The sequence below is a fragment of the Dermochelys coriacea genome, chromosome 11, assembly GCF_009764565.3.
Source record: "Dermochelys coriacea isolate rDerCor1 chromosome 11, rDerCor1.pri.v4, whole genome shotgun sequence".
Lineage (NCBI taxonomy): Eukaryota > Metazoa > Chordata > Testudines > Dermochelyidae > Dermochelys > Dermochelys coriacea.
This window is the reverse complement of record NC_050078.2, coordinates 77461053-77605231: the sequence shown is the minus strand read 5'-3', so window position 1 is coordinate 77605231 and position 144179 is coordinate 77461053. Positions and strand designations below refer to the sequence as shown.

The following is a 144179-nucleotide window of genomic DNA, read 5'->3' as shown; positions in this document are numbered from 1 at the left end:
CTCACAGCCCCCCAGCCCCCCTTTGCTGCAGTGCCTGCAAAGAACTCAATGAGGGCGGGAGCACTGCCCCCAGGCTGACCAATATGGTCTCATTGGTCCTTTTTATCGCGTCTCTTGTCTTGTACTTAGAATATCGGGTCTGCGGGGCAGGGCCCATCTCTATGTTCTCTGTTTGTACAGCGCCTGGCACCCTGGGGCCGTGGTCCAGGACTAGGGCTCCCAGGCTCTACCTCAAAACACACAACAATAAAATAAAATAACAATCCAGCTCTACCAGGACTCCAGCTGGTTTAGATGGCGGTTTCATGGTGTGGGAATTGAGGGGGAGGCTGCAGGATCTGGTGTCACAGGATGAAGTTCGGCCCTGGCAGAGCCAGAATGAGGCCTATGCCCTGTTTCAAGCCCTGTTTTGATGGCTTCCCCATGGAGAATAGGTACATATGTTGTGAGCCAAAGCCGAGCAATCTCTCTCTCATCACCCCACCACATCCCTCCTGCTACTGCCTTTCTGGGCGGGATCTCTTCGGAGGGGAGACTGCAGCGCTCTGCAGAACGCTCATTCTCCCGGGCCAGGGCCGCATTCAGCCAGGCACTGAAGGATGTGCTTGGCACTAATCGCGTTCCTCAGTTCCATTGACGTCAATGGGTCTGAAGCACCTACTCCAGTGTTTGGTTGAATCAGGACCTAAGAGGACAGAATCCATCCTTGTCCCAAGCCCTGCTCTCTAGTGGAGCGGTGACATACACGTTGTTCATTAAAATCACTTTGGCTTGGCCACCCCAAGCACAAACGTTGCTCCAGGTTAGCCACGTAGCAGCACAGGCTGGACGAGCAGCGCTGCAGAGCCTGCTGGTGTGTGTGAGGGAGATGGGAAGGGCAACACCTGATGAGGTGCTTATGATAATCTCGTGCTACACAATATTGAACATACCTCTTCCTAGCACCTGGAGCAACAGGCTTCTCCACTGCCAGCTCCAACCAAGGGTGTTTGGAGTCTATCCTTCAGTCATTCATAAGCCGTGTAGGTTTTCTTCCAAAGAAGCACTGGCCGGCTTTTGTAATAGGCACACGTGTAACATAGAGGAGGAACGAAGCCCAAATGTCATGCATCTTTGCACCCAAATCCTTGTTTGCTGAAACTACAGCAATGGTACAGAGCATTTTGTTACCCCCCCCCCCCGCGGCCCTGTCACATTGTTCTGTGGTTACAATGCCAGGACTCTCACGACACAGAGCTCTCTCTCTCTCTCTCTTGTTTGGCCTGGGCTGGGCTTGCTCAGTAACCCCTTTGTGCCACTTCCAGTACCCACGCAGTAACTCTAACAATCAGCTCAATGGTTTTGTAGCATAACAAAGCCCCCACTGCAGCCTCCAGTCTGTCCTGACAATATGGACTAGCAGTGCAATCTGGTCACTCTCCACTTCTCTTCTACACTGCACTCTGGAGATCCTGGGCCAGCCCCTCAGTGGGTGTATGTTGCTGTAGCTCCAGTGAATTATGCTGATTTACACCAGCTGAGGAAATAAGAACATAGGAATGACCATACTGGGTCAGACCAATGGTCCATCTAGCCCAGTATCCGGTCTTCTGACAGTGGCCAATGCCAGGTGCCCCAGAGGGAATGAACAGACAGGTAATCATCAAGTGATCCATCCCCTTTTGCCCATTCCCAGCTTCTGGCAGAAAGAGATTTAGGGACACCCAGAGTGTGGGATCACATCCCTGACCATCCTGGCTAATAGCCATTGATGGACCTATCCTCCTTGAACTTATCTAGTTCTTTTTGGAACCGAGTTATACTACTGGCCTTCACAACATCCTCTGGCAAGGAGTTCCACAGGTTGACTGTGCATTGTGTGAAGAAATACTGCCTTTTGTTTGTTTGAAACCTGCTGCCTATTCATTTCATTGGGTGACCCCTAGTGCTTGTGTTACATGACGGGGTAACTAACACTCTCCTATTCACTTTCTCCACATCCCAGTCATGAGTTCATAGACCTTGATCAGATCCCCCATGAGTCGTCTCTTCCAATCTGAACAGTCCCAGCCTTTTTACTCTCTCCTTGTCTGGAAGCTGTTCCATGCAGTTGCATATATAACACAAAGCCCCTAATATCAGGATAGTCCCGAAAATATCAGGTTGACGGATCACCTAGTTTTGTTGCCCAGTCACCTAGTTTTGTGAGATCCCTTTGTAGCTCTTCACAGCCTGCTTTGGACTTAACTGTCTTCTGTGGCTGTGTACCAGCTGCAGATTTTGCCACTCACTGTTTATCCCTTTTTCTAAATCATTTAGGAATATGTTGAACAGCACTGGTCCCAGTACAGACCCCTGGGGGACACCACTATTTACCTCTCTCCATTCTGAAAACGGACCATTTATGCCTACCCTTTGTTTCTTATCTCTTAACCAGTTACTGATCCATGAGAGGACTTTCCCTCTTATCCCATGACTGCTTACTTTGCTTAAGTAAGCCATATTGGTCCCAGGATATCGTCTCTCTCACCAACAGAAGTTGGTCCAATAACAGCTATTACCTCCCGCACCTTGTCTCTGCTTTGCTTAAGGGCCATTGGTGAGGGACCTTGTCAGAGGCTTTCTGAAAGTCCGAATACACTCTATTCCCTGGATCCCCCTTGCCCACATGTTTGCTGCAGCCCTGTTTTCCTTCATACCCACACTGCACATGGAATAAGCCATAGGCACATAGCGTGCTGGCAGCCCAAAGGACATGCCCAGGTTAGCATCATGCTTCTGTCTCTGGATGCCCTTGTGCCTGGACTCAGCTGGGCTCCCTGAGTCACTCACTTTGTGCCAGAAGGACCCTCATGATGCTCTGGGAAGCTCAGCACGGCCAGAGCGGGCTGGAACTGTGTGCTTCCTGGGCAGGCATTGGAAGTGTACAGTGTGGTGTACGCAGTGTGTGTTTCCCGCTGCCTCCTCCCTTGGCTGCTGGAGACGCTCTTAATGCTGCTGCCTGTCCAGTTAAGCTTTTCCATCTGTGTGCTGGTTTGAGGAAAGAGAAATCAAGATCCCGGCCATAAATGGAAACATTTGGAAGGGGCAGGCAGAGCTGCCAAGTTCCTGGGACGTTGACTGAACCGCACAATTAAAACAAGATACGGCCCCCTTGGTGGAAGTGCTGCTGCTCCTCCCTACCAGGCACACGTGCTAGCAAGTGATTTTAGGACGCTCCGTCCTGGACTTGGAGAACATGTCATTCGGCCTCAGGGGGAGGCTGGCAGCTCGTCAGCCTCCGGTGAGCCTCGCCCTCCAACTTGTGCCAAAGCGGCCCGGCTGTAGTAAGGGCCTCAAACCTGGCCGGCTTTAAAATGGTTCAAAGCTGGGAGAGTGAGGGAGGAGGGACGCCTCAGGGAGTATAAACAGCAATTCCCATCTCCGAGACTCGGCCTGAGCCAAAGGGGGGGGGGTGGCAGAGGGCACCCCCATTTCTTCCCTTTTCCTCACTGACCTCCCTCTTCTCCCCCCCCCCAGACGCTTCTCTGTGACATCTCAGAGCAGAGGCTTAACGCTTCCCAGCAGGCTCTGGGGTGGAAGGAGGTAGGTGGCCTGCAGCCCCAGCCCTGTGCTGGGCACCAGCCCCTCTCATGACTTGTGCCTTGAATGGGTATTTTTAGTAATAACCCAGTTCCAGATGCAACGCAGCACCCAGCACGAAGGTGAACCCGTGGGCCACTGGAGGGAGGCAATGTCTAGAGAAAGGGTCACGTTTGGAAATGCTGCAAGTCGCAGTAGGTGTGAGCCAGCACTGGGTATACCCACAACCTGCAGGGAAGCTAGGGTGCAGATCCGGGGCTGAACTTGGGCTTCGGCCCAGCTCCGCTAGGAACCATGGGGCCGAGGAGGAAGAGGGATAGCCAGCGGAGACACTCAGCTGCAGATCAGCGTACCATTCCTTACAGAACTGTGATCAGACCTCCGAGTAGGGTTGCTAACTTTCTAATCACACAAAATTGAACAGCCTAGCCCTGCCCCTTCCAGAGGCCACATCCCTTCCCTGAGGCCCTGCCCGCCCCCCCCCCCGCTCACTACATTCCTCCTCCTTTGGTGGCCCACTCTCCTCCACCCTCACTCACTTTCACTGGGCTGGGGCAGGGAGTTGGAGGGCGGGAGGGGGTGAGGGCTCCGGCTGGGGTGCAGGCTCTGGGGTGGGGCTCTCGCCCATAGGTACAACCCCCCAGATCCATTGGCCGTGGTTCCTGAGCAATGGGAGTGCAGAGCTGGTGCATGGGGCCAGGGCAGCGTGTGGAGCTCTGTGCCCCCCCCCACGTAGGAGCCGGACCTGCTGGCTACTTCCTGGGTACGGTGCGGTGCCAGGACAGGTAGGGACTAGCCCACCTTAGCCCCACTGTGCTGTTCATGGGACTTTTAACGGCCCGCTTGGCAGTACTTCCAGGTCCCTTTATGACTGGGTGTTCTGGTCGAAAACCGGACACCTGGCAACCCTACCTCTGAGTTATTTTAAAAAAGTTATTCCTACAGCATCAGAAGTGTCTATGAGACAGTGTCTCATTGAATAATCTTATACAGGTGGCAGTAAATGTCCATTTTAAAAAAACATAATAAAGCAAAATTATTGTCAAGTGGCTTAATGGAAATTTCTGCTTCCCGGAAAAGATGTGCAGTGTACCAAATCTATTTGCACTAATGCAGCACAAATGTTCCCATAGCATTCCAATGGCTAATAATTGTTTGCTAAGAATCAGCTGAAAAACAGTGAACAATCAGTGTTCAAGGGCTGAATGGGATTTCATGTCAATTGAGGGCGCTGGTTTCCAGTTTCACAGCTCGGTAAAGAACACTAGCCTTTCATTTTGTTTGGCTGCCATGAGCCAAGGAGAATAGGAAGCTGAGATAAAGTTCTTACAGACAAGACACAACTGGCCACATTCCTGCTAATCCACCCAGAAAATACCAAGTAACATTTACAAAGTTCCTGTGTGACTGAGGGGCCAAGCCCCATTTACACCAGGGCACGGCTACACTGGGTTTTAAAGCCTGCTCCAGCGAGTCTCAGAGCCTGGGTGTACGGACTCGGGCTCGCACTATGAACAGCTGTGTAAAGCTGAGGCTCTGAAGCTCACCCCCTCCCTAGGCTCCTGCCCAAGCAGCAGTGTCTACACTGCTCTTTTTAGTGCTGCTTCAGAGTTGGCTGACCTGAGCTCTGACACTCGTTGCCGCATGTTTTTAAACCCAGTGTAGACATACCCTGTGGCATTGAGAAGCTGGAGTCCTGTTAAAAGTCAGTGGGGACACAAGCCCCTGAGGGCCACAGCCACCAAGGGATCCAGCACCTCCATATGCAGACAGGCATGTGGCGGGATTGTCAGCACACCCAAGCAGGCAGGGGCCTGGCACCATTGACATCTCCTGTGTCAGTGCCACCAACTGGCATCTCAAAGCCTCTGGAATGATTCCTTCCATCCAACATGGACTTTTCTCAGCTTTTTCTTTTCACCAAACATCACTGGAAAATGCTCCTTTGGGTGTGATTTGAAATAATCCATGTTGAATTGTTCAGTTCAGCTCCCAGTTCAAGGAGAGAGTCTGAAAAATCAGCTATTTGCACAGCTCGACAGGTACATAGTAGGTCACTGATCGTGGCGTGCACTTGGTGAAAGTGCCCTCCACGGGGTTTTGAGCCATAAACCATATAACAGAGGCAACAGTTGGCTTAAAGTGCCTAATGCCTGCTATGTCTTAGAGGGGCCTCTCCCTCTGTCCCCTCTGGGTGGCACTCCATACAGGTGGGGGTAGAGGTTTCTCATGCTATGGTCCTGCCCTCCTCTTTCCAAGATGTAGCAAACTTTCCTGCCTGAGCCCCCGGGCAATTGACCAGGTGCAACGTGTGTATCAGCCAGCTCCTCCTTGCCAGACCACCCACCCCACAGCCAGCCAACAAGGCAGCATGTTCTTTCCGTAGTGTATACAGAGACATCCTGCTGAAGTGCCTTCAGCACATTCTTCTTCCTGTCGCTCATGGCATCCGCGTATTACCCAATGGCGGCCTCTGTCTTTGCTGGGACAAGGCATCGATTTTGTAGCAAGAATAAGTATGGAATCGGCCTGCTGTTAAGTGGCAAGTCAGCCTGAAAGCGAATCAGAGAAACAACGAAACTGGGGGATGCTGTTGGTTCAGCTCCTGTACAGGCCATGGCTCCTTTGCTGAGCATGCTTCTGGGAACAGCTCTGGCTCGCACACGAAGGGCATCCAGGCACCGAATCCTGCCATGGGCGAAGCAGAGAAACCCTGCGCCCTGCCGTAATGTCATTGAGTCCATGGAGCTCCACCCACATTGGCTGTGGAGGCCTGCAGAGCCCATGGCTGCTGTCCCTACGCTGCCCCACGGACACCAGGGCCAGTCCCAGCACCTGGCCAAGGGTCGGCTGCCATGGCCCAATGTGTGTCACTGTGCCCTGTCCTGCCCTTTCTGCCCAGGCCAACCTCTGGGCTCTATGGCTGCAGGCCCCTGCGGTCTCAGGGGGACCCCAAACGGTTTGTGGCCAGGGGGAGGGTTGTGCTGCTCCGGCTGACATGACGGCACTAGGGCTGCAGCATATTCCTTGCCACAAGCCTGCTTTGGGTGAACCCAGGGGACCTCCATCGACAAGGAGAGTGTTTCACTAGCAAGTCCTGAGTGCACCGGAATCAGATATCTTCCGGAGTGCCGAGGAGACAAATTGTCCACAAAGCCCAGGGGACTCTGGGAGGGGCTGTACGGGCCATGGGAGGTATGCAGTAGGGTACTGGCTGGCAAGGCAAGGGTCTGAGCCTGTCTGCAGCATATGTGGCTTTGGGGAGGGCTCTGAGCCCTGATTTTCAGGAATACCAAAGTCACGGGGCCAAATCGTTAGCTTGTCAAGTCACTAGAGCCAGTGTGATTGCCTATGGAGGAGGAGCCTGGCCTACTGTTTGTCTAATAAAAGTGGAATCTCATGTGGGATGTGAAGCGTTAACAGAGGAGGAAGATTCTGCTGAATGGGGATAGCATGTTCCGTCCCAGCTGCTGTGTCAGTAACGAGGTGCACCCCACACCAATCGAGCACATTGGTTGGTTTGGTGCATCAGTTTTGTACAGTAGATAATAATTAGAGTAGGACCTATAACAAACAAGTTATTTCAGGCTCGTGCCTTCCTGAACAGTCCAATCACTGCAAGCGGCGCCTCCTTGTGGCTGCTCTGGAGATCAGCTCTGGTGCTCTCTTCTGCCGGTTACTCAAGCTGTGAACCTCTCTCTCCACGACTCAGCCCCCCAGCCAGGTCACTACAGTCCTCCCCTTTTGGAGTTATGTCTCTCCAGACCAGCTGTCAAGCTGGCATCTCCCACGCTCCTGTGCCACTCCCCAGTGACTGGCAGGGGAACCCAGGCCTGCCATCCACACCGTTGTCCAACCCAGGGCCCCTAAACAAGCAGCCGTGGTCTACACAGTTCCACCCTTTGCTGCTGTTTCCATGGGCCTCTTTCTACCTAGCCCACTCAGGCTTCTTTTCCCCACAGCTCTGCAGGCGGCGACCCTTCTGCCAGGGCTAGACCCCCAGGGCTTATTCCCCGTCTTGGGTTCTCCCCCCGCCTCCTCTCTGCTCCCAGAGAGTGACCACAGCCCGCCTGCCTGCAGCCCCCTTCCGCTGCAAACTTCCTGGCATTATAATCCAGCCCACTCCTACCCCACTGGGCTTTTTGTTCTGTGAGGCCTGGCTCTCCTTCCAGGTGCCACTGGGTTTCCTCATTGGCCCTGCAGGCCCACATTCAACCCTTCAGGGCCTGTGTGGGGCACACGCCCCATCACAGCTCTCTGTAAAGTCCGAGGCTAGGTTTTGCTCTCACACTGCGATATTGAGGCTAGTTCTGAGCATGGAGCAGGGTCTGTAAAACTGGGGATAATGCTACTTGCCTCCCTCCCAGGGGTGTGTGCGGATAAATACGTGAAAGCCTGAAAAGCCCTTTGAAGGCTGTGGATGAAATGCTCTAGATAAGAGCTGGGCATTATCAGACTTAACCTGTTGCATCTGTTCTCATCCCCTCCCCCCCACCACTCCATTAACCCTCCTTTAACACACCCTCCTCAGAGGAGCTGTAAGGAATTCCAGCTGGGACTGATTGGGGTGACTCAGCCGTAGGCGCCAGCAGCTGCATCCTGTTACCCACATGTCTGGCTCTTCCCTGGGAGGCTCTCAGAGCAAGGGAACTACAGCCCCTCGTTATGTCCCAGGCCTTCGCTGGGACAAGGGTGGTGTCCAACACTCCCCCTGACCGTTTGAGGTCAGAAAAGCTGCTCCAAGGGCATGAGGTACTTAAGGAAAACACCACATAAGTGTCTACTCCATTTTCATGTAGATACACGTCTAAAGGGTTCATTTAACAGCTGGGGAGGCAGGTCAGAAATCCTGGGGAGTTCTGGGCCCAGCCTCTCCACTGGGGATGGAAGCAGGAACGTTTTAAGTGGAAGAGCAACAACTTAATGGGTGTGGATTCCTTCGCACACAGGGGAGAACGACTTGGCTGGCTTGCAGAAGACAGTGCACAACATTGAGTTACTGTATGTTTAGGAAAGTCTGAGTGGCTGGGTTATGTAGTAGCGACCAGCAATCTTGACTCTTGCTTAGCCCAGGCTTCCGCTTATCTAGACTTTACAAGATGTTGTCTCCACGGGACCATGACATTTAAACGCTGGCCTCAGTCACCCAGCAGAGGGCACAGGGAAAGGGGAGCTGGGCTAGAGCAGAGATCTGTGATCTCCACAGAGCAGGTGCTGCACTTCCCTCCCAGGGGCTGACTGATGGAGCGCTGAGCCTTCCTGCCTGGCCTGCCCAATGGGGACACCGCTGCAAGCTCTGAGACCCTCCCCTCCTGTGAGCAGCAACTTCCCCAGAAGAGGTCTCTGGGGAGGGCTTGCCAAGGGCCATTTGCTGCCTGCTGTATGTTATCTCCTGACCACAAGGAAACCGGCCGTTTCCTTCCCATTCAGAGAGGGTTCTCATCTTCATTTGGTCACAGTTTGCTGATGTGACGGGTTCGGTCACAGAGAGCCCCTTGGGACTGTCACCTGATGTGCTGAGATTACCTCTGAGCCCGTTTTCCCTGCCAGCTTGGGCCTGCAGAACCTGCCTTGTCGAGCCAGACACGTCAGCCTGCTGCAACCCGGACCCAGGGTCTGAACCACGCCCCCAAAGCTGCAGGCTTTAATTAAAACAGCTTAGCAAGTGCTCCTATCTCCAGCACCCAGACACCCAGCTCCCAATGGGATCTAAACCCCAAATAAATCTCTTTTACTTGGTATAAAGCTTATACAGGGTAAATTCATAAATTGTCTGCCCTCTATAACACTGATAGAGAGATATGCACAGCTGTTTGTTCCCCAGGTATTAATTACTTACTCTGGGTTAATGAATAAACAAAAGTGATTGTATTAAATATAAAAAGTAGGATTTAAGTGGTTTCAAGTAATAACAGACAGAACAAAGTAAGTTACCAAGCAAAATAAAACAAAACACGCAAGGCTAACTTAATACACTAAGGTTCTAGTTACAAATACTAACTTCTCACTCTAGATGTTATCTCAAGTACAATCCTTCTCAGACCAACATTGTAGTTTATGACCTGGGTCCAGTAATCGCTCACACCCCTCTAGTTACAGTCCTTTGTTCCAGTTTCTTTCAGGCATTTATTTGGGGTGGAGAAGCTGTCTCTTTAGCCAGCTGAAGACAAAATGGAGAGGTTTCCAGGACCTATATTCTCTCTCTTGTGGGCGGAAACCCCTTTGTTCTTCTGTGGAAAATCACAGCAACAAGATGGAGTTTGTAACCACCTGGGCAAGTCACATGTCCATGAACGATTCAGCTTTTTGCAGACCGACGCCAGTGTTTACATGTTAGTTTGAATGTTCCCAGGAAAGTTCAGATGTGGACTGGCATCTCTCAATGTCCATTGTCGTTAAGTATGCCCAATTAGTTGAATACCCCCTTCACAATATGTTGGCCAAACCTCCCTTATGTGTTTCCTACAGCAAATGCTTCAAATACAAGAATAGAGCTGACGCCCATAACTTCAGATATAAAAATGACACATGCATAAAAATAGGATGAATATATTCAGTAGATCATAACCTTTGCAAAGATATGTTACATGGCAACACTAGCATAAAGCATATTCCAGTTATGTTATATTTACACTTATAAGCATCTTTCCATAAACATATAGCATGCAATGTCACAGCTGAAGTCTAGCAAGAGTTTTTGGCACCAAGTGAGTTATTATCTTATAACCCACAGTTCGATTCCTCTTTCATTGCAGTTTAGGTAGATCTAAGTCCCAGGACACAACTGTGACAGTCCTGAAAATATGTCTGTGTCAGCTTCTGAATTCCTTGTTGTGTACGAATAGCGTTTACAGCTGTGGCTGTCAGTGTGGATTAGCCCCTTCCTCTGTCGCAGGAACAGACTATGTTGGGGAAAACTGAAACAGGGCCAGCAGCACTGAATAGCCAGTGCCAGAGGGGTTGCTACAGACTGATTTTTATGGTCTCTGCGCCCAGCAACCCAGAGGGGTTCTGAGCATGGGACATCCCCAGCAAAACATGTTTGAGCCTACTCTTAAAACTGACATGCTCTCTAAGCAAGGGGGCCAGGCCATTGCCAGAGAGAGAAGAGACAGCTGGAGGAGTGGGGGCTGGAGGGGCTTTCCCTTCCCTTGAGGCCTCTGCCCAACCCCAAGGCCTATCTGGAATGGGGAGGACAAAGAGGGGGGATTGTGTTCAGCTGTTTGTTGTTTTGCTTAGATCGCAACTCTCCTGGGCTAAGAGTAAAGTGTGTGTTCCTCACTTTACCTTCCACATGGTCCCCAAGGGGTTAAATTGTAACCCAGAGCACCTTTTGGAGTGGGGCTTGGGGCGGCGTGTATCAGTAGGTGTGGAGGCTTGCGGGGTCTCAGCACGGTGTCAGGGCCGAGGGCAATGGAGTGCTACATCCCACAGAGGGGTGCCAGATGGGGGATCTGCCCCTAGGAGGGCACTTGAGAAATCAGTACTAAAACCAGTGACTGGATGCTGTCCAGACTCATCTGCCTTGGAAACACATGGGATCCACAGGTCTGGGCCAGTAGAGCTGACTGGTGATCATCCGCTCGGGAACTATGGCAAGCTGTGATAGCAACCGCTCCCTGCTAGAGCTTCATGTTGCTCCCAAGTCTCTTCCCAACACTCCTAGGCACCATATGCTTATGGGCATGCATCTACGACAGGCAAACAGGTGATTTGAAGCGGGCCTGAGTGCACACGCACGTGTGTGGGGGTGAGCTCTGCATCAGTTAACTTTGTGCAGCTCCAGAGCCATTTCACAGTATTGTCTGGCTTCATAAGAAAGAGGGGTTTGGGTCCAAGGACACATTACTCCAGTGTCGGTGTCGTGTTTTCCATGTCCCCTGCTGCTATACTATTGTGCTATTTGAACATGATGGGTACACTGTAGGGGTAAATCCTGTTGCATATATAGATCCTATTGACTCGCCCAAGCTGACAGTGCACCATGAAGGACATGCCAGGGGCAGGGGAGCAAAATGCCTCTTTACTGCTGATTGCAAACGCTGGGGGAGGGGGTATTTTCACTGAGAACTTTTCCCCTTGTGTAGCTGCCTGGATTCCTTTTCCCACCTTCCCTTTGGGACAAGAGCACTCCCCGCTCCCTGTGCCCACACAATGCAAGCTCCATAGCAGCTCCAACAATGAGACACAGACAGGGGAAGATGGGAGACTCTGACCATTACTAAGCTAAAGCATCTAAGTCACCAGGACTTGTCTCCTAACTCACTTAGGTGGCTGTGCCAATCCAACCCCTTGCCTGATCCATCCCTTTGTGCTGCTCCTGTGGCTGGATAAATCTGCATATCGGAGTGGTACCTCTCTAGGGACTCGCTGCTGGGCTGGGCAAAGAGCCAGACAGGACCTGCCCAGTGGCAATCAGACAGAGCTGAATTTCTTGGATGGATGCAGGTTTTCGGCGACTGTTAGGAACTCATGTTCTAACCCGCCCCCTGTCTCTTGTGGCATCCCCAGAAGAGCGACCAGCCCATATTCTGGTTTTCAGTTTAGAGAGAGTTCTTTTTTCTGGGCACTCTAAGCCCCATACTGAAACCATCTGACTGAAGCATGCCCTGCTGACCTGCACATATCCCAGACACCACTTTCGACAGCTTGTGGGGGGAGTTGTTGTTTCAAAGCAGCCTATATATATACACATTCTGCACTTGAATCCCTGTTTAAGCTCCAGGACCATTGAACAGCATAGACCGGCCCTGGGATCCCATACTCCTTCTTGCTGAAAGTACCGTTTTGGCTTGTTCAACATACATTTTTCACAGTGCTGAGTCACGTTACAAAGGGGTTTTCTCCTCCACCCACCCAACCCTCCTTTGCAGCCATCTCTCTGTGCCAGGCTGGCCCAGGCCTGTTTGCTCACAGTCGGAGGGGAGAGTGCACACACATCTCACCGAAGGTGGCCCAAGCTCTGGTGCTCTGTTCTGTTCATTATTTCCAGGTCAGAGAGACGTAGTCATTTGCCAGCAAAGCGTAACCCAGTCTCCTCTCTAGCAGCCATGGGAGAGCCCGAGGCATGGGCCTGGTGCAAGGCCCAAGGCCTGAACCGAAGTCAGCCAACGTTACGCTCTGAGCAACAGTCAGATGCCTGCCTGCAAGCCAGTGCCAGCACTGCTAGTGCTGCTAAAACACACCAGATATGTAACTAGGGCTGCCAAATTTCTGCTTCCAGAAAACAGAACACCCTTGCCCCGCCCCTTCCCTGGGGCCCCGCCCCCTACCCCGCCCCTTCCCTGGGGCCCCAGCCCTGCCCCGCCCCTTCCCGAGGCCCCGCCCTGCTCACTCCATCCCCCTCCCTCTGTCGCTTGCTCACCCTAGCTGCAGGAGACTTCCCATGTCCGCAGGCACCTCGCCCAGGGGGCTGCAGCGCTGCCATGCCCGGTGTGAAGGTTGGGCCCCGGAGCGAAGGGGTCGGAGGCTGGCCGCCTGGCTTTGCTCTGCCAGGGCCCCAGGCTGCTGGCTGCATTTTATTGTCTGTTTTTATCTCTCTGATTGTGATCATTCCTGGGAGGACTCCACTCTTCCAGGGGCTGCCTAAATCACCAAGCTGAGAAGGGAGGAGGGTGGGCTGGAGGGAAAAAGACGTGGGGGGTGGAGGAGAGAGGATGGGGAGGGAAAGAGGCCAAGGACAAGAGCAAGATGGGGGTTAGAGGGGAAAGTGAAGGAGAGAGGAGGGGGTGTGGGGGTTATGTGGGATGGATGGGGATGCAGGGGGAGGCAGAAGGCTAGAGGGGTGTATAGAGACATAATGGGAGTGCAGCAGTATATGGAGGTGAATGGGGCGCAGGGCTGTGGGGGGTGAGGGACATGGGGGTGGTGGCTCTGGGACGTGGAGAGGATGGGTGGGAGAGCGCTATAAGGGGTACAGGGCTGGAATGGGTAAGTGTGGGGGCAGGGCAGGATGGGACGGTGGAGGGAGGTAGTGAGGGGGGGTTGGGACAGGGAGGGATGCCGTGATGAGGGTGCAGGGCTGTGGGGTAGGAGTTGCCTGGAGTCCGTGGCTGCTGGGGCTGGCAGCAGACTTAGGAGGACGACCCCTCAATAGCCCCCTGCTGAGCACTCGCGAGTCGCGCTAGTTTGTCCCCTGCCCGGACCCGGCCAATGGGAGATGCGCCTGTGGGCAAGGGGCGGGAGAAGCATGCAGAGCCCCCTGGCTGCCCCAAAGTCTAGGAGCCAGACATGCCGGCTGCTTCCCAAGAACCACGTGGTGTGGAGACTAGCAGGGAGCATGCGTGGTGCCACCAATCGGACAGTCAATGGCCCGGTCAGCAGTGCTGACCGAAGCTGCCAGGGTCCCCTTTCGGCCGGTTTTTCCAGTCATAAACCGGATACCTGGTCACCCTGTGTGTAAACACAGTCAAGCAGGCCAGCACAAGAACACCCCAATCTAGCACACGATAAAATGGTTTGACAAAAGTGATGAATAGGGATCTCTTGTCTGAAGCAGTATAAGTAAAAGTACAAAGACAGGTAGCGAATAGCGACGTTTTGTCTGAAACATCAGAAAAAAATTACAAGGAGAGGAAACAAACATGTCATGAAACACGAGGACCAGGCCACAATGAGTGCATGTGGCTCATACCTACTGGCGTTGTAACTGGGGGTGAGACAGATGTCATCAGAGCAGCCAGAGGAGAGGGCCGGGCAGGGGCACACAGGGTTTGGTGACTCCTTGGGATGCTGTTCTGTGGAGCTCACCACAGCATTCCACCAAAAGTTTCTCTGTCGTCAGAGCAGTCTATGCTCACCTCCTTGACGGCAGGACGTGCCGTGGTCACCAGCGAGCACCAGCGCTGCTCCCTGCATGCCCCAGCCACAGAGTATGGCTGAATTTGCCCTCAGGCATAATGTCTAGGATTTGGGTGGTGCAGAGTAATGAGGAGGGAGCTGGGCAGGAGCTGAGCACCAATGCAATCACCAGGTTCCTAGTCCTATAGCCCATATTCTTCCCACATGCACTGCACGGGCTTGAGGTCAGAGGCCTGCTGTCCCAGACTGGGCAAGTTACCTGCAGAACAGCCACAAATAGCTTTAGCTTGGAATGTCAAAGGGGCAGAAAGGAGCCAGGCAGCCGACTCTCCATTGATTTCAATGAGATTTGGGCATCCCATTCCTTGTCATGGCTTCACACCCGGTCCATCTAGATATCACGTTGGGTAGAACTCTCACATATTGTGACCATCTTACAAAGACAGTGACTAAGGTCAAAATTCGCAACAACCTGCTTGGAAAACTGTCCAGAACAATATGAGAAGCCAATGCCCAAACATTGCACACTTCAGCCTGTTACTCAGTGGCAGAGTACTGCACTCCTGTCTGGACTCACTCGTCTCACACAAGGATGATCAACGCACAACTTAATTCCACCATGCGTATTATTTCAGGCGCACTTAAATCTACTCCTCTATCTTGGTTACTGGTTCTCTGCAATATTGCGCCACCAAATGTTCACAGAAAGGAAAGTGAAGCAAAGCTCATGACAAAACTGAATGATATGCCACATCTACCCTTAATATAAGACTTGTTTAATCCACCACATGGCACCCACTATGGTTAAATTTACTGGGTGAAGGATTTACAGTAGAGGACACCTGGTGAGCTTCATGGTTCGTAGACAAATAATTATCTTGTCTCGGACCCCACTCAACGTCAACCTGGGTATGATTTACCGTGAAGGCAATGGAGCCTTCTCAACCGGCTTCATACCGGACATCGCATTTGTGCTGCAGCAGAATTTCAGAGGCATTTTAGAGATGGCCCACTATGTCAATGTGGGCGGCCACAAACCATGACACACATTGTTGAGGATGGCAAAATAATCCATCTTCCTGGAGGTCTTCGTGCCTTGAACATCATTGATAAGAAGCTGTGGCAGGGCTTGACTGGATTGCATATGCCAAATAAATAATAATGGCTAGGTTATGGATGGCCAGACCTAGCAGTCAGAGCCAGAGTCTGCAAACTTGAGACATGAGTCAACTGGGTCAAGATACCTGGAGATCAGAAGCAGTAGACAAACTGGAGATCAGAGCCACGGGCTGGGAACCTGAGTCAGGCTAGGTCAGGATGCCAGAGGGTCAGAGGCAAGAGCCATGCTGGAGGTCAGAAACCGCAAGTTGTATGCCAGGAGTCATGCTGGGTTGGGATGCCAGGAAGTCAAGCCAGGGGAGCAGAAGCTGGAAGCACAAGGCACCCAGTCCAGAGCAGGGTGGAGTCCAGTTGTTCAGACAGCTGCCTGTTCCTGCTGCTGGCTTAAGTAGGGACTGTGGGCCAATCAGCTGCCCTGGGACTCCACCAATCAGACCTCCGGGGCAGAGCCTCACACTTGGGCTGGGCTTCATGGGTCCCAGATAAGCGATTGTCAGCTGGCTGCCAGGTGGAGGATAGGAGCGTGGGTGCCCCTGTAGGCCTGGGTTTGAAACCCATGAGTTATGATGCTCTCTTAGTATCTCAGTTGTACAGAAATTACTCATTCCTCATGCTTTGTAAGACAGTGAGTGCTATCAGGTGCAGATGCTCCAGAAGCCCCCCTCACAAAGGTCAATAGTAGTAGCCAGTCTGTGATGGGCCAGCATTTGGCTGGAGAACATGTATGATTCTATGATTCTAGATTGCAGGATGAGTTTGGTGGTCAATGTAGCTGGTTCACTGGCTAGGTCCATGTGGCCTAGACATGGGCACTGCTCTTGCTTCCCAGTTTTCATGGCGTCAGCTAGAGCTGCCTGACACTTACGGACGACAGCGTGTGTTTTGTTTCTCGTGCCTTCTCCCGAGACCTGGCACTTTGTACTTCACAATGTAAGTTTGCATCTCTGTGTTGTTAACTGTTCAAGCAACTGCCCAGTTACGTGCCCAGCACCGTGTAATAAAGGAAGTGATAATTTGTGCACTGAAAGAAGGCACTGCAACATTCTGTTCAACTTTCACAAACAGCTCTGCTTTAAGTGCTCATCGCACTAAAACCACTGGACGGCTTTTCTTCAAACTCAACATATGTTTTCGATCTCACTGAAATCTACAAAATCAAGTCAAGATTGACGCTTGTAGGTCTGCATGTACTGCACAGTATTTATAATCAGAACGTATGAGAAATAGTGCACTTCTTTTCCTGGAAGATATAACTCAAAAATGGTTCAGCCAATTAAGCTCAGGAATATAATTTAAAAAAATTCATCTCCGGGCTGACATCAAGGTTGGAGAATTTCAGCCAAAAAGGGATTAGTTAGAAAATGACATCAGGAACTGGAAAAGTGGGGGAGGCGAAAGGAGGAGGGGGAGTTAGAATATACATTTGAACTTCATAATAGTTATAGCTAATTTAAATTTAACTATTACATACACTAAACACATTATAGATCTATAGCTATTCCCAGACCAAAAATAGTAGAAAATAAAATACCAAATGGCTAAGATAGCACTAAGGTTGAAATGCATATCATTAAATTCAGGCTAACACCCATCACAAGAGTGTTGTAATTATCCTAAATAAAACCAAGCATTCTAAACCCAGGAATTTCAGAATGAGGGTAAACTTAAAAGACATTAAGATATGGAAATGCAAAGTGAAGGCACGCAAGTTACATGAAAACATAATTGAAATGGAATTGAAATTTTCATGGAAATGATCTGACAACAGATAATGAAGCTTCTGCTAAAATGAAATTTTGTACAGGAAAATTTGCCAAAACATTTCAATTTTCTATTGGGAAAATCAAACCACAACATTTCATTTTGGGGTCTTTTTTTTAACCAAATTGAAATGGTTTGTTGAACTGCACCGAAACATTTTGGTATTGTCAGATTGATATTAAATCATAGAATATCAGGGTTGGAAGGGACCCCAGAAGGTCATCTAGTCCAACCCCCTGCTCAAAGCAGGACCAAGTCCCAGTTAAATCATCCTAGCCAGGGCTTTGTCAAGCCTGACCTTAAAAACCTCTAAGGAAGGAGATTCTACCACCTCCCTAGGTAACGCATTCCAGTGTTTCACCACCCTCTTAGTGAAAAAGTTTTTCCTAATATCCAATCTAAACCTCCCCCATTGCAACTTGAGACCATTACTCCTCGTTCTGTCATCTGCTACCATTGAGAACAGTCTAGAGCCATCCTCTTTGAAACCCCCTTTCAGGTAGTTGAAAGCAGCTATCAAATCCCCCCTCATTCTTCTCTTCTGCAGACTAAACAATCCCAGCTCCCTCAGCCTCTCCTCATAAGTCATGTGCTCTAGACCCCTAATCATTTTTGTTGCCCTTCGCTGTACTCTTTCCAATTTATCCACATCCTTCTTGTAGTGTGGGGCCCAAAACTGGACACAGTACTCCAGATGAGGCCTCACCAGTGTCGAATAGAGGGGAACGATCACGTCCCTCGATCTGCTCGCTATGCCCCTACTTATACATCCCAAAATGCCATTGGCCTTCTTGGCAACAAGGGCACACTGCTGACTCATATCCAGCTTCTCGTCCACTGTCACCCCTAGGTCCTTTTCCGCAGAACTGCTGCCGAGCCATTCGGTCCCTAGTCTGTAGCGGTGCATTGGATTCTTCCATCCTAAGTGCAGGGTCCTGCACTTATCCTTATTGAACCTCATTAGATTTCTTTTGGCCCAATCTTCCAATTTGTCTAGGTCCTTCTGTATCCTATCCCTCCCCTCCAGCGTATCTACCACTCCTCCCAGTTTAGTATCATCCGCAAATTTGCTGAGAGTGCAATCCACACCATCCTCCAGATCATTTATGAAGATATTGAACAAAACGGGCCCCAGGACCGACCCCTGGGGCACTCCACTTGACACCGGCTGCCAACTAGACATGGAGCCATTGATCACTACCCGTTGAGCCCGACAATCTAGCCAGCTTTCTACCCACCTTATAGTGCATTCATCCAGCCCATACTTCCTTAACTTGCTGACAAGAATGCTGTGGGAGACCATGTCAAAAGCTTTGCTAAAGTCAAGAAACAATACATCCACTGCTTTCCCTTCATCCACAGAACCAGTAATCTCATCATAAAAGGCGATTAGATTAGTCAGGCATGACCTTCCCTTGGTGAATCCATGCTGACTGTTCCTGATCACTTTCCTCTCCTCTAAGTGCTTCAGGATTGATTCTTTGAGGACCTGCTCCATGATTTAATTCCATAAACTGCATCTCCTGCCCCCATTTAGTTGGCTGGGATGAGTTAGTTGGGGATTGGCCCTGCTTTGAGTAAGGGGTTGGACTAGATGACCTGCTGAGGTCTCTTTCAACCCTAATATTCTATGATTCTCTCACATGGGGTGGCTTCTTGGCCAGAATACATCTCCCAGGATACATCTGACTGAGCCATGAGTCACATGGCTATAGTGCATCCTGGGAGATGTAGTGCAGCAAGAGAGTCCAGCCCAAAGGGCAGAACAGGGTTAGCCAAATGAAAAACTCCCATGAGACACCATAGCACCATATGGAGATGCAGTTTAATGTTGAAGTGACTCCAAACACATTTTGACATTTCCAGCCTGACTTTTTCTGAATTTATCCCCAGTGAATAAATAAATAAATGAAAGTTTCAACTTTTTGTCCCACTATGGGACAAAAACAAATGTCCAAATATTGGAATTTCCTATAAGGAGGATGTAACAGGTGGCTTGGAGGGCTGGACAGACTAGTAGTTAGAGCACATGGCTCTTAGCTCACTGCTTGGTTAAAAGCCTCAGTCTTTAAGGCCAGGGAAATAGGGAGACCCAGGCCCTCCCTCTCCACCAGGTCCCATTCCAAGACCCTGTGTGCAACAACCCCTGTACAGGGGAGCCTTCCCTCCCTAGGTGCCCTGTGAAGAGTATGGCGTGGGTGAGTCACATCACCTCCTCCAGTAGTTTTGGGGTACCAGAAGCTGATTCCAAACTTCCCTGGGCTGCTGGTCTTTCTCAGTGTGGTATAGGAGGTCATCCTGACTTCCAAAGTATGGAAATGCTGTTGCTTGATGACACTCAATGGTCTCCCAATTTACCACCGCCACTTGGGTGCATGCCCGGCTAAGTGTGTTGTCTGCCCATTGTTCCTCTACAAAGTTGGAGAACTGGGTCAGAATCCCTGACTCAGGTAATTGGGCGCCTCCTCGTGATGCTGGGAAGGGGCCTTGTTTTGCTGGGTTGGCTCAGATGCATGGGATGTCCCCTCACCCAGATTGGGGATCTCTCCCATGCCTGCAAGGGTCACTGGCTCAGCCGGACCTGTGGCTGGGACTGGGGAGATCCTGCAGTCTCGCGGGGGGTCCCACAAGCTCCTTTAGCAACTGCTCAAAATAGTTACCGTGTCAGCCGACATTAATGGGGTAGGCGAGCATTGGTGCAGGGCCAACCATCAGGGGCTTTGTGCGGTCCCCCACTGTTAGAATCAATTGAATGCAAGGATAGGGTTTCACGTCCCCAGGCACACATTGTAGCCGGATGGAGCCCCAAGTCAGCCCTGTGTTAGAAATCATTGAGTTCTAGACAACGGTCTGGGCACACCCTGAGTCAACAAGCCCCATCATTTCTATCCTATTGACTCATACAGGGGAGGTCAACTTCGCAGGGTTCCCTTGTTGAGCTCATGCCTGTGGGTTCAGATCTTCCCAAAGCTGCATTCCTTGTAGGGGAAATCTCGGGACCAGTGCCTGGGACGCCACAGATGAAACATCTGTCTTGATCTTGGCTGTGATGACTGGCCCACATCCTGGATATTCGAGCAGTCTCGTCCCCAGGGGATCCCCCGAGTTCAGGCTTCAGCAACATCCCTTTCTTAACCTCTGGTGGGTCAGTCGTTTCTTGGACTGGGGTGCGAGTTGATAGCCCCAGGTTTCTGGGCCAGAAGGGCGTGGGGCCCCTAAATCTCCAGGCCTTCTGGTGTCCCAGTGTTGGGGGAGTTAATTTGGGTTCCTTGAGATCCTGTCTTCCATGAGTTGCTTCTTCCATTGGTGTTGTGGGGCTCTTAGTCGCCACAGACCCCTAATGCTATGTCATTACAGAGGTCTTGGCAGCAGGTAATTTTCGACGAGCCAAATGGCATCAGCTATGAATCATAGACTATTAAATTGGAAGAGACCTCAGGATGTCATCTAGTCATCTAGTCCAATCTCCTGCTTAAAGCAGGACCAACACCAACTATGGTCTCAGGATGGTGCCGTAACACCCACTGCTTTCCCTCAAGGGGCAGTGTTTGGGTGAACTGTTCAAGGGGGACCAGCTTGACTACCTGAGCTCCCATTTTTATTTTGGGCTTGAGCCACCTCCAACATGCTTCTCGTAACTTCTGGACGACCAGGTGGGGTCCTGCCCCCGGTGGGAACTGCTCCCAATGGAAGCACTGCTGAAATGTCCAAGGCATGAATGGCTGCCTTGACATGTGTATGGTCTTGGGCCTCACCAGGATCTAACACATGATATGCAGCTTGTGCTACTCTGGTTAAGTATGGGGCCAGCACCATGGCCCATTGGTCTCAGGGCCACCGAGCTACTATGGCCACTCACTCAAAGGTTACAAGGAAGGCCTTGGGATCATCATTGGGTCCCATCTTGGTAAGCCTGATCAGAGCATCAGTCCCAGCTGGGGTGTGGTTTTCTGGCTTCGCTAGATTGGGTGGCAGGAATATCGTGATCACCTGCTGGACCAGCTGTTGGGCTGCAAGATTGTGTAACAGCTGCTGCTGCTTTTCGGCCATTTGCTAAAGCAGTTGTAGTTGTGGCTGTGGGTGGGTGTTTTGTTTGGCCATCCGTGTTAGTAGTGGCTCCATCTCCATTGAACAGGATGGGATTTGCGTGCTGGTGGCTAAAGGGTTTCTTCCTCTCTCTCTGTTTTCTTCAGTTCCCTTATGCAGGGACGAGGACATCTGCCCATGTTCTCCACCAATCTGTAACAGGTGGCTTGGAGGGCTGGTTGGTTGAGGAGCCTCAGTCTTTAAGACCAGGAGGATAGGGGTCCCAGGCCCTCCCACTCCACTGGGTTCGAGCCCAGGGGCCTGTGTGCATCAACCCCTGAACAGGGGAAGCTCTCCCAGCAGGAAGTCTCAATCCTCTGCCCTGGGCTACTTCCTACCTGTGTCTGTCCAGTTTGAGGTGGGGCCCTTGAGCCCAGTTGGCTGGGTGGCTTGCTTCCCATAGTGCCCTCTTGTGGGTTCGCTCACTCAGTTACCTCTGGAGCTGGAGGCTCCTAGGTTTCCTTTGCAGTCTCCCTTGGCTGGGGAGATAGCGTTCACTCACCGGTGGCTGCCTTGGCTGGCAGACTAGCGCCCCTGCCTCTCAGGTCGGGAGATGGCTAACTCTTGCCCCTTCGCCAGTCAGCCCCCAACTGAGCCAGGCTCCCTCCTTTTCTCCCCCCTCCAGGCCTGGCATTGGCTGCAGGTATAAGGGGGTGGGGCTAGCTGGGCCCAAAGGCTGTCCTTAACCCCTGCTGTGCTGAGGGACAGTTTCTCTGCCTCATCGCAGTGGAAATTCTGCTTTTTGATCAGCTCTCCTCCATAATGATCCCAGCTGTGCTATTATTGCGCAACCTTCCAGCCATAAGAGACGTAGAAAACAAGCTATCTCACCAGCTGAACAGGGCTCCCTATGGATTTGTAAGTTAGCTGCGATGATATCTTCATGATAATGATAACTGATGTTGGATAAATCACAATGCTGACTGGCTACAGAGGACATGCTTGTTTATGAAGATATAATGAAACACTTAACAAGAGATTAGTAAATTCCGTTAAAATCAATCACAATGTTTTGGAAATTGCAGACTGTTCTGCTGGCACACAGCAGTCCAACCAGGCGGGACCAATGAGGACCGTACCCCAGTGTTTAAGAAAAGACTTCTTATGAAGAGAGGCCTTTCCAAGTACTTTGTTAGAGTAGACAGAAGCTTGCACAACAATTAACTACAGTGTGTGCACCCTTCTGATATTAATCCAAAGCAGTGTCTGAAGTAGTGTGTTGGCCACCGGAACGCATTTCGGTATTGTCTGTCAGTGTGCGCAGGACACAAATCAAGAACAATGGTGCCAGGGAAGCTGGCTATGCTCAGGAAGTTCTCCGTTTCTTCCATTGAAATAAATTCTTACTAGAGGCAGTGGGCAGCTCATCTCTTAGTTTCAATCGATAGTTTATCTCCCAAGCTCCCTAGAATAATTCTGAACTAAATATTGCAACAAACAGACAAAAGTGTCCTTTTGCCAGGAAAAAAAAATCTCCAGAAACATGATCTGAAGGATACAATGTGGCTGAATTATCCTGATTTCCCATCATCATTTCTCTCTCTTTGCTAATGATAATATTCAGAAAAATTTCTCCAGCTGTGTTTTTCTGGCCTACATATCGCAAGTCCCAGTCACTTGGAAGCTAAACACAAGCATTTCATGGGTAACATGAAAACACAGCATTTCCTGTAAGCATTTACCACAACAACTGATGAGACTGGGAGTTTTGTCCAATTGGGACTGTAAGCAGATGGAACTATGGCTTCTTGTGTATTAGTTTACTGGAATAAATTGGAGCCTTACTTATCAATCCCTGGCAGAAATACAGTCTAACTCTCTTGGTATGCTTTGCTCAAAGAACCTCTAGGAACTCACTGTGCCCCTATCCTGCAATCTGATCCGCTCACTGGGGCTATTCTTCTGAGCTGGGCTCCACCCAGGGGATTGCCTGTGTAATAGATATGGGACACAAGCCAGGCATGGCTGGGGATGAAGAAGATCCACAGCAGACAATGGCAGCTCCTGGCGCTGGGAGCTGTTCTACACTATGCCAGCTGGCTGTAGCCCCCAGGGACACATCCCCTTCCCCACAGCCGCACCCTGACGTGCATCTTATGCTTGAGGCTGAGGGAAGCAGGTGGTGTAGAGCCAGTGCTAGGTGTACACCAACCACCCAGGCATTCTTCCAGGCCAGAGAATTCCCAGCTGATATGTTATACTAGCTTCCTGGGCCCTTTGCATCTCCAGAGCACCCAAAAGGGGCTGGAGTGGGACTGGGGAACTGGCAGCCAATGCTGCTGTTTCTGAGAATAAAGTGCTGTTGTTTGCACATACATGTAGTATGTGCCTGGAACTCATCAACATGCCATCCACAGCAATCCCAGCCTTGTGTGTGTGACACTCTGGCATGTTGGATGTAGCAACCAGCGTGGAACTCAGAGGGATGAGCACAGGTTGCAGGAGGGAAGAGTGTGGGGGAAGCACCAGGAAATCAGTCTGTGTGCACATGGCTAGAATGCTGGCTGCAGGTTACTCCTGGGGGAATTCTGTGCCACTGTGCATGTGCAGAATTTATATCCCTCCGCAGATTTCTTTGCTTCCTGCAGAAAAATGACTTTCTGATGGGGAATCAAGGGAACCCACAGAGCGGTCATACGACCCTCCCAGCAGTATGTTTCGGGTGCCCAGGGCAGCCAGCATAGAGGAAAATCACTGTGATGCAGGGGGCGGGACTGGAGAACATTTTTTCTGGTGGCTCCTACCCTGCACCGGGCTCAGCTGCCAGTCCCGGCTGGGCTGGGGAGGACGGAACTTCCTCTTCTCCTACATGGCATCTGGGGCTGTGTCAGATCCACCCCTAGATTTCTCCCCCGACTGTAGGAAGCTCTGCAAACTGTCCCCCCACCCCGCGCTTCCTGCACCCATCGCCTCTCAGCTGAAGGAGGTGGGATCACTGTACAGGGACCTTCTCTCACATCTACCCAACCCCCTCACATCCAGACCATCATAAATATAAAGGGAAGGGTAACCATCTTTCTGGTCCACAGTGTTATAAAATCCCTCCTGGTCAGAGGCAAAGTCCTTTCACCTGTAAAGTGTTAAGAAGCTCGTTAACCAGGCTGGCACCTGACCCAAAATGACCAATGATGGGACAAGATACTTTCAAATCTGGAGGTGGGGGGAAAGGCTTTTGTCTGTCTGTGTGATACCTTTGCCGGGAACAGATCAAGGATGCAAGCCCTCCAACTCCTGTAAAGTTAGTAAGTAATCTAGCTAGAAAATGCATTAGGGTTTCTTTGTTTTGGCTTGTGAAATTCGCTGTGCTGAATGGAATTTATATTCCTGTTTTTGTGTCTTTTTGTAACTTAAGGTTTTGCCTAGAGGGATTCTCTATGTTTTGAATCTGACTGCCTGTAAGATTATCTTCCATTCTGATCTTACAAAGTTGTTCTCTTATTTTTTTTGTTCTTCTAATAAAGATCTGGTTTTTAAGAATCTGATTGGGTTTTTTGGGGTCTTAAAAATCCAAGGCTGGTCTGTGCTCATCTTGTTTATTCTCAAGCCTCCCCAGGAAAGGGGGTGTAAGGGCTCAGGGGATATTTTGAGGAAATAGGAACTCCAAGTGGTCCTTTCCCTGATTGCTTGTTAAATCATGTAGTGGTGGCAGCGTTTTACCTAATCCAAGGGCAAAAACTTTGTGCCTTGGGGAAGTTTTTAACCTAAGCTGGTAGAAATAAGCTTAGGGGGTCTTTCATGTGGGTCCCCACATCTGTACCCTAGAGTTCAGAGTGGGGAAGGAACCCTGACAGCCCCTCATACCCAGACCCTCCTGCTGAGCCTCACCCAACAGAATGAAGGCAGGCAGCAAGTCCCCCCACTAACAAAGATAACACAACAAGGTGTGGGAGACTGGTTTGAAGACAGCACACTTGAAGGACTGAGGCTTGATAGGCTGGCACTAAAGGGCTTGTCCTTAGAAATGGGCTATCTATTTATGGCCTCTGGCCCCAGCACATCAGCAAATGCTTGCACAAGAAACATGCCAATGACAACAACACTTATTAAAAAGAAAGATGTAGCAACCTGCACGGGCCTTGGAAGGAGGAACACGGGTTGCAGCAGGGGAGAGTTTGGAGTGCAACCAAGATATCAGTCTGTGTGTGCATGGCTGGAATGCCAGCTACAGCTGCAGCACCTCTGTACATAATTCTCTTAATAAAGAGACAATTTACTTTAAGAAACATAGAGATCTTGGCTGTTATTATCTGACAGAACAATCCTGTCCGCATGTGTGACAGTCTAGCATGCTGGGGAACAAGTTAGCCTCACAGGGAGGACAGGCATCTCTGTGGATTGGTGTCTTTCATCCCTTTGGAGGATATGTTCTGAATAGGGGAGAAGTGACATATCTGCATTTGCATGTTACTGGGTTAATCCTAATGGTTATTTTGCCAGTTGATGAGTTACCCATTTGCACAGGTGTGCGGAAGGGTCTGCTTTACTCACAGCTCAGTGGCACCTCCTTGTGATTTATCTGGGGAATTAGCTCTGCAACCTGGTCTGACACCCCTTCCTGCAGTTACTCACTCCATGGCCTCTCAGGAGCCGGGAACGGCAGTGCTTTTCTCGTCCTGGATGAGCCCTCTGGCTAAGTCTCATTAAAGTTCTCCCCACTTCTAGGGTAGCACCAAAGTCTGCTTCCAGACAACTTCCAGCTGTCCCCAACTGGGCTCTCTCTAGTGTGTCACTTCAGCAGTGACTTGTAGGGGAACCCAGACTCGCCCTCCACACCAGGCTCTAGTCTGGGGACCCTCGATCCAGAAGCTCTGGGCTTTTACTCTCTCAGTCCTCCCTGCCACTTCCTGTTTCTTATTCTGTCATTACAGCTTCCTGCATCAGGGAATATGACTGCCGGTTTCTTCCCTGCAGCCTACCAACTGCCTCTTTCTCCAGCTGGACTTCATCAGCAATTATGACCTAGCACTCCCTGGGTTTCCTCAAAAACTTAATTGGCCTAATTTACTCCTTTAGGCCAGTGTTTCTCAAACTTTTGTACTGGCGACCCCTTTCACTAGCAAGCCTCTGAGTGTGACCCCCCCTCATATATTAAAAACACTTTTTAACATATTTAACACCATTATAAATGCTGGAGGCAAAGCAGAGTTTGGGGTGGAGGCTGACAGCTCATGACCCCCCATGTAATAACCTCATGACCCCCTGAGGGGTCCTGAGCCCTAGTTTGAGAACTCCTGTTTTAGGCCTTGTATGGGTTGAACTCCTCATCAGAGGGTGATTAGCTGCTTTGTATGTGTCCATCTGCCCTTTAGGAATTTAGCGGTGCAGTGAATGTTCCTACAGCCTTCCTTACAAAGTGTATTCAGCAATGCCAACTCGACTTCTCTCCCCACCAGCCCCACCCAACCAGCAGAGCTCAGCACTGCTCACACCTACACCCCTTATCGCCTGTGGGCAAGGAGCGGCTCAAGGACACGGAGTAGCACTAGCCTCAAACAAGGAAAGTTTAGTTACAGTAAAAGGCTGAGAAGTGGGCCAAAGTCTGTCTTTGTTATCGAACACCTCCCTCCCCCTGCCCTGCTATACATCTGCATGGCAGCTGAGAATTAACAAAACAGGCCTGCAGGGGCTTGAACCTTCCTTGGATAGGAAGTTAAATGCAGAACGAAATGACAGCAGTGACTGAGTGCAGAAATGGGGCCAGGAAATGCCCAGCATTTATGGGTTCACCCTGTCCCTGGGGCACAGACCTCCTCTGGACTGGCTGTTGTGCAAATGGCCCAAGGATGAACAAAAGGCACAAAATATATATTACACTGAGAGACTGGGAATGAAAGTTACAGCTAGGCAATGTCTCTGAACCAAATATTTTTTTGTCAGAAAATGTGGCTTTTGTGATATTTTTCACGGGGAAAATTTCTATTTTTCAACCAACTCTAATAAAAATGAGACCCTCTTGAACTTCAGTGATGTTCCAAGTTAATGTGTCTTGGGGCACGGACTCATCCTTACCTCAGCGGAGGTCCTCATGCCAGAAGTGAAAATTGGGGGGCCTTTGTTTGGTAAACCAAGACTGGATATCTTCCTTAAAAAGAGCTTTAGCTCAAACAGACGTCGTGGGCTTGATGCAGGAATTCACTGGTGCTATTTCCTGGCCTGTGCTCAGGGCCCCAAAGCAGTGCTGCATGAAACTTAAGGAGCTGAGGCAAGCCTACCAGAAAACCAGAGAGGTGAACGGCCGCTCTGGGTAAGAGCCCAAAACATGCCACTTCTATGATGAGCTGCATGCCATTTTAGGGGGTTCAGCCACCACTACCCCAGCCATGTTTTTTGACTCCTTCAATGGAGATGGAGGCAACACGGAAGCAGCTTTTGGGGACGAGGAAGAAGATGATGATGATGAGAGAGCTCACAGCAAGCAAGCAGAGAAACCGGTTTTCCCGACAGCCAGGAACTGTTTCTCACCCTGGACCTGGAGCAGTACCCCCCGAACCAACCGAAGGCTGCCTTCCGGACCTGCCAGGCAGAGAAGGGACTCTGGTGAGTGTACCTTTTTAAAATACTATACATGGTTTAAAAGCATGTTTAATGATTAACTTGCCCTGGCATTCGCGGCTCTCCTGGATGTACTCCCAAAGCCTTTGCAAAAGGTTTCTGGGGAGGGCATCTTTATTCCGTCCACCATGGTAGGACACTTTGTCACTCCAGGCCAGTAGCACATATTCAGGAATCACTGTAGAACAAAGCATTGCAGTGTGTGTTTGCTGGCGTTCAAGCAACATCCGTTCTTTCTCTGTGTTATCCTCAGGAGAGTGATATCATTCATGGTCACCTGGTTGAAATAGGGTGCTTTTCTTAATGAGACATTCCGAGGTGCCCGTTCCTGCTGGGCTCTTTGCCTGTAGCTGAACAGAAATGTTCCCCGTTGTTAGCCACAGGGAGGGGGGAGGGATGAGGGGCTAGCTACGCGGTGGGGGGAGGCAAAATGTGACCTTGGAACGAAAGCATATGTGCTATGTATGTAATGTTAACAGCAAGGTTTACCATGAAAGAGTGTACCCATTGTTCTATAAAATGTGTCTTTTTAAATACCACTGTCCCTTTTTTTTTTTTCTCCACCAGCTGCATGTGTTTCAAGGATCACAGGATCTTCTCCTTCCCAGAGGCTAGTGAAGATTAGAAGGCGAAAAAAACGCACTCACGATGAAATGTTCTCTGAGCTCATGCTCTCATGTTCTCCCACACTGACAGAGCACAGACAAATGCATGGAGGCAGACAATGTCAGAGTGCAGGAAAGCACAAAATGACCGGGAGGAGAGGTGGCGGGCTGAGGAGAGTAAGTGGCAGGCTGAAGAGATGGTTGAAGCTGAAAGGTGGCGGCAGCGTGATGAGAGGAGGCAGGATTCAATGCTGAGGCTGCTGGAGGATCAAACTAATATGCTCCAGCCTATGGTTGAGCTTCAGGAAAGGCAGCAGGAGCACAGACCGCTGCTACAGCCCCTGTGTAACCAACCGCCCTCCTCACCAAGTTCCATAGCCTCCTCACCCAGACGCCCAAGAATGCGGTGGGGTGGCCTCCGGCCACCCAGCCACTCCACCCAGAGGAATGCCCAAGCAACAGAAGGCAGGCATTCAATAAGTTTTAAAGTTTTAAACTTTTAAAGTGCTGTGTGGCCTTGTCCTTCCCTCCTCCACCACCCCTCCTGGTGCTTCTCTCCTTCACCACCCATCCTGGGCTACCTTGGTAGTTATCCCCCTACTTGTGTGATGAATTAATAAAGAATGCATGAATGTGAAGCAACAATGACTTTATTGCCTCTGCAAGTGGTGATCGAAGGGAGGAGGGGAGGGTGGTTAGCTTATAGGGAAGTAGAGTGAACCAAGGGGCGGGGGGTTTCATCAAGGAGAAACAAACAGAACTTTCACACCGTAGCCTGGCCAGTCATGAAACTGGTTTTCAAAGCTTCTCTGATGTGCACTGCGTCCTCCTGTGCTCTTCTAACCACCCTGGTGTCTGGCTGTGCGTAACCAGCAGCCAGGCGATTTGCCTCAACCTCCCATCCCACCATAAACGTCTGCCCCTTAATTTCACAGATATTGTGGAGTGCACAGTAAGCAGTAATAACAGTGGGAATATTGGTTTCGCTGAGGTCTAACTGAGTCAGTAAACTGCGCCAGCACACTTTTAAATGTCCAAAGGCACATTCTACCACCATTCTGCACTTGCTCAGCCTGTAGTTGAACAGCTTCTGACTACTGTCCAGGCTGCCTGTGTATGGCTTCATGAGCCATGGCATTAAGGGGTAGGCTGGATCCCCAAGGATAACTATAGGCATTTCAACATCCCCAAAGGTTATTTTCTGGTCTGGAAATAAAGTCCCTTCCTGCAGCTTTTGAAACAGACCAGAGTTCCTGAAGATGCGAGCATCATAGATTCATAGATACTAAGGTCAGAAGGGACCATTCTGATCATCTAGTCCAACCTCCTGCACAGCGCAGGCCACAGAATCTCACCCACCCACTCCTATGAAAAACCTCACCTATGTCTGAGCTATTGAAGTCCTTAACTCATGGTTCAAAGACTTCAAGGAGCAGAGAAGCCTCCCTCAAGTCAACCATACCCCATGCTACAGAGGAAGGCGAAAAACCTCCAGGGCCTCTCCAATCTGCCCTGGAGGAAAATTCCTTCCCGACCCCAAATATGGCAATCAGCTAAACCCTGAGCATATGGGCAAGATTCACCAGCCAGATACTACAGAAAATTCTTTCCTGGGTAACTCAGATCCCATCCATCTAATATCCCATCTCAGGGGATTTGGCCTATTTACCCTGAATATTTAAAGATCAATTACTTACCAAAATCCCATTATCCCATCATACCATCTCCTCCATAAACTTATCAAGTAGAATCTTAAAACCAGATAGATCTTTTGCCCCCACTGCTTCCCTTGGAAAGCTATTCCAAAACTTCACTCCTCTGATGGTTAAAAACCTTCGTCTGATTTCAAGTCTAAACTTCCTGGTGGCCAGTTTATACCCATTTGTTCTTGTGTCCACATTGGTGCTGAGCTGAAATAATTCCTCTCCCTCTCCTGTATTTATCCCTCTGATATATTTATAGAGAGCAATCATATCTCCCCTCAACCTTCTTTTAGTTAGGCTAAACAAGCCAAGCTCCTTAAGTCTCCTTTCATAAGACAAGTTTTCCATTCCTCAGATCATCCTAGTAGCCCTTCTCTGTACCTGCTCCAGTTTGAATTCATCCTTTTTAAACATGGGAGACCAGAACTGCACACAGTATTCTAGGTGAGGTCTCACCAGTGCCTTGTATAATGGTACTAAAACCTCCTTATCCCTACTGGAAATGCCTCTCCTGATGCATCCCAAAACCGCATTAGCTTTTTTCACAGCCATATCACATTGGCAGCTCATAGTCATCCTATGATCAACCAATACTCCAAGGTCCTTCTCCTCTTCTGTTACTTCTAATTGATGCGTCCCCAACTTATAACTAAAATTCTTGTTATTAATCCCTAAATGCATAACCTTACACTTCTCACTATTAAATTTCATCCTATTACTATTACTCCAGTTTACAAGGTCATCCAGATCCTCCTGTATAATATCCCGATCCTTCTCCGAATTGGCAATACCTCCCAGCTTTGTATCATCTGCAAACTTTATTAGCACACTCCCACTTTTTGTGCCAAGGTCAGTAATAAAAAGATTAAATAAGATTGGTCCCAAAACCGATCCCTGAGGAACTCCACTGGTAACCTCCCTCCAACCTGACAGTTCGCCTTTCAGTAGGACCTGTTGCAGTCTCCCCTTTAACCAATTTCTTATCCACCTTTTGATGTTCATATTGATCCCCATCTTCTCCAATTTAACTAATAATTCCCCATGTGGCATGGTATCAAATGCCTTACTGAAATCTAGGTAAATTAGATCCACTGCATTTCCTTTATCTAAAAAATCTGTTACCTTTTCAAAAAAGGAGATTAGGTTGGTTTGGCACAATCTACCTTTTGTAAAACCATGTTGTATTTTGTCCCATTTACCATTGACTTCAATGTCCTTAACTAATTTCTCCTTCAAAATTTTTTCCAGGACCTTGCATACTACAGATGTCAAACTAACTGGCCTGTAGTTACCCGGATCACTTTTTTTTCCTTTCTTAAAAATAGGAACTATATTAGCAATTCTCCAATCATTCGGTACTACTCCTGAGTTTACAGATTCATTAAAAATTCTTGCTAATGGGCTTGCAATTTCAGGTGCCAATTCCTTTAATATTCTTGGATGAAGATTATCTGGGCCCCCCGATTTAGTCCCATTAAGCTGTTTCAGTTTTGCTTCTACCTCTGATATGGTAATATCTACCTCTATATCCTCCTTCCCATTTGTCATGCTACCATTATCCCCAAGATCCTCTTTAGCCTTATTAAAGACTGAGGCAAAGTATTTGTTTAGATATTGGGCCATGCCTAGATTATCTTTAACCTCCACTCCATCCTCAGTGTTAAGCGGCCCCACTTCTTCTTTCTTAGTTTTCTTCTTATTTATATGGCTATAGAACCTTTTACTATTGGTTTTAATTCCCTTTGCAAGGTCCAACTCTACTCGACTTTTAGCCTGTCTCACTTTATCCCTACATGTTCTGACCTCAATTAGGTAGCTTTCCTTGCTGATCCCTCCCATCTTCCACTCCCTGTATGCTTTCTGCTTCTTCTTAATCACCTCTCTAAGATGCTTGCTCATCCAGCTTGGTCTTAACTCCTTCCTATGAATTTTTTCCCCTTTCTTGGGATAGAGGCTTCTGATAGCTTCTGCAGTTTTGATTTAAAGTAATCCCAGGTCTCCTCTACCTTTAGATCCATAAGTTCTTCTCATGTACCTTTCCCGTCCATCCCACGTTGATGTTGGTGACACGTCCCTTGTGATCCATCAGTGCTTGCAGCGCTATTGAAAAGTACCCCTTGCGGTTTATGTACTCGCCAGCTTGGTGCTCCAGTGCCAAGATAGGGATATGGGTTCCGTCTATGGCCCCACCACAGTTAGAGAATCCCATTGCAGCAAAGCCATCCACTATGACCTGCACATTTCCCATTGTCACTACCCTTGATATCAGCAGATCTTTGATTGCGTTGGCTACTTGCATCACAGCAACCCCCACAGTAGATTTGCCCACTCCAAATTGATTCCCGACTGACTGGTAGCTGTCTGGCATTGCAAGCTTCCACAGGGCTATTGCCAGTCGCTTCTCAACTGCGAGGGCTCCTCTCATCTTGGTATTCTGGCGCCTCAGGGCAGGAGAAAGCAAGTCACAAAGTTCCATGAAAGTGCCCTTACACATGCAAAAGTTTTGCAGCTATTGGGAATCGTCCCAGACCTGCAACACTATGCGGTCCCACCAGTCTGTGCTGGTTTCCCAAGCCCAGAATCGGCGTTCCACCGCATGAACCTGCCCCATTGGCACCATGATGCCCACATTGCCAGGGCCTGTGCTTTGAGAGAAGTCTGTGTCCATGTCCTCATCACTCTTGTCTCCGCGCTGATGTTGCCTACTCACCTGGTTTCTCTTTGCCAGGTTCTGGTGCCACATATACTGCTGGATAATGCTCATGGTGTTTAATGTGCTCCTAATTGCCAAAGTGATCTGAGCGGGCTCCATGCTTGCTGTGGTATGGCATCTGCACAGAAAAAAGGTGCGGAACAATTGTCTGCCGTTGCTCTGATGGAGGGAGGGGCTACTGACAACATGGCTTACAGGGTTGGCTTACAGGGAATTAAAATCAACAAAGGGGGTGGCTTTGCGAGAAACAGAATGGCCCTCTCAAGGATAGAACTCAAAATCTCAAGGATAGAACTCAAAACTGGGTTTAGCAGGCCGTTGATTTCATGGAGGGAGAGAGGAGAAAATGAATACAAAACAAATCTGGTCTATTTCTTGTTTTGATCCTCTTCATCTATCTTTATACATTTTGCTGGCAGCAGACTGTGCAGTATGACCGCTAGCCATCGTCATCTCCTGGGTGCTCGGCAGAAGACGGTGCAGTATGACTGCTGGCCATTGTCTTCTGCTGGCTGCTGATTAAAAGACAGTGCACTGCCAGTAGGACTGAATTGCCATGAGACGAAACTTAAAAGGGAAATGACCTGGCTGAGTCACTCCCATGTTTGCCCAGGCGTCCCTGACCTCATTGAGGTCGGTTAAAATAGCACCCAGGACTACGTCGACGATGGCTACCAGTCAAACTGCACTGTCTGCTGCCAAAACGCAATAAACTTCTGCTGTGTAGCAATGCAGTACCACGTCTGCATACGTGAGACATACGGTGGTGGTTAGCTGAGCGGGCTCCATGCTTGCCGTGGTATGGCGTCTGCACAGGTAACTCAAGAAAAAAGGTGCAAAATGATTGTCTGTCCTTGCTTTGACGGAAGGGGGTCCTGACGATATGTACCCAGAACCACCCGTGACAATGTTTTAGCCCCATCAAGCACTGGGATTTCTACCCTGAATTCAAATGGGTGGCGGAGACTGCGGGAACTGTGGGATAGCTACCCACAGTGCAACACTCCGGAAGTCAACGGTTGCCTTGGTACTGTGGACACACTCCGCTGACTATATGCACTTGGAGCATTTGTGTGTGTGGGGGGGACACAATCGATTGTATAAAAACGCTTTCTACAAAACCAACTTCTATAAATTCAACCTAATTTCGTAGTGTAGACATACCCTTAGGTGCTAAGTGTAGCACTTTGATTCTTTGCCTAGGGCCTGCTCTACCTCCCAGCATGTCTGCCCGGCCCCAACTCCATCATGACTGGGAAGGCCAGTCTGGACACCAACTCAGGATACCTACCTCTACATTTAGGCATCTAAATTTCAGTGAGCTGATTTTCAGAGGGGCTGGGTGCTCCCAGCTCCCAGTGCAGTCAGAGCCACTACCAGACAGTCCCAAATGGAAGCGGGTGAGGATCACACTTTGGAACTGGAATTGCTCATTGGATAAGTTGCATAAATTGGATCTAGTTGGTGCTAGTGAAAGGTGGTGGGACAACTCCCATGACTGGAATGTTGTTGTCATAGAATTGTAAAATATCAGGGTTGGAAGAGACCTCAGGAGGTCATCTAGTCCAACCCCCTGCTCAAAGCAGGAGCAACCCCAACTAAATCATCCCAGCCAGGTCTATGTCAAGCCTGACCTTAAAAACCTCTAAGGATGGAGATTCCACCGTCTCCCTAGGTAACCATCCAGTGCTTCACCACCCTCCTAGTGAAAAAGTTTTTCCTAATATCCAACCTAAACCTCCCGCACTGCAACTTGAGACGATTACTCCTTGTTCTGTCATCTGGTACCCCTGAGAACAGTCTAGATCCATCCTCTTTGGAAACCCCCTTTCAGGTAGTTGAAAGCAGTTATCAAATCCACCCTCATTTTTCTCTTCTGCAGACTAAACAATCCCAGTTCCCTCAGCCTCGCCTCATAAGTCATGTGCTCCAGCCCCCTAATCATTTTTGTTGCCCTCTGCTGGACTCTTTTTAATTTTTCCACATCCTTCTTGTAGTGTGGGGCCCAAAATTGGACACAGTACTCCAGATGAGGCCTCACCAATGCTGAATAGAGGGGAATGATCACGTCCCTCGATCTGCTGGCAATGCCCCTACTTATACAGCCCAAAATGCCATTAGCCTTCTTGGCAACAAGGGCTCACTGTTGACTCCTATCCAGCTTCTTGTCCACTGTACCCCTAGGTCCTTTTCTGCAGAACTGCTGCCTAGCCACTCGGTCCCTAGTCTGTAGCGGTGAATGGGATTCTTCCATTCTAAGTGCAGGACTCTGCACTTGTCCTTGTTGAACCTCATCAGATTTCTTTTGGCCCAATCCTCTAATTTTTCTAGATCCCTCTGTATCCTATCCCTACCCTCCAGTGTATCTACCTCTCCTCCCAGTTTAGTGTCATCTGCAAACTTGCTGAGGGTGCAATCCACGCCATCCTCCAGATCATTAACGAAGATATTGAACGAAACCGGCCCCAGGATGGACCCTTGGGGCACTCCACTTGATACCGGCTGCCAACTAGACATGGAGCCATTGATCACTACCCGTTGAGCCCGATGATCTAGCCAGCTTTCTATCCACCTTATAGTCCATTCAGCCAGCCCATACTTTAACTTGCTGGCAAGAATACTATGGGAGACAGTATCAAAAGCTTTGCTAAAGTCAAGGAATAACACGTCCATGGGTTTCCCCTCATCCACAGAGCCAGTTATCTCGTCATAGAAGGCAATTAGATTAGTCAGGCATGACTTACCCTTCGTGAATCCATGCAGACTGTTCCTGATCACTTTCCTCTCCTCTAAGTGCTTCAGAATTGATTCCTTGAGGACCTGCTCCATGATTTTTCCAGGGATTGAGGTGAGGCTGACTGGTCTGTAGTTCCCTGGATCCTCCTTTCCTTTTTAAAAGATGGGCACTACATTAGCCTTTTTCCAGTCATCCGGAACCTCCCCTGATCCCCATGAGTTTTCAAAGATAATGGCCAATGGCTCTGCAATCACATCCGCCAACTCCTTTAGCACTCTCGGTTGCAGAGCATCCGGCCCCATGGACTTGTGCTTGTCCAGCTTTTCTAAATGGTCCCGAACCACTTCTTTCTCCACAGAGGGCTGGTCACCTCCTCCCCATGCTGTGCTGCCCAGTGCAGCGGTCTGGGAGCTGACCTTGTTCGTGAAGACAGAGGCAAAAAAAGCATTGAGTACATTAGCTTTTTCCACATCCTCTGTCACTACGTTGCCTCCCTCATTCATTAAGGGGCCCACACTTTCCTTGACCTTCTTCTTGTTGCTAACATACCTGAAGAAACCCTCCTTGTTGCTCTTAACATCTCTTGCTAGCTGCAACTCCAAGTGTGATTTGGCCTTCCTGATTTCACTCCTACATGTCTGAGCAATACTTTTATACTCCTCCCTGGTCATTTGTCCAGTCTTCCACTTCTTGTAAGCTTCTTTTTTGTGTTTAAGATCAGCGAGGATTTCACTATTAAGCCAAGCTGGTCGCCTGCCATATTTACTATTCTTTCTACACATCGGGATGGTTTGTTCCTGCACCCTCAATAAGGATTCTTTAAAATACAGCCAGCTCTCCTGGATTCCTTTCCCCCTCATGTTATTCTCCCAGGGAATCCTGCCCATCAGTTCCCTGAGGGAGTCAAAGTCTGCTTTTCTGAAGTCCAGGGTCCGTATTCTGCTGCTCTCCTTTCTTCCTTGTGTCAGGATCCTGAACTCGACCATTTCATGGTCACTGCCTCCCAGGTTCCCATCCACTTTTGCTTCCCCTACTAATTCTTCCCAGTTTGTGAGCAGCAGGTCAAGAAGAGCTCTGCCCCTAGTTGGTTCCTCCAGCACTTGCACCAGGAAATTGTCCCCTACACTTTCCAAAAACTTCCTGGATTGTCTGTGCACCGCTGTATTGCTCTCCCAGCAGATACCAGGGTGATTGAAGTCCCCCATGAGAACCAGGGCCTCCGATCTAGTAACTTCTCTTAGTTGCCTGAAGAAAACCTCGTCCACCTCATCCCCCTGGTCCGGTGGTCTATAGCAGATTCCCACCACGACACCACCCTTGTTGTTCACACTTCTAAACTTAATCCAGAGACTCTCAGGTTTTTCTGCAGTTTCATACTGGAGCTCTGAGCAGTCATACTGCTCCCTTATATACAATGCAACTCCCCCACCTTTTCTGCCTTTTCTCCCTTCAACATGAGTTTATGGAAAATAGATTCTGTCAAACTAACTGGATAGCATTTTTGATGAGATTGCAAATTTGGTTGATAAAGGTAATAGTGATGACCTAATAGACTTCTGTAAGGCATTGGACATGGTACCATATGACATTTTTAGTAAAAAACTGGAATGATGTAAAATTAACATGGCACACAATAAATGGATTAAAAACTGGCTGCCTGATAGCTCTCAATATGTAACTGTACATGGGGAATCGTGATCAAGCAGATCTGTTTCCAGAGGGACACTGCAGTGGTCAGTTCTTGCTCTGCACTATTTAACATTTTTATCAATGACCTGAAGGAAACATAAAATCATCCCTGACAAAGTTTTCAGATGACACAAGAATTGGGGGAGTGGCAAATAATGAAGGGTTGCTGATTCCAATCACTCTGGATCACTTGATAAATTGGGCGCAAGCAAACAATATGTGCTTTTATATGGCAAAATGTAAATGCATACTTCTGGGAACAAAGAATGTCGGCCATACTTACAGGATGAGGGACATTACCCTGGGAAGTAGTGACTCTGAAAAAGGTTTGGGGTGAGATGTGTTGTGGTGGATAATCAGCTGAACGTGAATAAATAAGTGCGCTCTTCAGTCTAGTAGAGAAAAGTATAAAACGATCTCATGTCTGGAAGTTGAAGCTAGACAAATTCAGACTGGAAATAAGGTGTAAGTTTTTAATAGGGAGAGTAATTAGCCATTGGAACAATTTACCAAGGGTTGTGGTGGATTCTCCAGCACTAACAATTTTAAAATCTCGGTTGGATTTTTTATTTTCTAAGGGCTCTGCTCTAGGAATGATTGTGGTGCAGGTCTCTGACCTGTGCTGAGCAGGAGGTCGGCCTAGATGGTCACAATGGTCCCTTCTGACCTTAGAGTCTATGAATCTATGGAAGAGCAGCTGTAGCTGTGGTAGGGGAAGCATCACATGCCTCAAAATATCACTGTATTGCTGTGGGGCATTGCTTGGAATTTGCTTCAAAATGCTTATGCAAGTGTGGTGCAGGTTGAAGGGGGAGGGCAAACCGGGGAAAGAAGGTAACTGTTTACAGCTGTCTGATTCATGATGAGGGCATGGGAGGAAGTAGATCATTTTATTTGCTTCTGTGGGAATGGGGGAATTGGTGGCTTTTAAAACAGGAAAAAAGTCTGGGTCCAGATCTTCAGGCCTCTTTGGAAGCATTTGTGTTGTAGCCTCTTCTTTCAAATTTTTCTCACCGTTTCCACAAGGCCCAGGCCACCGCAAGTTGGGCACTGCAAATCAGTGGTCTCTTATGACCTTAATCTCTCTGTTCTTCATTTCCCCATCCGTAAAATGGGGCTAACACCCACTCATTTCCCAGGTGAGCTAAATTCATTACTGTTTGTGAAGCACTCAGACACTGTAGTGATGAACTCAGGCAGTAATGATCAATTCTGTCTCTGGAGCAGGGTTTGACTAGGCAGTAGGAAATAAGATCAGGGGCACCCATTGAACAGTGAGAAAACAAACTATTGAACAGCTGCTCACACAATGAGCACTGTCCCTCCTGTGCCCTAAATGAGGCAGGGAGCCTGTGGAAAAGTACTGTGCGACTGGAATCAAGGACTGTATCAGAATGCATACACGAAAGGGGCTGAATTTAAGTTGCATGGATGGACCTTAATTCCAGCATTTCCTCAGTGCTCAACTCTGCAACCTTAATGTTCTTTTAATGTAATATTTGTATGTGCAAGAAATACATTGACCAATAGATCCCTGGGACATGGAACTGGGCACATTTCTGAAATCAGGAAATCCAACAGAAACCATTTTTGTGAGCTATAAACACTGCTTCCCTTCCCTTGTATTCATATGCAACGTTCCCATGCAGCTCTGTAGAGACTCACAGATCACCACAGGTTCTTGTGTGATGTAACGGGAGTTAGCCACACTTTCCATGCAGTGGCTCCTTCCACAAGTTATGAAATTGTCAAGCTAAGTCCATCTCCCTGGGTTCCATTTACACACAGACAGCCTGCCAACAGGACTGTGGAACCATTTATTTGGACAAACTCTTGACATGGAGACATTTCAGTAAAACAGGCATAAAATAAAACTAACTGGTAAAATGGATCTTGGTTACAGAGTAAAATAGACTGCAACATTGGCATCATCAATGGCATTTCTTTTCGAAGCACATGATTTTACAGCAAGAGCACCACTGGGAACACTGAATGAAACTTCTCCAAGCCAATCCGCGTCTTCAGCGTGGTCTTGGCAATTACTGTGTAAACATATAGGGCAGACATCACCCAGGTAAGGGTAGCACCTTTGTTTGTTACCATATCTGATCCCAAACCCACTGAAGCTAATGGCAATCTTTCCATTGACATCACTGGAGTCTGCATCAGTATATACTACAATGTGCCTTGACAGATTTTCTAAAGGATATTTTGGAACATAACAGATCATAAGATCACTGGTGGGATTTCCAGCTTTGTTACGTGGGAATGACATTAGCTAGCACAGGAGCACTGTTACCTTGTTCCTCCACTGTTTCCCCCTCTGGCTATTCTCCAACTCTTTTTAAGTAAAAAGGTCCAATGGGACTGGATTTATGCCCCGTCGAATCCCATTGATACGGATGGGAGTGCGTGGGGGGCCAGCTGTGCTTCATCACCTCCACTACTGCCCTGGGAGATATGGATGTGCTGAACAGAGTCTAACCCATGGCACTGAGAGCCGTTTGCACTTTGGACCCATCTCCGGCACCAAGATGCTGACGATGGTTTTAAAGCCCATTCGTCCCCCACTGGAGCAGGAGGTGTGAATACAAACCTGCCAGCCATGACCATGATCCTACCTCTCTACTGGCCAGAGAGATGTTGGCACTTTAAACTTTAACTTTAAACACGGCACTGGTGAGGCCCCTGGAGAACGGGGCAAGCAAAGAGCTTTAATTTGAATAAAGAAAACCAAATATTTGTATGTAAAGTGTGTGATCAATCTTGTAAAACTGGGCAAGTTCTTAGTGGTCTTCGTCTCATCATAATTCGCCCCAGGGATCTGTATGTATTCTGAAGGCTAGTAGCTAGGCTGCCCCTGTGTTTGTCTGATGTGGGGACTCAGAGGCTGGGGAAGGCAATTCAGACCCAAGGGGAAGAAAAGGGAGCTCCAAGCAGGGGCAGGGGGTTATGCACAGACAGAGTCTGGCACTATGGCTTTATATAGAAACACAAGTTCATCAAGAATATTGCTAACTTTTTCATTTTTAAGAGACACAAAGCATACAGAGCCTGTCCTCTGGGCTGGGGGAGGTCCTCCCTGCCGTTCAGTCAACAGCGATCTTCCTGGAGACTGTTTGGTAGAAGACGCCTCGTAGCAGGGAGTTGTAGTCAGGCACTCGGAAGAGGTGGCGCTCCCCATAGGCCACATCATACTCTGTGGTCTTCCCAGTAACAAGGACCTGGAGGTTGGACTCGTGGGCTTGGCTGCCTACCGCCAGCACATATATCTTAATGTCCTCCCGCTGAGCCTCCTGCACTGCCCTCTCGATGTCACTTCTCGTGATCCCTTGAGAGTTGCCATCTGAGAAGATCAGTACCTTTTTCTTGGTGCCGGCCCGGGAGGACTGCCGGTACAGGTTGATGACATACCGGAGGGCGGCACTGACATCTGTGGCATCATTAATGAACTCCATGTCATCAATCACGTTGGCGATCACTGTGTAGTTCTGCAAAAACTGTGCCTCTAGTTTCTGCTGGTTCTTGCCGCTGTACTGGACGATGGATACGCGCACAGAGTCCTCCGAAGGCATGTGCGCTGTCAGGAACCGCTCCGCCTGCCGCTTCACAAACTTCTTGGTGAGCTCAAAGTTCCGGCTCCCCACACTGGTGGAGCTGTCCACCAAGAGAGTGATGTCAGCTGGCTCTGTGAAGGTGACTGCATCGAGAAAGGTTCTTTGTTATTTCCATGGCTTATCCTCCCTAATTGCTCCCCTTCCCCATCAGAGTCCAGTGGACTCATTGGTTGTCTCGGGCTTCCTGCTACTGAAGACTCAATGAATTTTGAGTCTTTGCCTCTATGCTCTTCCATCTATTCTTCCCTGGGTTTCGTCTCACACTTTATCTTGCTCCTTTCTATTGGCTTCTCTCGGATGGATTCTCAGGTCTGTATATAGCTTGAAAAACCTATAGTCATTTAAACACACTAGGCTGTTTTCCTTGCCCTCCTGCTTCCTTTTTGGTCTAGGAGTGTGAATGCCTTCTGGGGCTCTGATTTGTTTGATCCAGCAACCTCCATCCTGAGTCTAAGGATTTTTTTACTTACTTTTCGCTTTAGGGTGTTCTGGATTAAACTCCACATTAAAAAAATACCCTTTTCTAAAGTTTGCTAATTTCTGTACCTTTCCCTCCCCAAGAATTCCAACCCTAATTCCGCCGTGGTCATTATTATGCCGTGGTTCAACTATGGCTGCTTTTTGAAGCAACTTCTGGGTGTCACTTAGGACTAAACCAAGAATGGCCCCTCTAGTCAGAGCTCTAGCTGCTCTGGAGGCAACTATTCAGTCTTCTCTAGCCCATACTCCACAGTGTCATTTGTCCAGCATGTCTGTGGATAGCTGAATTCCTCCATTATTACTGTTGACCTAGTTGCCTCTTCCTCACCACTGTGTGCTCTCCACCCCGGCCAGCAGTACAGCCCGGCAAGCCTATATTCATTTTTTGGACTGAGAGACAGATCCTGCTGTGTGATCCTCTCCACTCAGAAACTGTATCTCATATTCTCTGGCACCTCCTTGCCACAGTGCTCCGCCCCCACTTCTGTGCCCCCACCTGCCCTCCTTCCTGGACTGCCTCTCACGAGCCGGAAATACTCACTTGTGCAGTTGTAGTCTGGACATTTCTTCTCTGCAAGAGAAACAAGCAAAACAAACCACCTTAAATCATTCCCCTCCCTCAGGAAGGGTATTTCTTGTCTAGCCCCCAGGCCGATGGTGTCCTCCTGGCACCCCGGGATTAGAACATTCAGTCTATGCAGGGCATCAGCCCCCAGAGATCCACACACTACTTGGCATTTATAGCCAGGTTCGCAGTGGAGGGCTGGGGCTCCCTGCTGCACACTCGCCGCCCATTAGTCACCGTGGCACAACACAGTGCTATTGCCAGATGCCACAGGATGACTCTCCCTGATGGTAGTGGCGTCACCAGGGCAGTTATCCCACGTTTGATTGCACAGTGCCATGCTGGATTTCACGGGCAGGCAGGAAGCGATGCCTAGCACCACTGCCAGGTGCTCCAGTTCTTCTGCTCCTCTGAGTGGTGGAGAGTGAACACTACAGCTGTGGCGCAGCTTGGTTGTCCCTGTGGCTAGGTGGCAGTGACTGATCCTCAGGGACAGGCCAGGTGCCCAGGAAGGACTCACAGAGGGGCCACGCTGCGAGGTGAGGCTCCCTCTGTTCCAAGAGTGAAGCAGAAGTGTGTGTTCAGCTGTGTATGTGCCAGGTGGCAGTGCCAATGAAACAACCCTACTGGAGCTTAGCACTCAAGCGTGGGCATCGCCAGAGCAGGTCAGGGAGTGGCGGGGAGGGCCTCGTCTTGAGAAGGGAGCTCTCCACTGGACCTAAAAATGGGTCTCAGGAAGGGCTGGGCTGTTCCAAGGCTCAGCGTGGGTGTGCAGGGCGGCAGGGAGATTATAGTTACCCCAAGCCCACAGTCACGCTAGGGTACCTGGATTGCAGTGCCAATGTCTAGAGTAGGCCAATACCACCACCCCCATCAGCAAATGGGCACGGAAGGACCGGAAGGCCCTGGTGTTTTCAGTCGGGGCTTGGTCCTGCTTTGAGCAGGGGGTTGGACTAGATGACCTCCTGAGGTCCCTTCCAACCCTGATCTTCTGTGATTCTATGATTTCAACAATGATTTCCAAGAAGACTTTACCACAGCCTCCAGTTTTGTGCCTGTGTTTTTAAACCAGCAATTAACTGTGGGCACATCTGACAGCACTTGGGCAGGAAATTGATGGATTTAGTGGTGAAATCACATTGCTATGATTTTTTATTTGTACTGTGGTAGCGCTTAGAGCCTTGACTAGCTGGCCCCCCTGTGCTAGATTGCATGAATTTATTAGACAGTCATCCAACAGCACAAAGAGGCAGGTACACAATTGAAAAGTGCTTCTGAATCACAGGGGCTAACTGCAGTGCTACATCCTGCCAGTGCAGTGTATTGTAAGAAGGCCACTGTCTGCTAAAAAATCCCTTGGCTGGAGAGAGGCTGGCAATTTGGAAACATCTAAAGATTGTTGTTATTGATTTACCCGAAGTCCGAGACATTTCAAAATGGTAGAATCCCTCATTTATCAGACTCCTGAATCGCCTCCGTTCCCCTGACTTGAGAACACAGGCTGCTCCCTTTCGGAATAACAGCTGAGAACACGATCAGCTGGGACCTGATCAGGGCGGCCACCACCCCAAACAATCAGGCCGTGACCACCCCTCCCACATTAGCCCCCCGTCTCCCATTGTGTATTGCCCCCCAGCATCACTTCTGGCTCTCCAGCAACACTACAGACGGGTAAGCAGCACGTGGACACCATCCCCCAGCAAGGCTCAGCTGGGTCACAGCAACGCCAGCAGAGGACAGTCACCCACCTCGGCAGATATATGAGGTGACGTTCTGGAGGAACGTGTCATCCAGCAACTCAGCGTAGTTGTCCCTTTGAATAGACAATCCTGGGCTGTAGGATGTGCCTTCACACGCAATGACACCAAGCTGCTCTGAGTTAGGGGATGCTCGGAAGATGTCACCTATGCCCAGGGAAACAACCTACAGGGCAAGCACAGATTCGTTACTGTTGTTTAACGGGTTGGTTGTCACTCTGTCTCTCTGTATTGTGTTGGTGCCCAGGTGCCTTCAGTCAGGCTCCGGCTCCCACTGGGCCAGGTGTGGCATGAACTGTATGAACATGAAGAGTTTTCTAATGAAGATGACCAGCAGGCAGGCAGAGAAGAGGGCTGTGATCCCAACACACACATCACATACACACTAATAGACGTAATTAATCGATAAATGCTCATCAGTTGCACTGACACTAACTCTCCCTGTCTTGGTGGATTGAGCTAGTGTGCACTGGCACCAGGAGCATGGGTGTCTGCCTAGATGGTCACTACTGCTCAGAGCAGGCTGCCCGCTTCCTCTAGGGACCCTTCCCTTCTTGGGAAGCACCAGCTAGCCTAAGGCCCAAGCTCGCCTACCTGGGTGTTGATTTCACAGAGCGAGGAGAGCGGGGTGAGGTCCCGCAGTGTGTCAGACCGCCCGTCTGTGATGACGATGGCCACCCTCTTGTCAGAGGCAAACCGCGACATTAGTTTCTCCTTGGTGAACTGAAGGGCCTCTCCAGTGTAGGTGCCACCCGCTATCCAGTTCAGATTCTTCACGGCCCTGCAAGCAAGCGGCAAAGGGAGGTCAGAGCTAACAGGCCCTGGTCCTAGACGATCTTCCCCACCTAGACTTCAGAAGTCAGATGAGTTCACAGCTGGGAATGAGCTGCTTTTGTGGCTGATATGCTGGTATTACAAGACAAGAGGGGTTCGCTGGGCTGCTTTATATTTCATGGCTAAATCACCAGCGAAAGCAAAGACTTTTGCTCCCAGGTGGAAAGGACTGTCAATCTTAATCTGGGAGAGCAAGTAGGAGGTTTGGCCTTCACTGGCACAACTCCTTGTATCCACACTACCGAGAGGGCTTTATAGCCCCATATATGCCAGCCAAGGGTATAATCTCTTGTAAATGGCTTGTGATATGACGAAGAGCTGAGCACTTGTGGAGATGGACACGGCTCACAGCCATCACTGCAGGATGGGGTTGATTGGATGTGTTGTCAGGCCGAGCTAAGGAGAAATACAGTTCCTCTACGGACTGTGGAAATAGCATGCCACCCACCTCTGACCACCACCCCCTCCCGCTCGTCTCAGCACATGGGGACAGGCCCTCCAACGCCCCGCTGCTGACTCTGGGTATGTCTACACAGTGGCACAGTGACACACCCACAGTTAAGATGCAATTAGTGTGTGGCTGCTTATTGCAGCAGCGGGACTCAGTGATGCAGGACCCAGGCAGTGCTACATGCAGGACAGTAGCTGCTCGGTTTGGCCCTGGCGCTGGTCTCTAAGCGGCTGACCAAAGCCCAGCTCCCAGGCCTATTGACTTACTCCTTCAAGGCTCCGATGTTGTCAATGTTGGCATCGCCCATAGCCACCAGCTCCTGGGTGTTGTCATGGCTGTACTGCACGACACCCACTCGGGAATCCCCTGATTCAAACTGTTGAGTAATGGTGTGACAGGAATGGAAGTTGTGACCAATATAGGAATTTTCTGTCATATATTTAAGAGTTATCTGCATGACTCTGTACCTATCACCTGGGCCCAGGGAAGCCGCTCGTCCGATATTAAACCAGACAGTCCTCTTCTCATTGGGTTTGTCCCCCATCCATTACTGGGACAAAATAGGACATGGTTCTGTCCAGTATTGGACGGGGGCACCGCTTCACCCGCTCTGGCTCTTAAAAATCCCGCCCGGTCCCTGCAGGGTGAGTGTACACACACTGACACACCGTTGGACGGGGGCAGGCCCACACTGTTCCCGGAAGGCCCTGAATGTCCGGTTTTCCAGGGACATGTGAGTGGCCCCCCTACCTTGGCATCCATTGGGGGGGAAAGAATTCGTGTTCTCCGTAGGCCATGGGAGATCAGCCTAGGGACTTGAGACACAGAGCCAGTAGGACTCCCAAGGATTGACGATTAACTCCTTGCTGCAGACGCAGCTGAACGTGGGAACATAGCCCAGCTGGGTCCAGAGAACAAAGAGGTATAGAGCTGAGCTCTCAGGGTACATGTACATAGCGAAGAAAAACCCGCGGCTGGCCTGTGCCAGCTGATTTGGGCCCGAGGGGCTTGGGCTGCGGGTTTCACTGCTATGTAGACTTCTGGGATTGGGCTGGAGCCTGAGCTCTGGGATCCTCCCACCTTGCAGGATCCTAGAGCCTGGGCTCCAGCCAAGCTCAGAAGTCTACCCCGCAGTGACACAGCCCCGCAGCCCGAGCCCCGCAAGCCTGAGTTGGTTGGCAGAGGCCAGCTGTAGGTGTCCAGGAGACACCGGCCTCACCTGGAACTGACAGACAAGACGACAGATAAAGGAAACCTACAGCAGCATGGGTCAAGGGAGCACTGACTTTAGTCAGTACAGATGATGTCTAACCTTTGCTTCTCTCTGCTAAGCGAAGGGTTCTGTAGCCAGGAGCCCAATAGATGGTGACCTGGTTTTGAGAGGGCTGCCGAGTGTAACTGCAAATAGACCCTGGGAGCCCTGCACCTAAAGGAGGTGGGAAACAAGGCTCTGGCAGGATTCTGGCATGGCTGGACTCGCTGCAAGGAGCCACGGAGAGTGACAGGGATTCCTGGCACCCGAAGGCCCAGTTTCAGAGCTGTGGAGGCCAGGGCCTGCTCCATGGAAATATGTGGGTCCTTAGGGCCTGGCACACTAAACAGGTCACTACCAACGGACAGGTTACAGGCTGGGGCATGGACCAGACCCTGTGGATCTGTGACAAACATTGTCAATCATATGTTAGCGAGAGGGTAATGCATCATGGGGCCCAGAGGCAGCTCAGAAAGACCCGGCTGGGGACCCATTTTTTGCCTGCGGTGCCTAGAGATGCTGTGGCTCTGGCCTGCTCAACAAGCCCCTACACATCATCACTGACCCAGAATGAGTGGAAGGAGGGCCCCACTTCCAGGCCCATCCCCTGCTGCTGGGGAGGAGAGGGCTCGCCGTTTCAAGTCCAGGTCTATACTCAGCAATGGGATCTCCCCTCCTCTCCTTCTTTGTTCCAGCTGGACATGGTGTAGGAACAGATGGAGGTGGTCAGGAAGGGCGTTAAACCACCTTTGTGCTTCCCTGAATCTTAGCCTGGCCCCGGCATAACTTAGAGCAGTGTTGGACGGTGTTTTTGCGTCCACTCGGCTGCCACAAACTCCTAGAGGCCACGGTGGCGGCTGAGAGTGGCCTGAGCACAGCAGACCCCTTCCCATGCTCCTCTCCCAGGCACTGCCCCTGCACTTCCCAGGACGTCTACATGCGGCTTAGGAGCTTAACGGCAGGAACCCATGTTTGAACATCTCGGCCACAAATGCATTAGCTAGTGAGGTTTGTAGACTCAAAGGGAGCTGGAACAGATTTCCCCGTTCATCCAATCCAGCCACCCAGAGAGCGTTCCTCAGAACAAGTTCCCTAAGTATTGGCTATTCTGAGGCAAGGGAGACAAGACCATGGTAAAGAGTTCTGAAGAATGCAGGATTGGTATGTTGTATTAGGAGCTTCGGCTGCCGCTGCTCTGCTCGGCTGGGAAGGAGCCCCCGTAGTTACATGTTATTTACCAACTGAGCCTTATGTTGTCAGCATACAAGTGAGGAGCGTTTGCCTGGTGTGTGAGTCTGCACCGTGTGAGGTGGCTCAGTCCATCATTCTGCGTGGGAGGAAGGTTTATACCTGCCGCTGCACACACAGTACACGTCCCCTTGAAAACTCACCTTCACACGCTCATCTTTGCTCAGCCTGTCAATGACTTTAATGATGAAGTCCTTGGCAATCTGGAAGTTCTGCAGGCCGATACTCTCCGAGCTGTCCAACACGAAAAGCACATCGATGGGGCCGCATTTACACTCTGCAGCAAAGCACAGACCCAAAGGGATGTATGTTAGACAGCCCGGCTGCTTTGACACAGCATAGTGCAGCTTGTATGAGCCCGTGGAGTGACAGCCGGTGTCAGTCCATAGTGACATGCTTGCTTTGCCAGCAGAGAAGATGTAGCCCAAAAGCAAGCAGCAAAATCACCACACGTAGGATTGGAGATTTAGTTAGCTGTTATTCCTTTTGATTTCCCCATGGCGTCTCCTGATCTTTAAATGTTCTACCCAGCTTATTAAACACACAGGCAACATTTCAAAGAGCCCAAACTGCACTAACCAGGTCTCTTACAATTCTCATTTCTTCCAGCTAGCTCTCCTCCAGGCCCCAGTCTCAGCTACAGATTGACTGGGCCATCTGGGTTTGGTGGGGAAGCTCCACCACTGAAAAACAATTTTCCTCAGCCACCCCCTGCTTCGCCCTCCAGCCCCCCACTCTCCTCCCACCGTGCCTTTGGGTTCCTAAACCACTCCATCAAGACGTTGTAAAGGGAAGCAAAATGGCAACTCCCTCATCCCAGGGAGGGGAGGGGAGGATGCGGCAGATCTGGATTTACATGTGCAGAACTGCTGTCTCTTTCAGTACAGGAAAAGGTCTCCCAGAGCATTGCTGGCCAATGGTCATCTGGACAGTTATCTTCCAGAGATACAGCACAGATGCACGCTGGCCTCCTTATTGCGAGTGCCGGAGGCCCTCAAGCTTTCCCTGCTACAATTCCTGCCTGGTTCTGAGGCTGTGTTCTCTGAGCTCTTTTGGCACGACCAGACTGAATTGCCTGGCTAGTTACTGTGGCTTCAAGTACTGGAGCAGGAAGGAGGTGGGATGGAAAGGAGCAAAAGAACCAGGAAACATTCCCAAAGAGTTTGTAAAGTGACACTCACCGCAGCAAGCTGGAAGAAAGGGAGAGAGAGAGAAAGTTAAAGCAGAGTGTACTGAATGTTCTTCCCCACAATAACTCAGGCAGTACAACTGCAAGAGCTGCCATGAAATATTACAGCATGAGTGATGGACACAAGGACATAGCAAAATTACAATGTCTCCATTCAATGCTTCCCTCACATCTGGTGCATTTCAAAACATCTCCTAGATTCAGAACATGCACGTTCAGCAGCAGGCCTAAGCACCAGCTAGACAAGAGGGGTTTTAATGAAAAGATTGACGAGCCTCAGGGAATGTGTGTGGAGAATAAATTACTACCAGATGATACCAAAACAGAATCTTTCAGGGAGTACCCAAACACATGTCTGCAATTCAGTGGACTGGCCAATCATTTTTTAAACAGAAGAGGAGGTTTTAGAATAGACTTGTGTACAAGGAATCCTGCTTACTTGTGCTGAATACAGGCTGGGAAATGTTAGTTCAAATTTTAAAAAAAAACAACATGCTGTCACCATGCACTGAAAACTTTCCCAAACACTGTAGATAGCGTCTCTTATCACATTCTGCCAGTTTGGATGCATTAGGTATTAGAAGGTTTGAAACAATTTACTTGGCCAAGTTCCTTTCCTAGGTACAGTGATTTATTACTTTTAAAAATATAAATAAAGGATAAACCCAGAAAGATGAAGCAACTGTCAGTCAGGGTGCAGACTGCAAACTCAGCTCCCCAAACACTATGAATCCCTTGCTGGCCAGGGTAACTGAGGACTGCATGAAAGGCAAACAGCATCATACTCTCTGGTAGTCACAGTAAGAGACGTTAAATCCCCTTTTTTAATGAAAAATGTTAAGGGCTTGATTTTCAAAGTCAGATGCATTCAAAAATACATGCACAGATGTGCACATAATTTGTATGTGTAGTTACCAGGAGCATGCACAAATCCAGTGTTTGCATGTACAATTCAGGTATTTGCACATGTCTCACTGGCCACCACCAAATACCTGATTTGCACATGCAGTTGCAAACATGGTATGTGTAAATTACACATGCCTTTGCACACAGGGCATTAAAAATCAAGCCCTGACAGTCTGGGTGGCACAGGGGTTGCCTTACAGAGGGCAGTATACCAGTGTGAGTGCCTGCATTTTCAGAAAAAAGAAAAGGAGGACTTGTGGCACCTTAGAGACTAACTACAGCTCTCTCACGAAAGCTTATGCTCAAATAAATTTGTCAGTCTCTAAGGTGCCACAAGTCCTCCTTCTCTTTTTGCAGATACAGACTAACACGGCTGCTACTCTGAAACCTGCATTTTCAGATGCTCTCCCAGCTGCAGATAGTGTTAGACCCCCCCAGAAGGCTGAGTTGCCAGACCCTCTGGCATGTTGGATGGGAATGGTGCCTGCTTGCCCATTTCTGACCCTTCTGCAGTGACTAGTCCCATGGTTCATTGTGGGTGACAAGTGGCAGAAGCTGGTATCACCGTGGGTGACTCCTTGACAAGGTAGTGATGCCTAGATTTTCCACCCATGCCATTTCACTCCAACCAGCTAAGTGGAGGACGAGGGTCTGCAAGCAGGGCCCTCACACCCCAATGTTGTCAGGGGACTGGCTGGCACACCAGGGTGGCTGACCTGCCACCCTGAGGTTGTTCTCTGTCTGCTTTGGGCACAGGAGTGGGTCTGAGCAGAAATGCACTGAGTAATGGGCTTTGGGCTCTACTCTGGCACGTGTAGATGGGCACTCCGGGGTCCACCCAGAGGCAGGTGCACTGGCCCCAGGCTCCCTTCAACCCTAGGGGGACAGAGCTGTGCTCTGCCATGCACTGGGGCGGCCAGCATGGCCTCACGATGCAGCACAGCTGCCATGGCTCAGGAGCAGGGCATGCGCCACACTTCCCTGGGCTTTGCTCAGGTTTTCACCTCAGGCAAGAATCTGTTTAAGACGTTTCTCTCTTTCCACGGGGGTTTCCCTGCAGCAACACTGGCCGTCATGGGGGCTTGTCTGGCAGGTCACTAGCCAGGTGCCAGTCCCAGATCAAGGCCTTGCAAGTGGCTAGCTGGCTTGGCAGGCTGCCTACCTTCCTAGACCGACCGGGAGCGGGATACTCACAGCACATTTTCATGATGATGTCTAAAATTTCACATTCCTGAAAAGAAAGGAAAAGAAATGCTGAAGGGCCAGGTGCAGGCTGACTCCCACCCCTGCCCTGCCAGGAGCGACCGCTGCCCTGTGTGAGCGTCACAGACGGCTGCACGTGCAGCCGGGGCATCTGCTAGACAGCCGAAAGGGGAATGAGCTGCAGGTGGCATTTCTGAGCCCACAGCAGGTGATCGTCACTGCTCTGGAGAAAATCGAGAACACCTGTTGCATAGGGCCAATGGCAGAGACTACGTGGCTGTTTCCATCTTGCTTTATCACTACAGCAATGGATCTTACATCCTGGACATGTCTGGCCGCTCCCTCCCCTCTCCGGCAGCGAGTGGAGCAGAAGTAGTGTCCCAATCGCCGCATACATGACAAGCTCATTAGTGTACTAAGAAGTCATTAATCTCTGTGAAATCACAGTCAAAGGCTGCCAGTTCTATAACGATGGGCAGATTTCATGGAACCCATATTGATGCTGAAGGGTAAGGTATATGCTTGTTGTGCCCTCCTCAGTGGGAGGAAACCCAGGCCCATACAGCTACGTGAACTGCTGGGTCCCAACAAAACACAGGGCTTCAGACTGGTAGAAAAGACTGATTGGAATTACTGGGAGGGCATGCAGGGAGGAAGACACAACTGGGTTTGGCCTCCTTCTGGATAAGCCCTGGAGTTTGCACAGCCCTCCTGGGGACTTGCCCTGCACATGCTGCTGTCTAAGAACCTTCTAAAGGAAAATGGTTCCCCTCAAGCCATAGCACAGGGCAGCTGAAAGACAGAGACAGGAAAGCAAGCAGTGCACACAATTGGTGTCACTCACATCTGGTCCTGTAGGCCCCGGGGGTCCGGGAGGTCCCTGTCAAACCAAGCATTGAAAAGACGGGTAAGAGAGGAGCCAGAGCTGTCCGCAGTTCTCTCCGGACTATCTGCTGTTAATCAACACAGAGCAGAGTCTGGAAAAGTAGCGTCGCTCCCAGGACTCAGCTGCTGGAGCTGAGCTCTGAGCAGGTCCATCTGCCTGTCTGAGCAGGCCCCTGGAGCCAAGCCACAAGGTAAATCATCAGAAGCACTTTCCCAAACCACTCCAGCTGAGTAATGAGGAGCCATTTGCTGTGGCAGCTCCCAGCTTCTGTGCACCAGCCTTATCCACATTCGCCAGGCGAGGCCAGAAATGCACTGCTAAAAATAGTGGAGTTTCTGCGGTGGGAGGGAACGTCCTCTCCATCTCTGTCAGAGCCATGGCACCCTCCTCCCTCTCCCCTGACATCAGAGTCAGTGGCCAGCTAGGGCTGGGCATGCTTCCGAGTCTGGTGGTACCACTCTGCCAGTGGCCGGAGCTTGACCACTGAGCAGCAGCAGCCCCTCCTGCTGTCCCGGGGCAGGTCACTGGCTAGCCTTCCCTGCCCAAGGATTGGGCTCCTTTGGGATCACCAATGTGAATTAGCTCTCCAGCTGTACAAACACAGTAGAGACAAGGCTGTGCAGGAAACTCCTGGAGACCAGCCCCAGGCGGGGGTAAAGTGCTGACCTCCCCTAACCACCTTGCGGGCCTCACTGCAAGAGCCTGCGCTCTGCTCAGGACCTTGCCGCGAGAAGACATTCGGGGCCACCTCTGGGCCCCATGAATGCAGGGGCACCATGGGCGCCGGAGCTGCAAACACCAGCATTCAGTTTTGGGAGAGTTTTGCTCATTTTCCCAGGAGGGCAGGGCAAGTGAGGAATTGGGTCCTTGGCTCTCATCATCCTCCCACAGGCTGTATTTATCAGCTGGGCTCAGATGCCCTAGTGAGGGCATGTGCTGCATTATAGCACTGGCTAATTCAGGCAAGGGTCGATATGCCATCTTCACTGGCCTCCGTCTGAATTCTCCTCTTCAGTAGAGAATCTGCTTGCCCAGGGGAAAAGGAGACATTTATTTTACCCATCAGAGTCAGTGTGAGGTTGCCATAGGCACATGGAAAACTGAACTGGATGTGTTTGGGCATGTGAAGTACAACAGTGGCCCCGCTGTGATCTGTCGGTGCAGCAACATGGTAGAATTCATGCAGAACGTACAGTTAGCGCTGGGTGGAATTTTCCACTGGGATGGTTTTCTCAGAGGGAATCTACTAAAAATGTAGTTTCTGCCTCACTGAAATGTTCTATGAGAAAATTTCAACTTTGCCAAAACCCACTGATTTTCTATTGCAAGTAATGTAACAAACTATTTTGCTTCTGATAGGTTCAACCCAAAACCCCAAGTTTTCAATACAAACTCATTTTGCTGACCTGACCCAAAGCATTTCATTTTGAGTCTGTTCAACATTAAACTACCTTCCTTATTGTGGTGTATGCCCCCTGGGAGTTGTATTTCAAGCCCCTATTCTCTCCTATGAGTGGGGCTCGCAGGCGGACATCTCTTATGAGACAATGCAGACTCTCCACTGACTAAACTGTGTGGTATATCACTGGAGTTGCATGACTGTGGGTGCATCCCGGGAGCTGTAGTACAACCAGGGGAATGGCCCATAGGGGATAATGGAGGCATCAGGCTCCCAAACGACAACTCCCATAAGGCAATGCGCAAAAATGGTGAAATGTGGTTTAATGTTGCACCAAAGTGTTTCTAGTCAGTTTGCAAAGTGAAATAAAATGTTTCTATTCTGGGAATGTCTCAATGATTTGTTTTGATAGACAATGCTGGAAAGAAATGTTTAGACAGTTCTGAATCAAAATTTTTCGGAATAGTTTGTTTTGTGAAAAATTTTGATATTTCAATATTTCGTCACAATTTGGGACGCAAACAATTGTGGAAATACTGGAATTTCCTGTAGGACCGACATTCAAATTTCACTCAGCGCCACTTCAAATGTCTGTTATAGAGTTCATAGAGCTCTGTCACTGGTCAGGGTTTCAGGCGCTCACAACCGGGTTCAAAACTGGACACAACAATCTCAGTCAAACTGGCCTGCAGTTCACCACAAGTGGGTCAGAAGAGCAGATCAGAAAGCTCCCAGTGGCCCTAGCTCCTTGGTGCTCTGCCCCCTCCAGTCTGCTGTGCTTTTCAATACAAACTCTTTCACAGGGCTGGGTTACTTACCGGGGGGCCTTCTGGGCCTCGGTGACCCTTGGCCCCTTTAATGCCTTTGGGACCAGGGTTGGGATTCTGGAAGAAAAGAACATCCCATTACTGAGGGACGAGGCTGCAGTGGCATTGTCAGCTCTGCTGGATTACAGGAAACGTTCGTGAGACTTCGGGAGCTATGACTGACTTTGGCCCCACACATCACCCACGCTGGTAGCGTTTTATAGAGTACTTTCCACTTGCAGACACGCAGCACTATTATTTCGATTAAATGATATGTGATTTCTGTTGCCAACTAAGAATACACCAAAACAAGGACTTTTGAAAGATCACTGCAAAAGCCCCGAGTCTGGATTGTGTTTTTAAAACCAATGGCCAAACCATGGCTGGTGGAGCCCATTTCCAAAGAAGGCCAGCATATTACCTACAGGACGCCCTCTCTGCTGGCACTGGAGAGCACACACACGAATAGATTTATAGCACCTGGGTGACACAAGTTGTGTCCCTGTCAGTTATTATTGTGCTGCTATAAACTGTGGAATAGACTAACACCAACATGGCAAAGTTCAAGTTATACTAACAGGAGCATGAACGAATTAGGGCCAGTGCCTATATCTCTTGGTGCCACAAGTAATCCTTGTGCAAGTAGCCCCAATGAAGACAGAGAGGTAACTTGAATGAGGAAGCGGTGCAGGATTGGCTCCTCAGCTTTCCCTGCATAACCTCTGACTACACTAGATCAACCAAACTGCTGAAGGCAAATTTGCAAAAGCACATTCCCCCAGATCAGTCTGACTGACAGCAGCTGCCCCAATCCTCACCAACGTTTAGCCCACTGCAATTTGAAATTGCAAAGATATTGATTCATGAGAGATGAGATTGATAACCAAACTAAACTGTAGCACCGAAGGCCCATGGCAGTAGGATTAAAGCTACTTGATAACAACAAAAAAACAAGTCACGAGAGGGCAGATCCATGGGAGACACCAGTCCTGACTGTACGATGTTTCCTAGTAAATCAGGCATGTCTGATGTGGCCAGGAGGCCAGATGAAAGTGTGTGTGTATTTTGAAATGATTTGCACATGTCCTCTGGGCCTTGGAGGGGTGCCTCTTAAACACCTGCATAGAAATAGTGGCCACAGCCAGGACGAAGGCTCTGCTCTGTCAGCCTGGGCATTTTCTTTCTGACCAGGCTGCTTTCTGAAGCTTGTCTTTTGATATGGAAAACAGGCCCCATGGGGGAAAAAGCAAATGAATCTGAAGCATGATCTGCTTTCTCTGTCCTGCCCATGGTGGGGAGCGAAGGGAGAGGGGATGCCTGGCTGTTGCTGAGCTCCTGGGATGAGCACTCTGCCGGCACCAGCCAGGGTTAGTGTTTTCGCTTCCAGTGCTTTCTATTCTCTGGCTTGGGGATTCCGAGAGGAGCTGCCAAAGCGCCCCGATTGTGCTGACTGGGCGTGTGGACCTTGTCACAAACCAACCTTCTCACTGGCCTCTGAACCCATAAACACCCCTGCCGGGTCCAGCTTGCTCCTGATGCACTGAATTTCAGTCTCTGCTGGGGCTGCTGATAATTAGTCTAGCAGCCCAAAGGATAGCTACCTTCAGCTCCTCACATTGACCCCTGGCTCTCAACCTTTCCAGACAACTGTACCCCTTTCAGGAGTCTGATTTGTCCTGTGTACCACCTGGTTTCATGTCACTTGAAAACTACCAGCTTACAAAATCAGACATAAAAATACGAAAGTGTCACAGCCCGCTATTACTGAGCAATTGCTGACTTTCTCATTTTTACCATATAATTATAAAATAAATAATTGGAATATAAATAATGTACTTACATTTCAGTGTATAGTGTATGTAGAGCAGTATAAACAAGTCATTGCATAAAATTTGAGTTTGTGCCGACTTCACTAGTGCTTTTCATGTAGCCTGTTGTAAAACTAGGCAAATATCTAGATGAACTGATGTATCCCCTGGAATACCTCTGTGTATCCCCTGGGGTACATGTACTCCTGGTTGAGAACCACTGGCGTATTCATGTTGATGGCACATCAACAAACACAATGGGCCATGCAAGAAGCTTATCTCCACCTGATGAACTTTTCTGTGGATGTTCTAGCTAGGATATGGGTAATGGCTTTGCTATTAATGGCTGGGCAGGCAGTGACTACCGCTTACAAGGTGTTCGTACTGCTTCATGGTTCTTCACTCACAAGTGCTTGGAAAAGTTCCACTTACACTGGGGTACCTGAGGACTTAGACCGCACAGCGATGTTCCCAGCCGCTGCCCAGCAGAGAGAGCAGGAGTCCCAAAGTCTGTCAGCTACCTGCTTCTCCCGGGCCACAGGGCACTCGGTATATGGCTATCCAAGCCTGTCCTCCATTCATACTTATGGTCAGGGACTTCACCATTGGCATCAGCTCCAGAGCCCCTTGTTATCTGTCCTTTGCTCCGGGGAAGCAAACTGAAGAGGAACGCCGGGCACCAGGCCGCATTTACAGTGTTGCTCTTACGGAAAACAAATCAAACAGATCTGGAGCTATTACCTCCCTGCCATCCTCCCCCATAAACCTTTAACAGGATAGTTACCACCTGGGCAAACTGCACTCCTCAGACTGGGAAGCTTTACAGCAGTGCAGCAGGCTGCACCAATGGTTTAGAACAGGAGCAAAGCCTCTGGATTCCTCTGCCGGGGGGAATGATTCAGCTTTAAAAAGAAAGTGATATCAGCCTCCTCCTGCACTCACATCATCCCCAGGGTCTCCTGCTTCTCCTTCGTCGCCCTTGGGACCAGGATAGCCTCTAGTGCCCTGAAAAATGACACCAATAACACTGTGAATTAAAAGCCAGGCATTAGAGTAACAAGTGTCCTCCCTAGCCTGCTGCAAGTGTGAGAACAAGCTACCAGAACAGACATCCCTGAGGAGTCACAGCTGGTCTTTATTTCTTGATGCTGAGTTACAATAAAAGTGTGTCATCGAGACAGAGACCTTCTTTCTTGGCATAAGTTACCATACAGCCCATACAGACGTAACCTTGCAACACATGCCAGCGATTCCATCAGCTTTTGCAACCCCCCTCCCCAAGTTATTATGAGTTGCACCAGAAAGGGAAACCCATACAAAGCATATCTATAGCTAAAGATGCCCACACAGCACAGGTACGGGGGTAGCAGGGGACATCCCAACCTTTTGGAAACATTGACTTCAGGATGAGCAGGGCTGGCCAGCCAGCGTTGGGAAGCCCATTTCAGAGCACAGTCAGTCAATGGGCTCTGGAGCGAACTGGACAGTTGCGAACAATGCTAGGGGCCATCACCAGGATGTACTGCTCAGGCAGTTTTGTATTATATAGCCCTGTAGGAGAGATGGAGGCAGACTTACATTCGCACCAGGGTTTCCTCTGTTGCCTGGATAGCCCTGAGAGGGAAGGGAAGACAGCGTGTTAAATCAGAGGAATAGAAATACTGTTAAATTATTGCGTAAAAATTTTCTGTGTAACTTACTGGGAAGCCCGGGAAACCATCAGTGCCATTTCCTGGAATGCCGTCCTCTCCCTAGTGGGAAGAGCAAAAATAAGTGAGGTGTCAAAGCCAAACCAATTAGTTCACTTATCCGCATGTCCACTTTCCCTAGCAGGCAGCCATTCCCCCACAGCATGTGTTCACACATTCTCCTGCTATTCAACAGAGCCCATAACTTCTCACTGGGATGGGACACTCGCAGGTCAGAACCCTACTACATTCCTCCGGGCCTTTTCTAGAGGCACAGTCATGATGAATAAAGTGAAAATCCTCAAAGATGGGCCAACTATCAATATGTCCTGCTGGTTTCTCCCCTGTACCCATTGTCATTAGGCATATGAATCACAAGTTTTAGTAGCCACTTCTAAGTGGAAGCTCTTAAGTCTTGTCCACAACTACAATGAACCCATTACAATCACCATGTGCACAGCTTGTGCTTTGTAAAATGCATGACATGGAAATAAGAGCTTTACTAGACCCTCAAAGTGGTAATGAAATATAAAGATGATATGCGGCAAGAGACAGGATCAATATAGAGATAGAAGGAGTTTTTCCAGGTTGCATATCATTAAAGATGCTCTTTATCTTCTTGAGATGGCCACCCAAAAATGCTTAATGTGTCATTAAGATCAGAAAAGTGACATGATGGCATCTCCTCGCTGAAAAGAGCTGCTCACTTTCCTATCTGCAGTGAGTTTGGACTCCAGTTGGTTCCTATTTGCAATGCAGAGCTGTGAGAAGCCTTGCTGGATTCTCCTGGGGTGCAGCATCTGTAATGGACTTGTTAGCTACGTCTCCGTCTCTTGTTGGTGGAACTGCAGCTTGACTGTCAAACTCCAGCCTGATTTCACAGTGCTGATGGAAGAAAAGAAAACACCTTCCTACCTGTACATTGAGTGTGTGTAATCTGGAGCCACAGAGAATAGGCACGGATGTCCCCAATGCTATTTTTATAGGGCCATTGTTTAGGAGCCACCACAATTCATATTCAGTCAAGTTAAATATAATTTTTCCTGCCTCATCTCTCCTGGGGCAGAAACCTGCCCCCACGTTCACACACATACTCAGTGCTTCATCCCCATCCGCAAACGCGGAGGGAGCTAGTCCTTTTTAAAGCTTCTGAGCGTAGCAGAGAGGCTGGGGGCAGGGTCACTGCTCTAACTCCCTCTCCACCTCCAATCTTCATCTGTCTCTTCAGTATCTCAAGCTGCCTGAGTGCCTGCTCTTTATTCCTCAAGTAAGAAGTAAAAGGAAGAGCGGCAGCAGGGGCCAGCAGGTGGGAAAGGCACAAAGATCTCCTTTTCCTCCACTGGAGTTCCACTGTGATGATAACATTTCAGAGATCAGGCATAAGGGTCATTGAAAAGAGGGTACAGCCAAGACACCAATACACATGCATTATATATACACGCCCCAATAGATGAACCAGGAGCTTTAACAGAAGACTGATATTTTAGACCTCTGGGTCCTCTACTGAAGTGTGAATTGAAAGCACTACTCTTCCAGCCTGTAGAGCTGGAGGACATAGAGAAAGGACTCTTTTCAAAGGGCTGGCTAGTGACAGTATGATAGACATACAATTAATCCTACTTCCACCGGAAAATGTGTAGGCCAGATGGATTGTTTTTTCTCCTCTGGATTGGATGATTCTTGTTACCGCAATGAACCTCCATTGCAATGCAGTGACATATGCAATAGAAATCCTTTAGGGAACTCCAGCTGAAGGCTGCAAGCTAGTAGTGTGCTGTTGCCCACACAATAAGTAACAGGCATGCTGGTTTCAGGTCTATGTACACCAGAGAAGTGGGACGGAAAAAGTTCAGAAGAGAAGAAAGGAGAGTTTTGTGGCTGAGCTACTGACAGGAAAAGCTGCCTGTCTCCTGGACCAGGGGCTGAGCTTGTAATGGCTCATTTCTTCTCTATAGAAACTAACCCACAGAAGCAAACCCAAATGATAACACGGGTTTATAGCATTTCACTGACACAATATTCTGAACTTCTCTGTGGAGAACAATGGATTCCGTTCCAACCATTCGCAGGAATGAATTCGCAATACAAAATGAATATGAAGCGACGGGGGTGGAGGATGAAAACACAAAGCAGGCAAGAATGGGAGACCCATTTGGAGATCCTCAGCTGGTGGGAATCAGTGTAACACCATTGACATGGATGAAGCACACCAGCTGGGGAGCTGGTCCAGTATGCTAAGTGCATTTGGTACCAAGGGACACAAATTGCAGAGTGTGACTTGAGAGTAATCGGTTCCAGGCTGGTCTCTGTCAGGGCCTGAATGTATTTTAAGAACAAAGTAAACCCAAGTGTGTACACTGGCCTGGTAGAGTCTCTCTTCCCACCCCGCTGGCAGATGTTATGTTTGGATCCCTCTCCCGCAACATCCTGACATACCATACAGCATAGCTGGAGGCCAAACTCTAGAATGGGCTTAACCTGCCAGCTGAGTCTACCATTCTGCGGCTCTACTCCATGGGCCAGATCCCCAGCGGGTGTAAATCGGACGTAGCACCATTGGCATGAATAGGCCACATCCCCAGCAGGTGTAACTCGGCATATCTCCAGCTAAGTCAATGGAACGTTGCTGATTTTCACCACCTGTGTATGTGCATCGTGCGTGGGACCACAGGGAGTATCCAGTGGGGACTCCTGCACAGCACTCAGCAGTCCCACTGGGTAAGCCAAGGAGGGGGCGGGGGCGGGGGCGGGGGCGGGGGCGGGGGCAGGGGGTTGCTTGCTGAGCACGACCAGTTGTAAGCCACTTTTCATATGTCATATTTCACTGCGAAATATCACTCACCCTTTCACCCATCACGCCAGGGTCTCCAGGCAATCCGGTGGGTCCAGGGGGTCCTTTGAGGCCCTAAAGGGAGAGGGCGAAATGGTCAAGCGTATTGTAAAGGACATGAATGCACAGCAAATGATCCTTTCAAAGGCAAACCAGCTGCTTTCATTTTCCTGTGACATTTTGATCCCTCTCTTCCTACCTTAGAATAACCCTGATGCGCTGAAGGATACAAATGGGAACATGGCAATATTCCAAGTGGAGTTGTTTACTTGTGGACAGCACATGGCGTAAACTGTGCACCTTTGCCATTGTTTCAGTTCCCCCTTTTCCTCAGGGCAGTGGCGCAGGCCTGTCAGATGATCCATTCCGGAGTAGGACCAGACAAAGCCCACAAGGTGCACTGTAGGTGCCCCTCCTCTTCATTCTGTAATGTTCTTATTGCAGAAATCAAACAGTGTAGACAGGCTGCTGTTAATAAGAATCACCTACTGAGTAGCTATACTGTCTACCAGCTCTGCTCAGAAAACTGACCCTAGAAGTCTGTGGGTCCACACTGAAGAAGAAGCATTTAAAATGCTACCATCCCATCATGGACGTGAATTACTGTGTGTCTTGGAAAACCAGCTTCTCTGTTCCTGTTTATAAGGGCTCCACGTGGTTTTCCAAGATCCATAAGGCTAGGCTCCCTGTCCATTGGGAGGCAGGAGAGAGAGCCTTTTTTGATCACTGCTCTCTGGTTTATCTATCACACAGCCATGCCTTCCTTCAAGACAATGATAAAGAACACTAACCTCAGGTCCCATGGGTCCTTCATCTCCTCTGTACCCCTTGGGTCCAATCGGACCAACCTCACCCTGTGAAAGTAAAAAGAGAACTGAAGGTTTCATTTCTTCCCTGTCTCGCTGGTTACGTTCCTCTGGAGGCACTGCCCAGAGGAACACATACCCGTCTCCCACGCATTGTGTGCCTGGCCTGTGCAGAAATGTGATTCCCCCTATCCTGCTACAGGACTGGACCCTGGTCACCACATCACAAGCCACACCTTGGATTCTGAGCATCCAGCAAGACAGCAATGCTGAGTACTGCACAGTCACAGATGCTGTGGCTGGCGGCCCAGATTCTGCCAGGTGACTCATTCTCAAACTTCACCCTTGCAGGCCTCACGGTGCTTCAATTCATGTCCAAATTTAGGTCACCAGGGCGGGGAAATATTTCTTCATTTCATGACCCACAGGGTGGGGGCTGGTGCTTGATGAACCCATTACACATTAATGCCCAGCTCAGTCACAGTTTATATTAAAGTTTCCATTTATAAATACAGGCGGTCAGACTGGTTGATCACAATGGTCCCTTTAGGTCTTGGAATCTCTGAATCTAGCTATCTATAACACAGACCACTCCTGTCAGGAACAAGCTTATACCACTATTTATACATGGAACCTTAATACAAACTGTGGCCTCTAATTCCTTTCTGCTGGCAGCAAAAGCCATTCTTTCATGCAGGCTTTGGTAACATACATAATACACATTATTATGAGTTGTGTCTCTTAGACTCACAGATCTTAAGATCAGAAGGGACCATTACGATCATCTAGTTTGACTTCCGGCACATCACAGACCACAAAACCTCACCCACCCACTCCTGTAACCCAGACTCCGAACCTCTGGCTGAATGACTGAAGTCCTCAAATCATGATTTAAAGTCTTTAAGTTACAGAGAATTCACCATTTATACTTGTTTAAACCTACAAGTGACCCCATGCCGCAGAGGAAGGCGAACCGCCCCCCGCTCCAGGGTCTCTGTCAATCTGACCTGGGGGGGAATTCCTTCCCAATGCCAAATATGACCATCAGTTAGACCCTGAGCATGTGGGCGAGACACACCAGCCAGACACCTGGGAAAGAATTTCCGTAGTAACTCAGAGTGTCCCATCACTGACTACGGGAGATATTTGCTACTAGCAGTCGCAGATCAGTTACATGCCATTGTAGACAGTCTCATCATACCATACCGTACATTAGCTTATCAAGTCCAGTCTTTTTTTTGGCCCCCCTGCCAGGTTTTTTGCCTCCACTTCTCCCCTTTGGAGGCTCTTTCACAGCTTCACTCCTCTGATGGTTAGAAACCTTCACCTAATTTCAAGCCTAAATTGTTGATGGCCAGTTTATAGCCATTTGCTTTTGCCCGGCTGCACAAGCCCTGTCCTTTCCTCTCTGCAGCTGGGCTGCCACATCCTCGCCCAGCAACCTGCAGCAGCTTGCATCACCAGGCACTGCCGCAGCCAAGAGCTTCATTGCAGCAGATCAGTGCTGCCCCAAGGATGCAGTAAGGTAAAAGCCGGGATGAGGAATCGAGTCTTTCGTCTCTAGGTCTGAAGATAATATGTTGTGATCACAGCTTTGTTCCCATCTCACTGCTAGGAGAGTCGCCTTTCAAAGGCCTACATTGCCAACTGATCTCAACGTTATGTCCTGTTCTAGGGAGCGTGATGAATGCGTCATCCCACGTGAATGCTTTAACCACCAAGCTATAAGCTATTCTGTGAGGTGGGCTTGCCGGTCTCCCCTACTGGAACTGTTCCACTTTATATTCTCCATAGCCAGGTGGCCTGATGGGGATCCTGGGAGTTCCACAGCTCAGGGCTTCCCATGCACCCAGAACCCCACCCCAGCCTGTCAGGTCAGGTGACAGGAACCTGGAAAGCCTGCAGCCATTGGCTTATGGCTTGTCAGCAGCCCAGGCTCTAGATACCATCTGGCCCTGGTGACTTATTACTGTTTGGTTTATCAATTTGTTCTTAAACCTTCGCTAATGACACCTCAATCTGGGACAGTTCCTCAGATTTGTCACCTAAAGAGAATAGCTCAGGTGTGGGAATCTCCCTCACATCCCCTGCACTGAAGACTGATACAAATGTAACCCCCCCCCCCCCCGCATCCTGTTCCCTGGCCCACTCTGAGGTTGTTCAAGCGAGGGTAAGTCTGCGCTGGGGCTTATTACACACCACTGGGATACTGGGCTTGAGGCTCCTCCGTGTGCTTTGCGTTGTGTGTCAGTGTGTGTCACCTCAGACCAGACCCACTCAGACAAACAATCAGCAACGAGGCGTTATTCTGAAAGGAAACCAAACAGGATTCCAGTCCAGCAGCCTCCTGCCAGCTTGCCTGACTCGGGCTCCCAGCTGAAACGTCCTACTGGGAGGGCAGAGGGTGCATCCTGGCAGGAGCCAGGACGTTCTCCCAACATGCCACAGTTTGTAGTCTGCAACTTGCTGCTCCCACTGCTGCTGCTGAAGCACGCTGCACTTGGGATATACCGAGAATTCATTTAGTTTCTTCGCAATGGCCTTATCTTCCTAGAGTGCTGCTTGAGCACCTCTATCGTCCAGCGGCACCACTGATTGTTTGGCTGGCTTCCTGCTTCTCATGTAGTTACAGGGTTTTTTTGTTTGTTTTTTGAGTCTTTTGCTAGTTGCTCTTCAACTTCTTTGTCGGCCTGCTTAATTGTACTTTTACAAAAAGAAAAGGAGTCCTTGTGGCACCTTAGGGACTAACAAATTTATTTGAGCATAAACTTTTGTGGGCTACAGCCCACTTCATTCTCTAATCACTCAGTGACAAACTTAAAGGTGGCAATTTTGCAACAGAAAAGCTTCAAAACAGACTCCAGCTGCTGAAGATGGTATGAAGAGAAGCTGCTGAACTTGAATTAATATGCAAACTAGATACCATTAACTTGGGTTTGAACAGAGACTGGGAATGGCTTTGTCATTACACTAATTGAATCTATTTCCACATGTTAAGTATCCTCACACCTTCGTGTCAACTGTCTGAAATGGGCCATCTTGATTATCACTTCAAAAGTTTTTTTCCCCCCTGCTGATGATAGCTCCTCTTAATTAATTAGCCTCTTACAGTTGGTATGGGTACTTCCATCTTTTCATGTTCTCTGTATGTATAAATATCTTTTTACTATATGTTCCATTCTATGCATCTGATGAAGTGAGCTGTAGCCCACGAAAGCTTATGCTCAAATGAATTTGTTAGTCTCTAAGGTGCCACAAGTACTCCTGTTCTTTTTGCTGATACAGACTAACACGGCTGCTACTCTGAAACCTGCACTTTTACAGTTGACTTGCCAAAGTTTATGCTCCTTTCTATTTTCCTCAGAACAATTTGAATTCCAGTTTTTAAAGGATGCCTTTTTGCCTCTAACCACCTCTTTTACTCTGTTGTTTAGTCATGGTGGCATTTTTTTGGTCCTCTTACCTTTTTTTAAAATTTGGGGTGCACATTTAATTTGAGCTTTTATTATGGTGTTTTTAAAAAGTTTCCATTCAGCTTGCAGGCATTTCACTCTTGGTACTTTTCATTTAACTAGCTTCTTCATTTCTGTGTAGTTCCCCTTTTTGAAGTTAAATGCCATTGTGGTGGGTTTCTTTGGTAGCCCCCCATCTGCTCAAGGATGTTAAATTTAATTACATTATGGTCGCTGTTACTGAATGATTCAGCTATATTCACCCCTTGGACCAGATCCTGTGCTCCACTTAGGACTAGATCAAGAATTGCTTCTTCCCTTGTGGCTTCCAGGACTTGCTGCTCCAAGAAGCTGTCATTAATGGTGTATAGAAATTTTATCTCTGCATCCCACCCTGAGTTGACATGGGGTTAGTTGAAAACCCCCCGAGGGACCAGTCTGTGATGCAATCACTCCTGGATCCCACCAATTATTGAGGCATGTCTTACTAAGACTTTCTCTTCCACATGAAAATTACGCAGTTGTGTATGACTATTTGTGGCCACTTGATCACACAGTTCCTTACAAATGTCCCTACTGATATCAGTCTTTAGCACTTCCTGACGAGACCTTAAAGGACGTCTCCTGAGCAACATGGCTGGTGTCTGATTTGTAGTAGTATGAGCTGCATTCCTAACATAGTTGCAAAGTTACATCCTCTAAACAAATTGTCACACAATGGATAGGAATAGTGTTGGTCCATACAGGGCACCAACTCTTTGAATAAGGACAAGAAGTTCATATTCCCTGAAATGGCCCTTACCGACAATAATGCAGCTTTGCCTATAAAATCAGTTCCGATATATCTGAATAAATTTTTCTGCTAGTTCACGTGTGGAAGGATGGAACACAGCTGATATGACATGTTTGATAGCCTTTCTTTTGACAAATAGTTGGGTCTCTTCAGATGTGAATTGGGTCCCCTTGTCAGTTACAATCTGTTCCGGAACTCCCTTCCGAGAAACGTGAGTCTGCCTGCTCTCGGCATCTGCGCTGAACTAGTTGAATTCACACAGAATGCTTCAATCCATTTAGAAGGAACATCTACTGCAATCATGTACATCTGTCCCATAGATGGCTGGAGTAATTCGCGTTGTACAGAATCATTTGTTCAATTTGTGCCCTATAGAACATATTGACTGTCTCTGGTTCCATTCGGTATCCTTTCCTGCCTCTTCTGTGGGCCAGCATGACAAGCAGTCTGCATTCACATGGTGGTTGGCACTTTTGAACTCAATATTGTAACAGCAAGCACCCATTGATATCATCCTATTGCTTGGACTGCTCTTTGGGTTAAAAGGTGAAGATCTGTAACCAGAGTAATTGTTTCCAGATGGAGAGTGGTGAAACTTTAACTCCTCAGACTAAGCTCAGAGCTTCTCCATCAATTTGACCACAGGTACGTTCTGCTGAGGTAAGCAAAGGCAACTGATCTTTTAATGTGATCTTCCACCATGGGACATTACTGCTCCTATGCCACATAGAGAAGGATCACAAGCAAAGCTACACGTTAGCGGGTAAGGGCATCCGAAGCCTGGGCAATGCTGTGTGGACAATCTTCATCTCTGTCCCTTGTGTGACAGGCGGTTTGGAGGCTGTAACTCTGTCATTTGTCAGGCAAGAACCTGTGGAAATGACAGACCATCCCTAGAAAGGAACATCATTGTGACACATTCAGAGGCTTCAGCTTTCTAATGTGATCTCTTTCTCAATGGCTTGGCCTCAAAACACACTTGAATTCACATTTCTCCTTGTTTGCTCTAAGTCCTCACTCAACCAGCCTCACGAGGAACCTTGAAATCACCACAGATATGGGCAGCGCCTGTCTTTTCATCACTGCCATGATGGGGGCGCTCCTCTCCTTCAGGTCACCTTGGATATAATTCCAGCATCCTATAAGTGCAGCAGTTCAGTCTCTGCCTCAGTCTCGCAAAAGGCACTGGTCGAGCTTTGCAGAATGCAGAAACTACCTCCTCCTAATGCTCAATTTTTACTTTCATATGTTTTGAGGTTTTGATACCATCCTGAAAGACATCAGCTGCCTTGTCCAAAAGCTCTGCTCATTTTAGTTTGGGCCTGGAGTTTTGTTTTGTTTTGTTTTAAACCTCCAGGCATGTTAGGCTTTGCCAATCCACCTGAATCTCTCCCACCCATTCTTTACCATGTAGCGCAGGACTTCCTTGCTTCCCAACATAGAGGTCTGCAAGGCGTTGTTTCCAGTCATGTGTTCCCTTCACTGTAATAATGCCCAGGGATTTCCCCTGTGTGATTTTAGTAGCACTGAGGTTTTCTGCAACTTCGCCCTATTAAGTGGTCTCTGATAATCCTGCTGTGAAATTAGAAAGAGCAGATGCTGTATCTAGCTCCATTGTACGTTCTACTCTTCCCACTTGAAGGGGAATCCAAATAACATTTTATTTGTTGTCTTCTCAATTTAACAGCTCTAGAGATGGGATACCAGATGACAGCATGGAGCCTATTTTCATCTCGGATTGTTGGGTCTTTTGCTCCTTGCATGACAAAAATAACATGAAGAAACCACAGGGGTACAGCTGGGTCCCAAATAACCATGTTTACTGAATAGACCCAAACACGCAAGGCCTAGCTTTGTACACGTGGCTGCTCTGGCTGGGTTCCGATGACTTGTAAAAAATAGAACACAGTGAGGACCACTAGAAGGCTCACTGACTATTTAAAGGGATGCTACCTTATTCCTATCTACTACAATAAACCTGAAAACAAGAAAAGCTGGGAAGATGGCGGTAGTGGAGACAGAAAACTGTCCTGTTTTATGGTGCCTGGAACCCCGACCAATATACTCTTGGCTTATGCTGTCCATGCCATTTCTATAGACTTGATACCATGCCTGCAGTGCATTTAGGGTTCTGTATGCAGCAGATCTCAGCAATTCCCATCCACCTACTGTATGTGTGTGTATGTACACTAACATGGGGGTGACACACACACATGCACACACACAGAAGGTAACACCAGGGCTTCCAAAGAGATCAAAGAAAGAATACACTGACCTCTAGATTCTCTCGCAGACATAAAGAAAGTGAAAGGGACTCAAGGGTTAGCAGGAGCCCTACATTCAGCCAAGAGAAACACATTCAAAGAGCCAGAACTCGCAGATAACAAGCCTTGAAAAATACTGTTTGCCAAGCTCCTTCCCTTCCCAATACCAATTATATATTTATTTTCTATTTGGCTAAGCAAAAGCATTTCCCCCTAGCTTATGGAAAAAACATCTCAGAGCGCAACCACTTTTGAAATCTTACTGGAACCCTGTATCTATTTTAGCTAGACTTGACCAAGATACTCAGCAAGTCTCCTGTCCGGGAAGAACTCAGATCCGAGGTTAGAACATATCCTGCTCTTCTGACAGGCGACTGATTGGACCACCATATCTTCCACGGAAGGAGGGAGACTGTGTCTTCCACATATTGCAGCACAGAGACAGGCCCCCTCACTGGGATTCTTACTAAACAGTGACGGATGGGGGCAGAATATACTCGTCCTGAACAGATTCCCAGCAATGAACCTACACTAAAATCTTGGTCTCAAGGTTTGCACTGAGGCTCAGACAAATGCCTGTGTTCGTAGTTCAGATCTGGAGCAGGCCTCAACCACAAATGAAGCATCTTAGTGGCCAGTGGATATAGCTTGTCCACATTCCAAGACAGTGACAGTCTGGCATGTCCGGAATAAGCATGTGTCTGCCGTCTCTGGCCCTTTCTTGACAGGTATCCAGCACATACGCAGTCTGTCCCCTCCCCGCCAACCTGAATATATATTTTAAAAGAACAAAATGGTACGAGGGCCTGAAGTGCTTCTAAGTCATAAGTCAAAACCTACAATGTGCGTCTCTCCTTCCCAATGGTTACCATCCCTCTCATGTCCAGCGGAGAGCCGTCCCTCGCCTTCTGACCGGGAGAACAGGCCCGTGCAGTACACTGGCTCTCAGATCCCTGCTGCCGCTTCCCTCCTTCCCCCAGATGCTAAAGAACAGCCACTGCAGGCTGCTGGCTTCCCCTGCCCATATCTATCGTCCCAGGCCCCATTTTGCAGCTTTGCTCACAGGAACTGGCTGCTCAGACACGGCCGAGCAAGGGCTGGCTCACGTTGCAGATTTGGGGAAACTGGGCCAATTCTTCCTGCTTTATTTCAAAAAGGTAAAATGAGGAAGGGGCAAAGCCCAGCTGGGCCAGGTCTCCTGCTGCAGAGTGGCTGGAAATGGGGGAGGTACGGGCAAGCACTTTGAAATGGCTGCTCTTGGCAAAAGCCTTTGCAAAGAGTCTCAGCCAGCACAGGGGAAATACCATAAATACTCATAAAAATGAATTGCTTTTCTACAACCAAAGTCCCTCATGGACCCAAACCCTTTCCAGACAAGCGACAGCGCAGAGCTGTATAATGTAGAGCCATCAGCGGGCCAGACCCTTCCACCTTTGGAGAGTTAAATGCTTTGGCTGCAGCAGGAGCTTGGCTCAGTTAAGGATGTCAGAATCTGGCCCAGCGGCATCCCACTACTCACTGGATTCAGTGCCCAGTGTCAGCACAAAATGTCCCCCTCCCTGAGCTGACTCAAGCTGTGGCTGGCACCAAGTTACAGACCAGCTCTGATGCCAGCTCCTGCACTTCATCTTTCCATGCAGCTGCCTTTAATTAAACTCTGCACTGGGGGGAGGGCGGGAGAGAGAGGGGGCACATCAATTAAACTCTGCACTGCGGGGGGCACTCTGCAGTGCCTCAGGGGGGATCTCAGAGCTCCGTGCACAGGCTCTGAGGCGAGGAGGCTGGTGCGGAAGCAGCCGTGCTCCCTGTCCACACAGACCTACCTCCTGAAGACGCCCCACACCGGAACGCAGGGGCAGGGTTAGCCCCACAAAGCCGGATTCCCTGGGGCCCCTTTGCCCGAATGATGCCGGCACAACAGAGCCACCAAGCCCCCTGGGGAATGCCCCAGAGGTTCTTACCCACCGGGGACTGGCCACTGGGGCCATGGCAATCAGGGCACAATTTAGGGCAGACCTGGCCTGCACCAGTTACCTGGTCCTTAGCAGCCCCGGATTCGGGTGCTGCCTTATCTCTGTCCCTGCCATGGGGGTGAATCAATTGTATGTAGGACTCGTATTTCAGCCACTTGGGAATTTCTGTAACATCGCCTAGCTGTATCTTGGGTCCAGCCGAGAGTTACCCTCCCCACTAACTTGGGCAGAGGATGGCATGTCCTCTGGCCCCGTCGCTCAGAGCTAAAGCCCTGGTGAGCTATTGTTCTAGTGGCTGTTTGCCATTTGGCCTGGGGGCCCGTGTGTATCGGCAGCTCAGCTCGGTGTTACGGGCTAGGGACAATTAAAGCTTCGCAGCCTGTTGGGGCAGAAGGGCTTGGACAAGGAGCTGGAGGTGGGTCCCTGCTGAGTGCTCCCTGCTCTGGAGCAGCAAAGCAGGGGAGCGGTGCTTCTCCCCAGGCTCGGGGCACTCCGCTGCGAGCGGGGCTCCCGGGGCACGGCTGGGGCAGCACACAGCACAAGTCTTCCCGTGGGAAAGCAGCGACGGGTGGGAGCAAAGGGCTCTTTCAGTGTTCAGTGGATTGAAGCAGAGAGGCTCAGGACCCACGAAGGGCAGGGATCAGTGTGCATGGTGACAAAGGTAAACAGCCGCCTTAATCCTCCCGTTGGAGTTTGCCGAAGTAGGGCTGAACATGGCAGGGCAAGTGCAGTGGGGCCTAGGTGCGTTTCCACAAGCCCTGCCCTGGGGCCTCCTCCTTGCCAGCCCCACCCCACCCCCCAGCTATGAGGCAGCAAGTGCAGGATGGAGGCTGATGCCCGGGGGGACACGAAACGCAGAGTGGGGAGATCAGCATGGGGGTGCCCTCCTTGCCGATGATTTGGGGGATGTTTGGGCCCCTGGGAGCCAGCTAGCACCGAGCAATAAGAGCTCCGAAGGGGAGGGGAAGCAGCATTTGGCTGGCAGCACAGCGCCCTCACTCGTCTTCAGCGCCCACCCACCGGTCGTGGAGACTGCCAGGGCTGCTCCCTGCTGGGGGAGGAGGAGTCTCCGTGGAAATGTCCCCGTTCCCACAGCAAACTGCTCTGGGCCCTGCAGCCTCCCTTTCTCTCATGGCCCTGGCGCACACAGCTTTGGTGATGGGAGGAGCAGAATTACTGGAAGAGCACTCTGGAAAGCCAGGGTTGCCCCAGAAAGGAGACCTCCATCCATGCATGCTTTAGAACGGACCATATAAAGATACGGGGTTCTAGTGACAATGCAGGGGCCAAATCATCCCCCAACTCCCCGCAGTAGCCCACTGACTCAGGTGACTAAGAGGACCTAGGTCTCGCCCTAAGTCTTAGCATTCCTTCACTGCTGCTGTTCAGATCTGTAGGTTTCCAAATCTGCCAGACTGACTTTCTGGCACCTGTTTCCACTGGAAGGAGGAAACAACGTGGAATTTTCTCAGTCCCAAACAACCAGCCAAATCTCCATTTTCTAGGCTTGCCCAAGTCCTGGACTCTGGCATGCACCCCTCCCACTGCCCCTCTTCTTGGGGGCATGTGTCCAGGCTGGGAAGGAAAGGCTGGGTGCACACCATCTCTAGCCACATCCTTGTCTGATTTTAACATGCTCCCCATTTCCCCCCTGCCCCAGGGGGAAGGATCAGCCATGTTCTTACTGGGTCTCCAGGCACTCCGAGCGGTCCTTCCCGTCCTTGGTCACCCTGTGGGCCAGGCTCACCCTGAAAAGGCAGAAAAAATATATAACTTAAGGAGACACTTTGGAAGCCAAGAGTCCTGCAAGTGCTGGGCAGCAGAGAGACAGAGAGAGCAAAGCGGCATGGGTGGGCAGAAAAGGGAGTATTTCAGAAAGTAGATCTTTATCCACACACAAAGCACCTTGGATCGTTAGTCCTCTAGCGCGATGGGTCCAAGTCACAAAGATCAGGTGGGAAATTAGCTAGTGCTCCAGGTAGTTTGCATGCAGGGTTGAGCATCAGTAAATGGGGTTCATCTTGGAAGATCAGAATGGATTGAGAGCCAAGCTCACCCAGTACAGGGATGTTTGTATCTAGGGTTTTGGTTTGGGCCCATCTCTGCCTTAACGACTCCCATGAAGTTTCATTTATCATTGTCAATGAGTATGGCAACGGCACCCCTTGTCCCCAATCAGGATCAGGCCCCCCTGTGCTAGGGGCTGCATAAGTCCCTTCCTCAATGATCTTATAGTCAAGCCAAGAATCTGCCCAAACTCTCTCCCCACTGTTTGGTGGGTGCCCTGCATTGCACACGAACAAGATACTTTTATCACTGCACGTACACAGAGAGCGGAGCTGGGGCCCTTGTTTCCCAACTGGGCCCCAACCTCAGCTCTGCTTTGGAAAGAGGTGTGCCGTTGACCTGTGTATCTCCCACAGTGCACAGGGCTTCCCAACCGTGCCCATTCTGGGCTATTGCCAGGTGCTTAGGGACTTTGTGCTCAGAAAAGGGAGGGGCAGGAATTGGCCCTGTTGAAATATTGAGCAGGGAGCGGGAGCAGAGAGACTGGAAATGTATCTGCTAACTGGCCTGGCTTGGTGAAAAGGAATTCCAGGGAGCAAAGTCCAGGAACAATCCCTGTGGAGGATGCTGGGATGGGGGGGGTGCCTGCAATACCAAGGGGATGGCCATGAAATGGCTCATCACCTCCTGCTTTTAAAGGGCCAGGATCTCCCTTAATGTCCCCTTCCTCACACCTATTGGCTGTACAGACTGCCAGGGCTTGCTGGAGCGGGGGAGAGAGATGGGGCTGAGAGGTGGTGACTGGACACACGAACCAGGGATTCTCCTGGGAACTTGGTACTGTTAAACTTTCAGAGCTTTTCCTACAGCTGAAATGGATGATGTGCTGGAGCTGGATGTCTCTCTGTCCTGCTTTGGAGAGCCCCGCTCAGCGTATCTGTGAATGGAAACTCATGGGCAGATGTGTGTTTAGCATTGAACCCTTGATCCCAGGATTGCTTCCTTCAAAGCGCTCTGTGGTAGGGGCCAGTGTCAGGGAGTCCCAGACTGCCCAGTCAGTGAAGAAACCTCACACTGTGGCTCTGCAAGTCAGACCCCCCATGACTAACCACAGTGCAGGGCATCGCATAAAGGAGTACACTATGGAGAAAGCCCAGAAACTGTGCCATCCCTGCGTGCTGACTGGCTGTCCCTGAATCTCAGGATATATGCCACACCAAGAAAGGATATTGGCAGGAGTTGCAATATGTAGCTCTGAACAGTCAGGAAATGCCTCATCCCCAAGGTTTCACTGTATATTCAGAGCCACGTAGGCAAATAGCCAGTTCTCTGCAACGCTAAGCTAGCTCCTCTCCCACGCACAGCACATTGTCCCTTAGCTGTGTGCTTCATGAGCCCGGCAGCAACAGCCACTGTGCATACTCGTCTCCGCCCTGAGATCTGCCGGCCCCACCATCAGGCCCACTTGATGGGGATCTTGACTCTTTCACTTCTCCTTCCATGCTTTCATAGCCTTCTTTGAGCCCTGCATTCCCTCAGCCTGGCAGTGCCACACTAAGCATTGGCACACTGTAAAAACTAGCAGATAAATCTTCCATCACTTTTATACTTTACTTACAACCTTGCCTAATGGCTAGGGGTCAGGGGGCCTATAAAATGAAGAGCAATAAAGCTGTTGTTTGCTAGCTAGACACTTCCATAGGGTGTAAACCAGTAAATATAAACCATAACAGTATGAAGGTCCTGAATACTGATGGAGATGTTTCTGGCAATGTGCTCATCCCTCGAGCCAGAACGGAGCCTTGGAAATTCGCCTCTGCCTCTTTCTGAACAGTTTCGTTCCAAAGCACTATTGTGGCTTCATTCTCATGAACATCTGCCTTGCAAACAACAGCGAGTGGGGCTGCTGTTCCCAGGACACAATATGTAAACAGGAAATTACAATTTGGGCATTTTCCAACAACAGACAGGACTAGAGAACCGCATGAAGTTTCCTTTGTGCTGTTCTGTACACACCCCACCCTGCACATCTATAACGCCAGGTAGATCTCTAACATGCTAATGGCTTCTAGTGCCAATACTCATTGCAGCAGGGTGCATACCAGTTTGCATTCTCTTGCTGTCAGTCAGCCTCTGTAACTAGATAACATAGGACCAGAGGTGTGATATGAGAAATAAGTTACCATGTCTAACTGGTGGAGATGATAAGAGCTGTGTAAATCTTTCCTAGTCTGCCCCAGAGGGCAGGAAGAACTGGATCTTTAAGTCTCTTGGGAAAGCCCAGCATTGGACCCATTCATGGAAGGCATCATGGCATCTGGCAAGGCACAGCAGCCTGGCAGAGTCCCACGTGACATTCTCATCAGCAAACTCGGGAAATGTCATCAGATGAATTTACTGCATGGTGGGTGCACGACTGGTTGAGAGCAGTTATCAATGGTTTGCTGTCAAAGTGGGAGGTTGTTTCTAGTGGAGTCCTACAGGGGTCAGTCCTGGGTCCAGTACTGTTCATCATTTGTTATTAATTATTTTGATAATGGAGATGAGAGTATGCTTATCAAATGTGCGGATGACACCACCCTGGGAGGGGTTGCAAGCACTTTGGAGGACAGGAGCAGAATTCAAAATGACCCTGACAAATTGGAGAATTGGTCTGACATCAACAAGATGACATGCAATAAAAACAAGTGCAAAGCACTTCACTTAGTAGGGAAAAATCAAATGCGCAACTACAAAAGGGGGAATAACTGGCTAGGTGTTCGTACTGCTGAACAGGATCTAGGGGGGTAGATGAATATGAGTTAATGTCATGCAGTTATGAAAAAGGCTAAGCTCGGAGGTATAGTAACAGGAGAGTCATATGAGGACATGGGAGGTGACTGTCCCACTCTCTGTCCTGGTGAGGCCTCAGCTGGAGTAATGTGTCCAGATCTGTGTGCCACGCTTTAGGCAAGTTTTTAATCTTCCAGTGTGTTAAGGGCTGTTATAAAGAGGATGGTGAACAATGGTTCTCAATGTCCATTTAAGGCAGGACAAGATGTAATGTGCTTGTAATGCAGCAAGGGAGGTTTAGGTTAGACATTAGGAGACACTTTCTAACTCCCGGGGCAGCTAAGCTCTAGGCCAGGCTTCCCAGGGCAGCTGTGGAATGCCCATCACTGAAAAACAGGCTACACAAACAGCTCTCAAAAATGGTCTAGGTTTCCTTGGTCCTGTCTCTCAAGGTTTCTTCCAGCCCTGCCTTGCTACGATTCTATGGCAAGTGCCCAGGCCCTAAGGATCGGCAGGAAATCCCAGCCCTGACCCCATGGACACTGACCGTTCATACGCCAGCCATAGCCCCCCACAGGTAAGGCCCCCTCTCCATGTGGTAACAGGACTGGCTTGTTGTGATACCTTTGGCTCTCTCATCAGGTGGCTTTCACCTCTGAGTGCAGAGTTGATGCAGAAATGAGTGACACTGGCCTAAGGAGCCAGCTGCTTATGGCAGCTACCCCATAATTTCTCTATCCCCCCTCTAGCTGGGCCACCTTCCCAAACGGGGCCCATTCAGAATCACATGGAGTCTCCCAGAGGGGCTGGGAGTGGTTCCACGTTGGGGCACATGGACTTTAGCAGCCTTTGCTCCCCTCCTCCATCCAGCCCCACTGTCACATCCTCAGGACACATGTGCTGTCCTCCCTGCCATATGGCAGAGGGAAAGAGATGGCCCTAAGACGCTGGCAAATCCACTCAGGTTTTGGGAGATCCTCCTGGCTGTGATGCTCTGCCAGTCAGAACCACAGGCAATGGCTTTCCCAGCCGATCAGGAGTTGCTCAGCGCTTTGCTGCATGGATAGATGATCCCCATGCCCAGTTTAGCAAACCGCACCATACTGATCAGATGCAGCAGCTTCACATTGGAATTCTTGGCTCTCCCTGTGGCTTTGTGGGGCTGTTCCTACACTTGCTGAGTACTTCCTACTGCAAAGCAGAGGGCCAAGGTGTGCGCAGCAGCCATGACATGGGAGAGGAAGGGGTCGACAGAAGACCCAGACCAGGAGAAGCACAGGGAGCCATGGGTGATGGATGGGGCCTTTGGGAAGTGACTCACTTGGTGACTTCAGCTGTTGAAAGTGAATTATTGTTTAGAGCCTAGGTTTGGGGCAGCAGAAGGAGCTGGGGTATCAGGAATAAGGGCAAAACAAAGGAGATTGATTGAAAGACCCCCCCTCCTCCCCACCCTAACACCACACTAGCAATCCACCACACACAACAGGCATCAGTTTGCTGGTGCAGACACTGCTCCCCCGTGTGCACACGGAGATGAGAAGCTTTAGCAGGTTACTTTGCACTGGGTTTTAAAGGGGCTCAGCCACGTGGGCAAAGTGAGTGGGTGCTAGTTCCACTGAAGGCAGGTCTGACTGCGCACCGTGTGGGTCGGCGCTTCACAGGGGGTTTCATGGGGCCTTTCTTACAGCATGTGTTGGGAGCATGGCCCAGCTAGTGATCTGGCTGCCTCGTAAACTCAGCTGTGGCAGCACCATAGCCATCTTGTGGGCAACAGGGCGTGACTGGACTGATGGGAATCCATCCGCGGTAAGCGAGCACAGTACGTCCTGCTGGTGCTGTTTTGATTCCTCACCACCACTGCCTCTCGAGGCAACTGTACATACCCCCCCCCGCCTGGCATGACCTGTGCCAGCGCCCAGGATTTGCAGCCTGTTGGTGTTGGACAACAGAGTGCTGTTGCCTGCCCAGTGCTGCACAGAGCCTGCTGGATGAGTCACACTGGCAGACGCACGGATACTGTCCTATTGGCTCCCAGCCCACGCGAGGTGCTCAAGCCCTTATGAAAGGGGAGCCTCTCCTCCACACACGTTTTCCCGCTCCCCACAGCCAGATCAGCACCGTCCACCCACTCCATGCTGAGTCTCCCGTCCCCGGAGCCTGCACACCGGCGCTGCTGGGAGAGACTCGCCCGCAAAATAGCTCAGAAGCAGCGAACTCACGAAGCTAAAACACCAGATTGTTGCTAGTACAGTGAGAAAACGTTAAGCCGTTGATTTCCTAGCACCTCTGCCATGCATGCAGCCAGTCAGCTGGCTCCGCAGCCCCCTGGGAAGGGCATGGAGAGTCAGAGGCTGTGGCTCATCTCTCTCGCCCTTTCCCTTGCTTTTGGGAAGCTCTTTCCCACATGGTCATTGTTTACTTATTGGCTCCGAGCTGGGGGTTGCAGTACCATTCCTGCCCCAGGCTGGCTCAGCACTGCAATGTAGAATGGAGACTTTTCTACACTTAGCCACAAGTTCCTCCCACCAGAGCAGCTTCTCAGTGGCCTCCTCCAAGGCTACCATTACCAAGCTGAGAGGGATTTCAATTCAGAGCCTTGAAACCCAGCCTGGGCCCAACGGGGCCCAACTACACCACTTGGGCTCGGCTCATGTTGGGAAGCAACCCAGCTGTGCTGGGCTCGGCTCAGGTAATCTCTGATCCCCTCCCCGGCCTGTGAGGTTGGCGGGGGAGTGGCTGGGTTCAGTGGAGCGATGAGTTGCTGCTCAGCACACACAGCGCAGCAGGGGGTGGTGCTGGCAGGAGCAGGGTACCAGGGCAGGAGACAGGTCATGGGCATTGGGCTTGGGGAGTGGGCAGCCGGCACCAGGCCGAGCCCCGAGGATGAGGCACAGCATTGATACAGATTCAGGGGGGTGTTGGGTAAGGTCTGAAAAGGACTCAACACTCTCAGGTCAGGTTCAGGTTGGCTGGGCCTGAGACAGGTTCAGGCGTTACCTACCCTGAACCATGACAAATGTGAGCCATCCCAGTGTGGGAAAGGCAGGGGATGCTCTGCACATGGCTGGCGTCTTTGCAACAGTCGCTTCCCACAGTGCTCTCCCCTCCCGGAGATGGAGCGGGCAGGAGCAGAGAGCATGGCCAGCATTTCCAATCACCTGCACCATGAATCCCACCTCCTGGAGCGGCCAGCATGGCTCTGTGCTCTGCGGGGCTGCCGGGGGGAGTGTCTCGCCCATGACATACCCAGACACCTCAGCTGTGCCCCACAGGTGCCTGGGGGTAGCTGTGCCTCTGAGCAGCCATCACCAGCCTTGGTTTTAGTGGGTAAGGCATGCCCCCCTGGAAGGGGAATGTGACGCCTCCTTCCCTCCCAGCTAGGTGTGCCCCCCTGGAAGTAGGTAGCTCACTTTGCACAAGTAGCCATGGAGGAGCCAGAGGCAATTCTGCAGATGGAGGGATTTTACCACATCACTACCTTCCTCTTCTGTCTGCCCCAGCCCCATTCCCCTGGGAACTGCGGAGCTGTGCTGGGCTCGGCAGGGCTGGGAGCCTAGAACGCCCGAGCGATGAAGGGACCTGAAGCCAGCTTTGCACAGCCCCTGCCCCACACCCTGGTTCTGTCCCTTGGGAGTCTAACGCTGCAGCCGTCTGAAGCGATGGCCATGGCAGAGCACGCAGGCACTGACAGTCATGGCAGGAATAGCCGGGTAGGTGACAGGCAGCAGGGCCCCAGGTATGCAGCCTTGTGGCTCTTGGAACGCCCAGTGGAGTCAGCGGGAGCTTGGCTTGGCACAGGACTGCAGGACTGGCCAGCCGTCTGGTGGGGGCTGGAGGCTGGGAGCACATTTCAGCTCCCTGCCTGTCCAGGTTAGTGCCTTTGTGCCGAAGCAGGTGTGCCGAGCCCAGCCAGCCAGGAGCGAGGTACAGCTGTGTGCGCGTGAGTAGTTACCTTATCTCCTCTGGGCCCACGAATGCCGGGGGTGCCCAGTGGCCCTCGTTCTCCATTGCCTCCCTGTTTAGAAAGAACCAGAGTGCCAGTTCAGGATCTGCTCTGCACAAGGGTCAGCGCTGGACACGTTGCATCGCTCAGCGTGATCACGGGGGCCCATGACAACCCAGCCCTGGGGCAGATCGTCTCTCTACCACATGTGACTAACACCCCCTCCTCTCCTCACCTCACAGAGGCCACTACAACCAGCAGGAGCTGGAGGGACTGCCAAGGGGGGGCTCTAGCTAGGGCAGAGCACAGGGCCCCAGTGAGGCAAGGCCCACCGTACCAGGATATCTACCAGGTTTGGAGATGGGTCCAAATCCCTGTCCTCTGATGGAACAACAAAGGGGGGAGGGTCTCCACAGATTTCTTCCCCCCGAGGCTCTCCCACCGGAGGAATAATCCAGCTCATTGTGCAGAGGTTTCCATGGTTCCTAGTCTATCATCTCTGAGCGACTACACCGTACCCTGCACTTCAGACAGGCTCCCTCGGCTTTGAGGATCATGGGGCACAGGGTTATAACTGCATTAAGTGTGTACCATTCCAACACATGAACACAGCAATACATAAACTAGAAACAGCCCTTTGCTCAGCCAGTGGGGAGAGGAGGAGAGTTAACCTTGGTTTGAATCGGTTTCTAAATGGTTTTAAACAAACACTCCCAGGTCGCCCCTGAACCCTCCAAAGAATGGCATGACTTAGCCGCAGAACTCCCAGGGCTCTGAGCAAACTATGTGCAGGGAGCTACTGGGAAGGATGCACTAGGAGGGCTCCCCGACCGTTTTCAGCTAGTCCCAGCCTGTGTCTGCTCACACCTCAGTTACTTCGGCCCCTCGGATGGGTAGCCAAGCCCAGACATGCCCGGGACCCCCTCCCGCCATGGCTTGTGACCCGGAAGTACAGTATAGCAGGGCGCTCTTACCCTTTCTCCAGGTGGGCCATCTGGACCTGGAGCTCCCTACACAGACATAAAAGCAGTGTTAATACAGTTGAAAGTGCCAGCAAATCAAATCAGCCAAATCCAGGCGCACATGTGACTCACCTCATCCCCCAACTCCCCTTTCTCTCCAGGGCCACCAGGACCTCCAGCTTGTCCCTAAACAGGCAAATCAGACACAAGGAAAACAAGGTCAATCACAGGGGTTTGGAGTAAAAAAATAGCTGTGCACTAGTAACACAGCTGCAGACCTCACAGTTGATCTATTCTTCAGAGAAAGCAATACAGCCGGTTGAAGTCTTCACTTTCTGATCAAAAGGGTTAACGCCATAGGTGCTGGAACTAGGAGTGCTGTCGTACCCCCCCGGCTTGAAGTGGTTTCCACCATATCCCAGGTTTACAGTTTGGTCCAATGGCTCTCAGCACCCCCACTATACAGATTGTTCCAGCCCTCCTGGTTACGGCCCTGCTGTTGTAAATACTTCTGCATGGGCTTAACCTCACTCACTTGTAATGGAGCTTCTCATGTGAGGACAGCGACACACTAGCATAAGGATTCTGGGGATGAAAGCCAGGCCATATAGCCCCATTGATAAGACTCCCCCCAGCTAACCACTGGACCCAAAGAGGAGCTGCGTAAAGAACCAAATATTTCCCCACTGGTCACACTGCCAGCACATCCTGTTACATTTCTCCCGGGGTTTGTGAAAAAAAAATTAATTTTTCCTTTCAGTTTGAATTTTTAGAAGAAACCAGAGAACAAAGGCCGAGAACTGCCCTTGCCTGCATGGGTGCTGGAAGTTACATGGCAGCTTTAGCCATCAGTAACAGGGGCAGAGCACAGGGATAGAGCACAGGGACTGAGGACAGTCTGGTTGCTAAGGTGGTTTACCTTGTCTCCAAAGTTTCCAGCATTCCCAGGTCTGCCAGGTTTCCCATCCACCCCAGCTTCTCCCTTGATAGAAGATAAAGGGTGTTATAAATATGAAGCACCACTCCCAGCTCACACTGGTCCATCTTGAACCCTGGAGTTTAGTTGTGTCAAACTTCAAGCAACCAGACCCAGCTCCCAGCTCTTACCAAAAGCCATTTTTCCTTCAAGTGTCAGACCAATTTTTGTCATTGGCCACAGAGAGCTCAGCCCTGGGTAATAGATCATTAGGGCCTTCTCCGCACCAATGACAGGGATTTAAGCCCAGCAGATTTACCCACATGCTTGCTGACCTCAAAGTGAATTCGCCACTTTGAGCCGTCTGCAGTCAAGGCTGTGAAGTGGCTGGGTTTATACCTCTCAGAGGAGGAAGGTATCTTAGAGATGAGGAGATGGTTTTATGAAACCGCGAGGCTTCTGCATCCCTGCATCCATTTTGCTCTGCCCCAGGCGTTCTGGCATTGCTTGTGTGTATTCTGAATTGCTCTGTGCTCTCTGCTACCATCTCAGGCAGCTTGGAAAGCTGTGAAGGAACGAATAACACTAACGGAGGAAGTGATGGATCGCAGTGGCCTATGTATTCTCACTGCTGTGCCCCAAACTAGTAATCTCAGTCCTCTAAGAATGCCTTGTCTCTTGTTGGGAGTTGATGCCACATTCACACAAGTCTTCAGTCTCTCTTTTGGCTTGGCCCCCATGGTGTGAACCTTCCAGAAACAAAGGTCTGGAGACTAACCTTCATGAAAAGCATGGCTGCATTACACTGCCACACACCAGACGAGCACTTTTTGCGCCCTGCAGGCATTCCATTAAAGGGAGCTCGGAGACTCCCCTCAGAGTTGCACAGCAAACAGCTCAGCACGTGCTGGTGAAAACTTGCTAGGAACCCGGAGAGCCTTTCCAAATTGAGTTACAAACAGTACAGTCTGAACTCGGAGTCTGTGTTTAACGGCTGACGTTTTAAGCCCTTTTAGAACTCCCCAGTGTCAGCCAATTGCATTCTTTTTCATTACCTAGACTTACAAGGCCTAATGCCATGATAACATTTTCCATTTCACAGCTCTCCAGAGACCTGTTTTACTGTGTTCATCATCTGTCTGAACGACTGATCTAGACAGACGTCTATTATTGGTGGCCAATGACCTGTGCATTTTAGCATGAGGACACTGGTGATGGATGAACATCTGAGTAGCTCCTACGCCCCATTTCCAAGGCTGCTTGACCAAGGAATGCCTTGTTTGCTAGCTGTCCAAGAAGGCTCACCCTGGGTGCTGCCAGGACTGGTGTGTTTTTTAACGCTACTTAGCCTCTTATGCTGGAGCTCATTGTAGTACCAGGTGCGTAACATTCAGCTGCTGGATTCACTGGTCTCCAGAATTCCACAAAGGCAACACCACTGAGTAGACATACAACTGGGCTGTGGCAGGGTATTTATGTTTATCCATTAATGATAATGAAGTTTATGGATCGAGGGAAGAAAAAAGGGCAATAGCAAAATGTAGACCATTTGACTTTCCTAGCCCTGAAGAGAGAAAAGTTCTGGGTATCACAGGTCTGCTCTGGGCACCTACAGCTCCACTGGCTTCAACCAGAGTTTTTCCCCAAGTTAGCCCTGCAAGCTGAATTTAATGAAGTAGGAGCTGCAGCATTTTTATTCACTTTGGGACATGGATTTGCTTGCCAAGGAAATTTTAACAACAATTAGTGACACCTCGCACTCTGTTAAACAATTAAATCTCCTTCCACATGGCAGGCAGAGAACAAGGCGAGTACCGCCCATGTACTGTTAATAGGAGCATGATTTCCAACTCCCTTGTGCTGGATTGTACATGTATCCTCCTGGCTTCTCACTTCATCCTTCTGGCATTAACATTTAGCAGGGGCAGAGCTTAGAGTGCCCTGCAGCCCCCATAGCACTGACAGAGGGAAGCTGGAGATGTATCATGGCTGATTTAGTACTGGGTGTGACTCATGGCTTACCTTTGCTCCTTTGCGGCCGTAAGAACCAGGATCTCCCTTAGGTCCAGGAGGGCCTTGTAATCCCTATTAAAAACCAAGCTATTGTCAACATATGCAAAAAATCAAACATTGCAAGCGTCACTGAACAGCCTATCACATTCTGGCAACTCGAAATGAAGAGGTGGATAAGTAAACTAGTCGGAAACAGATGGATTGAGGAAGTTTAAAGTATGCTTGAACTAGGTATCTCTGGGGTTGTGAGAGTCACATTCCAACTGCAAATGCATCCGATGAAGTGAGCTGTAGCTCACGAAAGCTTATGCTCAAATAAATTTGTTAGTCTCTAAGGTGCCACAAGTACTCCTTTTCTTTTTGCGAATACAGACTAACACGGCTGCTACTCTGAAACCATTCCAACACTGCGTCTTCTTATAAAATGCTGTAACCCTTGACTTGCTTTTGAAATTAAAAATAAATTAAAGCAAAGCCACTTTTGAGCCTCATTGGTGGATTCTAGTGAAAATGTTTAAATTTGAATGTTGTATTAATACCAATAAAGCAGAATGTGCTGGGCCATGAAAAGATGGGAAATAGCTGATCATCTAACCCCTGACAAATGGAACAATTAAGACACTGACATAACTTGGCACACAGAAATGAACAGGCAAAGGCTATAATAATGTGGTTATTTTACAATTTTTAGAAAAAATGGGGTCCTGACCCCCTTAAATCCATCAAATGGAACGGATGCATTCCCCACCCCTTTGTGATCAATTTTTAGGTGACCTGTATCCAAAACACAAGAGTGAATCAAGATCTGCCCTAGTTACACTGTTTCTGTCTTGAACATTTCCCAAGCATTCGTCAGTAGAGATTTTACGATTTCCTTTAATTACTTAATCTGCCTGTACACCAATGAAACTGCACAAGGCAGAGTTTGTATAAAGTGCAAGCAAGTGGAGTATGTATAAAAATTTCTATTTTGATCCTATTTTGGGCTACACCTCCTGGGTGAATACTCACATTTAAAGTATAGCAAATGAAAATGTATTACACACTGAAACACCCTTCCTAGAAAAGCAGACCAGTGGGTGTGGAATAACAACCCCCTGAGTGATGAATGATGTAACCTGAAAAGTCAAGGCACCGGATTTGCACATCGGACTATTCAGGCCTTAGGTTTTGAAAGTTTTGTTTTAATAAAATTACTCTTCTTGGCAAATTTCAAACTGTCTGAAGTGCTATAAGATGCATGTATTTATTACAAAACAAGGTGTTCAGCTAGGAAGGAAACACTCACACATACAAGTATAGCTAGACTGAATCGTCTCTTTTGGAGGTTCCACTATAATCAAAGGATTAACTGGTCTATTTCTGTTTAGCGGTCAGGGGTCTCTGTTGATTTTAGTACATTAAACTCTAAGGTCAAAATTTTCAGTTAAGTCCCTAAAGTTAGAGACCTTAATTCATCAGTATTTAGTGTCCAGTCTTGCGAATGCTCACACATGGGACTAACTTTACCCACAAGCATAGGTATTTGCAGAATCAGGCCTTTGGCCATCTCAGTAAAGTGTCCTGGCTATCAAAAGCACTGAGCATCCACTACTCTAACTAAAATCAAAGGGAGATGCAGATGATCTGCAGCTGTGAATATCAGCCCATCTTGATTGAGGCTTACATTTGAAAATGTTGACCAACCACTTGGACGCCGTGGTGATGAATGGTTTCAGAGTAGCAGCCGTGTTAGTCGGTATTCGCAAAAAAGAAAAGGAGGACTTGTGGCACCTTAGAGACTAACAAATTTATTTGAGCATAAGCTTTCGTGAGCTACAGCTCACTTCATCGGATGCATTCGGTGGAAAATACAGTGGGGAGATTTATATACACACACAGAGGACATGAAACAATGGGTTTTATCATACACACTGTAAGGAGAGTGATCACTTAAGATGAGCTATTACCAGCAGGAAGGGGGGGGAAGGAGGAAAACCTTTTGTGGTGATAATCAAGGTGGGCCATTTCCAGCAGTTAACAAGAACGTCTGAGGAACAGTAGGGGGTGGGGTGGGGGGAGAAATAACATGGGGAAATAGTTTTACTTTATGTAATGACCCATCCACTCCCAGTCTCTATTCAAGCCTAAGTTAATTGTATCCAGTTTGCAAATTAATTCCAATTCAGCAGTCTCTCGTTGGAGTCTGTTTTTGAAGTTTTTTTGTTGAAGGATAGCCACTCTCAGGTCTGTAATCGTCCGGTCACATGAAAAACTGCTGAATTGGAATTAATTTGCAAACTGGATACAATTAACTTAGGCTTGAATAGAGACTGGGAGTGGATGGGTCATTACATAAAGTAAAACTATTTCCCCATGTTATTTCTCCCCCCACCCCACCCCCTACTGTTCCTCAGACGTTCTTGTTAACTGCTGGAAATGGCCCACCTTGATTATCACCACAAAAGGTTTTCCTCCTTCCCCCCCTCCTTCCTGCTGGTAATAGCTCATCTTAAGTGATCACTCTCCTTACAGTGTGTATGATAAAACCCATTGTTTCATGTCCTCTGTGTGTGTATATAAATCTCCCCACTGTATTTTCCACCGAATGCATCCGATGAAGTGAGCTGTAGCTCACGAAAGCTTATGCTCAAATAAATTTGTTAGTCTCTAAGGTGCCACAAGTACTCCTGTTCTTTTCTTCGTGGTGATGAATGATATAGAAAATTTCAGACAAACTTACACTCCACATTACTTCTTTCAAGCCACACTGTGATAACAAGGTTCTCACCACGAGCAAACCACATTTTCTCAAAGATACAAAGTATGAAATACGGCCCCGCTGAATCAATGGGAGTTTTGCCACCAACTTCAATGGAGCCAGGATTTCACCCAGAGCAGCTTGTAGATTTGCCTATATATAATGATTTAAAAACCGAAAAGCCACACAACAAGGACCTATGGGTGAAAAGCTGCCAAATCACCCCAGAAAACCCTGTTACTCCTGGGATTTCCTATACAACTACTACTGTACTGTCCAGAAAACCGCAGATAGGAGGGAATTAGTCATGTGAATTACCTGCAAATTCAAACCTCTAACAGCTGTAACGATGGCCGTTGGTCATTGCAGCTGAGACCGTTAAACCTTTCCTGCATTACAAAACTTGGCAGAGGTTCTGCCCCTTCAGCAGAAGAGACCCCCTGTACCGTCCAGTAGCTTGGGTGACCCAGTATTTCCTGCTGTCTTGCTAACGATTGCCCGAATTTCAGACACCTGACTTATGCTTTGGAGAAAGCCAGAGACTGGCACTGCAGTGCCAATAAACCCTTTAGGCATTGCCCTGTCATTCCTCGCTCGTGCACTGCTAGCTGAAGACTAGGCCGTGCTAGACTTCCTTGCTCTCTATAGAGGAGGTTTTATCGCAGGCAGCTAGGTTTTGTAGTCTGCCCGGAGTGATTTCTGGGCTTTCACATTGGTCACAAATCTCAGATTGCTCGAGCGAATATCATCTTAAATGAACCCAATTTGACTAGTGTCCTGAATGCGACGTACAGAGCTAGACCCAAATATGGCTAACAACCACACCCCATACCCTGCAGGGGGGAAGTCTTAGCCAACCAGAGTCACAACTCTATGGAGAAAGGGGCAACAAAGCCCTTTTTCTGCTCTCTCAAGGCCCCAAACAGCACACACAGGTCCTATGCAGGAGATGAGGAAGGCCATCATGCCTCATGCTGCCCCCCACTGGGACAGCACCCGGAGGCCCCACTTGAGATTCTCTTGGACTGGTTGCCAGTCTGCCCGACTCCCAGCCCTAGGCTCCACCACTCTCCCCATCGAGCTGTATTTGTTATTGTAACGAAAAGCAAACCAGCCAATACGTACATCAGATCCTGGTGATCCCTTGCAGCCTGGCAATCCAGAAAATCCACTCTCCCCCTGGCAAAGGAAAGGAAAAGGCCGCCAATGAGTGTCATGCTATGTGAGCAGGCAACGCCCATGGGATGTGAAGGCAGTAGGAGCTGTGGACCCCACCTCCACAGATCAGCAGCCTCCCCTGACGAGCCCTGACAGATTAGGGGCCACACAGAGGGGCACTGGCTGGCTGGAGGACTGGGCAGGAGTCCCATGCCCGAGTCCCAGCTGCCAGTCCTACTCCCCACTGGAGAGGAAGAGGTGTCAGCTGCTGATAAAATTGGGTGTTACTGGTAGCGGTGCTGGAGGGAGTCCTGGGGGAACTCCTGCCTCCCCGAAGGAAGCAGGAGGGGCTCCATACCCAAGCCAGGGATAGGAGTTTGGGACTGATGCCAGCCAGGGGGCACAGGCCACTGAGCTGATGAATTGCTTTACATCATGCAGTGTGCCCAGACACAGCTGTGATGGGCTGCACAGTAACTGACTACAGCGGGGAGCACTCTGTTTCTGAGAGGGGCGCAGGGGCAGGGAACAGCTGAGACACCCAGCCCAGGCCCTGTCCTAGTGACGGGCCCCTCACTGGGAATCCAGAAAGGAGCCTTCAGCACACAGGGCAGTTGGATCCCCAGCTGGATTCAGGCCACAATTCTTCCTATGGGACCTGTGCTGTCAGGGGGGAGGTCAGGCCTGGGCAATTGCCTCACCTTTCTCCCTTCCTTGGCTGCTCCCATCCCAGTAGCTGTGTGGCTTAGCTGCAGGTCCCAAGATCAATGCCTGTTCCTGCACCCAGCCCCCAATCACTCTGTGCCAGGACCCCACCCCCACCCCTGAGGACATGGGGAGCCCAAAACGCCCTGGAGTCAAACAGAGCCTCCTGGCCTTCCAGCGTCAGGCTCCTGGCCCACAGGCATCTCTGTGGTAACCAGCGTACAGAGACAGCACTCCCGGCACGCTGTGCCCCTAAGCACGAGACTCACCTTCATGCCATCTATGCCGTCAATGCCACGCCTGCCCTTCTCCCCCTGGGAGGAGAGAAACAAGAGAACAGTGTAGAAACCATTTCTGGCACACTCCCAACCCCACCAGAGCCCACCAAGTCATAGGAAAATCCCAGCAGCTGACCTTATATCCTTTGGATCCTCGCGAGCCCTGTCCGGAAAGGAGAGGAGAGGTTAGTGACAGCAGACAGGTCATGTTCACCTTCCGGCCATGTGTGGGCTATGCGTTGGCTTGGCCCAGCTGACCGGGAAGGACGGGAGACACAGGATGCAAGCTCCCCTTCGAAGTTGGCCCACCTCTTCCCTAGTAAAGGAGGCAGGGCTTTCTCCCTCCCCTCGTTAATGGGAGGAAGGACAAATTCACACCGGCGGGTAACCGGTGTTTCAAAGTAAGACTTCACTCTGGTGCATATTCCAGCGCCTGTCCATAACACTTTGTCTGTGTCTCAACTGCCCGGATAACATGCTGCTCCTAGCAGGGCGCTGGAGAAGAGGGAAGACATGGCGGGTGGGCGAACGCCCAGAATGTTAGGCTTGAAAGTTCATGGAAAGGATCATCAATCTGGACTACAGCTCTCTGAGCCTCAGTCCCTCCTGACTCCAGAGAGGGGAGTCCTAGAGCGCCTGTCCCTCTGGCCTTGCCTTGCTGGACTGTGAGGACAACATGCACAGCTGTGTTGTGGTGCTGGACCTCCTGCATTCAACTTGCCAAGGTTTGGAGATACAGACCCCACTGGGGTTGAATCAGCCAGGGTCTGAGTCCTGCCGAGCCTAGGAAAAACCTGCTTCTCTTTACTCCCCTGAGGTAAGCCCTTCTGGTGTGAGTGTCAGGAGGGGAAACCAGTGACCCACAGCAGTGTGTGTGTGAGAGAGAGAGAAGCAACCATAGACTCACTAAGCTGACAAAGGAGCACAGATGTAGATAAACGTAGCTGATGGATCCCCCCACCCTGCGGGATATGGTGCTGGCAGTGGCAGTGGAGAAGGCCATGTTCCAGTCTCCAGGAGAAAGCCTAGTCATGCTGCCAAGGGGGGAGGATGTCACAGGAGACTGTGTGGGGAAATTAGCAAAACCTGCGGGGTTGACGAAGGCCACTGACTGCACACTGCATGCCATACTCACCTTTTCTCCTCGAGTGCCTTTTTCTCCCTAAACAACAAAGGAAAGACAACAATTAAACTGAGACAATGAAGTGTGCATCAAAACACAGCTCTAAAATGCCATGATGATGCTACTACTCCTAATCACCCTCCAATAGACTGCAAAGAAAATTGTACATACCTTCATCCCCTGGTAGCCAATGGGTCCCAGGTCACCTTGCTTGCCCTAGGGTACAAAACCCGAACACATTAGAACCTTTATAGCAGGAAATAGCTTGCCACAACCCCTCCTGTTCAGCAGCATACTATGTACACATAAGGGGAAGATGGTATTCAAGTTCTCTCTATTTCTGATGTTTTTCTAGTTCTAGGTTTTAAAACAAATTCAACAAAAACCCACACACCAAAAATCATGTTCCTGAAATATCTCTGTCCACTTCAGAACTTCATTCAACTGAGCAGCACTTTTCATCGTCTGCATAACACCCACTTCTCTACATCTGGGCTACAATCTTATCAGCAAATACAAAAGAAAGTGAAGACAAATTGATTCATTTCTGCCACATCTACGCTTCAGTATTTCAGTGCAAATTTTGAGGCTGGGTTTCAAATCCAAACTTTACCAGTAGGTCACACAGAGCAATTCCTCTTCACATACCAATACACAGGGAGTACTCATTAACATTTATGTAGCAAGCATCTAAACATCTCAGGAAGTTAAAGGAAACTTAATTGCTTCCTTGGGAAGGTAAGGAAGCATTCATCCCCTTAAAACTCTCCATATGAATATCTGAAAATCAGGTCCTTTCCAGGGCTGGGGAAACTGAGAGCTACAAGAGGTGTCATTTGGGATGAAAGTTAAGTCTAGGAAAAAATCTACAAAGAAGAAAATATATAGTCACATGTTTTCCAAGCTGAAAACACACAAGCTGACCGTGCACTGATGGGTGTGGGAGAAATACACCTACAAAAATAAATGTACCTAATAAAAAGGGGAGGAGGAAAAATGATGTTTTCCTCCTCCTGTTAGCAGATTAAACACCTCCCTGTAAAACTACCCTGTCTATAGTGGGAAAGGCACATCAGAGCCAAAGTAAGGCGGGCATCCATCTGGGATGGGTGAGTCACAGAAATACCCTGTAGGAAAACTGGTTATTTTGGGTTTGGCACTCAGAGGCCTGTTGGCTACAAGTTTGCAGCGAGGAGATGAAGGGCTCCTCATCTGAGTCATCCGACCATTGTCATCACTCTCAGCACCATTACCATGGTGTCCCACAGAAACACTGGTTTCAGAGTAGCAGCCGTGTTAGTCTGTATTCGCAAAAAGAAAAGGAGTACTTGTGGCACCTTAGAGACTAACAAATTTATTAGAGCATAAGCTTTCGTGAGTTACAGCTCACTTCATGCAATGCATCCGATGAAGTGAGCTGTAGCTCACGAAAGCTTATGCTCTAATAAATTTGTTAGTCTCTAAGCTGCCACAAGTACTCCTTTTCTTTTCACAGAAACACTGTGGCCCTGACTGGGGGGGGGGGAGAGAGCTCTCATTGGCCAGTCTACTATTCTGTTGTAACCAATCAGATGTCGCTACCATCTACCTTTTCCCTCTGAACCGTTCCTGTGTGACTAGCGTGGGACCCAAACATAGACCTGCCTATGAAACCCCTCCGACCCTTAAGAGAAGCTGAAGTGAAGGCAATCTCTAGGCAGCTACTACTGAAACAGTGCATCCTCATTGGAGCTCATCTCTGCTCAGACTCAGGCCGGTCAGGGATCTCTGCACCGCCTTGGGTTTTCTTGATTGACCCACTGGCCATGGGAAGGCCTGTCATTACCAATCCGCCTCTTATATTTATTTGGCTACTTTGGTTTGCTTTCCAGTTGGCCAGCACAGGGCTGTCCTTACTCCCTAACAACGCTGGAGACTGTGGTCAGGACGTTCCAGCAGGCTGGGTCTGTGCAGAGAAGATAACCAGAAAGTCACAGCTATGAATGGCCTAGTGGACAGCTGCTGCAGAGGTTTTATTTCCTACGACCCCTTAGTCTTGGTCCCCAAGAGAAGTAGGAGGTGGGGGAAGGAGGACAAAAATTCCAGATGGGTCACAATAAGGGAAAGTATGATCTAGCAGACTGGACATTCTCATGTAACAGAGTAGATCCTATTTATTATCTGGAGTCCAGGGCATCATATTTCCTGCCGTGATGGACCATCGACAGCTAGCACTGTCAACATAACAAGGAGTCCTTGTGGCACCTTAGAGACTAACACATTTATTTGGGCATAACCTTTCCCAAATAAATGTGTTCGTTTCTAAGGTGCCACAAAGACTCCTCGTTGTTTTTGCTGATCCAGACTAACATGGCTACCCCTCTGAACACTGTAAATCTGTTAGCTCACCCATTGTTGGGCAGAGCTACATGACAGTCTGACAAACTTATTGGTCAGAACTACAGTTGACTGGAAAACCAGCAACATATTGCCCCATGCCCCAGGCAAACGAGACCTGTGCCACAGCCCGCTAGTGCAAAGATCACTGTATCTGACACACTGAAACAGAACGTTACACCTTCAATCATCTTCTTGGAATGCAACAAGCTAGCCCAGAACAAGGTGACTGTCTAGCGCCATCCCATGATGTAGTTAGCCCAGAAGGAGGTGAGCATACAGACCCATCCCACAAGGGAGTGCTGTTCCAGGGGCTCTCGAGAGTTTCACATGAGCCATTAAGGGTCAAAGTGTAGCCTCTGGTTCAATCTCCCCCATCAAAGCGCTGTGTGTCCTTCCCTACTTACCGGCTCTCCAGCATCTCCTTTCTCACCGGGAAGACCTGGCTTTCCTCTTTCCCCCTGAAACACAAGATATTCATCAATGTAGGACACAATCTCTATTTATATGTAGCTTTATCAAGTGATCCAATTTCATCCCCAGCATAACTCCCTGAAGTGACTCTCTCGCAAGGACAAGTGGCCACGGGCATGCTCATTGTCATTAGCTTAATGTTTCTGATCAGCTGGATGTGTGTCTAGTCTTATTGTCTAGGACCAAATGACTTCATTTGCTTTGGGTCTGTGACAGGCTGCTCACCAACGAGACTGCTCACCTGATTCATAAACAGCGATACCTCTGGGCAGGCCAGCTCACTACATCTCTAGAGCTTCTCAGAGAGAGCAGTGTGGTCCACTGAGCAAATTGGAAACTGTAACCAATGGGCTCCAAGGATTTTGCTCCTGTTCTCCCCATGAATGGTTCCTTATTTCCCAAACTCATGTGTCATCTCCCACCCCAACCTAGGGGAGACTGGAGAAAAGCAAACATGGCGCTGACTTTCCCGCAGGCAATGGAACATGATCCTGGCAATGACTGGTTGGTAAGTCTGACTTCTGCTCATTTGAAGTAGAAACCAGTGATGTACGGCTAAGAGACCGCGTGGAAGGGGAATCCTTGTGAGCCGGTGTGGCTGCAGGAGTCACAGGGCTTGCCACAATGGATTGATTGGTGTTCAGTTGAGGGTCACCACCACCCTAGCTCTCCTAAAGCTCAGGAAAGCACAGCTGTGATCCCAACACATGCCCCCCTTGGTTCTGTTCACACTGTCCCCCTCTTCTACTTCCCACTGCTGGGAGCCTTGCTGGGTGGTGACCCAGCATCAGTGCTGCCTGCTGACCCTGGGGAGTGACAGGGCTGTCACAGGACTCCAGTGCCAGCTCCAAGGAGAGGAGTGGCCTGGCATGGCCCACCACTGGCATTTGGGAGTCTGAATAGCTTCTGGGTAGGATCCCAGCTCTTCTTGCCCGGAGGATGCAGTTGTGTTGTGGGGCTAAGGGAGGGCTGGCTTGTAAGCTCTCAGACAGCAGTGACTCTGGGGGGAGGGTGGTCTAACAAAGGGGCATGGAGTTAAAGCCACAGATACTGTTCTCTGCTTAGATCCTCAATCTATATTTTCTTGACCAAGGCAGCCTTGCTCTGGAAGGTCGCAGGGCAGAGCACAAACCAGATGGCGATTATGCCATGAGTATCCCTGTCCAGTGGCCTCCCCACGTGCTTCCAGTGGATCTCTGCTCTGGTGTACCCCATCTCAGCCTCACTCCCATGGCAGGGCAGTTGCTGGGTGCGTTTATTTACTAACCTCATATCCTGGATCCCCAGGTGGTCCCAGAGGCCCTCTAGCAGGCTGCAAAAAACATGTAATTAGAGCAGGGAAACGTGCACAGACATCGAAAAAGATGTACGCAATGCAAGCTAATAGAGGGCTGGTCATGCCCCACTCACCTGGCACTCAAAGGAGCAGCACTGCCCAGAGAGAAGAAGAAAGCACAATGTTAGACACATGGAGGGGCTGGGCTACCTCAGTTAACCTGGGCAGAAATTGAAACACTGAATTATCACCTTCCCACCACCATAAACCCAGGAAGGGGTGAGCTGGACCAGACTGTAGGTGTCCAGGCAGGCAGCGCCCGACGGCGACTTACGCTGTTATGAGGTAAAGAAGAGCCTTGATGTGCCACAGTCTGCAGGCTAGCCACTCTCCCTATACAGGGAGTCCGGGTTATTCTGATGTGATAAAAAGATACCCCAAAGTCTCTCCCCCCAGTATGCTCAGCTGCATGCATCAGTCCCTAGGGGGCATGGCACTGTACTTTTGGGTGTGTGACCAGGCTCCATCCCACTGGGTACTTACTAGAAGCTAGCAACAAATGCTAAGAGAGGGCCCGCTGTACTTTTTGCCAGCAGGAGTAAGAAGAGCTACACGTGCACCCTCCCCCTGGGAGCTGAACTGTGCATAGGCAGGACACTTCAAGGCATGTCCACTCAGCCGCGAAAGCTCTGCCTACCCCTGTGGGGCCTGGAGAACAGGAAAGGCTCAGGGGTAGCTCTCCAGGCCTGGCATAGTTTGTTCCCTACTGCCTGGAAGGGAGGAGTCACACTGCGTCCCTTTACTGCCTCTGGGCTATAGATGAAGATAGCCCTACAGCCCTGGCTTTGGGCTCACAGTTGTGGAGGATGGAGTGAGAACAAGCTCTGCCTTTCATTGCGGCTCACAGAAGAGCCAGCTTGGCTCAGACAGCAAAGGAGACGGGGCTAGGAAGGGAACACGTTCAGCTGGAGAGGGCAGTGGGCCCCTGCTGCACAAGTGGAAAGCCCGGAGAACGCAAGACTCACCATTTGTTCCACATTCTTTTTCTGAAATAGCAAAAACAATACAAATATTTGATGAGCCCCTTTAGAACAGCGTGGCCAAATACCCCGCAGCAGTGGGCTGGGGTAGACAGGAGAGAAGGGGGGCCAGGAGCAATGGAGGAGAAGAGCAAGGGAATACTCACAATCATATCTATGATGGTTTCTATTGTACTGTCAGTATCTACCGGAAACTGTACAAGGCTTGTTGCTGTGAAGTTGCGCCGATAGCTGTTGTCCGTGGCAATAACATTCAGCCTTGGTTCCTGGGGTAAAACAACAACAAAGCAGCAAGGTTGGACTCAAAGACGATCAGGAGCTGTGATGGCTCCTAAGTGTCCTTCCATCCATGATTAACTCAAGTAACATGACTTGATGGCATTCCTGCATGTGCTAGCCTTGCAAGCTAGAGTCTAGAAACGCCCTGCACATGCAAAGAAATCAGTGTCTCAGGAACTGCATCATCTGTCCTGGGAATAGGACAGTATTATCCAGGCTTAGGGAAATGGCTGAGAAATTAGAGAGGCAGTGCCATGTTCTTGGCATTCAGGAAGCCAGCTGAACTTTTCCCTGGGCTGTGAACCTCCTCCTATTTCTAGGAGGACCCATCAGCCAAACACGCTTGATCATCTTTAAATCATTTTGGGTATATCTACACTGCAGCCAGGAACGAGTTTTCCAGCGTGGGGAGACAGACTCGCACTAGTGTGGCTCAAGCATAGCATGCTAAAAGTCACTGGGGTTGGACCTTGTGTCTGCGTCTCTCTTGCCCAGCTGCCATCTTGCATAGCATGGTTCAGAAAGTGTCATACCTCAATTTCACCTCAGTGTCTGGGCCTGCTGGGATCTGATGCTTTTGCTCAGCCGAATGTAGAGATAGGATCAACCACAACATTCGGCTATGGAGCGGAATCCAAGTTTCCCCAGAGTTAAGGTGTGGGTGTCAGATCCAGGAGTTTGTTTTGGGACCCTCTGTGTTAATTACAGGTATTGGACCAGATTCTCAGCTGGTGTCAACTGGCATAGCTCCACTGGTACTTTATTTCTAATCATCATTTTCCCCCCCAGCTTCAAACTTTATACTCACTGGCTGCCCTTCTTGGAATTGTTGTCAGTCATGGGACCCTCTGCATCAAAGAGAGGATTAATTGATTCCTCTCAGTAATATCCTGTTTCTAATTTCATTCCTTTCCCTTCTAATTATGAAATACCTAGGCTATAACAAGGGCCACATTTGAGCAATTCATACCAGATGGTCAGGAGAAATGGCAATGGAGAACACTTTGATTCCCAGATGCTTTGCTTCATTGGCAGCATCTTCCAGTCCTCCACATGGCTCTTTGTACCCTTCCAAGGGGTGTCCATCTGTCACCACAATCAGGTATTTGTTCTCCTTCTGATGGGAGCCGCTGTAACAATTCAAAATGGTTAGCTGGGAATGTGTAGCTTTGATGAGTGCCCCCCCGCTTCTATTTCGACACTACCTACGCTCGCTGTGTTTCACAGCATAATGCAATGCCTGTTTGGGGTACCTTGATGCACTCGCGATGGAAGGATTAATGGTCTGCAGGCATACAGCACTGGAAGAGGGCAGAGTTCAAACACTTGGCATCTCAGCCTGATTGTGCTGATGGTGACACTTGGGGGGGGGTGGAATTCACAGTGTTTTTCTGAGGTTCTCTTTTCTTGAGAAAATTTGTGCCTCATTTTTAGGACAATAATAATTGATCAGCATTTAATATGGATGTCTTTAAATTATATCATAGATTGGACTCCTGTGAAGTCCTGCATTCCAACTGATGAACTTCCAGTAACACAGGGATCACCCCCCGCACACTTCCAACAACCTCCAGTACTGTACAAATAGTAAGTGTGAGATGGGGGTTGGACCAAGAGTTTGTAAAAAACTATTTTTACAATGTTGTCTCAATTTGTAGGGTTGTTTTTTTGGCTTTAACCTGAACCTTACTTATCCTGCAACATGAATGTAATAAAAAGATATTTGGAATGGAATTAGATTTCCTTGGGCGATGGTTTAATACTACGTCTAAGGATATTTCTATACAGAGAACCTGAATTATTAAACCAACAACACACTGAGCCAGATCTTTCCCTTTTCATGTCACTCGGCAGCAGGAAGCAGAAGCAGCAAGATAAATATTATTAATGATTATTTACAAAGAGCGTATACGCTGCATTTCAAAAAGAAACACAATGCTCATAATTTAATCCCCAGACTATCTAACTACACAGTATGATATTGCTAAACTCAGATCCATAGGTAATATCTGTGTAGACAGCAGCTTAATTTCCAACAGGAAACACTTCCAATGAATGGACACAGAGGAGAAAGTGAGTGCAGTACTTGCAACCCCAAAGGCCAAGCTGATCCACTAACTTTTGAAGCAATCTGGAAGGGAAGATGGGTTGGAGAGAGCACGTGGCAATTCCTCATCACTGCAGAGAACAGAAAGCCTTTTACTGGGGAGTGCAGTAACCCACATTTGCAGTTTCAAGTCAAGTGTCAAAAGTACCAGGATGGCTTTTGTCAGCCTAGTGGAGAAAGGCAACGCTCCAGCTGAAGCTAAGCGCATGGACATTAAGCTGTGTGCACTCACACATGGAGAAAGGGCATCCGTTAGGTTCTGTGACATAATGCCGAGCTTTTCTCGTCACAGCACAAGAGGTGTTGCTTCTGGTTGCCATCTATGGGAATGAAAATTTCAGGACTGAGTGACAAGACGGATTAAACGGCATGCTAAGAAGCATACAGAACTAGGACGGACACACACAGTCTCTGACTTCACCTATTACAAACAGCACGTCCTAATCTAAACCTGATTCACTGGTAACTGGGGGGTGTCACTAGCTTCCTGCTCCACTTTGGCTTACCCTGAAACAACAATTCCCATGAGACACACCAACTCTGCCACTGGAAACCTGAGACCTGGCTGTTGGGTGTTGCTGGAAAATGGCTTCTCTGCTTCCCACACTGAATTGGGCTTGCAAATGCCTGAGCTTGGTTTGACATGAGGAGGGAGAGAGAAATGCCCAGGGGAAAGTCTCTTAGGTAGCTGTATCTCTAACTTGTCTGAAGACTCTTTCAGTTTCTGTTGGGAATGTGCTGTTACTGCTGCTGGCGAGCAACTCCATCCAACTCCCATTGGAGTCCAAGGCAGGGTGCCTACTGACTTTGGGAAGGGCTAAGCAGGCCCAAATTGACATAGCCTTTGTGGTTTGCTCTACATTCATTGGTGACTTTCAGTCAAACTCCGATAACTCTTAGAAAACACCTGAATCCTTTCAAAGGGCCAGCAGCACTGTCAGACTCCAGTGTGCAGAAACCAGGAATCAGGCCCCCGAATGGTGAGACTGGCTTACAAACCACGAGATTCTAAAAAACAATCCTCCTTGCACTCTGTTTATTCACCTTCTAGGTTTGAGCCATTCGGGCTCATGTTTTCAAGCCCTTCCCAGCCACCAGGAGGGCTAGAAACTTGCTTTTTTGTAAAAAACCGGATTCAAGTCAAGTCCTCTGTGGAAAGGCTGCCAATTACAGGAAAGTGGATGGCGGTGAATCACTTCATCCGAGAGCCAAGGACTACATTCTCTCTGCCGTCTCTCTCTTTGGTTTGGTTCAGAGAACTGGCTTCCTCAACAGCAGTGTCGCTACAAAATGTACTTTTGTCATCTCCGGGTTTACACTGCCAGACTTGCAGTGTCCTAGGTCTTTACCAGGGCAATCAGTGATGTCTTCCCCAATTCAGACTCAGCCCACCTGCTGATAGTGTGGGAAGGTCCCATTTCTAATTCTCTTCTGAGGGTGAAGAAGCTCTAGGCCTCAAACACTGACTCTCATTCAACCTCACCTGTCCTGATTGTGCCCTGGGCAAAGTGGGGCACCACTCCAGGGCAGCTGGTCCAGGTGGCTGGGGCAAGTCTTTCACTCTCATTCTGAGATGCAGGTTTCTGAACTGCTGGCCTGCTCCCATTATATAAAGCTACATACAAATTGAAGATCATGTCACTAAGAGGTGCTCTTAAGACTGGTGCAGATTCAGTCTCTTTAGAGAATGAGACCCAAATCACGACCCATGTGAGCTGGTTAAAGGGGTTGGCTCCTCCCTGAGCCACATGAGGGAAGGATCCTCTCCCATTAGCTCAAGAATCCAGTATGTTAATGGAAAAAGCTGGCAGATACTCTTCTCAGTTTACCTCCACAACAGAGCAACTATGCTGCAAACGTTAGCACTGAACTGTGCTGCTTTCCCAGCAACAAGAAACACAGCAGTGCAGACCTGGGACTAGCGCCGGGAGGAATATTTCTGGCCACAAATGCAGATTCAGTGACACCAAAAGGTTTAGCAAATTCATGTCGATTTCACCAAATTATTTTGGTTGAACTCCACCCCCCACCTCAAATTAATTAAAAAAACCTCAAAACATTTTGATTTTTCAGTTTAAAATAACTTTTCTTTTCCAAATTACCATTAGTTTTATTAAAAACTATCAAAAATATTCTAAAATGTAGAAAGGACACATTTTGTTTGACCTTAACATTTTTTCCAACTTTTCAATTGACTTCAAATTTAAAAAAATATTCATTTTAGGTTCAGCTTGACGCAAATTCTTTTTTTGGGATTGCCCACAAACTGGAAAATTGGTTATTTGCCCAGCTCTCCTTGTGAGGCTTACTGAAATCTGGATTTTTTTACTCACTGACTTGCTCTGTAATTGTTCTGTGACCCCTGCGCCTGCCCGTCTCTGTCCCACCAGTGTCTCTTGGGACTGCAAAAAAGTTCACAAAGTGGGGGGAAGGAACTGGGGAAATTTAGTTCAACTTTTCAATTCACTTCAAATTTAGAGGTTTTTTTTTCAATAAAAATAATTAAATAGAGAAATTGAGAAGTTTTAAAATGTCTAAAAATAGACATTTGCAAGGTAAATGTAAATTCAATTGGTTTAGATCGATTTTGTAGACTCAGGTTGTGGACTCTATTGGACTATAGAATTGCATATTCTTATTAGAGTAGACCTCCCTCCCCTCCTACTGTTTCTTACCCTCACTTGGGTCTTTTTTTGATCTAGGCCCCAAACATACAAATGAGTCAGTACAAATTGAACTTTGCACCTTGTGCAGATCCATTTCTATGACCTGAGCCTTGGATTGCAAGCTTTCTGGGGAAGACCCTGTGTCTTTCTGTAAAGTACCTAGCGCAATGGATCCCAACTGGGGCCCTGGGAGCTACTGTAATACAACTAATGAGGGTGAATCCATCCTCCTGATTGTATCCACTCATTATACTCCACACCTGAACATAGCCATTATATGAACAACATACCTCATACTTCAATGTCTGTACTTTGACCTGTTTACCTTTTACCCCCAATTGGGGATATTGCAGATTATGTGTTCCTTACGCCATCCGATCCTAAACCAAATTTTGCACCCCTTGATAATCTGTACCTTATTCCCTGATAAACAGAAACTTCTGTGCTTAAACTCTGTACCGTTTTCTTTTTCTTTTAACATCTTAATACAATTTTTAACTAATGAAGGATTTCAAAAGGAGGTACGTTCCACGTAGAGATGGAATCCCCTGTGTGAAATGCTGAGAGCTCCTTAGAAAAACAAGGTCAGGGAGGTAATATCTGTTACTGGACTACCTCCTCTTGGTGAGACAGACAAGCTTTCAAGCTGACACAGAGCTCTCCTGCGGGTCTGGGAAAGATACTCAGAGTGTCACAGCTACATACAAAGTGGAACAGATTGTTTAGTATAAGTAGTGAACACATATTTCAGGCACCATTCAGGGTTAAGTGGCCCATTCGCTCTCTAGTCAGTATTCAGAGAGCTGAGCCTTGTGTGATGAGTTCTGCCACACCTTTATGGTTACATTTGGGTAGCCATACTACTGGGTACAAAAAAAGAATTAGATAAGTTGATGGAGGATAGGCTATTAGTCAAGATGGCCAGGGACACAACTGCATGCTCAGGGTGTCCCTAAACCTCCAATTGCCAGAAGCTAGAAATGGGCAACAGGGGATGGATCACTTGATGATTTGTTGTTCTGTTCATTCCCTCTGAAGCACCTGGCATTGGCCACTGTCAGAAGACAGGACACTGGGCTAGCTGGACCATTGGTCTGACTCAGCCTGGCCATTCTTATGTTCTTATATAAATTTGCAAAAAGGGGTTCTAGTCAATATTAGAGGTACAATTTTTCCACATAATTAACTGCAGGCACAATTACTTGCGCCTGTAATTACACCCATTTAAAACTACAGCCACCTGATTGTGTCCATCATGGACACAGTCACTAAATTATGCTCAGAGCACTGGAGCCTGGCTGAGGTGCAGCTAAACGTAACGGGGGGCAGATCCTTAGCTGGTGTCCATTGTCAGAGTTCTGTTGAGATTTCTCCCAGCTGAGGATCACCAGCGGTCTCCTGGAGTGTTCTGGGGGTAAACAGAAACAAAGAGCCCAGAGAAGCGAAGGGGGAAGCGCCCTGGTGGAGTCAGACCATAGTGCCTCTCCAGAACGTTTCAACCAGCAGCAGAGAATGACTGTGTCCCAGAACAAGGACAAGGCTTCTCCCAGCCCACTTCCTTCTCTCTCCTCTCCGCTCCTTGGGCACTGCGTGGGAGGCATTGTTCTCACTCACCGGATGAGCAGCTCCTCAATCCCTCTCTTGATGGCGCAGTCTGTATAGGTGCCTTTCCCGATGTAGTCCACAGCAGACACTCTGCTCTTTAAGTCATTTTGTCCAGCGGGCATTCGGTCAAGCCCTTTGATCAGCACGACCTCATCGCTGTAATGCAGAGCTCCGGCATTCCACACCAAGTTCCGGTCACACCGGTAATACCTGGAGAGACAAAAAGGGACACCCACCTTCAGTGTCTGCTTCCCCCACCCCTGCAGTACCCTCCCCTCATCACCGCCATGGCTCCCTCCCAGTCCCCACACATCTCTGGCTTTGTCTCTCTGGCAGCGGAGTGGCCCTGTACAGACCTTCTGCTCTCTCAGCTCTACCTAAATATTGCCCTGACTTCAGCATCTTACTGACTTACAAACAACATTCTTGGTAATGGTGCAGCCTCTGCCTCGGTCAGAGTCCTGCCTCTCTAGGTCTTTCTTTCAGGTCTGTCTCTCGTGCGATGCAGGGGATGAAGGATTAAAGGACTGGAAAACATGCATTACGGTGACACTCCAGGAACTCAGTCTGTTTATTTTAACAGATCTGTTTAGCGTAAAGAGTAGATTAAGGATGACTTCATCACAGTCCATAAGTATCAAGATGGCAGATAGAAGTTTGAAAAGAGAAGTCTCTTCAATCTAGCAGACAAAGATACAACAAGATCCAGTGGCTAGAAATTGATGCTAGAGGCTTTCCTGGTATACATTTTTAACAGTGAGGATAATTAACCATTGCAGCAATTTACCTAGAGATGGGCTGGAGATTCACTGGAGATTTTAAAATCAGGGTTGGAGATTTTTCTAAGAGATTTGCTGTTGTTCAAATAGGAACTAATTCAGGGAAGTCCTACGTCTAGATGATCACACTGGTACCCTTTGACTTAGATTCATAGATTCATAGATACTCATAATCTGTGAATAAACCTGGGCGTAGAATCAGTTCCTTATGCACGTTTTTAAGGCTGAATGTGTCTCATGTATCAATTTGAAATGAGAAGAAAATTCTCGGTGTAAATGGGTGTGCATAGAGGGATGTAAATGCATGGGTGTGAAAATAGGGTGCATATAAATGTGTATGACCAGAGGGTAGAGTAGATGCATGGGTGTGAAAATAGGGGTTTGTGTGTGAATATATGTTTTGGGGGGGAATGCTGAGACCATAAGGCATCTGACTCTTGTTATGGCAACAGGTGCCGTCCCGCCTGACAAGGAGCGTGTCTCAGTAGAAGGGGTTGCACAGATGGGAAGCTGACATGGCCTGTCACATTTGATCGCTCTCCCGTTTCCCCATCCTGTTCCATTTTTCCTCTTTGTAACTCTAGCACCCTCTCTCCACCCCACTCCCATGAAAAACCCTATCTGGGCACTGATTATTGCTAACCCCTCATTCACGGGCCATCTTGCCTTCCCTCCCATGAGGCCAATCCCCCCATCTCTGCCAGGGAGTGTCGGTGCCTGGCCCACAGTGCCATTTGGTGCATTGGCTGGCAGTGCGCACCATTGGCTGGCTCTATGCATGGCAGAATGCAGGAGCCCTCACCCTCTGGCACCCTGGAAGCCAAGTTGGCTCCTGAAGTAACCCCCAGCTCTCCAGCATCCTGGCAGCAGTTCCTGGCAGAGTCCCATCACCACTGCCATGCCAAGCAACACATGCGGGGCTAGGTGGTTTTCCATACCCAGTGAGAGCTCTCCTGACATGGACTGGCCAAGAAGAGCCCATGTCAGAGCACGAGGGATGGGGATCCTGACCCATTGACACAGACTCCATTGTTATTGAGGAACCAGCAAAAGGCCGGGTCACTGGAAATTGGAGTGTTGTTGTTTATATGCAGGAAGGGCTAGGGTCTTGCTATGAAGTTCTGCTGCCCAGTGTCTGCTGCAGTGGGTCAGCTGCCATGGGCAAAAGAAGTACACTGGTGAAAGGCTGGGGAAGGGAGTCTAGGAGGAGAAGAGAGAGGAACATCAACCCCCATTGCCACAGGGACAAACTTCTCAACCGCCTTCCCTGATACTTCTAAATGCCAGATCCTCCTAATCCCTAGGCCAAGCTCCATCACCTTCTGGACAGCTCCCTTGCCCTCCTGCATCAGCCAGCCAGCTTCCCACCTGCTCCTGGAACCCCCCTCCTCTGCAACCCATCCTAGACCCCCATGAATGGTGCAACCACAGAATCCACATGCGCCACCTTGCTTCTGTCTCTGAGCACCTCTGCCCAGTCTTACACCCAGGCAGACATCCTCCCCTACAGACCGGGTCTCTCCTGCTTCAGCACTGCCGTGGTCCACCGCAGAGAGCGCTACCCTCCACCTGCCCTCTCTCCTCCATGGGCTGCCGCCTAGACACCCATCGGAGCCCTTTGGCTCCCTCCACCTCCTCTGGACAAGGCCACACTGACCTCGCCAAAGAGCAGAGTGGCAGGATCTGTCCCCACCTCTCCACTCTCCTTCTGCACTGTCTCCCTTCTCCCCCGCCCCTGCCCATCTCCCCTACCTGCTCCCTTATCTCAGCCCCTGCCGCAGGGTCTCCTCCAGGAAGATTTGCCACCAATATTAATCAAAAGTGAACTCCTTGTTCTCCCCCACACACCTCCCCTATCCCCCCAACTGCTGGCAAGAACACTGCCCTCCTGTCAGTCAGGGGCTCAGCACTGGCTTCTCCTCCGCTGGTCCCACACATCCAGGCCAGGTCCCACTCCTGCCTCTTCTGCCCCTCCAACGTTCCTAGACGCCAACCTTTCCTTTCTGTTCACACAGCTATGCTTCCATCCCAGCCCTCTTCCTGCACCCCAGCTGCTAAGGCCATCAGCCTGAGCCATCAGCCCCCTCCCTTCGCTTGCCCTCTGCCACTGCATCGCATTGAGGCACCTCGGCCTGGCCTGAAAGCCGCTCCCCAGCGGTGGCAGTCACACACTTTACCACAGACAAGCCCCGAAGGGCTTTAATGGAGCCACCTCAGCACAAAAATGAGCTCCCCCCATTCTCTCCCTCCACCCCAGTGACTGGCTGCACCCACCCACCTGTAGGGCTGTCCCGATGGCATGCCGGGCTCCTGCCGTGCAGCCTGGGGGCTTCTCTCCAGCCTGGCCCAGCAGCACCGGCTCACTCTGCTCCCCTTCCCCGATGGGTTTGTACGACGGACCGGCGGCCTGCCCCTCCACAGCCCGGCAGCGTGGCCAGACCTACCAGTGCGCAGCGAGTGCAAAATGCTCCCCACCCAGACTGCTTACAGGCTACAGCCCCCCACCCGCACTGTGCAGGGGAGTAAATGGCTGCCCAAGGTCACAGGTGGGCTTCCTACGCCTCAAAGGCACACCTGGAGGCACATCAAGAATAGGGCCCAGCAGAGCCAAAACCTAAGGGGGAATCCCCGCAAGGGTCCCACAGGGAGGCTGAGCCTGCCCCGGAGGAGCCTGGGAGATTGTGAGGAGCGGCAGAGTGAGATCCAGAAGGCAAAATCAGAGCGGAAGGGGGCTGGGGAGCTGGGTGGGCGAAAGGAGAGAAGAGTTGGAGGGTGCAGTCCGGAGGGGGAGGGGAAGTGGGGAGGAGTGGCGGGGGAGAGATCGGAGTGGGAAGAGCAACACAGGAGAAGACATGACACCCCTGCCATGATACTCTGAGTGTGGCATGTGGGAAGAGGCGAGCAGCTGCGTGGGCAGCGTCGGGTGGTCCAGGCCCAGGGCAGAGCCAGGAGATGAAGGATAGCCGCGGTCTGTTGGAGCCAGAGCGGGCGAGGCAGCAGGAGGGAATGGCTGTGAGGTTTCAGAGGGAGACAAGCGTGGGGGGCAGATGTGGTGACCCAGGAGAGGGGGGGCATGGAGACATAGAGGAGAGGAAGGAGGAGCAGACACTGGGACACGGCAGAGGGGTATGACCAGAGCCCTGGGCACTTGGTCGTCATTACTGAACAGATGTGCAGCCAATCAGCCAATGGATAACCCAGTGAGCCATAAGTTAAGCCAAATGGTTACAGGGGTGGCAAGGAATCAGTGAAGAAACCAGATAAGAAAGGAGACGAGGTGGTTAGCAAAGAGACAATACCTTATTCCCATAGACAGTGTGCGATCAGTGGAGGTGCAATGAGCAATCAGGTGTGGGGAGGAGTAGCCAGTGGGGAGTCCAAATAGATACCATAGAAGATTAGGGTTGGAAGAGACCTCAGGAGGTCATCTAGTCCAACCCCCTGCTCAAAGCAGCACCAATCCCCAACTAAATCATCCAAGCCAGGGATTTTTCAAGCCGGGCCTTAAAAACCTCTAAGGAAGGAGATTCCACCACCTCCCTAGGGAATCTATTCCAGTGCTTCACCACCCTCCTAGTGAAAAAGTTTTTCCTAATATCCAACCTAAACATCCCCCACTGCAACTAGAGACCATTGCTCCTTGTTCTGTCACCTGCCACCACTGAGAACAGCCGAGCTCCATCCTCTTTGAACCCCCACTTCAGATAGTTAAAAGCTGCTGTCAAATCCCCCCTCACTCTTCTCTTCTGCAGACTAAACAAGCCCTGTTCCCTCAGCCTCTCTTCGTAAGTCATGTGCCCAGCCCCCTAATCATTTTCATTGCCCTTCTCAGGACTTTCTCCAACCAGGGCATTGTCATTCCCAGCACTGGCTGAACATCTTCATGCTCCCTGGGAACCGACTGTGGGAAAGGACTGCCATACGCCCCGGACAAGAGCCTCGAGGGGTTCATCTAGTGGGGAACTTCAGTCCTATGTTTTATTGGGGACCCTTAGCTTGAGGTTCCCTTTCCAAGAGCAAGAGGAGAGAGTCTCCCATCTCCAGAATAGCAGAAGCCTTTGATCAGGCAGAGTCATTACACCAGAAAGAGCTGGATAAGGAGGCTGCAGGGACAGCCCTGTATCTAACCCCAGCCATTTGCAAAGTCTGTGCCCAAACTGCCTCTCCTGCCCCTCCTCCCTCCACGCTGCACATCTGGGCACCAGCCTCCGGCCGCCCAGGGGAACGCGAGGAACGCTGAGCGTGTGGGCTGGTGTGGGAGAACCAGCCTGCTCATGGCTCTACGTACAGAACTCGCCTAGGAGACGGGAATGGAAACTGGGGCTCTCAGACGCTCAGAGAACGATGGCTGGGAAAATACAGGGGAAACCGCTCTCCGCAGTGCTGGGGACCTCTGTGGATGAGGCAGGAAGGAATGAACTACGTGGCAGGCCCCCCTTTGGGGAGCCAGCTTTGACACAAGGGCTCCCTTGAATATTTTCCAGCAGTCACTAACATCTGTGACATTTCCTGTCCCCAAAACCTCCTCCCCACCCCACACAATCCATCCAGTCCATATTCTTCCACACTCCAGTCCGTCAGTCCCTCCACCGGCCCCCACTGGCTTCCTCACCCCCAGCACTTCATGGAGGCTCCCTGGTCCTAGGTCCCAGTAAACCCCTCATGGGGACACTGCCAAGTGCTGTGTCAGGACGTGCTGGTCCCATTCTCCCCAGGGAGTGCCCGTGTTATTCGTGAGCACTGCCCGCCCACGCCATGTGCCACGTGTATTTAACAGGATGGGAGCTAACGTTTCTAACATTTCCCGGCACAGACGTGTCCCCAGCAGGGCAGCCAAGCCTGCAGTCTGGGCCGGTGGGCTTCTGAGCAAGGGGGCAGCAGGTTCTTTCCTGTGTAGGGCTATTGGGACGGGGAGGAGTGGTTCTGGGGTGATGGGGTTTGGGGTACTGGGATGACGGGGTTTCCCCTGACTGCAGAAGGTCTCCTCAAGTTGGTGTGGTGGGTTGGGTGAGGAAGGCAGGTCCTTGCTGGCTGGAGTAAGGGGCCAAGTGGGAGGACAGACACCCACCCAGTTCCAGCGCCTCAAACTTTAGGCTTGGGCTTGGCAGACACGCCCCAGTGGGAAGAGACATGGCTTGCAGCAGCTGGGCCCTCCCCCCAGTGCTCCTCCCCTTCGAGAAGTGCTGGAGAGGCTGCCAGGGTACGGCAGGGCAAGGCTGCTGTGCCATGCCCTCCATGCACTGGTGGTGGATGGAGGAGGGGAGGTATACTTGCAGCAGCTGCCAGAGCTGAGGCAAGCCCATCTGCAGCCTGGGAGCTACCCTCTTGGTGCAGTGTCCCTCACCACGAGAGCGAGGGGCTATGCTGGTTTGTGGGATTTGAGGAAAGGTTTTGCAAGGGAACGTGCTAGGAAAAGCCTCTGTTTAATAAAGTTTCTCCTTATGTTACCAAGGTGCTCCTGCCAGCCCCATCCAGCAACATGGTGTCCAGGAGGGGGACTTCACCAGCCCAGCCCGGGCTCACCCCAGCACACCCCAGCTTTCCCTGCAGCAGAGCGGGGCGGCTCGCCACGCTGGACGCGTGCACAATGCTGTGCTGGGGCCCTGCCCCTCCTGGAGTGGCAGCATGGTGCCCATCCTGAGGAGAGGGCCCAGCGGGCTCCCACGCTGCCCTCGCCGGGTGTGCGATCACAGGGTGCTGCACACGCCCAGCAGAAGGGCTGCAGGGTGCCAGCGACTGCGCGTGAAACTGAAGGTGGAGGAGAGGCCAGGGCCAAGCTTTGATTTTAAGCACAGACCTCAATTATTTCAACTACTCAGAGGAAGCCCCTGGTGTGTTAAAAAATGCTCCTAGCTGCTCATTCTGCTGTGAAACACGACAGCCACGCGGCCGTCCCCCACTACAGGTCTCCACCTCTGGGAAAATGCAAAGCAAACCACATGGGGCAGCAAACCTGGCTACACCAAGCTTTGCTGAAGAAATACTGCCACCGGCAGATGTGGATGGAGAAGTGCAGAAAACTCCCGTTACAGACAGGAGAACACTCGATCTAGCAACTCCAGCCAATGGTCCCAGAATGAGCACATTAAACTCTTCGTTGCAGCAGACAGTTTCTTTTCATTTGTTACATAGCCATACACATAACGTTTCCCGTGTGCACACAGTGATCACCAGCTGACAGCCTTAATGCAAAACAAATACAAATTCCCAAGCAAAGTCCCAAATCTTCCTGGGTCACTTTTTCTATTCTGGCGAATCTATTCTGGTGAACACCCATGGAAAAGTAAAATAAAATAAGCAGTGCAGAAAAAGTAAAAGCTTTTAATACATTTACCTGTCTGTTAGCTTGTCAATAAACCGATTGGTAAATTCTTTCACCTGTGTAACTAAGGCTCCAAATGGCTTTACCCTTAAAGCAACACTTTCTGATGTATCCAGAACAAAAAACAGATCAACGGGGCAATCTGTTCAAAAACAGAGAGACAGCAGGTTTTAAACACTGTGCTACTGCTTCTTCCAGTTATGCTACAAGATATTTCATGGTGGATTGGGTCTTCCGTGCATCATGGTGAAGCATGTGTATTCAAGAGACAGAGCCAATGCATTTTCTACAGTACATGTGTAGTCTATATCTCTATTACATTGTTAAATTTTTATACTAAGTTAAAGTTTACAGCTTGCAAATAATAATTCAGTGTGTCAGAATTACAAACATATACACACATTCACACTTGCATGGCATTTGTGCTAGGTTGGATTGAAAATGAACATATATTCAATAGATTCAAGCCAATGAGGACACAATGTCTTTTTCTGAAAAAAATTGGTACTTTTCTTTACATTTACTGTGATTTTAAAAATGAAAGATTGTTTTCCCAGGCTTCTAAGCTCCATAGCTATTTAGAGATGAATTAATTCATTACAATGAAATATCAGACAGATACTATTTAAAATAATGTCCAGATGTAGTGTTACATTTTATCTCGTATACATTTTTCATATAAAGATTAATCATTTTAAAAAGCCCCTATACAAAGGAGTCTTCTTTGCAACAGGAACACAAGAGATTATTACAAATAAAGGAAAAAAACCTAAAAAATATGTTTACAGATTTTGATAAAATTCTCATCAAATATTTGTGAAGTATTCCAGAATATTAACCTCTACGTTAGTTGTTTTTAGTCCCCTTCTTTGCTAAATACCAACCAAAAATGATAGCATATGAGATGGGACAGAGCTAAAGATAACTGGAAAAAAATTGCTTCAGGATAAACTGTGTAGGTGGGTGAAGGGAGCAGGTAGATATTCAATACACATGTCAGGAATAACTAATCAACAGACATTTGAAAAATATCTTTTTTTAAAAGTTCAGGCAAACCTAAAGTTACAACAGTATAAACAACCTGAGATGTCTGTTTAGCAGTACATGGCATACAGATCTGAAGGCAGATCTCGGCTTTAACATTCTAGAAAACTATCCACACAGGAAAGGAAAAGAAAGTACACCACACAGTGGCATTCTTACCTTGAAAGGTTTCAATTCTGTTGACTATTTCTGTCTGTTGAGCCAGCGCCCCGCTCCATAGGAAACAGACTTGAAGCAACAAAGTGAACAAAAAGTTTGCTAACTTCATCTTGCTAATTTCAGATTTACCATTTATTACTTATGGAAAGGAAGGGAGGGAGAAACTGAAGGAGACAGAGGCCAGGAACGGCAGCAAGGAATTTTTATCTTAGTTGGGAATTTTTTCTAATTTTCTACTCTGTCCCTGAGTTTCTGTGGAAGGAGGCACGGGAGAGGGAGTTAAGATGAGGAGGAAATGTCAGTAGCAGGAGCTGCCCAATTCCAGAGGGGGAGGGATCTCAGAATGTCAATTTCAGTTGATCCTTAGCATAACCAGTGAGTTGCTGAAACATATTGTCTTGGGGCCATTTCTTCTTTTCAACTATTGTTGTGCCTGCAAAACCATCTTGATCTGCATCAAAACATAATTTAATTCTATTTCAAAATATTTTGCCACACCCCTCCCCCAATATATCTTGTATTTATGTTGACTAATGGTTTACGGCATAACCACATTGCTGCCATTCTAAAAACAAGAATAGAAATGTCGCAAGCCTAAGGATATAATCCATACCATTAAAAAAACTCTCTGTATCATTTTTGGGCTACTATTTATAACCCCACATTGGGCCAGTCCTAGCATCGTTACTCAAAGCTCCACTGAAGTCTGTGGGAGTTTTGTCAATGTGAGGACTGGGCCTTCAGTATGTTTGATTATTGGATGCTCTTTGGCCTTCGAGGCCAAGAAATGCTCATCCCAATTTCCTAGTTGTTTTGTAAATGTATCTTTGGGAGTTTATCAAGGTGCAGACTGAATCCTGCAAGCGCCCTGCTCCTGGCCCTTCCACCCATGGTGAGCACCCAGTGCGCAGCATTCCCGCTCCCTGTGATGAGAACTCTCACAGGACCAGGGCCTTCGTGTCCTTCCAGAATAGAGACATGGGGCCTCATTCTACCCTGGCCTGCACTTTGGGGAGTCACACACCTGAGCACAGCAGGAGCTGAGCGAACATTGCTATTCTGGCTTGCAGAGATGTAAACGACTGCCAGATGCAGAGCAGTGAAAAACTGGGTCCTCTAGCTTCTTGCTTCCAAAGGCAGTCCCTCCAAGCCGGGGCTGACTTCTTTTGCTGATTCCTACATGGCCAACACAGCCATAAACGCAACAAGGCAGAGGTATACAAACCAAACCAGAGAAGTGCCCCCCACCCCAGTCCAGAAAACCCCCTGCCCCTTCCTAGCGGAGGAGAGGAGGGAGATTTCTCACTTGGTCCGTAATCCACCTCCTCTGTGGAGATGGGACAGAAATTGCAGCTGGAATAGAGGAGGGACTAGTTGGGGACACTGAGGAGTCAGCAAAAGAGTTGAATCGTAATAGTCACATGGTTAAAATATATTCCGGAGCTTTCAAACTTGGGAGCCTAAAGATAGGCCCCTAAATCCATATGTAGACACCTAGACCAAAATGGCCTATTTCCCAAAGTGCTTAGCCCAGCACCTCACCTGGACTTCAGCGGCATTTGGAGTTCTCGGCTCTTTGCAGTCTCAGGCCACATTTAATACAGGTGGTCACAAAGGCAGTTAGGAGCTCAATGGCAGATATCCAAGTCTGATGATTTTGGCCTCAAAATATAAATGTCCATGTACTAGAGTGAGAAGCTTAAAACCAAAAAGAGGTGACCTGAATACCTGTCAGTGGAAGAAACCATTTGTATAGCCAGGATCTCTGAAACATGGTGAAATGACCAAAATCAAGGCGATAATGCAATACCTGCCTTGAACTATACAGAAAGGAGCAGATTAAGTTGCAGAGGCTGGAGACCTAAACCCAAAAGATTGAATAGCACCCTAAACACTAAACCTAAAAGATTCCAGAGCATTTAATGGACATGATTTCTGAGTGGAGAGGACCACACAGGTGAGTCCAAATCCTACTCATGGGGAATATAACTATCCTGGTTACATTACTGGTTTCCACTTGTGGAAAACGATCTTGAGTGTGCAATGCTAATGGAGACCAAACAGGCAGGTAACAGTAATAATTAGTGACTGAAACTTCCTGCATATAAAGTGGTCAAACATTGCAACATGACAAAGTTTAAAGAAGCAATTCCTTCATAACTTAAACCAGGGATAGCCAATAGGTGCCAAATCTGTACCACCAGACTAGAATGAACCAGAAAATATTTTATTTATTTATTATTATCATCATTATTGAGGTTTTTTTAAATTTTTATTTCCTCCGGAGTCTAGACCTTGATTAAACCTTGACCAAGAAATTTGGACTTTGACAAAAAATAATTGACTACCCCGACTTAAACCATTGCGTCATGGAACAGTTAGTACTAGAGCACAGAACTCTCAAGGAAAGACTGTTCTTGATTTAGTCTGAAGTAACACCATAAGAGCTGATTCAAGAAAAAAACCACAGGGTAGGGCTCATAACAAAAACTAGCATGGTGACATTAAACTTTAGAAAAGGGGATTTTAAACAAGGAGAAAACTAGTTTAAAAGACCCTTAGGTCCTTTAAATTAAAATCCCTTAGATTCATGGAAGCTACCTAACCAACCACAGCATTCTCACAGACGGCATACATTCCCCTAGACAAAAAAGGACTGGGAGGCAAGAAAATAAAGTGTAACTACATGGAAATTCAGTAGGATATTTGAACCAAATAGGTATTCTTTGAAAACTGGAAATCCAACCCAAAGTGACACCCATAGAAATGTACCTTAACTATGGCAGGAAGAGGTAAGATGGTTATTTGAAGGCTCAGAGGCAATTTGAAGAGCAAACAAACAGAGAGAATCATAAAAAATAAATTCTTTCAGTATATTAGAAGCAAAAAGCCTGCAAGAGACCTGATGGGTTAGAGAGGATAAGAACAGTGCAGAAAACCTGAATTACTTCATGTCCACTGAAGGTAAGACAAACCATAATGGGCTTAATCTGCAACAAGGAAGATTTAAATTAGATATTAAGAAAATCGTTCTAACTATAAGGATTGCTAAACTCTGGAACAGGCTTCCAAAGGAGGTTGTGGAATCCTGATCATTGGAGGTTTAAGAACAGATTGGACAGACACCTGTCAGGGATGGTCTAGATTTATCTGGCCCTGCTTCAGTGCAGGGGGCTGGACCTGATGACCTCTTAAGGTCCCTTCCAGACCTACATTGCTATGATTCTACTTTTTTGCATTAGTGTTCACCATAGAGAATATTGCATAGATGCCCACCCCAGACCAATTGTCTTCAGCTAAAAAAAAGACCAAATGATAAATTAAATAGCAGCAACTCACATGAACGATCTGATACACACTCCAGAGTATGGAAGGCACTGAAGAATGCAGTGTCTGTGCTGATAGTAAATATATGCACTCTCATTCAAATCAGCCAGAGATTTGGATTGTAGCACATGCTGTCCTTATATCAGTACAACATAAACGGATCAGAACAATACAGAATTATAAAACACCTAGCAGAAAATAAGTTGATAAATGTACAACAGCATAGCTCTTACAAGGAAAATTGTGCTTCTCCCATCAATAAGGATTATTAGAGCACATCAGCAAAATACTATCATTATTTGTCTGGCAGAAGCCCCTGGAAGCCACAGGCATGGATTAGGATTCCATTGTTCCAGGTGCTGTACAAACACTGAACAAAAAGACAGTCTGTGCCTCAAAGAGCTCGCAGTCTAAGTAGATAAGGGAAAATTGGTAGATATAATTTGTGTGTCAAGTAGCTGTGTTAGTCTGTATCCACAAAAACAATAAGGAGTCCGGTGGCACCTTAAAGACTAGCAGATTTATTTATAATTTATGTGGATTTTCAAAAAGCCTTTGACAAAGTACCTCTGTGACCCCAAGAGTCTTTATGCCAATTGGCAAAGGGCGTACTCAACGTGCTGGTGTCAGAATATTTAGCCAGACAGTGTCCTGTAAGGTATCATATAAAAACTAGTGACATGCTGGCCACAAATATGATTGAGTTATGCATGTAGGGGTTGTATATAAAGAGGGATGTGTGTGTGTGTGTTTGTGTGTGTGTGTGTGTGTGTTGGAAATATGTTCTTAAAATATATTTTGCAGGGAAGGCCGCCTTAGACAAAGGAATATGAATTTACCTGTCTAGGTCAAGCTTTGTAAGCCATAGGCAATGAAAGTACATTTATATATAAGGTAAACCAACCATCAAGGTAACGAGCGATATCTTGGCGAGCACACTACAGGATACACGGGAGTCTGAACCTCTGGAAGGTCTTCCCGTCTCCTGAGGCAAAGGTAGGGACTTTGGTAAATATAAGGGGAGCAAAAAGACTTAGTTAGCCATCACGTAGGAGCCAAAGGGGACAGCATCCTCTGATTCTGTGAATGCTGGAGATGCTGGTAGCTTGATGTAAGTGAGAAACTGTATTAGGCAAAGACATAGCTTGCTACAGTTAAGCTTTGGGCCCCAAAATGCTGTTAGTTTTGTTTTGTTTGTAACCCTTTTCAATCTCTTTTATTCTTGCTTGGTATCACTTAAATTTCTCTTCTTTATTAAAAAAACCTTATTCTTGTTTTGTTACAAACCCATCTCAGTGCTGTGTGTTAGCAGGGGAGGGTGAGTCCTCAACGAACCTAACAGGCTGCTATGTGCCTCTCTGGAGGCAGTGAACTTAATAACTTCTGCGAGTGTCCAGTGAGAGGGACTGGACACTGCAGGGAGATGTCTCAGAGGAACTCGAGAACTGGGGTTCACTGAATGTTCCCTACAAGACAAGGTTCAGACTGGCGGAGTCTCATGGAGTTTTCTGGTGAGGCAGATGGATGGGTGTGGCAGGGAGATGTCTCACAGTCTGATCTCCAGCAAAGCTCTCTTGCTGAGGCAGAGAGGTAATGGAGGCTTTCAGTTCTGGATACCCTGAGGAGAGTGTCACAACCTCACATGAGGTTGTTAAGAAAGTAAGTATCTGTAGGGTCATGGTCATGGCTCACAAACTGGCTAAGAAACAAAAAAACAGGAATAAAAGGTCAGGTTTCATCATGGCAAAGGTGCCACAAAGTTCCATGACAGGACCACGTGTAGCTTAATATATTTTTAACTCTTCTTCCAGGTGGTGTCGGCAGCAACAAGAGCTGGGTTGAATATCTAGGGGAGTTTCTTAACATTGCAAAACAGAACTGGCTCAAGGCCCCATCTGGAAAACTGGGAAAACTAAGCACCACCCTGGGGCATCTCTAAGAGGCAATATTTCCCCGCTCACAAGCCCTGGGTCTGTGTACAACAAAAGAAAGTTTTTATTAGTTTTTATTATTGTTATTATTATTATTATTATTAAAGTTTTATTACAAGGGAGAAGGAGCACAGCATTAATTTGGGAAAACATCACAACAATGACACAAAACTATGCAAACCATAAACAAACACCTGCCCCACAGTATCTTGGACAGTGTCTTTTGCCTCAGTATCGCACTTGGCAGTGTGAAAGTTTGACAGATGAATGTCCCTTTAACATGCTCCTCCCCTGCACACCACTCACAGTTGGTTGTCCAAGGTCAGCGAAGTCCCAGAGTTTAGGGGTGCATTCATGTGATTTCACCTCCCTCCCTGGAAGGTGGGTGGGGTGGGGTGGGGAGGAGAACAAAGAACAAAGAAATGTCACTGACAGTCATTAAAGTAGGTTTTGGAACAAATTGATAAATTTAATAGTAATAAGTCACCAGGACCAGCTGGTATGCAGCCAAGAGTTCTGAAGGAACTCAAATGTGAAATTGAAGAACTACTAACTGTAGTCTGTAACCTATCATTTAAATCAGCTTCTGTACCAAATGACTGGAGGATAGCTAATGTGACACCAATTTTTAAAAAGGTCTCCAGAGGTGAAATCATGCCTCACTAATCTACTAGAATTCTTTGAGGGGGTCAACAAGCATGTGGACAAGGGGAATCCAGTGGATATAATATACTTAGATTTTCAGAAAGCCTTTGACAAGGTCCCTCACCAAAGGCTCTTAAGCAAAGTAAGCTGTCATGGGATAAGAAGGAAGATCCTCTCATGGATCAGTAATTGGTTAAAAAGATAGGAAACAAAGGGTAAGAATAAATGGTCAGTTTTCAGAATGGAGAGAGATAAATAGTGGTGTCCCCCGGGAGTCTGTACTGGGACAAGCATTATTCAACATATTCATAAATGATCTGGAAAAAGGGGTAAACAGTGAGGTGGCAAAATCTGCAGATGATACACAACTACTCAAGATAGTTAAGTCCAAAGAAGACTGCAAAGAGCTACAAAGGGATCTCACAAAACTGGGAGACTGGGCAACAAAATAGCAGATGAAATTCAATGTTAATAAATGCAAAGTAACGCACATTGGAAAACGTAATCCCAACTCTATATATAAAATGATGGGGTCTAAATTAGCTGTTACCACTCAAGAGAGAGATCTTGGAGTCATTGTGGATAGTTCTCTGAAAACATCCACCCAATGTGCAGCAGCAGTCAAAAAAGCAAACAGAATGTTGGGAATCATTAAGAAAGGGATAGATAAGACAGGAAATATCATATTGCCTCTATATAAATCCAAGGTACACCCACATCATGAATACTGCATGCAGATGTGGTCTCCCGATCTCAAAAAAGATATATTGGACTTGGAAAAGGTTCAGAAAAGGGCAACAAAAATGATTGGCGTATGGAACAGCTTCCGTATGAGGAGAGAGTAATAAGATTGAGACTTTTCAGCTTGGAAAACAGACCACTAAGGGGGGATATGATAGAGGTCTATAAAATCATGACTGCTGTGGAGAAAGTAAACAAGGAAGTGTTATAATACATAATACAAGAACTAGGGGCCACCAAATGAAATTAATATTGTAAAGGCCAAGACTATAACATGGTTCAAAAAAGAGCTAGATAAGTTCATGGAGGATAGGTCCATCAATGGCTATTAGCCAGGATGGGCAGGGATGGGGTCCTTAGCCTTTCTCTACTATAAGCTGTGAATGGGTGACTGGGGATGGATCACTTGATAGTTTCCTGTTCTGTTCATTCCCTCTGGGGCACCTGGCACTGGCCACTGTCAGAAGACAGGATACTGGGCTAGATGGACCTTTGGTCTGACCCACTATGGCCGTTCTTATGTTCTTACCCACGTCCTTTGCTGGGATCTAAATTACCTGTGACCCCTCAGGAAAAAGAGATGGGATCTCTGCAGAGCACTAATGTGGGTATAAATACCAGGGTAGCTGCAATAGCATGGGCAGAAGCATCACAGCTTAGACACGTCAAGTATAAACCTGCTGAATCCCTTGGGTACTTGCTTGGCACAGTTAGCCCATGTCACCACCACCAGTTTGAGGATGTGTAAGTGAACTGGGAATTGCCCCCTGACCTCATCCTGTAGACATAGCCAGAGAGCAAAACTGATTAGAGACAAAGACTCTTGTAGGAGGAGAGATTGACAAGATAGGGACTGTTTCATTTCAGGAGAAGATGAAGCGGGGACATGCTAAAGGATGTATGTATGGAAGATCTAGAGAAGGCAAACTCCTATTTACCCTGTGTCATAACACAAGAGCAAGACATTCAATGAAATGGAAAGGCAGAAAATTTGACAGTGAAACAAGGATATTCTTTTACACACAGTGTATTGTACCCTGTGAAACTCACTGCCACAAGATATCACAGAAGTCAAGAGCTGACGAGGATTCAAACAGGGATTAGGCATTTTGATGGAAAACTAAAATTTGCAGAGTTATGGTAGGCATGGAAAAATTGTGTGTTTATAAGAACTATAAACCTTCCTGTAAGAGAAACAGAGAACAAAACCAGCCTATCCAGAGAGCAGATCCCCAATTGCCACACAAACTGTTTCCAGGCACATACACCACTAGCAACCCCCCCACCCCCGCATCCCAGTGTCCTCTCACTCATCCCCTGCAGCCCCCACCACATCCCTCCCTCATTCTCCCCTAACACTCTGTGATCAATGCAGAGATGAAAGGAAAGGAGACAGGAGGGCTCCAGCTGATCAGCCTCCTCAGAGACCCTGTCTCGGGCCCAGGAAAAATAAAGAGGTACTGAGAGGTGGGGGGGGGAAGAGCAACAGCCAGATAGACAAACAAACAGCCTGCCGGGGTGACTTGTTTCCATTGTCAGGAAACAGTGGCCTGGATCTCCTCATCCCTGCTGAGTTCTCCTGCTCTTGGCTGCGCTCCAGGAAGTGGAGGAAGCCGGCACACTCAAAAAACCCTCCTTTTAGCACCCACTTTGCAATTAAACCAGTGGAGCAAAACCCAAGCTTGCAAGGGAATGGGCTGGGAGCCCTGTGTCTCCATGACTGGTTGGTCGACTCCCACCCCCACTGCCTGCCCCGGGAGAAAGCAACACTGGCCCCTGTCCGGGTGGCAGATGCAGCCCCAGGGGAGGGAGAAGAATCTCCACCCTTGGAAGGAACCTGCCCACTCCTCCGTCTCTCTAGGACTGGTTCCCAGCTCTGGGTCCACCCCCCACCCATGGCATCCTAGCCCCACTACCTTCTCTGCTCCCCTCCCTGCAGCTCTGCCCGCTTTTGCCCTGGGGAAGGAAGGCAGCAAGAGTCAGAGGGCCTGGACCTGGCCATTTCATTAGCCATCGTGAGATTTTCTAAAAGGGCCTAAAGACTGAGCAGCCTGACTTAGGCACTGGAGAGCCACAGTCCATTGAAAGTCAGAGGCACTAGGGCCCTTTTAAAATTGATACCCTTAGGCTCCTAAAAGACACTGTGGACAATCTATGGCAAAGAGAAACCAGATCCCCTCCAGAGCCTGCAGAGAAGCAAGCTCCTCCCGCTGCTTTCCCTCCTCCCTCCCTTCAGCAGGAGAGCAGGGCTTTGGGGTGCCGCAGCCTCCCCGACTGTCTGCCTCGCCCAGAGGAGGCCCCGTGCTTTGTGGCTCTGGGAACACCTGACTCTCTCACCTCTGTCTTTGCTGCTCCTTTCACCCTGGCACCAGCACAACCACTCCCATCATCTACCCCACTCCCAAGGACCTTGGAACAGGCCAGGGTACCAGCAGACCCCGTTGACTCTCCCACCACCAGCCCTTCCCTGCCCGGCTGTAGAGTGGGAGGAGACAGGAAACGGGGTCCCCCATCCCCCTGTGTCAAGATGGACATGACAATCCCAGCCACCCCAGCTACCCTCTGGGACTACTCATATGTGCATGTATTTGCAGGAGTGGGTGTTGACCAGCAGTTTAACCTTTTCCCGTTTTGTGATATTCCTGGTGGCACACGATTCCTGTCAGAACTAGCCACGTGCTGGCGTATTTCTTTCCATCACATTTAAATGAAGTTCTTGTAAAAAGTGAGTTCTTAATTTTCTTAAATTCCAGCCTAGCTGCTCTTTTCTTATTTCGATGATTCAAGCCTCTGACACTGAAGGGAAGTCACTGAAATGCCGGGTTCTTTAGTAATCTCCATCACCTTCTGTTCAGTTGCCAGAACCCCTACGTGTCAAACTTAAAGTTATCGTTATTGCTACTTCTGTTACAGCTATTCCATTTAGAACCCTCCCCCCCCACTGCCAACCCCCCCAGGAAAGGGTCCATTGCTCCTCTGTGGGGCAGGAAAGGTTTTATCATCTCGTCATGCAAAACACAGCCACCAAGCTCTTAACCCACAGATCCTTGATTCCCAAATTGTGCCATCCTTGTCTAGTACCAACAAATAGTTCTAGAAATTGTCCCAGATGCCTCCAGTACTTTTCTCTTTTTCAAAACAATCCAAACCCTGATATTCACTATAGAACCACAGTAAATGATTAATAAATCCCTTCTTAAATGTGTGAAAGGCAAACTGATCAACCGAAGAAATGAACACCAAATATCTTTATCTGTAAGTTCTACAACGATTACTTAAGATGTCACTGATGGGGATATCTAGAGGTCTCAGAGAAGTCTGAAGTCCACATTTTCGGCTAATTATCCTTTATCCTACCTCCACTGACTTAGATGGCCATCCGGGGCTGGTACGTTCATGTTTGAGGGTGTTTAGGTTTATGCCACTAATGACAATCTGGTCAATTGCCCCTGTAACTGAAATGGCCAAGAGTTTCTCTGCCACTGAGGCAAAAATGACCAATGAAAGCTTGCAAAAGTGCCATTCTGGTCTCCTGTGTGTTGGTAGCAAATGTAAAATCCATGCCTGGAACTTTCAAACATTAGCCAAAATAGTTAATGCTGTCCATCTTGCCAAGCAGTTGTAAAGCCTGAACATTGACATCTGTGCTTCACCAGAAGGGCACTGGCCAGCAGTCGGTGGAAGAAGAGTTGCAGAATTCACATCTTCATTCTCAAGCTGCCCTGGCCGGTGGCTTCAGCAAGGGTGGCCACTATAGTTCCATCCATTGCTCAACAGGCATTGCAGGGTTGGCAAGTGATTAATCAGCAACTTATCAGTGTCCAGTTCTGCACCCAGCTGTGGTCATCTTACCATCCTTGCAGCGTATGGGCCCACCAACATCAATGCCTCTCATGGGACTGCAAATCATTTTTACCAGCAACTACAGGCAATCATAATGAAACTCTGAGGAGAGATGTCGTTGTGAACCTGGGCGAGTGTAATGTCTAGGGAGTGAAGGATTACAACACCTGGGCAAGCGTACTTAAGAAATTTGGTATTGGACAGAACAGGAATTGGCAGTGACTGCAGGCATTTGTGTCTGCAAATGATCGGGTGTTCACCGACTTGCTCTTCCATCATCCAAGGATTCACAAGCAGAGCTAGGACAGCCCAGATGGTTGTGCTAGGATAGTTATTGTCCATGTCCTCGTTAACAGTCATTGGCAGTCAATGGCCACAGACATAAGAATCTGCAGAAGTGCTGAACTTGACATTGAGCATCAGCTTCTGTGGACAAAAGTGCACCTCCAACTTCAAAAGCAGCCAGTTAAATGCCCAACATTAGTCAAGTTCAACCAAAAACTCGTATTACAGCCAAGCTGCCAGGCGTCTTCCCTTTCTGAATGGCTTAGAGTCATTGAAGCATCTAAGACTGAAGTCTCACTCCCTCTGTCCTCTGATGAGGAATGACATTGTTCCAAGTCATCAGTGCTGATCACTGCCAACTCAGCGCTGGAGCCTTGGCCCTTCAAACGTCATCCATGGATTAGTGAGGAGTCACTCACAGCAGATGGAGCTGAGGAAAAACCAAGGCTACAATTTGAATCTTCAAAGACACACTTGTTGAGAGCAAAAGCAAAAGCTGAATGCATTTGGCTTCCGAACGTCATCAAGTCATTGTATAAGAATGGTGAGGAATGCTGGTGGTTGACTCAAGCAGCCAGTCTAGAACAGCCTGCCAGCTGGCATGGTCTCCACACCCTCTATTCAGCTTTGCAGTGTTTGCAGCATCCTGTAAAGACTTGGGATGGCACCATCCACCAGAGCTTGCAGGATCAGTTGCACCATGAGAAGATCATTTCGAGACACTTCTGAATTGTCTGTTGCCTGCAGTCCCTCTTCCATGTGAAGAGGGGCAGGAAACTTCCAGTAGATGTACCTTCCTTTATCCAAGAAGAGATCCATATCATGGCCCACAAGCTGAAGTCTGGGAAGGCACCAGGGGTTTGTCAGAGTATTGTTGTACTGTGGCTGCATAGGCTACCATCTCCAACGACTGGGGAAGGGAGTTATTCTGCCTCTGTTTGAAAAGGGTGATAAGGTCAAATGTAGCAACTCCAGAGGTATCAAGCTGTGACTGCTCCCAGGAGAAGTCTTCACTTCTGTGTTCATGTCTCAAATCATCAATGCACTTTGTGGCAAAGGCCAGGATACTCATAATGGCTCTACGTTCCTCTGTTGACCAGATTGTCACCTTGAGACAGTTTTTTGAGAAGATGGCTGAATGTAATGAGCTGTGCACGGCACTTTTTATAAACTTCTGCCAGGCCTTTGATTCAGTGCGTTGAACAAGTTTCTGGGGTCCGATGAGGCATCTTGGCATGCCTGGGAAGATCGATAGTGTCATGGACAGAGCTCTGTAATGGGATGGAAAGCTGGATTTGAGTCAATGACAGATCCATGGCCTGGCTTCCTATCTCCACAGCAGTTTGGCAAGGCTAGGTTCTGTCACCATCCTTGTTCAGCACTGGCATTGATGGGCTGATGGAGAAGCTCGAGGAGGCAGCTCTTGGTGGGATTAAGCTGAACACCATGCTGCGTTGAGATCTTGACTACGCCAATGATGTTGTCTTGTTGGCTTAGTTTGGTAACTCACTGAAGCTGATGGCCAATCTGGGTGGAAAAGAAGCAGTGCACTTGGGTCTGGTTACTAATCCAGATAAAACAAAGCCCCCGGACATTACCATCCAACAGCTTCCTGCTCCAGATTATAACCAGCTCAGTAGTAACCTGCCTGGGCAGGACATCAAGTGGGTGTCAAATATTAGGGCAGCAAGGGTGAGGGAATGTCACCTGATAGCCCTTAGGTCACACACCCCCAGTAAAAATCCCAACCAAGAAGAAGTGGTCTCGTGCAGAGTGTTTGCCATTTCAAAAGACTGGATTGGCTTGAACTCCCCATGTCTAAAATGGGGGATCCCACTGGAACCCATTATCTCTCTCAACGTGGAAGAAACTTTAGAGGTGCAGCCATTGTATTAGAACAGTTGCAATCCTCCATTCGATGTTTGATTTGGGGCAATATTATCGCTGGGTCTAATTTAAAAAATGTACCTACCTCAGTTTTTGGAAGGAAGCCGAATGGCTCCGCACCGCAGGGATAGTGTCTGCGAACAAAATACCCATCTTGATAGCCCTGTGGAATGAGGAGAACAATAAACACCAGATAAAGCTGGAGCAGGATGCTGACACTACCCCATCCAGGTCAATAATTTGTTCCATCAAACAGCTGAGTGCTATTCAAATGCACTTTCCCTAACTTTGAAAATATGTGGGCGGGAGGGGGGAATAAAGTGAGAGCCAGCCCTCTAACAATCAGATACAACACTATAATACTACAACTATAGGGTGGATTGAAAGCTGGCTACATTGTCGGGCTCAACGGGTAGTGATCAACGGCTCGATATCTAGCTGGCAGTCAGTATCAAGTGGAGTGCCCCAGGGTTTGGTCCTGGGGCTGCTTTTGTTCAACATCTTCATTCATGATCTGGATGATGGGATGGATTGCACCCTCAGCAAGTTCACAGTTGACACTAAGCTGGCAAGAGAGGTAGATGTGCTGGAGGGTAGGGATTGGGTTCAGAGTGACCTAGACAAATTAGAGGATTGGGTCAAAAGAAATCTGATGAGGTTCAACAAGGACAAGTGCAGAGTCCTGCATTTAGGACGGAAAAATCCCAGGCACTGCTACACACTGGGGACTGACTGGCTAAGCGGCAGTTCTGCAGAAAAGGGCCTGGGGATTACAGTGGACGGGAAGCTGGATAGGAGTCAACATATCCCCCCCTTGTTGCCAAGAAGGCTAACGGCATATTGGGCTGCATTAGGAGGAGCATTGCCAGCAGATCGAGGGAAGTGATTATTCCCCTCTATTCGGCACTAGTCAGGCCACACCTGGAGTATTGCTTCCAGTTTTGGGCCCCCTGCTACAAAAGGGATGTGTACAAATTGGAAAGAGTCCAGCGGGGGGCAACGAAAATGATTATGGGGCTGGAGCACATAACTTATGAGGACAGGCTGAGGGAACTGGGATTGTTTAGTCTGCAGAAGAGAAGAGTGAGGGGGGATTTGATAGCAGCCTTCAACTACCTGAAGTGGGGTTCCAAAGAGGATGGATCTAGACTGTTCTCAGTGGTAGCAGATGACAGAACAAGGAGCAATGGTCTCAAGTTGCAGTGGGGGAGGTCGAGGTTGGATATTAGGAAACACTATTTCACTAGGAGGGTGGTGAAGCACTGGAATGGGTTACCTAGGGAGGTAATGGAATCTCCATCCTTAAAAGTTTTTAAGGCCCGGGTTGACAAAGCCCTGGCTGGGATGATTTAGTTGGGGATTGGTCCTGCTTTGAGCAGGGGGTGACCTCTTGAGGTCTCTTCCACCCCTAATATTCTATGATTCTATGAACACTAACTTCCCTTGAGGAGACACAGATCCCATTTTCAAATCACGGGGAAAAGTGAGATTGAAAGAATGAGCCAGTTAAAGAAAGCAGGGAGTGTGATGGACCCAGATACATTAATGTTATTGACAGTTTCCTTCACAAGACCAATATTAATTCTGAAAAACAGAAACATTCTCATTCAGCTCCCCAGGATGTGTCAGGCTTCCGCAATCGCCTAGAGAGACTGAAAGGTGATTGCGAGTGCTCGAGGCGCCATCATTTCCAAAGAGCAGAGTGAACTAATTAGATTTGATGTGGGAAGCACAAACAAATGGGGAAAACCTCAGGATGGCCCTTCAGCTTGCACACATGCATAAATACCTGGCTGACTCAGGCCCTTAATAAAGCCTCTAGCTAAGCCTTTCCATGCCTGTATCGGAGTGGGCTAGTACATGTCCACCAGAACTAACAAAAGACGCTGCTCAGTAAGGCCAATTAACCAGGGCAGACTGGGGGTTCTCGGCCAAGCTACGCTGAAGACATTAGGAGGCAAAAAGCAAAGATTAAGTGGGAAAAAAGGTAAAGGTTCAAAGCGCTATCACTTCACTCCCCCCCACCTTTTGATCGGCACCAGCTTCCCAGAAAACCACCCCCCTCTTGGGATGAGATGCTGCATGTGGCTTTCGGACAGATCCATTTCTCTGGGGAGAAGGTTGACAGTGGGGCTTGTACTGGGAAGCTAGCTTCACCCTGCTGAGGGTGTGGCTCCCAGCAATCGGTGATGCAGCCCTGCCCCTGTCTCCATGGCTGGAAAGGCTCCCTTGGCAGCCAAACTGGGGTCATTCCACCACATGAGGGGGGCAAACCTTGTGTGGAGCTATGGAGGAAGGTGCACACCCCCTAGGCATCATAGAGCTTAGCTGCAAGGGGGCTCTGTGTGGCAGCAAACAGGGCCTGGGTGGAGTTGAGGCATGAGAGTGCCGGGGAGGTGTGAGTCATGTAAGGACATCGTAGTTTGAGACAGAGGATTCCCGTCTCTGCTCCTTGAGCCATCTGCCCAGAGTCCAGCGCAGCTACTCAGGCTGGGCACGGGACAGAGGGTTTTCCCTAAGTCTGGAGGCTCAGGGTAGCCAGCAAAAGGGGAAACCATAACGACTCAAGGGAGGGGTGCTTTCCTGACGAGCACGTGGGATTTATGCCTTTTGCAGAGCCAGTTAGAGAAGGAGAATTAGTTTCTCTTCCACACATTATTGGCTCATAGCAAAGGAACGGTGGAGAGCCGGCCCATGGGTATTTTATTTATTTACATTACAAGTTGCCTGAGGGAAACCGTATTCGTCTTCAGCTGGCCCTTGGCTGCTTTGTATCGTCCCGCTGGGAGGGGAGGCAGTACATAACGGTGATGGTATGGCTTGTGCAGTACATCTGTGCCCGTATATGGTCACTGCTGCACATCTGTAAGTGATCGCGGATGCATGTTTGTCTGACTGGAGCCCTGCTGGGCTCTGAAAACCAGGCACAGGGTCACAGCGCCACCAGGGCTGTGGAGCAGAGAGCTGCAGCCGGCTCACTCAGCTCACAAGCTCACCGGGCCCCGCTCCGCTTGGAAGTGCCGCTTGCTCTATAAAACTGAAGCTGTGTGCTCTTGAATCTCTCCTCTCCTGGGTTTTGCTATTGCCCAGGACAGAGTCCATGCATTTCCCCCTCACCGCATTGCACGGCAGTGCTGAGGCACGTGTGACTAGAACTGGGGCAATGAGAGCCCTGGCCTGCAGGTGTGTGATCCAACTGCAGACTGGGCCTGGCTCCTGCGCTGGGTCACCAGCCCCATTTCACAGGAGCCATCTGCTCTCGCAGGCCTAGGGCTGTCCTGGAGACAGAGACTGCTGCCTGCTAACACCAGAGGCACAAGCCCTTTTCCGCACTGGGGGGGTGGAGACGGCGGGAAACTGGGGGGGGCAGCTCACTGTCCATAGGGAGTGTCCTTGAAGCATGCTCCCTTGTGAATCAAGGGGAATGGCAGTTCCTGTGCAGAGGGCAGGGTGTGCCCCAAGGACAGCAGCCCCATGGAAGGTGCAACCTGCACGTTAGGAAGGAGAAATCAGGTATGATCAAAGCACTCAAATCACTGAGTCTGTTCCTGCCTGCCATTAATCAATTAATGACTCTTTACATAGCCCTGTGCATGCTTCAGAGAACCCGGAAAAGCAGAGTCCCCGCCTGGTGGATCTTGCAATCCTGGTCAGATGTGTGGTACAACAGAGAGCCCTAATGCAGCATCTGTCAGATATTAAACTATTGTAGCTGTTAAACTAGGAGGTCCAATAGCCTCTGTTAAAAATTCAGGGCAGTGTTCTCTCATCTGGTCATGTGATTTATTTATTTTAAAATAATAAGTTACTTAGCCAAGGCTCTGAGTTTCTTAACATCTTTAATTACACAAAATCCCAGCAGCATTAAATAATCATCCCACGGGAACACAGATGAAAGTGCCTGAGAACGCCAAGAGAGTTTTACAGAATTTCAGCTGACTGGTCTGCGGCACAGCTGGCCAGCGAATAATGGCAACCATCTGATGGCTGGCTGGCTGACCAGTCGTGTCGCAATCCCGCTGCATACCAGCGTGCTGCAAGGGGCTGTCTTGAAATCAAATTAAGCTTCCCAAAGGTCTAAAAAGAGCTCCCTGATTTTCATATTCTTCCTTCAAGGGTCAGAATCTTATGAAAAATAAGTGTGCAGCTGTGAATGAGTTTCAATAGCCAAAGCTATTTCACACTGCTAGTTCTTCCTGTCTAAGCCTGAGAAGGGAGTTGCTGAGGGGAGGATCTGGCAGCCAGTTCTGGGAGTTGTAAGGGGTCGGGGGTGAGGGAACCCTACTGCCAACCCCAAGCATTAAAAAAACCTGAGATTGGCCCCAAAAGAAGAGGGTTTTTGGAAAAGATGTTTCCCGCTCTGGCTGCTGGTTGTTGAACTCTCTGGCCACACACGCCACATGGAGACAATCACAGGTGGGAAATTCAATCTGAGAACACCTACAAAAGGTGCATCTGCACAAATGCAGGCCACAGCCCCCTACATAGCCGACCCTGCCTTCTCCAGCCCATCGCCCTCTCCAGCTCCCCAGAGCAGTACCGCCAGGTTTAAAAACCAGGAGCGATTTACAAAATAAAAATGGTTCAGGGGTTTCATGTTTCCCTTTTATAGCTTATAGAATTTAAATCCAGATTGGGCCTTCGTCTGAAACATCGGGGATTGGCCACGGCTGGAGACGGGACCTCAGACAGGGGGGACCCATGCTCTGAGCTCCTGTATAAGTCAAGCTATTACATTTCATCCAGTTACCCCTGCTTTGAGCCCAGTGACTTTAATTAGACGAAAGCAGGTCTGTCCTTAGGAGACTAAAGTGCTGTGAGCCACAAGCAGTGACCAGGAGAGAGCGAGGCCCCTGCAATGGCAGGGGATTGATCAGGTGGACATGCCCAGATGATCCCAGCAGGCGACCCCAGCCTCACGCTTCCAAGAAGGAGACACCCTCCCTCTCCCAAGCTCCCTGCCAGTCTGACCTGGGGAAAATTCCTTCCTAACCCTGATGTGGTGATCAGTCTGACCCCAAGAATGTGAGAGAGGCACACCAGCTGGGCATCTAGCAAGAGGATTCTCAGAACATTGATCCACCACATCCTGTGTCCTGTCTCCAGCTCTGGCTAATCCCTGATGCTTCAGAAAGAAAAAAATCCAGATTACAATTGTGCATGGGGAAGTAAATATCTTCCTGACCCCTGCAGGTCACCGGGTGAAGCCCTGAAGCATGAGATTTTATTAGATTCAGTGTCATAATGCAGAGCTGCAAGGTTTAGGAGAATGTTTGGGGCAATGCAGATAACCCTGTTCTCCCCATGGCTCATGAAGGAAGCTTCACTCACCCCATAGACAGAAGAGACCACCACAGCTACCCAGACTGACTGCCCCCCATCCTCCTTTCAACACACCACAGCACCTGTGCCAGAAACTGGATTGATTGGATCAGAAAAATGTTAATCTAGTCTCAGAGACTCCAAGTCATGGTGAGTCCATCCTCCCAGTGTGAGCCATGCAAATGCACTAGGCTCACGTTTCCCGGCTTTTCTGCACAGCCACAAAGGCTAGAAACTTCCCTGTGGGTTCAAATGGAAGATGAGGTCAGGTTCCCATGCCATGAATGGCCTCCAGGGCTGGGCTGGGAGTCAAACAGGAAATATCATGGGCCTGGTAATGAAGCCACGAGGGCAGACAGTCCTGCCAATGCTGGATCCTCCAGCCCACTGCTTCCTGCCCCCAGCAGCTCCTGCAGCCACCCCTTGTCTCCAGCCAGTAGGGAAGGGGCAACAGAAGCAGCCTCTGCTGGGGGTGGCTGAGGGGCAGGGGGGCACCAGTGGCCATAGCCTCCTGCAGCACTGGCATGACAGCTACCTCTAGCAGTTGACAGGGGAACTGCAGGTGGCTTGGGCAGATTCCCAAGGAGCTGTGGCAGCAGGGGCCCCCAAAACCAGCCCCAACCCCTGCACTGTGACTCATCAGCAGGGCTGCCAAAGCTGAGGCTGCCTGGCTGGTCTTCTTGCTTCACTCCCCTCCCCTTCCCACCCTGCCAGCCACTGCCCTGGGGTTCCACGCTGCCTGGCACACAACGGGCAGGTCAGATAGGCCACCTGAGCCCAGCACCGCACCAGCACCTGTGAGCCTGCTGCAGCCCCCCCAAAATGTGCCAGAGCGCAGTGGGGGGGGTGGGTAGGTGACAGACAGAGCGCCCAGGGTACCCCTCACACCCAGTGCCCATGCACTGCACTAAGAAATGGCACTGCCGTGTACCAGCAGCCTACCCGCTGTCCTTGCAAGGCCTAGGCACCGGGGGTGCGCTGTCAGATCCGCTGCCCTGCACTGCAAAGCTCCCTCTTCACCAAGCTCAGGGGGTGACTTCCTCAGTCCTCACAACCCCCAGTGTTCAAATCACAGGTCAGTCCCCCAAAATCATGAGATTGGCTTTTAAAAGCTCTTGATTTTTAAGTTAATAAATAGGGGTTTTTTTCCTCTCTCTATTTGTCTTCTGGTTTTGATCCTTTTAGGGTGCCCCTGAATTACATTTCCCAGTTTCTCACAACCATGTGGGCTAGAAATTTCCTTTTTTTGGTAACGACAGCTGAGATTCTCCTGCCATCCCATGAGTCTGGGAGCAGGAGCTCTGAGAAAGACATTGGTTATTACGAGATTCATAATTAAATCAGGAGACATTGCTTTATTGCCTGTTTTAGTTTCGAGAAGGTAGAAGTGGCATCACAAAAATGCTAGAGAGGAGTCACTGAAAAGTAAATAGCCAGACACAATCACATTCTAAACACGAGTCACTGAATCCAAACAAGAAAAGGAGGACTTGTGGCACCTTAGAGACTAACAAATTTATTTGAGCATAAGCTTTCGTGAGCTACAGCTCACTTCATCGGATGCAGCTCACAGATGCAGCTGTAGCTCACGAAAGCTTATGCTCAAATAAATTTGTTAGTCTCTAAGGTGCCACAAGTACTTCTTTTCTTTTTGCAAATACAGACTAACACGGCTGCTACTCTGAAACCTGAATCCAAACAGAGGCTCACAGGAGCCATGGGAGTTCACCAAAGCTGTGACTGTTCATGCTATGAATCAAGAGTGGGTGTTAATGAACTGTATGCCCTTGAGTTCCAAGAGGTGACCTTTTACTGTGTCTGTTTTGGGAACAAGTGGTCTTGTGACCATGGAGATGAGGAAAAGCAGGCTGTTATTTGGAGAAGGAACGGAAACTGGTGGGAGCATCACTTGGCTGAGGTTGGCATGGCAGAGAACTCTATCCAGCACAGTCATGCTATCCCCAGGGACACAGACCCAGTGTGATGGCCAGGTTTGCTCATGGAGGTTAATCCAGAGATTTATCCATAGGTTCATAGATCCCGAGGCCAGAAGGGACCACTGTGATCATCTCCTCCGACTTCCTGCATTGCACAGGCTGGAGACCTTCCCCCAAGTCATCCCTACAGCAGATCTGTTAGAAAAACAGCCAGTCTTGGTAAGTTGTTCCAGTGGTTACGTACTCTCACTGTTAAAAATTTACCCCTTCTTTCCAGTCTGAATTTGTCTGGCTTCAACTTCCAGCCATTGGATCATGTTAGATCTTTCTCTGCTAGACTGAGGAGCCCATTATTAAATATTGGCTAAGCAACCAGAGGAGCTAGTGAACAGGAGCGGCAAACGGGAGTTTTGCGGGAGTTTCGAGAGGGAACATGAGAGCCAGAAACCCCAACATACATATTCTAAACTTAGGCCAATAACACCCCTCCCCAAAACCAGAAACAAAGAACGAAACCAAAAGCCCCTGCAAGAATAAAAATACTGCAGGAAGCAGTCCAACCGCAGAGCTGGGGCTAGCTAGTTTATTGCACTGAATGCAGCATGTACAATTACCTACCTTGTGGGCAGGAGGCATGTGTGTGCATTCAGTGCAAGCAACCCATGCCCCGCAGAGACATAGTCTGGGCTCTTGAGCTAGAAATGGCTGAACTGGAGGAGCTAAGGGAGACAGACATGTACACAGATGAGACTCTCAGGGGCACAGTAAACCAGTCCCACCGACTGTCTGACAGTCTCTGTTCTGTTGAGGAGGACAAAGGTCTGGGGGAAGGAGAACATCTAACTGGAGCATAGTTGGGATGCTCCTTCCAGATGACGTCATGGTGTCCTCTTGCATGGAGGATACCTCTCCGAGGGAGGAAAGTCCAGTTAATAGGAAGAGACAGATAGTAGTAATGGGGAATTTGATTGTTGGAAATATAGATAGCTAGGTTTGTAATGATTGGGAGAACTGCATGGTGAATTGCCAGCTGGGTGCAAAGGTTGCAGACCTCTTGAGACATCTAGATAGACTTATGTGCAGTTCTAGGGAGGAGCTGGTGATTGTGGTATACACAGGCACCAGTGACATCGGGAAAGGTAAGAAAGAGGTCCTGGAGGCCAAATTTAGGTTGCTAAGAAGAGATTAAACTCTAGGATCTCCATAGGCACATTCTCTGAAACACGTTCAGTTCCATGTGCAGGGCCAAGTAGACAGGCAGAACTGCAGGGTCTCAATGCATGGCTGAGACAATGGTGTAGGGAGGAGGGGCTTAGATTTATTAGGAACTGGGGAACCTTTTGGGAAAGAGGAGCCTATACAGGAACCACGGGTTCCACCTAAATCAAACCAGAGCCAGACTGCTGGCATGTAAAATTAAAAAGGTCATAGAGGAGTTTGTAAACTAAGGGCTAGGAGAAAGCCAACAGATGCAGAGGAGCACACGGGTCAGACAGACACATAGTAAGGGGAGGGTCTATTAATGGGGAGTCTCTATATCCTAGTAAAGAGGAGAGGATAGAGATTGATATAGTACAGGTAGGAGCAGAAGAGAAACACTCAAACAGAAAAGAGTCCCATTCAGTTATATCACATGAAGACAGACAAGTAAATATTGACAGATTTTATGAGTGCTTGTATACAAATGCTAGAAGTATAAAGGCTAAGATGAGTGAAGTTCAGTGCCTGGTATTAAATGAGGATATTGCTATAATAGGCATCACAGAAACTTGGTTGAACAATGATAATCAGTGGGACACAGTGTAACGATGCTGCCTCTGGTGGGACACAACTGAGAGTATCAATTCAGGACATACTGCTTAGAGCAGGGCAGTTATAGCCCAGAGCTGGAGTTCCTTTACCATTAAGGCATGCCAAACCAGCCAAACAGAGAGGACTTTGGTTTTACCCCACTGGCTAACCAGAAGTCATACAAGCAATTCCCTCAGATACTCCAGTTCCCTTGTATCACCACCAGCACCACTCCTTATGGGGATGAATGGTTATGAAAACCAATACCCCAGTAAAGAAAGGTTCTCCCAATCCCAAAGAACCAAGCCCCAGACCCAGGTCAATATACAAATCAGATCTTACTCACAGATCACGCTGGTGCCAATTCTTTAGAATCTAAAATCTAAAGGTTTATTCATAAAAAGAAGGAAATATAGATGAGAGCTAAAATTGGTTAAAGGAATCCATTACATACAGTAATGGCAAAGTTCTTGATTCAGGCTTGTAGCAGTGATGGAATTAACTGCAGGCTTAAATCAAGTCTCTGGAGTACATCCACAGCTTGGATGGGTCATTCAAGCTTTGTTCAGTGTAGCAAAGTTCCTCCAGATGTAAGAAGCAGGATTGAAGACCAAATGGAGGGTTTTCCAGGGCCTTTTATATCCTCTGTCATGTGGAAGGACCCCTTTGCTCTTCCTGTGGAAAATCACAGCAGCAAGATGGAGTTTGGAGTCACATGGGCAAGTCACATGTCCATGCATGACTCAGTTCTTTACAGGGAGAGCAGCCATTGCTCACATGCTACCTTGAACGTTCCCAGGAAGACTTCTCATGTGGATTGGAGTCTCCAACGGTCCATGGTCAGTTAAGTGTTTCTTGATTGGGCCTTAATCTTCAAATTCCTTTCTCAAGAAGCTGACCAAATGCTTCACTGATGCTACTTAGAATCAAACACATTGAGATACAAGTACATAGCCAATATTCATAATTTAAACTACAAAATTGACACATGCAAACAGATAGCATAATCATAACCAGTAGATCATAATCTTTTCATAGACCCTCACTCAACAACCTTTGTACAAAATTTGTTGCAAATATATAAGAGTGGTTGCAACAATGATCTATATGGTCACAGTTCATGTCAGTAACGTCACACACAGTTAATACCTGGGTACAAAATACATAGAAGTGACAGAGTAGATCACACTGAGGGGCAGAGCGGTGGCATTATGTCAGAAAGAAAGCAGAGTCAAATAGAATAAAAATCTTAAATGAATCAATCTATACCATAGAATCTCTATAGCTAGAAATTCCATGCTTGAATAAGAAGAGAATAGCAGTAGGAATATACTACCGACACCTGACCAGGATGGTGCAGGTGATTGTGAAATGCTCAGGGAGATTCGAGGCTATAAAAAACCCAGAAAACCCAATAATAATGGGGGATTTAAACTATCCTTGTATTGACTGGGAACATGTCACCTCAGGATGGGGATGCAGAGATAAAACGTCTAGACACCATTAATGACTGCTGCTTGGAGCAGCTAGTCCTGGAACCCACAAGGGGAGAGGCAATTCTTGATCTAGTCCTAAGTGGAGCACAGGATCTGGTCCAAGAGGTTAATATAGCTGGATCACTCAATAATAGCGACCATAATGTAATTAATTCCTAATAGGAGGCGAAATACCAAAGAAACCCACTACATTACATTTAACTTCAAAAAGGGGAACTACACATAAGTGAGGAAGCTAGTTAAATGGAAATTCATAGGAACAGTCCCAAGAGTGAAATGCTTGTAAGCTGCCTGGAAACTATTTAAAAACACCATAACAGAGGCTCAGACTAAAGAGGTGATTAGAGGCAAAAAGGCATCTTTTAAAAATTGGAAGACATATCCTACTGAAGAAAATAGAAAGGAGCATACACTCTGGCAATTCAAGTGTAAAGGTATAATTAGGCAGGCCAAAAAAGAATTTTAAAAGCAACTAGCAAAAGTAACAATTTTTTAAGTACATCAGAAGCAGGAAGCCTGCCAATCAGGAGGCCACTGGCAGGTGGAGGTGCTAAAGGAGTACTCAAGGAAGACAAGGCCATTGCAGAGAAGTTAAATTAATTCTTTGCATTAGACTTCACTGCAGAGTATGTGAGGGAGATTCCCACACCTAAGCCATTCTTTTTAGGTGACAAATCTGAGGGACTGTCCCAGATTGAGGTGTCAGTAGAGGGGGTTTTGGAACAAATTGATAAATTAAACAGTAATAAGACACCAGGACCAGATGGGATTCACCCAAGAGTTCTAAAGGAACTCAGATATGGAATTGCAGAACTACTAACTGGTATGTAACCTTTCACTTAAATCAGCTTCTGTACCAGATGACTGGAGGATAGTTAATGTGACCCAAATTTTTCAAAAAGTCTTCAGAGGTGATCCTGGGAATTACAGGCCATTAAGCCTAACTTCAGTACTAGGCAAATTGGTAAGACATGATTTCCCTTTATATAAGCCATGTTGACTCTTCCCCAGCAAATTGTGGTAATCTATGTGTCTGATAATTCTGTTCTTAGTTTCAACCAATCTATTAGAATTCTTTGAGGCGGTGAAACAAACATGTAGACAAGGGTGAGACAGTGGATAGAGTGTACTTGGACTTTCAGAAAGCCTTTGACAAGGTCCCATCCCAATGGCTCTTAAGTAAAGTAAGCTGTCATGGGATAAGAGGGAAGGTCCTCTTCTGGATCAGCAATTGTTTAAAAAGACAGGAAACACAGGGTAGGAATAAATGGTCAGTTTTTAGAATGGAAAGAGGTAAGTAGTGGTGTCCTCCAGGGGTCTGTACTGGGACCGGTGCTGTTCAACATATTCATAAATGATCTGGAAAAAGGGGTAAACAGTGAGGTGGCCAAATTTGCAGAAGATATAAAATTACTTGCTGTCACAGCAGGGTTGTGGGCAGCTGCACCTAGTGATCAGAGCCAGAGCCCACAGTCACAAGACAGGAGTTGGCTTGGTCAGGATACTAGGGGTCAGAGGCAGGAGAAAAACGGGAGATCAGAACCACAAGGCAGATGCCTGGAAATCAATGAGCAGGAAGCACAAGGCACACAGTCTAGGGCAGGGGGACCCCAGTTGCTCAGACAGCTTCCTGTGCCTCCAGTTGGCTTAGGTAGGGTCACTAGGCCAATCAGCTGTTCAGGGACTCCACCAATTGGGTCTCAAGGCTGAGCCTCCCACTGGGGCTGGGCTTCATGGATCCCAGATAAGCACTTGCTAGCTGACTGCCAGGTATAGGGTTAAAGTGTCCTCAGGTGCCCTCTGTACATGGGTTCAAGACCCCTGGCTTAAGACATTGCCCCCCGCCCCAGGGTTACTCTACAGTCAACATGGGTCTAGGTTTCTCAGGCCAGTTCATATGGAAGGCCTGAACCAGCAGTAGAGCACAAAGCTTTCTTCAGCTGGCTCCCAAGTATATTCCTCTGGGCTGTAACCTTCTCAATCAGTCAGGTGCCCTGATTTGCCCTGTTTGATCTTAGAGTCAAGGACTTCATGTACAACATATTCCCCCGACCCTTTCTTTGTACTGGTGGGGGCAGTGACTGGGCTATATGGGGAAATGTGTTCTCAGTGTAGGGCCTTAAAAATGAGATGTGTAATATGGGGTGGACTCAATGGGATCGAGGGAGCTGGAGCTTGAAGATAACCTGGTTGATCCATCTCCAAATCTGGTCTGTCCATACGAAGTTGTTCCATAGAAAGCCATACTTTTTTGTCCTACAGAGTAGGTGGAACCTTGTTGTCTATGCTTGTCTGCATGCTTTTTGTAGTTCTCATTTGAAGGTGTCCCTTCACTGCCTCTTGGATGTGATGGATGTATTGTACTATGTCCAAGACCAGTGGGTTGGGGGAGGATGTGGATAGTTGTGGGTGAAATCGGGGGAGGTAGCCATAGTTGTCAGAGGTGACATGATCCATGAGAACATGAAGATGGACTACGTTGTTTATCCAGAACTCAGTGTTTTTTCTGGCGGGGGTAAACCCATACAGGGAATGAAGTGGCCTATTTTAGAAAAACAATTCACTGCTGTCAGGAATGTCACAAAACCACTGGATCCCTTTGTTCCACCACAAAGTCCAGGAAATGGCCTCCCACGGTTGAGATGGGATGTCCAGAGGGTGGAGGAGACCACAATGTTTCTAGCAATGCCTCTTGGTGCGGGCACACACCTGGCAGGAAGTGACAAAGGTCTCTATCATGGGGCACATGCAGGACCACCAGAAGTACCAGGACGTTAGTTGTCAGGTTTTATATTGCTCTAAGTGTCTGTGGAGTTAGGGCAGAATTGAAGAGCTGCCACTCTCGCAGGTCCTGGGGGAACACAGATGCTGTCCATTACAAATGTGATCCCCTCTCGGGGGTCACATGGTTCTTCATTGATAATGGCCATCTTGTTGGGTGGAATTCCAGAGATAGAGGCAGAGCGGATGAGCATGAGCACATCCTGGTGATGAGTCACATTGAGGAAATTATGGGATTGGAGTATGTAGGTTGGTTCTGGACTGGGCCCTTGTGGGTCAGAGTCAGATCTTTGGGACAAGGAATGGGCCTTGCCATTTCTAGTTCTAGGGCTGCATGTTGTGGTAAAGTTGAAATGGGAAAAGGATAGGGCCCACCAGAGCTGTAGTTAGTTTAGGGCCTTGGCCCTGCGCAGATCCTCCAGGCTCTTGTGATCAGTAAACACGTGGACTGGATGATGGGTCCCTTCCAGGTAGTGTTGCCACTCTTCAAAGGGGGTCTTAACTGCCAAGAGCTCTTTGTAAAAGATCTCATAGTTTTGTTCAGCAGGGGTAAGTTTCCTTGAGTAACAGGTGACGGGGTGCAGTATTTACTTCGGTCCATGCCTCTGGGAAAAGACTGTCCTGATCACTGTGCTAGAGGTGTCAGCTTCCACAATGAGAACTTGGATCATGTCTAGGTGGGTCAATACTGGAGCTACCATGAAGGCAAGCTTTAGCTGCTTGGACACGTGCTGACTCTTGGGCAACCAGTGCACCTGGGTGTTTTCCTGGAGTTGGTGTTTTGGCTTGCTTTGAAAAATTCGAGCTGAACATCCAGTAAAAGTTCACAAAGCCTAAAAAAAAAATTGTAGGTCACACATTACAGGGGGTTGCCCAGTCATGGACAGCCTGGACCTTCCACGGATCCATCTTGATCCCTTCTGGGGACAGGATGAAACTCAGGGACTTGGCTGAGGTCTGATTGAATGCACACTTCTCGAGTTTAGCTTCTCAACTTTAGTCTCTTTGGAACTATGCAGCTGTGAGAGGTGTGTTGGTCCAGACCATCTGAGAATATCACGACGAACTGGTCCAGTAGATCTCCTATCATATTATTAATGAAATGCTGGAACATTGCTGGGTCATTAGTCAGTCTGAAAGTCATGATTAAATATTCAAAGTGGCAAAAGCGGGTCCAAAAGACTCCATTCATCCCCCTCTCAGATACAGAAGAGATTGTAAGCTCCCCGGAGATCCAGTTCAGTGAATATGCAGGGGGGCCCCATTCAGTCCAACTACTCAGGGATTAGGGGTCATGGTTCTGGATTATTATCTGATTTAGGGCTCAGTAACTGACAAAGAAGTGGCGGCTACCCTCCTTCTTTTTTATGAAAAGGACTGGGGCACTGGCCACTTAAGTTGACCTGTGGATGTTCCCCCGGGTCAGGTTCTCCTGGAATTATTCTCACAATGCAATAAGTTCAGGCTCTGACATTGTGTATATTTGCCCGCACAATATCTTCACCCCTGGCTGGAGTTCTACAGGGCAATCGTAGTCCTGATGTCGGGGGAGACTTTCTGCATTCTGTTTCTCAGAGACATCAGTGAATTTTGGGGGAAAGTGCCATAGTTCTCTCAGAGGTGTTTCAATTCGGGTGACTAAACCACTTGAACTTCTTGAGCCTGGGTGAATTGTTCACTGGTCCCTGGCCATGCTGGCCACAGCATTCTGTCAGGAAAGTGACCTTCTGTTCTTGGCAGTGAATTGAGGGGATTATGAAGTGTTAACCAGGAGATGCCAAGGACTAGGGGAAAATGCAGGGAATGAGTCATGCCAAATTGTATTATTTCTCTATGGCCCCAAATAATGGCCTGCAAGGGGACAGTCTCCTCCACAACTGGACCTGAAGACAGCAGGGAGCCATCAATAGTTTCAGTCATGTCTAGTGTGGCCTTGCATAGCAGGGGAATCTGTAGGGCCTTAGCCATAGCTGCATCCATAAAATTGTCCACCTCTCCCAAATTGATGGGGCTGTTGGAGAGGAATCTGTCAGGGGTCCCCTGGGATGCGCAGCTGGATAATCACCTGCAAATGGGAAGCCCCTGGATGGGGCTTGGGGTGCATCTCTGTGAGGACTAGAGGAGGTGGAAATTCTCTTCTCCCAAGGCCCAGGCTGGTTCTCCCCACTGGGCCTGGACTGACTTGTTTCTCTGAGTTCCTCGGCGTTCGTACTGGGCAGACCGAGATGGCGTGGCCAGGTTCGCTGCAGTAGAAGCACAAGTGCTGCTGATGGTGCTGTTCCTTTTTCTTCAGGAGTGAGCCGTGGATGAGCCAGATTGGCTTGTATAGGTTCAGTGCATGACACAGAAGATGAGATCACAGTATGCAGATAGAGGGACTCTCTTCATTCTCGCCTCCAATCATCTCTGCCAATGGCAAGGTCCACAAGGGCATCTAGGCCATAGGCATCCCTACATAGGCCAGTTCGTCTTTAATTTCTTCCTGCAGGCCCCACCACAAAGGTACAACTCTGCTGCTTTGTTCCACTCTGTATCTGCTGTGAGGCGCGGCAGAAGTGTGCCATGTAGGAGGCTGCTGTGCCTGACCCCTGATGGAGTCTCCTCAGGGCGGCCTCACCCGTTTGAGCTTGGCGTGGGTCACTGATGATGGTTGACGTTGATGGGAGAAAGGTGTCCCAGTTCGACAGCTCTAGGCTATGGCCTTCCATTGGGGGAGGCCCAGTGTAATGCCTCTCCTGTCAGCAGGCTAATTATCAAGGCCACCTGGGCCAGATCAGAGGCATGAATTTTGGGACGCCTCAGAAATGGAAGACGCATTGGTTCATGAAGCCCTGGTTCCCTTCAAGCCGTCTGGGCAAGGGTATCGCAGGCCCCTGTTCAGGGCCAGACACTGCAGGCCATGTTCGCAGCCTGGTATTCTCAGCGCTGAGCTGCCTCACTCACTCCTGCAGCTGCTGGCTGTCCCTGATCAGTGGCACAACTTGGGCCTGCAGAGCTTGATAATCTACCAGGAGATGAGGTCCCCTTCGGGTGAGTCTGATGCTTCTGGTGGCTGTGGTAGTGCAGCTGGGTCCATCCTTCTCGAACTGGGCTCAGTCCTGTAGGGTTACTGTGGTCCGAAAAAGCTGTCATGGCCTGGTCGTGGGCAGCCAGACCTAGTAGTCAGAGCCAGACTCCACAGTCACAAGACACGAATCAAGAGTCAGCTGGGTCAGGATACCAGGGGGTCAAAGGCATGAGACAAAGTGGAGGTCAGGAATCACCAGTCAGATGCCAGGAGTCCCGCTGGGTCGGGATGTCAGGGAATCAAGGAGCAGGAGCAGGAAGCACAAGGCACCCAGTGCAGAGCAGGGTGGAGCCCAGTTGTTCAGACAGCTGCCTGTTCCTGCTGCTGGATTAAGTACAGCCAATGGGCCAATGGGTGGAGCCTCGCTCTGGGACTGGGCTTCGTGGGTCCCAGATAAACTATTCCAAACTGGCTGCCAGGTGGAGGGCTGGAGTGTGGCTGCTCCCATGACCCCGCGGACCTGGGTGCAAGGCCTGTGGATTGTGACAGTCCAGATAGTTAAGACCAAAGCTGACTGTGAAGAGTTACACAGGGATCTCACAAAACTGGGTGACAAAATGATGAAATTCAATGTTTGGCATTGAAAGTAATGTACGTTGGAAAGCATAATCCCAACTATACACATACATGATGAGCTCTAAATTAGCTGTTACCACTCACGAGAGAGATCCTGGAGTCATTCTGGATAGTTTTCTGAAAACATACACTCCATGTGCAGTGGAAGTCAAAAAAATGAATAGAATATTAGGAACCATTAGGAAAGTGATAGATAATAAGACAGAAAATATCATATTGCCCCATATAAATTCATGGTATACACACTTCTTGAATACTGCGTGCAGATGTGGTTGCCCCATCTCAGAAAAGATACATTAGAATTTCACAAAGTACAGGGGGGAGGGGGGCAACAAATATGATGGTATGGAACAGCTTCTGTATGAGGAGAAATTAAAAAGTCTGGGACTGTCATCTTAGAAAAGAGATATGATATAAAATCACAAATGGTGTGGAGAAGGTGAATAGGGAAGTATAATTTACCCCTTCACATAACACAAGAACCAGGGCTCACCCGATGAAATTAATAGGCAGGAGGTTTTAAACTAACAGAAGGAAATGCCTCTTCACACAACGCAGTCAACCTGTGGAACTTGTTGCCAAGGGATGTTGTGAAGGCCAGAACTATAACAGGGCTCAGAAAAGAATTAGATAAGTTCATGGAGGACAGGTCCATCAATGGCTATTAGCCAGGATGGGCAGGGATGTGTCCCTAAAGCTCTGTCTGCCAAAAGCTGGGACTGGATGATCAGGGTTGGCGATGATTGCCTTGTTCTGTTCACTCCCTCTGAAGCACCTGCCATTGGCCACTGTCAGGAGACAGGATACTGGGTTAGACTAAATATGGCCATTTTTATATTTGTTCCCCATGTAGATGCTTATAGACTGGAATGAAGTCACCCATTAGCCTTCTCTTTGTTAAGATGGAGCTCCTTGAGTCTGTCACTTTAAATCATGATTTCTAATCCTTTAATAATTCCCATGGCTCTTCTCTTAATCCTCTCCAAAATATCAACATCCTTCTTGAATTGTGGGCACCAGAACCGGACACAGGATTCCAGCAGAGGTCACACTAGTGCCAAAGACAGAGGTAAAATAACCTCTCTGCTCCTACTCAAGATTCCCCTGTTTATACATTCAGGGATTTCATTAGCCCTTTTGGCCAGGGGGCCACAGCCCCATCACTTTTAAAAGTGGGAAGGCTATGCCATATGGGCAGAAATGGGGGTAAGGAGGTGGAGAGAAATGAGCAGGGGCAGGGTCTTGGGAGGAAGAGTTGGCGCAAGGGCAGGGCATCGGGGAAAGGAGCGGTGTGGAGGTAGGGTTTTATGGGGGAAGGAGCAGTGGGGGGGCGGGGCATTGGGAAAGGGGCAGTGCAGGGCCAGGGCCTTGGGGGAAGGGATGGCACAGGGGTGGGGCCACGATTCAGATGCCAGTGGCCAGGGGTGAAAGTAAGTCAGGACACTTACCGGTACGGGGCCAGGGCGGCTCCAGCCCCCGGAAGGGGTGGCGCCTTGGGTGGGAGGGTCGGGGCTGGGGGGTCAGCATCCCCCACTCAACCCTTCCAGGCCGCCTAGCCCGCGCCGCCCGGGGCTCCCGTGTTGATTTAAAGGGCCCGGGGATCCGGACTCTGCTGAGGGGGTAGTGGCCGCGGCGTCTGGAGCTCTGGGCCCTTTTAAATCGCTGGCCCCGGGGCAGCTGCTCCCTTTGCCCCCCCCACCCGTCGGCGGCTCGAGGGGGCAAAAGGGGCAGGGACATTAAAGCGCTGCAGGGTCCTTTTGCAGCAGCAGTGCTTTAACGTTGCTGCCCCTTCCCCCCACCCCGTCTGTGGCCCTGCTGGTACGGACCCTACTAGCAGGGCCGCTGACAGGGGAGGCAAAAGGGACAGGGTCATTAAAGGTTTCAGAGTAGCAGCCGTGTTAGTCTGTATTCGCAAAAAGAAAAGGAGTACTTGTGGCACCTTAGAGACTAACAAATTTAAATTTGTTAGTCTCTAAGGTGCCACAAGTACTCCTTTTCTTTTTAGGGTCATTAAAGTGTCAGCGCTTTAATGTCGACTGGGTATGAGCCGGTGCGGGTTCTTACCGGTACACCATACCGGCCCGTACCGGCTCACTTTCACCCCCGCCAGTGGCCCTCCCCACTTTGAGGGAGCTTCTGGGTTACGTTCAACTTATTAGCCACCACAACCCCCAAATCTTTCTCAGAGTCACTGCTTCCCAGCACAGCGTCCCCCATCCTGTAAGCATGGCCTACATTCTTTATTCCTAGATGGATACATTTACGTTTAGCCACAGTAAAACACACATTGTTTGCTTGAGCCCAGCTTACCAAGTGATCCTGATCGCTCTGTATCATTGACCTGTCCTTTTAATTTTTTACCACTCCCCCAATTCTTGTGTCATTTGCAAACTTTATCAGTGATGATTCTATGTTTTCTTTGCGTCATTGATAAAGATGTTAAATAGCGCAGGGCCAAGAATCGATCCCTGCAGGACCCCTCTAGAAACACACCTGTTTGATGAAGATTCCCAGTTTACAATTACATTTTGAGACTTATCAGTTAGCCAGTTTTTAATCCATTTAACAAATCCATGTTAATTTTATATCTTTCTAGTTTTTAATCAAAATGTCATGCAGTCTCAAGTCAAATGACTGACAGAAGTCTAAGTATTACATCAACACTATTATCTTTATCAGAGAAACTTGCAATCCCATCAAAAAAGATATCAAGTTAGTCTGACAGGATCCATTTTCCATAAACCCATCTTGATTGGCATTAATTATATTAACCTCCTTTAATTCTTTATTAATCAAGTGCTGTATCAGCCACTCCATTATCTTGCCTGGGGTTGATATCAGACTGACAGGCCTGTAATTATCTGGGTCATCCCATTTACCTTTTTTAAATATTGGCACAATATTAGGTTTCTTCCAGTCTTCTGGAACTACCCCTGTGCTCCAAGACTTATTGAAATGCAACATTAATGGTTCAGCTTGCTCCTCAGCCAGCTCTTTTAAAGCTCTTGGAAGCAAGTTATCTGGACCTGCTGATTTAGAAATCTCTAACTTTAGCAGATGCTTTATAACATCTGCCTGAGATACTAGTGGGACAGAAAAAGTGCTGTCATATGATATGACTACATCATCTTTTCCCCCCCAAATATACATCAGAAATATTTATTGAACAAGTCTGCCTTTTCTACATTATTAGTAATAATTCTACAATTTCCATCTGTGGTGGACCAGTACTATCGTTAAGATTATTTTTGTTGCTAATATTCAAAAAACCTCCTTCTTATTGTCCTTAACTCTGTTGTTCACAGATTTCTCCTTGCATCCCTTTGCTTCCTTTATCAATTTTATATTTTTTTTTCACTTCCCCGCTAAAGCAGGTCAGTTTTTTTTAACCACAACGGCCTTCTTTCTCAATCGTGGCTCTTTAGGCATCTAGTAAAACATTATTAAACAATTTCCAATTATCAGTCACATTTTTTCTGATTACATTCTTCAACCCAGCTGATTTAGCTCATAATTGTTTTCAGCTTTGTGAAATTGGTCCTTTTAAACCACCAAGTGGATATGTCACTGACCTGGACTCTATTCTCTTTGCATATTATAAGTATGACCAAGTCATAATCACTTGTATCTAAGTTACCATTAGTTATTGTTTCGGTGATCCGTTCCTTTTTATCTGTTAAGAGGAGGTCTAATATAGAATTGCCCTGTGTTGGATGCAACACTTTTGAATTAAGAAGTTGTCATCGATACTGTTTAGAAATCCCAAGGATGTTTTAGTACTGGCAGTACGAGACTACCAGGAGATGATATCACTGTCTCATAGACCATCAAATTATGGGGCTGAGACTAGAACTAGGAGCTATGTTGGGAGACAGCTGAGCAAGACCTCTGGCATTTGGACCCTTGGGAAGCCAGGGAGCTCCTGGAATCCGGCCTGGTGATGGAGCCTCATACCTGGGAGTGGAGGAGCCCTGACTCAGGGGAGGGCCTGAATGGAAAAACCTCAGCCCTAGGGATTGGAGAATCCCTCTCTGGGAAGCATTGTCTTGCGGGAGGAAAGAGGAAGGGGTTGCTCACAGGTCATCAACAGCTTCTCAGACAAAAATGAGGAGGAGACTTTGATTTGGTCTGTGAGCTCAAGATTTGACCCCTGTTTGGACACTTGGGCCTTGGTGGAGAGCAGGAGAGGACTGTGCTGGCCTGGGTGCGGGGGTGCGTGAGCCTGGGGGATGGGCTGTGGTTGGCACGGCTCAGCTGGGGCTGGGGGTGAGCATTTTGGGCGAGTCCCAAGGGAAGGTGGAGGCTGAGGAGCAGCATCCCACCTGGCCGGAGGTCCAAACCGAGCAGCCACCTCACCCAGCTAGTGCATCTCAGCTGTGCATGCACCACTCAAGACCAGAGGTGTGTGGAGCGGAGGGTTTTCAACACCACTGGAGGTGGGGGAAGGGATTGTGCTATTGTTTTTTTACCATTGCTGTTGAATTCCTTTCAGTTCCCATCCCATCAGCCTGTTGGTCCATTCCCTGGCCTAAAATCCTTTCATACGGATGGTCTCAGAACTCCTCTGCGTGCAATTGGGTCTTTGGCTCAGGGGCTGCTAGATCCACGTAAGCAAAGGGGGATCTAATGCCTGACCCAGAGAGGAGTAGGTGCAGGCTCACTACCTTAGGACAACTACCAGCCCCTGTGCCCAGTGCCAGAGAAGGGTTGGCACAATATTACCATGTGAGCTGCTGCCTTAGGGCTAACTGGTGGATTTGGCACAAGCATGTTGTGCGGGGCAGTATGTCTCAGTGCTGCCCCCAGAGCAGATTGGAACTAGAGCTTGATTCTTAGTGGGACAGCCTGGTTCCTGGCTCCCTGGGAATGAGTGGTGCCAGCCCTCTACCTAGTAGAGGTCACATCCCTCCCTGGGCCAGCTCCGCTGCAATGTCCAGCACCCTGGGGGCAGGAGGTGCCAAGGCACTGCAGACTCCCTGCCCCTTCCTGCCCACTCCCTGCCCAGGCATGGGAGTAGCAGCAATGCCCATTTATCCCTTGTGCATGGTACAGGGTGGCTTATGATTGAGCCCTGAATTCCTATGTTGTTCCAAGCCCCTTTAGTATGGGATGGAGGCCCAGCGCCTATAGTGTCTTACTGGAATTGTCTCCAACCCCATGTCTGTTGACACACACATACTACCGCTTGCCATCCAGCACCGCACACGCTGGCTGTCACTCAGGCACTTTTCACACACCCCCAGTCCCACACGTTGCCTCTCCCCCCATTTTGTCCTTTTCTGTTTGGCAAATATTGGTATTTTAGACAGGCTGAGGGCCACTGAGCACCCCCAGGGATGTGCTCATGAGCTCCTCCACTGCTACACGTAGCAAAGCCCCCGGGACTGAGCCTGCAGTCACAGCGGCAGGCACAGGCTGGTGAGACATCAGATCCAGGGGTCATTGGAGCAACGTGACCAATCATGGACTAGAGTCTGATGTAGATAGTGTCCCTGCCCGGGGGTCAGGAGGGTAAGAACACCCCCACCCCTGCATAGAATAGCCAGGCCTTGGAGTCAGGGTACAGTGGGTGGTGTCGTGACTCCTGACAGCCCATCCTATTGTCTAGTGCCCAAGGGGTGCGATTTATTCTGGTGTAGGGCAGTAGCCATGTTCCACCCCCCAGCAGCATAAGGAGGAAGCAGGGAGGGATTGTGACTCAGAGGGGTGTGTAGCAGGGTGTTCAAGCCTGACCAGCCTTGAAAGGGTTAATGAGGCTGAAAAGGGGTCCAATTAACTCGATAGGCTACACCTGAGGGGAACTGGGCTGGATAAGCAACCCCTGACTGGGAATTGAGAAGGAACAGATGGGGTATGCTAAAGCTAGGCAGGTTGCAGCAGACAGGGGACGCTGTGTGGAGCTCTGCAGTCACTCTCCAGTCTTGGTGAGGGAAAGGAGGAAACCATGGGGAGAACAAAAGCTCTGGAGACCCAGCCCCGAGGGAAGGGTGTACCTAGATGAGGGTGGAGAAAAAGCCTGATAGAGGTGAAGTAGGAGCAGCCCAGGGAAACAGTAGCAAGGTTTGGGACTGTGCAGACCTTGGCTGCTGGTGTAGAGTCCCTGGGCTGGATCCCAGAGTGGTGGGTAGGCTTGGGTTCCCCTACCAGCCACTTAGGGAAGTGGCACAGACTAGTCAGTGGGGCAGAAGACTGCCTAGGAAAGTCGTCCAGTTGGACTTTGCTTCCCCGAAGGGCAGGACCATAGTGACCTGGCTGGAGGGCTGAGTCACGAAG

General features: G+C 48.9%; 1 protein-coding gene across 1 annotated transcript; it reads right to left on the bottom strand.

Moving 5' to 3' along the window:
• Positions 1–39129: 39129 nt before the first annotated feature.
• On the bottom strand, positions 39130–108574 carry COL6A1 (collagen type VI alpha 1 chain). The gene is made up of 35 exons (XM_038422367.2): positions 108278–108574; positions 107087–107216; positions 99983–100183; positions 94566–94725; positions 93463–93582; positions 93302–93322; positions 92411–92431; positions 92268–92312; positions 90934–90987; positions 88322–88366; positions 88163–88189; positions 87164–87190; positions 87019–87063; positions 86012–86065; positions 82156–82218; positions 80137–80199; positions 79350–79403; positions 79230–79265; positions 78265–78327; positions 71219–71281; positions 61037–61099; positions 60258–60320; positions 57428–57478; positions 57306–57341; positions 56670–56732; positions 53932–53997; positions 51673–51708; positions 50820–50856; positions 48712–48720; positions 47674–47807; positions 45297–45406; positions 44340–44526; positions 43737–43911; positions 41965–41994; positions 39130–41026 (listed from the first exon to the last, which is right to left on the bottom strand). The coding sequence occupies exons 1-35, from the start codon at positions 108384–108386 to the stop codon at positions 40416–40418; spliced, it is 3072 nt and encodes a 1023-aa protein (XP_038278295.1). The 5' UTR covers positions 108387–108574; the 3' UTR covers positions 39130–40415.
• Positions 108575–144179: the final 35605 nt, after the last annotated feature.

Bases quoted from the DNA above. Each gene is read 5' to 3' on its own strand.
- COL6A1 (XM_038422367.2), bottom strand. From the start codon at position 108,386: ATGAAGTTAGCAAACTTTTTGTTCACTTTGTTGCTTCAAGTCTGTTTC. The intron at 57,342-57,427 runs GTAAGTTACACA...CTTCCCTCTCAG, and splicing joins ATGGTTTCCCGGGCTTCCCA to GGCTATCCAGGCAACAGAGG. The intron at 56,733-57,305 runs GTAAGTCTGCCT...GTCATTTTTCAG, and splicing joins GAGGAAACCCTGGTGCGAAT to GGCACTAGAGGCTATCCTGG.